The sequence below is a fragment of the Aythya ferina genome, assembly GCF_964211825.1.
Source record: "Aythya ferina genome assembly, chromosome: 4".
Taxonomy (NCBI): Eukaryota; Metazoa; Chordata; class Aves; order Anseriformes; family Anatidae; genus Aythya; species Aythya ferina.
The window spans coordinates 5,679,780-5,820,970 of record NC_140300.1 but is presented as its reverse complement, the minus strand read 5'-3'; the positions used below and the strand labels follow the sequence as shown (position 1 = coordinate 5,820,970).

General features: G+C 44.4%; 5 protein-coding genes across 10 annotated transcripts in view; 4 read left to right on the top strand and 1 right to left on the bottom strand.

Annotated features, from left to right (window-relative positions):
- Positions 1-1,536, top strand: part of LOC311436068 (uncharacterized protein) — a 3,568-nt gene extending 2,032 nt beyond the window's left edge. Inside the window, exons 3-4 of one of the 2 annotated variants that reach the window (XM_084517764.1) lie at positions 277-436; positions 1,202-1,536. In XM_084517764.1, the coding sequence (XP_084373890.1) occupies positions 277-430 (154 nt within the window). In that variant the 3' untranslated portion in view covers positions 431-436; positions 1,202-1,536. Of the gene's footprint in view, positions 1-276; positions 437-803; positions 1,097-1,201 lie in introns of those variants that run through there. The other variant, XM_084517763.1, reaches the window with a different exon arrangement.
- Positions 1,537-23,511: 21,975 nt separating this feature from the next.
- LOC311436556 (histamine H2 receptor-like) lies at positions 23,512-32,358 on the top strand. Of its 4 annotated transcripts, none has more exons than XM_084518821.1 (6): positions 23,512-23,577; positions 24,223-24,388; positions 27,412-27,542; positions 27,639-27,927; positions 30,700-30,876; positions 31,492-32,358. In XM_084518821.1, the coding sequence occupies exons 3-6, from the start codon at positions 27,524-27,526 to the stop codon at positions 32,168-32,170; spliced, it is 1,164 nt and encodes a 387-aa protein (XP_084374947.1). In that variant the 5' UTR covers positions 23,512-23,577; positions 24,223-24,388; positions 27,412-27,523; the 3' UTR covers positions 32,171-32,358. The 4 variants fall into 4 exon arrangements, with proteins under 4 accessions (XP_084374947.1, XP_084374948.1, XP_084374950.1 ...); XM_084518822.1 differs by lacking the exon at positions 23,512-23,577 and adding an exon at positions 23,585-23,705; XM_084518824.1 differs by lacking the exons at positions 23,512-23,577; positions 24,223-24,388 and adding an exon at positions 25,691-26,583.
- Positions 32,359-34,568: 2,210 nt separating this feature from the next.
- Positions 34,569-74,531, bottom strand: EIF2AK3 (eukaryotic translation initiation factor 2 alpha kinase 3). The gene is made up of 17 exons (XM_084518820.1): positions 74,324-74,531; positions 69,160-69,289; positions 55,185-55,379; positions 53,086-53,216; positions 50,821-51,055; positions 50,464-50,626; positions 49,225-49,362; positions 48,583-48,705; positions 48,212-48,432; positions 47,758-47,870; positions 46,652-46,774; positions 45,291-45,440; positions 43,199-43,988; positions 38,699-38,866; positions 38,026-38,127; positions 36,221-36,283; positions 34,569-35,133 (listed from the first exon to the last, which is right to left on the bottom strand). The coding sequence occupies exons 1-17, from the start codon at positions 74,494-74,496 to the stop codon at positions 34,957-34,959; spliced, it is 3,195 nt and encodes a 1,064-aa protein (XP_084374946.1). The 5' UTR covers positions 74,497-74,531; the 3' UTR covers positions 34,569-34,956.
- A 6,855-nt stretch (positions 74,532-81,386) lies between these two features.
- On the top strand, positions 81,387-95,896 carry RPIA (ribose 5-phosphate isomerase A). Its single transcript, XM_084518819.1, has 9 exons — positions 81,387-81,689; positions 85,345-85,405; positions 86,886-86,941; positions 89,759-89,818; positions 90,223-90,287; positions 90,395-90,463; positions 90,989-91,130; positions 92,443-92,542; positions 94,652-95,896. Exons 1-9 carry the CDS (start codon positions 81,450-81,452, stop codon positions 94,747-94,749), a joined length of 891 nt encoding a protein of 296 aa, XP_084374945.1. The 5' UTR covers positions 81,387-81,449; the 3' UTR covers positions 94,750-95,896.
- Positions 95,897-116,078: 20,182 nt separating this feature from the next.
- On the top strand, positions 116,079-129,470 carry SUCLG1 (succinate-CoA ligase GDP/ADP-forming subunit alpha). Of its 2 annotated transcripts, none has more exons than XM_084518818.1 (9): positions 116,079-116,237; positions 122,107-122,210; positions 123,028-123,144; positions 123,718-123,930; positions 124,019-124,076; positions 126,621-126,704; positions 127,415-127,566; positions 128,044-128,232; positions 129,218-129,470. In XM_084518818.1, exons 1-9 carry the CDS (start codon positions 116,192-116,194, stop codon positions 129,242-129,244), a joined length of 990 nt encoding a protein of 329 aa, XP_084374944.1. In that variant the 5' UTR covers positions 116,079-116,191; the 3' UTR covers positions 129,245-129,470. The 2 variants fall into 2 exon arrangements, with proteins under 2 accessions (XP_084374944.1, XP_084374943.1); XM_084518817.1 differs by lacking the exon at positions 116,079-116,237 and adding an exon at positions 117,753-118,106.
- Positions 129,471-141,191: the final 11,721 nt, after the last annotated feature.

The following is a 141,191-nucleotide window of genomic DNA, read 5'->3' as shown; positions in this document are numbered from 1 at the left end:
TCGAAGCCTCGATTTTGATCTACGATCCTGGTGTTAGGTGTGGGCTGGAGCCCGAGCTTGTGCAACGGTTGATTGAGGTGGGCGACTGGTCCCAACGACAGCCGGTCCCGATGGACACAGACTTTTCTTCTCCCCGTGCCATCGACACGTGATTTTGGGTGCTCCAAATGGTTTTAAGGCTGGGTGGCCAAGCAGAAAGGGAGGCAGGACCCTGTCTGGGTGCACAAGGTAAAGGATGGAGATTCACTTCTCACCCTTTCTCCATCTTCTCCGCAGGAACCGCTGGGTGTCTGAGTACAAGGACAACTACAGCATTTTCTTGCATAGGCTGAACCAGGCAGCTCAGGAGCCCACCACGGGGCTGAGCTCTGCCTTGAAGCCCCCCAGGCTGTCCTCCCAGACTGGAGTTGCACTGGACACAGCCCCGTGAGCCATGGTGAGTGCCAGGATTAGCATGTTTGCAGGGAAAGCTGTGAGTAGCGGTGGGATTTCAGGGGCTGAGGCAGTGGGAAAAACCATCAACAACTGTGAAGCCTGAGACAAAATAGTAAGTGATTTATTGCTGGAATGTTCTTCTGAATAGCAGCATTTTTTCCTCAAAAGTGATTTGCCAACCAGTCTCCTTAATAGGATCTTGTTAGGGGATTGTTTTTTACACAAGGGTGGTCAGACGCTGGAGATGATAAGACAAGGCCTCATCTAGCTGGCCCTGCTCTCAGTAGGCTGGACCAAGACACCTACATTATTTTGTGAGTTTCTGAATGATTTTAGGATGTGTTACCTATGTTATTTTGTTCTTGCAGCTCCTTGGCTCTCTAAGCTGTATGATATTGTCCACCAGAGACCCTGGAAGCCTGGAAACCTCTCTTCCAAAACCCCCATTACTGAATACTTTTTAAGTGTTCAGCAGAAATTTTTTTTACACATATATTTTCACTGAAATCTCACAAGAAACCTGAGCTTTTACTGTTGTCAGGAAAAAAAAAAAAAAAAAAAAAAGGATTTTTTGGACAATGCAAGTTACAGAGCTAAAGCCACTCAGTTTCAATTCATATACTCTAAATAAAAATTGCCAGTAAACTTTCTCTTACAGCAAGAAGTTATTTTAAAATCGCTGTGTTAATATGGTCTTAAAAGTCTTGCGTATGTTATCCAGAGCAGCCAGCGTTGATTTTACCGTGCGTTTTTTTGGGGGGTTTAGGGAGGTTTCTAGGATTTCTGCACGGAGCAAGGCTGCTGCCAGCCTGAAGGTGGCAATGCAGAGCTGCGGATCCCATGGAAGCTGCCGGGAAGGGCTGGTGGCCCTGGACAGGACCGATCCTGCCCAGCTGTATCACCTTGGTTCTCTGCCTTGGGGTCTCCTGAACTGGCACCAAAATTAGCCTGCAGTGGATGGTGTAGAGACTTCCCTCCCCAGTTCCTAAAATGTACTGCTTTTAATGAGACAGCCCTATGGTGCTCGGGGATAAGCAAGTTATTCCTAATGGGTACTGCCAAAATATCAAAAGAGAGCAATAATTCCAGCCAAAAATCTCTCTTGCAGAAATATTAATCATACCTGGGCTAGGAGCTGAAGGTGATGGACTATGCAGACACAGCAGCACCCTGCTCCCTGCCCCAAGGGGTTTATCAGCATAGGGAATCACCTCTCCTGGATACCTTACATCACCTTGTCTGCATAAGGAATCACATTTTCCTTACACTTCAGAGGTTTTTCACCCCATCACCACTCCCTGGTGACAAATTTTGCCATTAACTTGCCACAGGACCCTAGGAGAGCCACGTGCATGGCTGCAGGAGGAGAAGCTTTGGGGGATGCTCAGCTGTGGGATGTTCCTGACCCCATCAGTGCAGCGCTGGGGATCGTAGGGCTTTCCACTGCAGCTGTGTATGGTGGGTGGAATTTGGAGGCAGAAGCAATGAAACTGCCTTTAAAAGAGGGAGAAATGATATTTGCCTACATTAGGCTGCAGAGGAGACAGTTGTCCAGTTTTCCTGGGGAATGGGACCCCACAAATAGAGAAGTTCTTAGTGAGCTCTGTGCTTTTGCACCAGTTAAAATGAATCCCACAATCTCACTGATTTGTTTCTCTTCTGAAAGAAATGTCATCCTCCTGCCTCCCCAAGCTGGAGTCCTCAGACACGCTGACATTGCTTCACTGCAGTGCTGTTAGGCTGAGGGGCTGCGTTGCGACGAATGATTTATATAAGGTAATTTCAAGTCATCTTCACGAGGAACAAATATGCTGCTAATTGCTGATCAGCATGGGTGACCACGGTGGAAACAAATGGCCAAGACAGAAGCTGTGCTTACGGTACAGCCATTCGAGCACTAACAGAGATGTTCCATCAGGCAGAGGGATGCTGGATTTGCTGTCGTTGTCCTTAATGGTGTGCTTGTCTGCAGCAAAGGTGAGACCCAACGGGCACCAGCCTGCACCAGGGCACCCTGAAATGTCTTCTTCTGGGTCTTCTGGTGCATGGCACCTTCCCTCCGCGGGTTATTCCTTCTCTCCTGGGAGCTGGGGGTCCGAGGCAAGCCAAATTGCTCCTTGGGAGAGAAATACAGAACTGCTGCTCTGGCCACAAAGGATCCTGCTCATTTGTCTCCACAGAACCACATTTATTTCCTTTCCTACCTTTTGTTTCTTATCACCCCTTCCCAATATTGTCCCGTCTGATGTTGGCAGCTGTTCCTCTTGATGATTTATTTATTTTTCTCCCACTCCCTACTATGGAAACAGATGGCTCCGAGCCAGCTCCAGCACACGAGTGGGTAGGCAGCAGTCAGCACAGTGCAAAGCGTGGCTCCAGAGAACCCTCGCACCACTCTGGGAGGTCACGGCTGTTTTGTGATGGTGACAATCAGGCTGCATGCAAATATATTCAAATTACAAAAGGGAACAGCTACAGGGACCACTTCCCTCTCTCCCTAGTGCCCCAGTGATGCTTCCATGAGCCCGGCGGATGGAGCCACTTCATGTGAGTGACACAGGCTTAAAATGGAAGAGTGCTGGGGCTGAAAAGAGGTGAGCAGCTCTAGAGAATGCTGGAATTACCTCAGCACCGTCCCTTTTCAATCCTTTTCTGCACAGCCCTGAATTAACTGCCTGGCCTCACAGCACCAGATAACATCGGCCGTGAGCTCCATGGGATTCAAAGAGGGATGAGATGTTTGTATGGGAAGTGTTCCCTCTTAGGACGCTTTGTTGATCCCATCACAGACTGCACAACCCAGCGAGTGCAGTTTGTGGGTTTTCTCCCCAGTGCATGCCTAACTTCAGAGAAAAATAAGTTTCCACTAGGGCTGAGGTGATGCTTTTTGCGTGAGTGCCTTAGTGCCATCTCCTGGGTGGAAGGGGAAATTCTCCCTTTGGAGGTGCAACGTGTGCCCCAAATGCCCACTTAGGCCAGGCTGTGTAGGTAGTAGGTAGTGGGGTGTGTGAACGTGGCATTGGGGTGCCACACGGTGCCCCATCCCCTTAAATGCTCGGTACATTTCCTCCCTAAGCCGCATAATGGGGACGGCTGCTCAGGGAAAAGGATGCCCTGGGACCTTCCCTTCTCATCACCATGAACTTCCACGTAGCATTTTTCATCTTTAATTTTGTCCTTTATGCTTCCAAGCATACAAGAACAAACTGAAGGTTGAACTTGCTTCATCCTTTATGGGAGAATCCATTCAAAATGATCAGAAGGTAGCCCAGTAATTACTATTGCCCTACTTATAATCTTTCAAGCTCTCACTGCAGATTCCCTCCCTGGTCATTAGAGGTGTAAAATGTGCTTGTTGAACAGTTTAATGAATCACACAGTGCTGAAAGCCTGCCTAAAACGTGTCTGTGGCCGTACTGGTCCCCACCTACAGAACATCTCCTTCTCCATGGGGTGACCAAACACCCTGGTGTATTTGGTGGTGTCTGGGGAGCAGCAGAAATCCCACAGCAGCAGCCTCACCAAAGCTTCCTGGGAAGAGTGTGGTTCAGAAGAGCTAATGGTTGGTGACAGAACAGGCCTAAAATTTCAGAGGTGTTTGTACAAACATAACTAGAATCACGAGTGAAGCCAGCAGAGCTGAACCAGCATTTGGGATCTCGCACGGCTTTGGTGGTCGTGCCCTGGATCACCGAGCAGAAGTGCGTCCCTGAAGGGGACTCCTCCAACACAGCATTTCTTAATTGCAAGATTAAGACTCGATGTGTGCTTGTAGCTGAAGTATGTTGGAGAATGGTGTTGGAACAGATTCTTCACGTCTTATTTTACAACGTAGTAGACATTAAGCAGCTGGGAAATGCCTTTCTGCAGCGGGGGCTGGAATGCTGTGTGCTGCAGTGAGGTCTGCACCTGCCTGGGGCTTGGCCACCAACTCCAGGAGCTATGGGCAAAGGGAAGGAGCCAACGTGCCCAGTAGCCCATTTCAGCAAAGCAGGACTTCATCAAAGCTTTGGGAGTAGTACAGTTTTATTAAAACTTTCTTGAACCACTGATGGAGCTTGAAAAAGATGGGCCTGGTTGTGGGACTCAAGTCACAGAAAATCACAAGCACCTAAGTGGTCTTCACTGCCTTTGTTTGAGCTCACCTAAATGACGAGAGGTTCTTCACTTTGGTTAAAAACCAAATGAATCATCCAGCAGAAACTGAAAGAGAATGCGTTATCGAGCAGGAGTGACGCCGTTTATTGTGTACACATCGCCCTGACGCAGCCACAAGGTAAAATAAAAGTGAGCTTACAGTTATAAATAGCTACGTGATGATCACCTGCACTGCAAATGCAACTGCTTGGCCTGTGCTTGGCTCAGGGACCAAACCCTTCACGTCATTTTTTTGTTCTTTCTCCTTTGGAAGACCACACACAGGGCTGCGTTGGGCTTGGCACCATGGTGTTGCGATTGGGTTGGGTGCTGCTCACTGGATTTGCTGACTGTGCCTCCATCAGATATCAGCTGCTGGAATTTTCTGTTTATTATTATTATTATTATTATTTTTTTTTAATTGGAAACTGCGTATTTTCTGTAATATTAAAGTTTTGATTTTTCCTTTTTTTTTTTTTTTTTTTTTTTTCCATTCTCCTTTGATGACATCAGAATTAAGCATTTCACCTGAGATCGTGCAGCCTTTGTAAGACATAAGCCAGTGAGCAGTGGTGCCATCCAGTCAGGTCTTTCAGACCTAATCTATTCTAATTTTATACTGAACCAAGCCTATATGCACCATTTCTTCTTCTTCTTCTTCTTCTTCTTCTTCTTTTTTTTTTTTTTTTCTTTTTTTCTTTTAAACAGTGTCAAATTGAAACACACTATGATAGTTGCTAATTCAGTTTTCATCCTTCCATGTCCAGCTGGGGACACACAGCTCTGTGTGCTACTCAGCAGTTGAAATGAGATGCCAAAGACATAGGAAAAAAAAGAAATAGATTTTATTTCTCAATAGGCTGCATATCTGGGGAAAATATTCCAGCAGATGAGACGTGGCTCCTGGCCAGGTTGCTTATAATGAGGCAATTAATTGAATAGGTCAGCAGGGCAAATGGTCATGTCAGAAATCTCCAGCTCCAAGCAACATTTGAGAGTCTTCCAGGCTGGCTTTGCTAACTGCTCGTGCTTTCAGTCTCGGTGCATGGTATGAGATTTCCCTGTGTTTACCAAGGAATGCACGTATAAAAGATGTGAACAAATACAAGAAGAGAAAACAAGCACTTAAGAATTTTAATCGAACTGTCTTGAGTGTCGTGTAGAAGAGCAGACGGGCTGAGATTTGCTGCTGTGTATAATCACCTACAGCCTCTTGAATTCAGCTGTGACACCTTCTGGCATAAAACTAATTTATCTGGAAGGGCAGATTGCACCGTACGTGCCAGAGAGTCTCCCAAAATTGTGGCTTTTCTCACTACAGCATGATGACTATTGTGTATCCCTGCGGGGACAGGTGGGCTCACACACCCTGAAAGCTCCATCCCAAGGCAAGTGAGTTCCCAGGAAAGATTCCTTCTTGTTTTGAGAGAATCAGGCTTTAGAGCACTTAAAAAATAAAATAAAATAAAATGAGGTTTTATGTTAGCTGTTCCTTATGATAGCTTTGCAAGACCTGTGCTGAGTTAGGCTCCTTTACAGGATCATGCTGAACAGACTGGTGCTGGGAACCAGGTGTGATGGGGCATTACAGAAGGGGCAGAGCCCTTAAAAACAGGGACGCTGGCTGAAATCAACCCCTGAGAGACAAGCAACCCCCTGAGGCCACTGGAGAAGTATAGCCGTGAGAACTAGGAAAAGTTGCTTCAAGCCTAGGAAAACAAAAAAAGCAAAGAAAAAAGGAAAAGAAAAAAAAAAAGAAAGAATGGGTGAAATAAAGAATAAAGAGCTGAGCAGCCATTGATGTGCCTGGGGAATACAATGACCCCACAGCACGTGGGGATGGGGCAGAGGTCGATGGCTGGAGGCTGCATCTTATAAAAACCCAGACGTTGGCGTTAGGAGGAGATGAGGACCTCATAGCAGGGGATGAAGGTCCCCGTGAGGTCCCTGGAGCAGCAAGCGTGCTGCCAGCCCCACAGCCCCTGGGGTTTCAAGGACCTTACGACGTGCAGGAGGAGGATGGAGGGCTCTGGACAACGATACGTGTGCCTGAGCCAGGTGCTGGGGATGAAACTTTGTTGTGTCAGCCTACGTGTGCCTGCTCCGTGCTGTCTTGAACCCCAGCCAGTGAGCAGGCGAGGAATGAGAGGTATTTAGCAGCCGTGTTGTTTGCATCACGTTGCTGTTTGCCTAATAGGAAGTTAGTGGGTTTTGTTCCAAGTGGGGCTGTGAGAAATGCCAGCTGTTAGCTCGGCTGCTTGGCTTTACGCAGAGCTGTTTCGCAAACAGGTCACGGGCACAGCGCTGTGTTCGCAGGAAAACATCGAAGCGGCATTTCTGCTGTGGTTTAGAAGAAGTTTGGGACTGGTTTTTGAACAGGAATCAGGCCTCCTTTCATTGACACAGTTCTTTCTTTCCAGGGAGAGGACAGAAAAGCAGAAAAAATTGAGAAAAATCAAAACGTGGTCTTTTAGAAAATTATAATGGTCTTTTGCCATTTGCTTTTGACCCAATCTGACCACCCACCTATCCCAGGGCAGTCAGCTATCCCTACAGTCAGCATCATCCCAACAATACAAGCAAGGGTAAAATCCATCTGAATTTGTAAATAGCTTTGTGGCCAAAAAAGAGTTTGTTTTTCTGAATGAGTGTTGCATTGAGGGAACCCCTTTTTCTCCCAGTTTCATCCCCGGGGATGAAGGAGGGGAAAAGTGCCTGAATGTGAGCTCCAGGCTCCCAGCCCTGTTGGGGAAGGAAGGGCTGGGCAGACTGGGGGTGCTCCTGGGGACAGGGCTTGCACTTCAGGACAGAAATGAGAGGCTGGAGATGCCAACCCTGCCCTGAGTCACCGCAGCTCTGCAATGCAGGTGCCTTCCCGCGGCTGCTCCCACCACCCCTGCGGGATGACCGCTGCCTGAGTCACTGCCTCGCAAAGCTGCTCCTGGATTCACGTTTTCCACGGTAACTGCTCGTCCTGTAACAGATGCTTTCCCATTCAAGCACTGTTGTTGCTTTTTTTTTCCCTTGGAGATGGCAGGGACCCACTCCTTTTTCAATCAAAAAGCTGACCACTATGAATAATCAATGGTTCAATCTGGGGGTGGCAGTGAAAAATGACCTTTTTTTTTTGTTTTTTTTTTTTTTTGGTTCCCATATTTAAACAAATCATGGAGAATGGGGTAGAAAAGAATCCTGAGGGCACACCTATAATGCTAAATCAGAGGGTCAGGCAGTCAGCTGAAGCATGGGACCACCATGGTCCACCTAACCGAGCAGCAGCTTGCTCCGTGGCTCCCCAAGACAACCTACTAACGAGGGTCAGCCTTAATTAGTGCGGATGAAAGCCAGCTCAGGATGCTCAGCCTCGTGGCCAGGGTTTCTTCGTGACCATTTTTCATTTAGTGTGTGTATACATGTGTCTGGATGAGTATTTCTATGTGTGTGTCTCAACCCAGTGACAGGCACAACACTATATCTGTAGGAAAAGAGTGTGCACCTTGCACCCAGGTGCCCAGGATCTGACGTGCCCACATTACAGCTCCTCTTAATCCATCCCGTGTGCATCACAGCGTGCTGCCTGCTACCCGTCACCACCTGCCACTTCTCTATCACGACCCTCTCATTAACAGAAGTCTTTCATCCTCTTGCTAAGCACCCGGGCGAACTCCAGTAATTAGCAGCTTTACAAACTCAATTCACAAATCAGAGCTTGAAACCTGGCTGCACACCTTCTTCTGTGCAGCACCACGTCTGTAGCTGAGCCCTTGCTCATCCTGTGGTACCCTACAGGCGTTTATTAAGGGCTACATGATGACGTTCAGCTTTTATCTCTTCTCGCCTGCATCAAGTTTAGCTCTTCTGGCAGCAAAGATTGCGGAGAGGTGAAAATGGATGACTAAATAGCTGATGTGGCATGGGAAGGAAGCGTATTTAACCACCCAACCAGTGAGTGGTGATATCCAGAAATGCCAGGAGCATCGCGGTGGTCCCTGTGCACCCTTCACCTCCAGGTTAGCACTAATTGCATTGCCAGGCTTGGCCCCACAGCACAGCACACAGTAACAACTGAAATCCCTTTTTTTTTGTGTGTGTGTGAAGACAGCTCAGAGACATTAATCAGCCAAATTTAAACCTCCTCTGCCAGCTCGTGAGATCTGCATTTTCCCTCCCATTCTGTGGCACACATTGCTGAAGCCTATCACTGTTCAGCAGGCATTTTGCAATTATAAAGTAGGGTTATTAATTACAAAGCACCTGTTTCAGGCAATTTATTGTGCCAAGAACTAGGCAAAACCTCAGCCTTTTATGTTGAGAACACAACATTAGGCCTGCTGGGTTCCGGTTTGTTTCAGGAGGATGCCACATGGCAGTGGATAACAAAATAATTGATTTAATCTAATGCTTAGCTGGGAGCTTCAGCACAGCTAACACAATATCACCACAGCTCTCACTGAGGCCTTCAGCTTATGTCAGGAATCCCAGGAGCAACTTCAGGACAAGCAGTAGCACTGTAAGTAAATTTGGGTCCTTCACGTGTTCCTGTTGAGACTCATGGCTTGTTCTCCTCCAGGTTTTTGTAAGCTGTAGTGAGCGCCTTGGCCATGGCTTGTAGGGCTGAGGACGGGATATTATGTAGGACACTAAAAAGGATTTATTTATTTTTTAATTATGTTGAAAATGTACTTTCTAATGTGGGTTGCTTCCCAAAATGTCCAAGTGCCATAGAATCACAGAATCAGGCACAGAACAGTTTGGGTTGGAAGAGACCCTAAAGCTCATTCAGCTCTGCCCCTCTGCCATGGGCACGGACACCTCCCAGACCAGGCCTGCCCAAAGCCCCATCCAGCCTGGCCTTAAAAACCTCCAGGGATGGGGCATGCACATCTCCTCTGGGCAGCCTGTGCCAGTTTCTAAACCATGAAGAATTTCTTCCTTTTATGTAATCTAAATCTGCCCTCTTCTGGTTTAAAGCCATTACCGTTTGTCCTGTCACTACACACCCTGGAAAGAAAAGGGACTGAAGGGTTGGTAAAGAAAAGCCATGCAGGGATTTAGGTTCATGAGTCCAAACGATGGCTTTGAAAGCTGTACTGGAAGTCCATGCATCCCTGGAGTTTGGGTGTCAAAGGTCTCGAGGGAGTTGTCTGTATGCCAAAACAAGCAAACAAAACCCCACCACCACCAAACATTTGTTTCTCAGCTCAGAAGCAGAATTTCTTTGGGTTTCCCTTTTCTCGGTGTTTATTGCCAATTCAAAAAAAAAGAGGTACAGATGAGTCCCACTTAAAGGGATTAAAAACGATGAATAACAGAAAATTAAATCTTTAAAAAGCAAACGGGCTTTTCCTCAAGCACAGGTTGGGAAGGGGAGAGTCAGAGCACTGGGTTTAAGCTGGCTATTTTTCACGTGTCAAAGTTTTAAGTGGAAAAATACAGATTGGATACAGTCCCATTTTTTTCTACTGCATTTAACACTGATGGGGATGACGATGAAACACAGGAGAAGGACGTGGCTTCAGAAGGAACAGTGAGTGTGACAGTACTGCCAGTAGCCTGTAAATTACACACGGACAACTGCAGCTCCTTTAATCTTATACTCAAGGCCAAATGATAGATTTTCTGGTCTGCACTGGTGGAAAGCCACAGGCTCTCCTGTGTACCTCGGGAGCATGTTTTGGGGGAGCGTTGCCTCTGCTGCTAATCCCTGCCTCCAATGACCCACTTCTGCCTCTGCAATGAATTTCTGCTTGGCCCTGGTAACTTATTTTCAGTATTTTCAGTATTTTCTGTTGCACTGTGAGCCAACTGAGGGGTACAGCTGGTAGCTGTCTACCAGGGAGTTCAGCACATCTTCACACACTGCTATTTTTCTTCTTCAAAGAGATGCGAGCACTGGGTTTTCCCCTTATTACTTTCCCATGGATTCAGTCTTACAGAAAAGCAATTTCAGCTGAGATTAATTTATCCTTATAAAATGCCTGCATCTTTGCTTTCGAGCTAGTTATTTTTCATCATAGATTATCTATTTTTCAGCCAAACTAAAAGGATTTTTGCATTGTAATGGGATTTTTCATTGTATCACTAACTTAAGATGTTCTGCACGTTCTCTTTCTGGCATCAGCAGTCTTCCTGCGGACAACTTTATGAAGTCTCAGAGATACTTTTTTTCCCTTTCCCTGTTTTAAGCATGAAAGGTTGGGTTTCATACTCATCCTGCTGCCAGCAAGGCTTTCGGCAACCCGCTGTCCCATTGGTATGGGATTTTCATGCAATAATTAGAGGCAATAAGCCATTTTTTTTTGCAATCAGCCTCATCAACCACCTCTCTGGCCACCAAATACCTAAACACCCTCTCAAGAAGATGCACAGAGGAGCCTCCATAACACACCCTTTTAGCACGCCTTTCAGTTTCGGAGCACTTCAGGCATTTTTGGCCAGGGTCATCCTAGTTTTCCAGCCCAATCTTTTAAATACATCTATTAACATTCAAGCAGAGGAGGATGCCGCTGCAGATCAATTACTCAACACGCTCTCGCTTTAACAGCCGAGCTGGCGAATTGCATATATTGGCTTGGCGAGCCACAGAAGCACAGTGCCCACGAATGAAATGCTGCTTACTTTTTAAACGCCAGCCTTGCTATCAGAGGAACCTGGGGAATATGATCGATCCATCAAGCAACATCCTGGGGAAAAAAAAATAAAAAAGAAATAGAGTTGCGGGTTTCTGCTCCGAGATCTTCAATTTTGTGACTCACGCAATTTACAAGCGAACATTAAAAGAGTTCTCGGGCTTTAACTTATTGCAGTGCAGGGGCTGCCAAACTTTGCTGATTGCTACGCCTGTTAAAAAAGATACGAAGACATTTCATATGCAAGGTTCCCCTCCTAATGCATGTTTAATTAAAAACTTAATTGGCTTGAGCTAAATAATTCTGAACCCTGCTAAAGTAAATGAACATTTAAAGCACCCTCGAGGCCATTATAACAAGTGCTAGCCAGAAAAATAGGATTTAGTTTCACCATGAAATAAAGACTTTACCACAACACAAAGGGAAACCGAGACCTGTCCAACAGCCAAGAGGGCAGTGGGCAGGAAAGCCCGGCCTGAATGGTGGGGACCCTGCCCTAAGTCACGATTTTCTTCTGCTGCCAGAAACTCTTCTGGATTCTGTTCCCCAAGAGATTTTTCTTGTCTATATTTCCGCAATGTCTTTTCTTCTTTTTAATGGAGTAGCATTTCCATTTCCCAAGCAGTCCTCTCACTGCAAAGAGCTTGAACCGCTCTAATTAGTGAAGCCTTTGAGGACATCTTGTGTTTGCACTAAAGAGGAGCAGCACACAGTGCTCCCCGTTAACGCCCTGTGCAACATGAACTTTACATAGAAAGAAGAAAAAAAGAAAAACAATGATCAGAAACACCATCTTGATATCCCTCTCAATTTTTCTAGGTTATTTCAGATTATCTGGTAGGCTGACATCTGATGATCCATCAAAGGGACCCATTCCTCAAGATGCAGCTCTGGGACTTGCAGCATTCTGCATCTGGGGACCTGATTTCCAGCTAAATCTCTGCTGACCGTCCCCGCTGGGGACAGACAAGCCAGCAGGGACCAGGCACAAGTGCTTTCAATTCAACCTCTTGAATAAGAAGTGCTCAGCTCCTCCCTGTGTTATTTTTTGGACCTGTCGATCTCTTAGAGCTGAGGCTTGCAGCCTCCTACCTCTGCTGATACACTTGTAGAGGTCTTGGCTGTCCCAGCGATGGCTTCAGCTGAGATTATTTCCCTCCTTTTGCTTCTTGGTGCAACGTGGGACTCCAGCTTCAGCACCAAAGCACTCTTCTCCAGCCACGGTCTGAGATTTAAGGGATGAGTGCTAGTTATTGACCACAAGTTTCTGCCAAACATAGCCAGTTCCAAGTGGTTCATGTCAGAGTGCCCAAAACTGCTCTTGGTTGACAGAGGACAGGAAGGTCCCCCCACACCTGCCCAGCCACCCAGCCCTCACCTCCTGCTCCTCAGACACTTTCCCAGGTAGTTTAGCTCCTGTTAGCCACTGATCTCAAAAAGATATTTAGCAGAACATCTAGAAAAATACACTCCCACTCTGGATGAACTCACATCTCGCTGCTGACAGAGATACCACGGATCTCTGATCTGACTCTGTGTCTCTGCATTAGCACGTGTCCCTGCCTGTGTGCACAGATGTCCCTGCTGAGCACACCATGCAGAAGGAAATCTGAGAAGAGCACGCATTTCTGTTTTTGTCTAGCTTCTATTTCTCCACAAAAAGATTGTTTTTCTATCGATTTGGAGAGAGGAGCAAGTGGGAGACCAAAAGCCCATCAGGACAGCTGGCTGCATACTCTCCATTTAGATAGGTTCTTGGTGTGCGGTGGTAATAAGTGAAAAGTACATCAGGCCTGTTGTGAAGATGCAGGTAAGAAAAGTCATTTTAAATTCCTCAAATAGAAAGAAAGTCTTCCCCGAATTGCCTAGTGCTGGGCTGCATCCTGCCCATGGGTTTGTTGTGGCAAGGGCAGAGGATGCTCCCCTGCAAGAGGATGCAGATGTAGGATGCAAAAGTACAATAACAAAAAGTTGTGTTGTGCAAGTACAAAATGTGCAAAGTACAAAATCAGCCGAGCTTGGCTTTTCTTTAAGAATTAGCACTAACCCTGTCTTGCACTACCCAGTTGGATAAAAAGGCCTTAAGGGTGCAGAGGGACATGAACTCTGCAGTCACCTTTGCAAACAGAAGAAGACTATTATTTTGGGGTAATAATATAATGTAAAAGACATTTACAGGAGAAGCAGGTTTGTGGTGGAAATAATACCTCTCTCTCAGCCCTGGAAAGGTGCCCCTCTTCACTCACCAGACTCATTGGACTCCTTAGGCTCCTCTTGACCTGGACTTTTTTTTTTCTCTCCTTTTTTTTTTTTTTTTTTTTGGCCAAAAAGGCAAATTTCACAGGACCAGAAAGAAATGAAGCGAGCAGCTTTGTAGCTGGGTAGCTAGGTGCCTAGGGAACTCAGTTATTAAATGGGGAAACCTTAGAGGCTGGTATTTTAGTACTGGTGAATTTTCCAATAGATAATCACTGAATAAAACCCAGAAGGCTTGGAGCTAGACTCTCTTCCCTTCCAGAAGCTGCTCTGGTGATTACAGAGAAAAGTCTTCCCAGAGCTGCTGCACTGTGAAAACTGCTCCTGGAGCTGGGTGCCTTCTTCTTCTACTGAGAATTAGGCATTTCTGAGATTTTCAGCTCTTGCGCCCTGCGTTTGTAGCTGGTGGGAAGCTTTCTGTTTTGTACAGACACCAGGAGTTGAGTGCAGTGCAACCACAGACCCAACACAGACTCTAAATCATACAGGCTTTTACTCCAGCCCTTTGCTCTCCCAAGGATGGGAGTAAAATTTATGGAAGAAAGCAAAGAAGGAAGAATATTGCTCCATTTATCATAGAAATCGTAGCTTTGGCTCTGTAATGGTGAAGCCTGATTTCCCCTGAAAGCAGTCTTTTGACTGAAAAATATAAAGTAGTCACACTACTGTTATTAAATACGTGTGATTTTTTAGCACACACATAAATATATAAGTGTATATATATCATATCTCGGTATACTCCTTCTCAGGTATGTCTGTGATAGAAGCTCAAACACCAAAAGCATGTAAAATGGAAGAAAAATGTGTATTCTCTCATTGACCAAGGCATTCAGCAGAATTAAAGGTTTCCAAACTCTGTTAGGATCAGATTGCTGGAGCGAGGGCCAGCCATGAAGAGAGAATAACTAAAAAGTAGGAAAGTTTATGTTTTAATATTCCAGATCAGGCAGTGGAAAGCAGAGAGACAGTGTGAAAGGAGGTCTTTGGGGATCCACAGCCTGACACAGAAGTCAACAGCAAATCATTTCTGGTCTTTGTTCATAAGTTATGAGAAAGTAATAGAGAAAGAAATTCAGGCCATGGTTTTTCATTCCCTTCCCCACTTGCTTTACATTTGCTCCTGGAAGGGATGAGTTTTTGACAAGATGGATTTTTGCTCTGTTCCTAAAAAGCCATGAATTCCAGCTCATTATAGTTCATCCCTTTGGATAGATGCCTTGCCCTCCATTCAGCCTCTTCCAAGGAACAACCTACAAACCCAGGCTTCCCTCCCTCCTGCTGCTCCAGCAGCCATGCCCATCTCTTCATCTCTTACCTTCCTTCACTGGCTGTGCATTTACATGCCATCCCTTCTCTCACCATCCAGGTTTTATGACCTAGTAAGATTCACACATCGAACAAGGAAAAAAAATAGTCCTTGGAGTATAACATCTAATTTCCAACACATGCTCCTTCCATCTCCCCAAGGCTTGCCTACCTCTGGAGCAAAATACCACGGCCAGCGTTTGATTCCCCATCAAAGTGAAGCAGCATGTTTCTCATTCTGCTAGTTTAAACACATCCCCATTTCGACAAACGCTTTCATAGATATTCAGATCAGGTGTGTATTCTCAGCACAATGCTGAGCAATTATCCCACACTTTCCGGTGAAGCAGCAATGCTGGGACTGCTCTGCTCAACTTTCCACCCTGCGAGGCATGGTACGGCATTAGTTAAGCTTAAGACAAGTGATGTTGGTTTTTATATGTGAATGCTCTACGGATTTAGCATCGCAAAGTTACCAAAGTTAGTAATATTTTTTTTTCCTATGTTGGCAAGGGAATTAAGTTATAAAGGTCTAAAATATTTTGTTAACTGTGCTTGTGATTTTATGAAGAGGTACTGGGGGAAAAAAAAATCATGTTCTTAATGAAATAAAGTTGTTTGTTTCAAAGGAAGTGTGTGTGGATCAGGCTTTATGATTTGTAAATATTTTGAGATCATCAGGTGAAAATACATATTCAGATGTGAAATATCAGCCTTGCCAGACAACTTTTTATTCTTCAGCTATGAATCACATCAGTAAACAAGTCCCTGGTCTCTCCTGGATTTGGGATGAAATGCCTTGGAAAGAAGAAATATCGATTTGCTGTTGCTGTATTCTTCAGCATGATGTAGCCTGCTATGCTTGTATTTATGTCTAATTCGCTTGATCTGGGTGGGCAGTGATAAGATTTGAAGGGAGATATTCGATTAAAGCTAAAAATAAACCGCATTTATATTTGCTGAATGACTAAAACGTAATGCAGTTGTTTGCAGAGAAGAGCGTGATATATCGATGTAGCACAGGCAGCTCTGAGATTTTACGGTCGAATGCCACAGAACCTACTTCTTTTACTTCCCCCAATTTCCCTGTCCACCCAAGTACCTTTTCTTGATCAATAATTTGCTACCGTGAGTCCTTACTGAAGATCAGGCACTACTGTCCTGACGTCACCGAAAGATAAATCCCTTGCTCCAGGTGCATTGGAAGGAGCCGGCGGGGTGAAAAGGCAAATTTCACAGCTCGGCAGCCGGTCTTGGCTCGAGCCGCGCTGGAAATGCTGTGCATGTGAATGAGGCCGGGCCCCGCTGATAGGAAATCACACAGCAAGAGGGTGATTTTTCAAATAGGACTGTAAAAGGTAAACAGCGATGGTTCTTGTTGGAGCAGACGGGTCCTGGCCCAGGAGCTGTCAGGAAATGTGTGCCATGTTGGCTCAGGAACAGCATTTAGGAAAAATTGTGTTTCAGAAATACTCTGTCCACCCCACCCCACTCCTGAGATACCTCAAAGTCTTTCAGGCTTTTCAGAGGTACCTTTGATTTTTGGGGGGTGAAGCTTGTCTGTAGGAAATTTGTAGGATCATAGCAGCATTCAGGTTGGAAAAGACCCGTACAATCATCCGGCCCAGCCTTTAACCTAGTACTACAGTCCAGCACTAAACCATGATACCAAATTCTACATCTACACATTTCTTGAAGACTTTCAGGGATGGAGACTCAACCGCTTCCCTGGGCAGCCTATTCCAATGCCTCACAACCCCTCCAGTAAAGAAATTTCTCCTAATATCCAATTTATTGGGTATTATATGTTCATGTTCGTTGGATCTGAGACTTAATCTTTTGGCTCCATCTTCTGCTCAGCCCAACGTGCTTTGCCTTGGCACTGGGCTGCCTTGACACGTGTAGTCCCAGGACAGAGAAGAAGCTGTGCAAGACCCTTGCAAGACCCTGCTCTTCCAGTGGGGGCTGTGAGGACTTAAAATTTGCCTTTGCTGCACCATCTGCAGCTGTGTGAGAAGATGAGGCCTGGTGGGGACATCAAGGTCTTGCCATAAGCACACTTGAAGCCCTCCTCCTCACCACTTGGTCCAGAGCAGGGCTTCCAGGCATCGGGCTCACTCCTGCACAGGAGGTGCCTGTGAAGATGTAATCCACAGGGCTCTGCTTTTTATTTGAAAGCAGGAGGCCCAACGTATGGTTTCGCTGTCCTTTATTTTGGATGTAAAGCTAAATTTGACGTCCTGTGTTAGAACTGCACAGCCCAATTAAGGCAGGGCAGCCCCAGAGGAGCGCTCAGCTTGTATTTGTGATACAAATGCAGCTTGTGGTCCCATTCAACTTGCTTCCCGAGGTCCATCCAGGGCAAGAAGTTCATATTATGACAGCAGAGGTTTGGCAGGAGCAGGCCTGGGGTTTGGTCTTGGCGGCTGCCGCAGCTATAGGATGTGCAATGGTATAGGAGAAGAAAACCATACCCAGGGAATGGTTGTGTTGTGCTTGTAGCTGTTGTCAATGTGGGTGTCTCCTCTTCCACTTGGACAAAGCTCCATTTCCTCATGTCTTCTGGGTTGCAGAAACCATAACACCCTGCTGTGGGTGTTGCCGTTGAGTGCACTGGCCTGTCTTTTAGTGGCTTCTCTTCTGCAATGTTTACAGCACACAGCAATCCCCGATGTCCAGTGAAATCTTCCTCCCATCTCCTCTCAATTACTCAGCCTAATCCTTGTCAGCCTGTAATCAAGCCAAGCAGCCTTGTGAGACACTAATGTGTTTCGTGGTTGTAGTTTGCTTGCCAGCACCGATGACATTTGGAAAGACAGTGGTGAGTCATGCGAGACAAATGGTTAGTGCCTTCTATTTTTTATGTATGTATATAATTAGATTTTTCAGCACAAGAGAAAGCAGCCCTCGTCCAGCTTGTCAGGAAAATAATAAAAAAGGGAAAGAAAATCTTCTTTGGCAACTTATTTCAGCCTGAGAAGTGGTTTTCATGATAAGTGTCTTTAGATGACTTTTTTTTTTTTTTTTCCCAGAGATTTATAAAATAATTTCAGTGTTGTTGCTAGAAATGAATAATAGAGCCATGAGACAGAATTGCTGGAAGCAGGTAAAAATCCTGCAGCTATTTAAATAGGGACCACATGGGTCTAAGTTACACAGCTCTGCTGCAAACCCAGCCTAGATATCCCAGTCTGGGCACTTAGGATCAGAGGGCACTTTGGGGAATGTCGGTCTTACTCACTGGGTCCTGGTTTATTGCTCATTAACATATGGGTAAAAACACCGAGCCTCCTGCTTGACAATGGGCTCTTGTTTGCAAAACAGGGTGACCCGCAGGTGAAAGCGCAGTGGTGTAACCAAGGGAAAGGAACATGCCCACATTGAAAAGCTGCCCATCTGATAACTAGGACGTGCCCTTTTCCAGGCAGAAACGTTTTGCTCAGAAGTACCATCAAATTTCTGGAGAAGTCTCCCGCATGAATACAAGGCAGCAGCTACACAGAGATAAACAAGCCACTTCAGAGATGCGAGTGAACAGTTTTGTGAGAGTACACGGCAGACGCACGCACGCTTCGTTGCAGGCTAACCAAAGTTCCCAGAAAGCCTCCTGATAGGTAACAGCTGGTCCTACTGTACAAATCAGGATTGCTTTCATGTAAATTCAGGGATATTTTCCTACCAGCCTTAAATACCTCTGCTTGAACTACAGGATATCTCAGGAATAACTACGTGCAAGGACAGTCGATGTGCAAGGACCGTGATCTGACAGCATTAGATCTTTGCAGGATATTATTAGGTCTCTACAGGATACAACGTCCAGGGTCGCCTCAAGGTGTCAGAAGAAGACTCAGCTGGAGCTGCTCACGGCCATGTGGAGTGATGTGTGTGGCTGAGCTGAAATGAAGCAACAGCAAACAATTCAAACACTAAGAGAAGAGAGTTCAGGAACCGTCACCGTTACAAGGCACAGGCAGTACTATGCCTTGTCTTTTTCCAAATAAGCTTCTACAGCTTACAAGCCTCAAAATCTTCTGTAGCTTAATGGAGAATCTATAATACAGTAGGATTTGGATATATAGCCCCATATATTAATTAATTTGTACCTACAGCCCTGCAGTTGAGAGGTTGTGAGCACAGGTGTGGGGAGAACAAGAACAGGTCCACTTGGAAACCACACCTTGCTTGTTTGTACCAATGAGAAACCCAGGTAGAATACCAGAATAATGACATTAAAACTCATTTTCATGAACAGCAAGCTACCAAGGATACCCTGTCCTTTGAACATGAGTCACACAGACTGTACTTCAGGAGTTCCCCCCCCAAATCACCCTCATCTTTGCAGCTGTCCACTCCTGCTCTTTCTCAAAGAGTAGTTTGCATCCCCAACACCACCAAAGACTGGGGTGGATGGGGGACTTCTACTTTATTTTCAAGTTTGGGTTTGGAAGTTTTGAAATGACAAGTGGCCTTTCTCCTCTCCATGTGGGATTCATCCAATGACCCAAAATTGCTGCATACATTGAAAAATGTTGGGTGCTTCCATAAAAACATTCTGATGCTTATAATCACTTGCTGGTTTTGTTGTTGTTGTTTTTTTTTTGTTTGTTTGTTTGTTTGTTTTGGTTTCATTTGTTTTGGTTTGTTTGTTTGTTTTTTATTTGTCTATAATTCCAATACTGTATTTTCTTCTTCCTGAAATAATGGGTGCTGAGATAATAAATGTAATCTGTCCTAGGTTCCAGCAATTCCCATGGATTTCACTGGGAATGTTTTGTGGATTTCCAGTTTCCTCGAAAACCAGGAGGATCTTGATTTTTTCAGTAGAATGACATGGGCTAGATGTCATTTCCTACTATTTACTTCAAGAATATAAATTAGATACAACTGAGACTGCAAAAATTAGGAGTGTGTATCCCCTACACAGCCTTTGGAGAAACGTGCGTCCACTTCTGGGAGCAGAGAAGCAGAACAGAGCAGCTGAGCTGAACGCCTGCAGCGTGGATGAATGGCAACAGGACTCATCCCTCGGTGTTCATCTTAGGGGTGAATGTGTCAAACTAAAAGGTTTACGAATCCCACCTGAAAGAGAAAGCATAAATATACAGGGAGGGGATGATGCGGGAAAGAAGGAAAGGAAATTGTCAGAGAGAATTCATCGAGAGCAAGAAATGTCTCAGCCACAACAGGACATGAGATATTAAAAAGCACAGCCAGGGAGCACAGCAGGCATCGTGTGCCAAAGGAGCTTGTTCTAGAGCTGATGGGTAGCACCACTTCCACAAAAATCAAGCCCAGCACACCAACGGGAGCTGACAGAGAGCACACCCCAGAGGCAGCTGCCTCTGCTAGAAAAACAGTGCTGAGCGAGAGTCTTCAGTGGCTTCTGCTCAGAAGCGCTGTCAATCGGCCAGGTTATTGAGTTAGTCTCTAATGGAGATGACTGTTGGTACTGCTTCACACCTGGCTATATCAAGATAGACAGGAAAGCAAATGCTCATTTCTTTCTGCCTTTTATGCAGCTGCCCCAAGAACGATGTTAATCAAGAGGCTGTACCATCATTGCCAGGCTCCCCCTAAAAGGACAAAAGAAGAGAAAACACAAAAAAATCTGACATTCCTCCAGGCCTATTTATCCAGTCCCATGTGATTTAGCTTTTTTTTTTTTTTTATATATATATATTATTATTTGTTATTTTCTATACTTTTGGCAGATCTCCTGGTGTGATAGGGTTATCATGTGCCACGGCGGTATCCTCACCACCAAAGCCTTGATATCTAAAACCCACCCAGGAAAGCATTTCCTTGCATCCTACCACTTGGCAACTCAACATATTCCTCAGAGATCCTTTTCCAGAACAGCTTGCTTCTTGCAGGGACTCCACTTTCCAGGTTGGTATTAAGGGCAAATAAAGCCTCAGATTATTCCTGGGTCTTCCACACTCAGTACCTCTTATTTGGCAATTCAAGGAGATTTGTTGCTTTCTAACTTTAGCTGTACCTCGGTATCTGCACGAACACAGCTCTAACACTGATTTTCTGAGGTCAGGCTGCTTTTGATATGCAAAAGACTGTGGGGTGCACGCTTCCTATTTCTCTTCTTGCCAAGATGAGAAAGTCAATTAAATTCTGTTTTTCCTGACTCCTCCCTTTCCAGATAGCCTGGCATATAAAGTAAAAACAAAACCCCCACAACCCATTTGAACTTTTTCCTGCCCTACAATATTCTAGAAATTACAATATATGCTAAACTGTGCTGTTTTGATGGCTTGTGACATGCCAGCAGGTGGTATCGATCACAAATGACATTACTCCAAGCTGTTGACACAGCATCTGCAGCACGTTGTCCAAACCGCTTTCTTCACCTTCTCACCGTTATCTATCTTTTTTTGTCAGTTTTTGGGATCAGTGCTATTATGCTTGAAGAACTGCAAGCCTTTATTACTACTCTCTACTCCTTAAAAACTCTATTATTTGAGTCTGACAGTCTTCCTAGATTACACGATGATAAAGCCACTGTGAGAGGAAAATGATGATAGCTGGCTGAAGTGAGCCAGAACCCAGATGGGTTGCAGACCTCTGGGTACCGCAGACGGTAACAGGAGCTGCCATGAGCCCAAGTCACAGGCATTTAATGCTCCCATCCAACCAATATATTGTTAAATATATTAAATATAACCCATTGTTAAATATAACCCATGATAATGATCAATTAACTGTAATTTATTGACAGAGGCAGGTTCTTTCAGGTTTTTGGAACTGCTTTTGCACTATAAATTCAAGTGACATTGAGAAGAAGAAAAAGCATACTTTAGGAAGGGGCTGTCAAAAAGATACAGCTGTTACTTTTAAAAAACAAGGGTTTTCTTATTTCTTTATTATATATACCCATGGCAGGGGGTTGGAACTAGATGATCTTTAAGGTCCCTTCCAACCCAAACTATACTATGATGCTACGATACATATAATATTGTTCTATGTGTTGATGTTTGGTTGTCAGCACTGGATAAATAACAGTTTGGTATATGTTTTTTTTTTTTTTTTTTTTTTTTTTTTTTTTAATAACACCCTCAATCCTTAAATTGTTTTTATTACAACTCCTTCCCCTTTGCCTGTCTTCCCCAGCTTGGCTCAGTGGCACTGACGGCAGGAGGCAGGAAGACAGAATGTAGCTTCAAGAGCTCGCTGGCAAACCGTACCCTACAACTTCCCTCCATGTTTGAAAATTGTTATATTTGACCTAAAACAAACTATTCTGTTTGGATTTCAAGCTTTCTAAAAGCCATTTTGAAATAAAAGGAAAATTGAAAGATAACTTTAAATGCAATATTATTATTTTCCATAGATGTCAAAACTGACTTTTTAGAAATGCACATAAATTTTTGTTGATTAAGGTAATGAAATCAATCATGAAATATTCTAATTCATGTATGTCTTATTTCTCCACTTTTATACAAAGTATTTTTTCCAATCTCATTAAAAAAAATACAGAGATGAGATGCGTTTGGGGTACGATATGATTTTTTTTTGCATTTCTTTCTTTCCTTTCCTGTTTTATTTCATTGCTGCAGTGGCATCATTTAAAGTAGACTTTATTACTTTTAAAGGGTAATCTTCTGTTTCTGAAGAAATAAATAGGACGGTAAGTGTCCAAATTTGCTCATCCATCCCAGTTTGATTACTAATGTCAAGCAAAAGCTTGAAACATGAAAGGTCGATGTCCAGCCCAAGAGCTGAGCTGTGCTAGGGAGATGACAGTGCATCTGGGTTTCTTCAGTTTTCACCAACCCTGCTCAAGATGTTTCCTCTCCAGACTCTTTAAGAAAATTCTCAAGGACGTTCTCTGTGACAGGTGAAGCCATGGTCTTAATAATCAAATTGGTGGGAGAGGTGAGTCAGCTTTTGGTGGTGGTCAACAAGTGTGAAGGTGAGCTGGTGTGCCTGGCTGTGAGACTTGGGGCTTGGCTCAGGACAGGAGCCATGGATGAGGTGCACACACACCAGCCTTGCGTTCCTGACACACAGGCTCTCCAAGAATCTCATTTTTTAACCTTTCCTTGACAAGTTCATTTTCTACCGGAGCATGGAGCTGAATGAGGGGACCGAGAGATACTAGGCACTGCTCCATGCCCAGATCTGAGCTGGGAGAAGAAGACCAGCCCTCAGAGGAGCACATTGAGGAGCACACGCCACCTCCACAGGCTGCTGCCAGCTTCCAGGCACCTCACGTGAGTTGAGGGAAGCAAGTGGGCTCACCTCCCAACGCTCCCAATTCTCCCCCTAAAACCTGATATTTTTACACAATGGTGACAAAAAACTCCACAGCAGGGGCAAAACCGTACTATTTTTACATATCAGGGGCCCAAACCCTGTATTTTTACATGGTAGGAAGCAAAAAAAAAAGTCCAACCAAACAACAAAACATCCCCAAACCCTGCAGTTTTTCCACAACAGGGGCCAAAACTGCTATTTTATAATAGCTAGGGTCAAAACCCCTCTTTTTTTTTTATACAACAGGGGCCAAAAACCCCGCTCTCTCCACACAGCGCAGGCAAAACCCGCTATTTTTCTCCAACGCGGCCACCCAGAAAGCACTTTTTTTACACATGGGAGGTAAATATAAACCCAAACTGCTTTATTTTCACACAGCAGGTGCCACGGCGAGGCGAGGCGGCCCTGAAGGCCGCTGGGCCCGGAGGGGGACAGCCCCGGCCCCTGAGCCCGGCCCGCGGGGCGGTGGCTGAGGGAGGCGGGGAGAGGCGGGGCGGCTGCCCCGGCCCCGGGCTCCGGAGCCGGGCTGAGGCTCCAGCTGCTGCCGGTAAGAGCCGACGACGGTCCCCAGGGATGGGATATGGGGATTTGACCACCCCTGGCACCGTCCATGAAGGGTTGGCTGTGCCCCCGGGCGCCGCCCGGAGTGCTCGGTGCTGGGGGCTCCTCATGGAGGTTGGGGTTTTGCACCTCAGGGGTTGGGGTTTTGCATCCCGGGATTGGGGTTTTGCATCCTGAGGGTTGGGGATTTGCACCCCAGGGGCTGGCGGTTTGCCCCCATGGCATGGGATTTGCACCCCAGGGATTAGGGATTCACCCCCCGTAGCATGGGATTTACTACAAGGGGGCTTGGGGTTTTACACCCCAGGGATTGAGGATTTGCGTCCTGAGGCTTGGAGGTTTGCAGCCACCCTGGTTTAGGGTTTTGCACCCCTACGGGTTGTGGATTTGCATCCCTGGAGGCTGCTGCTTGCACCCCAAGATTTGGGGTTCTGCACCCCAGCTCATCAGTTCCCTGCGTTCGCATCGTGGGTTTAACTTTGCCTTGAGTTGTAGCGTACGATCGTGCTCCTGCCTGCGCCTGCTCCTCGGAGAAGTGCTACAGACTCGCTTTTCCTGCAGAAAAAGTGTGTGCTGCTTCTGTGGGGGAGAGATCTCGAACGGGAACGGGCTGTGCTATTTAATGATGCAGGTTCGACGCCCAGCAGTGGAGCAGGGACGATGCTCGCACGCAGCCCGGCTGGGGATGCTTGGTGGGAAGGGACCGGGGCATCCTACAAGCTGCACCCTGCTGCTGCTCCGAGATGCTGCTGGGATGCTTTGAGCCAGCCGGCTGCCTGCAATGGCCAGGTTTGAAGGTAAGGATCATGCTTGCTTCTGGTGGGCTGCCAGATGCAGGTCTGGTGAGGTGTTGGAGAGGTAGCTGGGGTTCCCTGCGCTGATTTGGGGATGGAAATAAATCGTTTGTGCCTGAGAAATGCTGCCCTTCAGCTGGAATAGGAAGAGAGAGAAGGAAAATCAAGACAGAGGCACACTTGCTCGCGTGGTCTCTTCAAATGCATGTTTTACAGGTGGGAGCACCCACAGGGACTTTCCTCCTCCTTTATCACCAGCCTTGCACAGTAACTCGCTATTAACACACTGTTGTACAACACCCTGCTGTCCTGCTGTGGTCTCAGCTCCCACAGAGGTCCTGGGGTAGCTGCATGTTGCCCTGTGCTGGCTCTTACTCAGTTTAGCAGAGGAGCAGAGTGGCAGCAAATGCACTTCCCGTTTTCACAATTCCAGTAAGATTTTAGAGTGCAGTCAGCTTTGAGATTGCAGTGTTTTTCCCCCCTTTCCATCAAAATATGCATGTTAGTAATGAAATTAACCTTTTACTTGGGATTTCTTTGCTGAATAAATTAGGTCAGACTTTCCGTATATTCAAGGAAAGTTGCTGAGATGATGGAGTTGCTTCTAGACTTCTCTCGGGCAGACTGAGAACAGAATCTGTCCCATTAATTTTTTAAGGGAAGCATAACTGGGATGTCCAAATAGAAGCAACACAAACTCTGAGGCACCTGAGGTCCCCATTCCTCCTGGGCTGATTGCATAGCATGGTGCAGTGGGACATTTATCCCTCTGATTTTAGGGGGCTCCTTACAGGAAAGCTTGAAAGAGAGATGTTAAAGACTCTGTGCTATGTCAGCAGCATAGCCACATGAGCTGCTGCAGCTCATACAAGAATTTAAGTACTTATTATTTCAATACTTTGTGAGAGTATATCCCTTAGGAGGATGGCACATCCCGCTTTGTCCCAAGGATTTCCACAGAGATTTTAAGATTGTATCATCCCCTGCTTTCCTGTATTAACAAGGCTCCAGATGGTTCAGCAGTAAGTAGCATGTCTTAGGAAGAAAGAAATAAGTTGCTGTCTGCCCAAAAATAAAATAAATAAATAAATATAAAAATAAATAAAGGATGCTTGGTTGTAACATAAAGAGCAGATGAGCTGCAGATGCACTTCCAGGGGCTTTATGTGGGGATGCTTGAAATGGAGCCCGCAGCAGCAGGACCCTGTTGTCTGCACCTTGAATCCAAACCTGAAGTTTCAAGCATCCACCATCCCTTCTTTTTTTGCTGAATATTTGTGGTTGGAGAAGTGGCGTAGGTGGTCAGGTAAGTGTGATTTCCAGCTGCTCAGTCTGTCCTGGTGTCACAACTGAAAATAATACAAGAGTGTTTCTTTGATATTTTGTGAGTGTGGACACGTTTGTTACTTGTGAGCATCATCGTGTTGTGCTCCTAGATATATCCTGCATTAAGCAACTTGCTTTTGGTTTTCCGCTTGGAAAGACCTAACCGGGGCTATCCTGGTGGCCAAGGTGGTACTTGGGTATCACAGAGAGCTTGCAGAGGTGGACTCTAAGAGCTCTGTTCCCCTTCTGCTTGAAGATTGAGAGCAGTGTGTGCTCGCAGATCAGTACCAGAGCATCTGTGTGTAGGTGACGATCTGCTTTAATTTTTTGGAGGAACACTTGCATGCCCTGAACCATGAGCACATCCCGCAGGAGAAGGAAGATCTAACTTCTAAGCTCTTTTGTTTCAGAGTTACATCTGAAAACCTCAGACAGCAAACCCAGCATCCTCATCAATAATTATTCAAGGCCATAGGCCAGAGGGAAAAAAGGAGAACGTTTTGAAATGAAGCAAAGCTGATTTGTCCTGTTAATGCCTTGGGAGCCCATCTCAATGCTGCATGCTCTGCTAGGAGAACAAAAGGATAGCTGTGTGCTTAACCTGGTTAGGGACCAACTTCAGGTGGACACCAGAGGACTGCTTCCAGACCCGCAGCAGCCCTGGAGTTGTGGGGAAACCATCATCTTCACCATGCTGGCTGCGTGGAGGTATCAGGAGGAGAGCAGGCTGAACAGCTTTTCTGCCAAAAAATGGGGCTGCATCAGAATCAAACCGTGCTCAGCAGCCCATCCATTTTGATGATCTCCTCAAAGGGACTGTTAGAGCAAATGCCCTAGGCTCTCCTCTTCTGTTAATAATGGGAGAGCTGGAGGTAGGATTTTATATTTTTTATTTGTATGTGGTGCTATCAGGATGTGAAATGTTGCGCAAGGCTCATTTTCCTTGTGATTGCTAAGACATCCTGCAGCCTTTTAGCAGCACCTGCCTGGGGCCCGATGCCCAGCAAAGCTGCTTGTTCTCAGTGCTGGTGGGGCAGGAGAGCTTTGGGTCCCAGGCAGCAAGTCCCTGAAAAGGAAAAAAAAGAAAAAAGAAAAAAAAAAAAGCTTTAATGGGGCTCAGTGACTGAGCATTAAAATGGAAGAAGAAATTCAGCTGTGAAGTGATGGACTTTGAGGATGATGAAAAGGGGGGTATCTAATTTCCTGATCTCACCCAACCTTTGTGTCTGCAGCAGCAGGCTCTGAGCCGACCATTACTGTTTGGAAAGGAGATCTTTGGATTGTGGAAAGGTCAGCTCGGTGCTAAGTGCCAATCAAAAGCAGCAAACAACATTAGGAATTGCAGTGAAAAGGAGTCAGGGACAAAACAGAGAACATTGTTACACCATCATATAAATCCACGGCGCTTTTACTTCTTGGAAACTGTTTGTAGTTTTGGTCCATCACAGTCTTAGAAGAGCTGTAGAGGTGTCCAGGAGCCTCAAAGCAGGCTGGGCAAGCAGCCTCACCTGGTCTGTGGACAGCAAAGATGTAATGAGAATGTATTCTGGGGGGATGGCGTGCTGCTAAGGGGGATTTAGCAGAGCTGCTTTCGGTCTGGATTTCAATTTCTTGCTTGTCTTCTCTCCGCTCGCAGAGCTTTTGTTTGAAATTTTTCCCCTTGTATCTGCTTCCCCTGATAACACACTTGTCATCCACAGGGGAGCTTTTAGGTGCCGTGAAGGACTTCACCCAGCACCGCACGTTTATCCTGACATGTTTCAGACACTTCTGGGCTGATAACCACGACGGACTGATAACCATGGGGCAGTGATGGCAGAGACGCAGCAGGGTGTGTGAAATTTTCCACGGAGCACAAACGTGGCTTCTGTGCTTCCCTTCACCGCGTGTTGAAGTTGTAATTTGCTTCCCCTTCTCTGCCATCCAGATTTTAACAGTGGGAGGATGCTGATGGACAAAAACGAGTCCTGGCTCTCTAATTTCTCCTCTGCTGCGTCATCCTTTGTGAAAGGAGGTGGCAGCCGGGCAGGGATCGGCCTCCAGGAGGTAGTCATCGGGTTAATACTCACCCTCATTGACTTGGTAACGCTCCTGGGAAATACAGTGGTCTTTATCTGCCCGGTGGTGGAAAAGAGGCTGCGGACCGTCACCTACATGTTCATCATGTCCTTGGCCACGGCAGACTTCCTCGTAGCGTGCCTGGTCATGCCGTTCAGGTAAGAAGATCCCCTGAGCTTCGAATGAAACACAGGATTGTGGTTGTTCCTTCTGGCTCCAAAGGTGACACACTGGTGGAACTCGTGGGGAAGGCTGGCAGCCTCGCAAAATTAATCATTTGCCTGCATGAGCAGAAACAGTGCAGCCTGCAGTAGGGTATCAAATGTGATTCACTGCGTGTGGGGGAATTGTTTCGCCCCTATTACCATTGCAGATCGGTGTCTGTCACGTTGGCATGGGGACGAAGGCCATCTCCCCTCTCCTTGCGTAAAAGTAAGGGTTTTAATTACATTTTTTTTTATTTTAGGATTTTATTTCTAGGGTAGTTTAGGCTCTCTCTATATTTAAGTGCCTCTTCAGAACAGATTCTCCCTGCATGAGGTGTATATTATCAGGACCTTCACTTGGCTACAACTTTGGTCTAGATGATCCTAGGGAAACAAATCCCCAGACCAATGTTCGTGCTGGGTCTGTCTGTCTTGTGCTGCAAAGTGGCCCTAAGTTTGTGTAAGGTGGGTGGCTGAGCTGTGTTTAGAGCTCTTGGAGCACCACAGAGGAGCTGAAGGCTATTTTCCCCTTTCGAGCTGTCGTTCTCACGGGGCTGCCTACGCTTCTGAGTTTGGCACTGAAAGGTATTTTCCCAAAACAAATTTACAAACCGAGCTAGTGGTTTATGCTGTCAGGTGGGAATAAAGCACTTAGCGGTGCCCTACGAACAGTACCACTGCCAGCTTCAGTTCTGAACTGTGTAAATTTTTAAATTCTGCTTCTCGAGTCATCCATCTGTGCTCACCTGTCCTCCCCACTGCAAATATCTGTGCTGGGGAATTTTATTGCAGCTTGGTTGGAACCTGCTCCTACCCTGCTGCAGTCGGTGGGAATTAGGGTCTGCACCGGGAGGTTTGTGCTGCTGCTGGTGGGGTTTCTCCCTGGGGTGGTGGAAATGCTGCAAGAGGGTGGTGGAGGAACACGACTGCTGCTGGAGCAGGACAGCCAGCAGCTCTGCTTCTGGTCTGCACCCCTCAAATGTTGCAGGTTTCCTGATGTGAGGTCTGGGTCACATCTTACCCAGCTTCTCAGCTTCGTGCCCATGCTGCTCTTCTGAAGCACAGTTTGCTCCTTGGTGCACGTGGTAGGTAGCACATGCCAAAGAGGAGGAAAAGAAACGACCCTAGGAGGCAGTTTGGCTCAGCAAAGAGAGTTTTTGTGATAGAAAGGAAGGAAAAATGTGGTTGCCATCTGATGCATTAAACATCGTAGGAGCAGGACTTCTGCTTTGTTCTTGGCTTGGCTCGCTGGAAGGAGCAGCTCAGCTGTGCTCAGCTCATTGTTGAGATCCTCCAACCAGCCCATCTGTTTCCAAGCTGAGAGTTTCGAGCTTCACAAGCAAAAATGAAACACCGAGGTGACTTCATTTCTGCTCGTGGGGTGTGTTTCTTCGGGATTTTATTAATCCTTTTTAACCTGCTGTGTTCCTGGGCCTTCAGAGGCTGCATGCACCAGAGAAAATGGAGTGGGTGGCCCCTGCCTTGTGCTCTGAGAGCATCGCTAGGCCAGGGGGGTCCCAGGAGAAGCGTGGTGGTGGCTGTTAGGTACGGGATCTGTGTGCAGGGATGTTCATGACCGCAGCATTGTTGGCCTCTGGACAGCCAAGGTGCTCACACCACAAGCTTTTCAGGCAAGCAGAGGGCACCAGGGCACAGGGACAGATTCTGCTGGGGGATTTGTGAGCAGCAGCCCACATAAAATGCTGCCCGCAGCTGGAGCCCTTCAACAGCACTTCCAGCAATGCACTTACCCTGCTTGTTGTGCTCTAAAACAACCTTTACAAGTGGTTTTAATGAATGATGGCTAATTAAATGCGGAGCAGGTGTTGGCTTCTAGCTCCTGATAGCAAGTTGGCTCTTTCTGCCCCTGCCAGGCAGCTGAGCCCACCTAAGGGCCCTGCAGCAGCTCTGCTTTCCCTCTGCTTGGCCATAAAGCTGTGAAGTTACAGGATAATTAAAGCTTTGCAGCAATAGGTAGGTACTCAGCCTTCCACACCAAATTCACACACAATGGTTGTTTCAGCAGCACCCCAGGAGTTACAGAAAGCTGCTGAAAGAAAGGGGAAGCAAATTGCAGCTGATTGAGTGCTGTAGGAACACGCATCAGCCTTCCTACAGCTGCCATATGTTCCTTCCTTCACTGCTCACTTCTTACAGGCCCCCCTGACTTTGTTGGGAATGGTTTTGGCATAATGTCTGCTTTTTGCTGTTGTGCTTCCCTCACTGAGGCATTTGTGAGCTATGTACAAGCCACTCAGGCTTCATCCTAGGATATATATATATATCTTCTTTTAATCCAAGACTTGAAATCCTTCAGTTTTGAAGCATGAGACCAGATGAAAAGCGAGCTTCTTGGCAGAGGCAGCATCTTCCACACCTTAAAAACTGGGGAGGATTCATAAAACGCTGTGCTTCATATGGCATGGGAAAAAGCTGGGATAAACAAGGCTGTGCAGATGTGTATTTTGGGAGCTTTTGGAGCAAAGCACCTTGACCAAGGCACCTGCAGGCAAGAAACTTGGGTTTGGTTTTCTTCAGCCATGCCCCACCTGAGGGTTAATGCCTTGGATTACATTTTGAGGGTGAGTATCTGGTGTCTGAGCTTCAGTCCACTGCATGCTCATCTGGAGTACCTCCAATAAAATACAATGGTTGTTCAGTGGAATCTCGAAATACATTCAATCAGCCTCTCTAGCTTTGGTCTCTGCCCGTTTTCTCTCGCAGCATCATTTACGAGGTGACGGGGATGTGGCTGTTCGGGAAGCTGTTCTGCAAAGTCTGGATCTCCTTCGACGTCATGTTCTGCACCGCGTCCATCGTCACGCTGTGTTTTATCAGCCTGGACAGATACTGCTCCGTGGTGACCCCCTACCACTACTCCAGAAGGATGTCCCGTGGCAGGTGAGTGTAGCTGCTTCTCATTCTGGGTCCTTCCAAATTTTCACTTGGCCAAGGCCTATAATGAAAAGGGACCAAATGAGCCGTTGGCTTTTTCTGCCCTAAATCAGAACACAAGGATCTTCGCACCATTTAAAGTTTTGCAGAACTTTGCTCTGCCAAGGTTTCATGTGAAACGTTGAAATGAGGACTGCAGGGTGGGGAGGGTTGTCTGAGGGTGGGCAGAGAGGATGCTTCAGGAAGGATCCTCAGCAGGTAAGGTAATGGCTGGATATTAACACTGGAACCAACTGGAAAAATCTCCATGCTGTTGTTTTAAATATTAACAAAAATCCTCTATAAAACCTTCCTTCCTGTTTTTTTTCTGCCAGCTCTGAACATCCCTTACACCAGCCCCAATTCTGTAAGCCATGGATCCAAGCACCCAGTCATTAGTTGTTGCTGTACAGATGTGTTGTACCCCAGCTTTTTCCCTGCTCAGTGCCTCCTCCAAGCCCGTTGGGAATACCGAGCGGTGATATCCCACAGGGGTTACCGTGGGGATTGGGCTGTACTGGATGTTCTCAACTCAGAATAACTCAGACCCTCTCTCCCCTCCCCATCTCTTGCCTTCGGCAGATGCATTGTGATGACCTGCACGGTCTGGGTGTACTCCTCCCTCATCTCCTTCCTTCCTGTCATGCAAGGCTGGAACGAGATCCCCGGGGTGGATTTTGATGCGGGCACTGAGTGCGTCTTCGTCACCAACTGGATCTTCGCCATCGTGGCCTCCGCTCTTGCGTTTTTCGTCCCCTTCATGGTCATGTGCAGCATGTACTTCTTCATCTACCGAGCGTCACGGCTCAAGGCCACCCGCATCATGTCGCAGACCCTGGAGCTCCACTACCACCCCAACAGCAAGCGGCAGAACCACCTGCAGCTGGAGAACAAGGCCACGCGGACCATTAGCATCATCATTTCTGTCTTCGTGCTCTGCTGGCTGCCGTATTTTGTCCTGAACGTCTGGCTGGCTGCCCGGGGCACCGATTCCGCTAGCACGGTCCTGGTGGACACCTTCAAGGTCATCACTTGGTTGGGGTATTGCAACTCCACCATCAACCCGATGCTCTACGCCTTCCTCAACAGGGACTTCCAGCGGGCCCTGAAGAAGCTGCTCATTTGCAGGCCCAGGTCGCAGGTGGACATCGGGGAGGACATGGTGTCCATAGCCACTTTTTCCAGGACTGCTCCTGACCTGGAATATAACATCACTGTGCCGGTGCCCAATGGTGTCCTGAAGGGCAAACCCAAGCAGTAGGGGCTCAGAGATGGTCGCTGGAGGTGGTGGTGTAGAAAGTGCAAGAGCACATCCTCGTGGAAAAGTGCATGGCTGGAAAATAGGGGATGGAGGGGCTGAAATATTACAGCTGGGGGCATACAGCAACGATGTGTTTCTTTCTCTTCCACAGTTTTATGAACAAAGAGGATTTTGTTGTAGCTAACGGAGCTCATTCTTTCCTGAGTAATTATTTTTTTAATGAGTATTTCCTAATATGAATCCAATCTTCATGCTGGGGAAAAGAAATCAGTAGAATAACGTGACTTTGTCTTACTGTATGCACATTCTAGTGATCTACAGCTCAAGTTGTGATGGTATTTCGTCCTGATTGAGCCCTGAAGCTCTCATCTCACAGTTCATATTACAGATGTGACCAGGTATAGTTAATTACACTGTTCATACAGTCTGAAGCCTGGTCTATGCACAGCGTTCAGCTTGTTTGCTTACTTCTGAAATAGAGGTTTAGGGCTTACCCAGGCTGAGGGAGTTGGGGTTGTTCAGCCAGGAGAAGAGAAGGCCCCGGGGAGACCTTACAGCGGCCCTCCAGGACCTAAAGGGGGCTGCCAGAAAGCTGGGGAGGGACTTTTTGATAGGACAAAGCAGAATGGTTTTAAACCAGAAGAGGGGCGATTTAGGTTAGATATACGGAAGAAATTCTTTACCATGAGGGTGGTGAGGCACTTAAAGGGCTGCTCAGAGAAGCTGTGGATGCCCCATCCCTGGAGGTGCTCAAGGCCAGGCTGGATGGCGCTTTGGGGAACCTGGGCTGGTGGGACATGTCCCTGCCCATGGCAGGGGGGGTGGAATTGGATGATCTTTAAGGTCGCTTCAAACCCAAACCATTCTGTGACCTGAGTTCAGAGAGAAACGCTTTGGTCAGGGAAAAGATTTTCTTGGTCAAAGCATGGAGGGACCCTGGAATATGTAACCACTTAAATCCAGCACAGAGGTACACCGAGTAAAAAGCTCATTCCTTACCTTCTGCTCTCCACTGGTATTCACTGACCTAGCAGAGAAGCTACGGTAGTGCCCAGAGCTTCACCCAGTTAAACACGGCCATTGAACTGTGCATTTATAACTGACATTGAAAACTTGCAAATACAAGGGAAGAGGACACAGCCTTGTTTTGACACAGCAAAACTTGATTAAAATCCTAGTTTTGACCAAATACTCACTACAGCATTTTGGCTTCAACTGGACAAGCCAGCATGCAGGACAGAAGCAGTTGAAAACACAACAATGAAAAATTTTGCATGCCCCTCTTGGCTTCCACCACAAGTAGTCAGCTGGCTTAATTCTAGTCTCAGTATCATACCACAGTACAGTGATCCCCAAAAGGAGCTGAAGTAGTTGAAGTCCAATTTTTTAAGAAACTGATTTCAAGAACTATAACTTCAAAACTAAGCCTGAAAACTACTGCAGAACCAGAAAAATGCATTTAGGCAAAAACTGTTCTAATAGTGTAAGAGTTATCCCACTGATAGCACTTGAGAGATTATCTCCAGGACTCCATAATCCACACCTAAACGGAGGTTTAGGACAACTCAGTTCCCTTCTCCTGTCACCATCTCACTTCCAAGCACCACATACATCTTTGCATCATGCACTGTGACAAGTACAGGACAGGAAAGCAAAGGCAGTTACAGAAACCAAGAGCCTGTCCCTATGCCAACTGCACGAGGCTGCCACCTACAGCAGGCACAATGCAGGTTTTCAACAGAAGCAACCACTGTTTTTTTAAATAAAAAGTTTATTAAATCATTTAGACTTGAAAGAAGTCACAATAATTAATGCACTCAACAATTATAGCAAGTGCATTCTGTACACCACCAACCCAAATGGATTGATTCCGTATTTTATAAATAAAATTTAACATATTTACAATGAGAAATAAAAGCATGGCATTAGGCAGTTAAATTAGCAGATTACACAAGTGCCTACCAGTTGATTTTTTTAAAAGTACAAATCTACAAGATTACATACGACACGTATGACTTCATTAGGTTTAAATTGGCAGAATCACAACATTTTTGTACATAATTTTTACTATGGCTCTTCCAACCATTGCCTATAAGCCCTCTTTTAATGGCTAAAAGCTCCTTTTCCTTCCCTACAGGTTTATCTGTATAAAATGCATTCCCTAAGACCTACTATAGTGCAGAAACATGAGAAAAATTTCCTCTAATGACTGGCTATGGAAAGTGACAGTATGTACAGCTGTGGTCATTTATTTTTTTTTGCTTTAAAAATAGTGCAGATTCCCAGTTTACCCACCAGGGACAAAAATGGAGTCATTTTTTTTTTCCTCCAAAATCATCTTCATTTCACTGAAGAGCAAGTGATTCAGATATACACTCACTAGGCTTAGAGACTGTAATTTGCTATATAAAAATACAGTATTTTAATTCTATTTACATGTTACAGATCTCTCACTTACCCAGCAAGCTGACATTTACAAGCTTCAAAAAAAACAAAATACACAAAACCCGCCCCAAAAGATAATGGAGTACAACATTGGTAAGCACAGTAGCTGGACCCATCCACCTAGGAGAGTTAAGGTAAGAAAAATGGAATGTGAGAAGTGTGGTTACTGGCTTTTGTTGGATGTCAAAGTAAACAAAAATCTGTCCAACATGTCTTGAACATTAATCATGGCAAAAAAAGTTAAGTAAACGTTTCCAAGATAGACATTCTGCATCATAGGATCCTTTTGCTGAACAATCCCTTTAAAACCTGCTGAGTGGAAGAAGTGATCCTGAGGATAATTATTTGCTTGGTTGTCTCGAATGCTTATTTCCTGATAAACTCATTGTCCGTGACCTCTGCCTAAGCACTGGTTTTGCTGGGAGTTCCAAGTCTTCAAATACAGGATTCTCTATGATTGCTGCAGCCTCTGGTCTTTCAGTGGGACTTGGAGAGAGCATGTCCTTCACCATGGTGTACTGAAAGAAAACATGAGATGTGTGTGTTTCAATTCATAAATTCACCCTTATTTAATGTTCTGACTTCAGCTGTCTGTATGAACAACTAGGAAGCGTTCCCAGTTGCTTTCTAAGTAATTTGGTATTAGTATGTTGGCACAGTAATTAGAAACACATTAAATGTTTGAAAACATATCACCGTGCATTCCTTAAATTGCCTCCACTATCAAGGACTACAATCTATTTGGCAAATCAAATCTGACCCAAGATTCAATAGTTATACAGCCTTTACATTATTTGGAATCATAAGGATTTTAAAGCAAATGAAATGTAACTCTTGAGTAGTGTTCAGCTTTATGCTTAAGCCACCGCATTTAAAGCCACGCAAGTAATTTTTCATGGTGAGTTAGAAGGTTTCCTTTAAAATTACAGGTAGCTGGAAAATCTGTCTTAAAGTCAGAATTACTTAACAAAGCATCTTTCAGAGTAGAGAACAAAATGTCCTGTTCTAGCTGAGCACAGCATATTGAATTCCTCCGGACAGCCTGCAGCTGTAAAGCAAAAAAGGCTCGTCTCATTTAGCTAGTGGTGTGAAGCTACCAAGAAAACACAAAAGCACTTCAGCTTTCCACTGGAGAGGTTTTGTACATCACCTCCTCTTTTTATCTGAAACCGTATCATTTCAAGGATTTGATTAATTTGGTTTCCTACTCGAGGATCCAGTTCCTGGAGCTAAATTCCATACAGCCATGATGCTACTGTGATATCTCCACTTTCTGCCTAGAACTCTGCACCTTCTCTTTGTGAATATGGATTTGTTGCAAGAACTCATGGCAAGATGTATGCAACAGGAGTAACATCAAGCAAGAAGAGAAAACAAGTAATACTGTATATTACTGGAGATATACTTTGTGACAGAAGCATCAGCATCCACACTACTATAATGTTCTATAATGTTAGAATTTTGGAAAACAGTGAAGTTCACAGGCAGAGAAATGTGTCTTAAACAAAAGCTGGTGTTTTGGTGTTTTTCCCCTTCTATTTTTACTTGCAAAACAGTTGGAAAGCAAAGAAAAAAGCTACAATTACTAGCATGAGACATACTTACTTCTTGTGCATACTTCTGAATGAACAGCGGTGGAAAGTTCAAGTTTCTAACATCACTCAGGGTCTGCAAAAATGATAAGAAAAATGTTAATTTTCCAAAATATCATTCTTCAACATAGTTATTATTGTTGAAAAATATGCCACTTCTGAAAACAAATCAGCCTGATGGAGAAAAACTTTGTTTACAGGTCTTGCTTTAGTGGTTAACTCTCACTTAACCAGGCAAATTGCTGCTTACAGCCTGAACCTGAAATCACATTACATAAATTGTCACGTTACAAGAATTGTGATCTCTGCAGCTTTAAATCATCCAAATACATTAGTAGTTTCTGTTCTGGCTCAATAAAGTACTCTGCAGCATCTGTAACCCCCAAGATCACCTACACCAGTATTAAAACTCACGAAATGACTGGATCTGCCTTAATAATGTAAGCAGAGTGTTTGCTTAATATTTACGGACCAACATTTATCAGCAATTTTGAAAGAAGTTGCGTATTTCTGTGTCCTTGCAATGTAGCTAATCCCCGTCAGTCAGTCTTTCTTGCTTAGGCAGCACGTTGGCTCCATCTAGTGACAGGATTTTCTCCACATTGAGCCACAAAATATTTGCAGCCTGGCTGCTTTACGAATTGAGATTGTGATTTCCAGAAACCCATGATCTACTTCAGCATCTTGTTAGTGCAGAAGGGCAGTATTTAGCTCTTATTTTAATGAAGATCTCCTTCTGCACAATTTTGAGCACAAATATATGAACTCTGACGTTAAATTAAATCCACTATTACTCACTGAAAGTACAAACTGATTAGTTAATAGTGATGGGCAACACTCAAACTCCTGTTCAAGAGAAATGAGTTTTATGGCAAGCTATTTCAAAACACTTCTTTCCTTTACCAAGTCACTCTGCATTTAGTGATCTGTTCTCAACATCTAATCTGGAAATAAACTGCACTGCCAGAGACTTAACTGCTGACAGTCTGAGACAGAGGCAGGTCTCACATTCCTCCTCTGGGGGTTTTTCAGCCTTTTGTCCCAGACTGCAAGGATTTGCTGGGCTCCCTGGGCAGGCAGAGCATTCTTCGCTTCAGTTAACAGCAGTAAAACTTCGCTGATGCCAAGGAAAAGCTTCAGTGTAACAACTTGGAAGCAACTATTAAAGAAGCTAATCTCCAGGACTGTAACCTCCAGGGCTGACAAGAAATGGCTGGAGGTTCTTTTTATCAAAAATTGAAAATTGAGGCAAGTTAGGGCAATCTTCTTCACATGCATTTTAACAGCAAGGAAGTGAAACCTTCCAAATTCATATTTAATCCAATAAAAGTCATCTGTTATTGGGAAGACTGCTTTAAGATGAGCAATGAGCTAGACTTACCACTAAGACAATATCAGAAAAGGAATAAATTTTCAATGTCTTGGGTAAAAAAGCTCTGGAGATGCAAAAAGAAGAAGTCATAAAAACACAGAGCATGACTCCAATTCTTGAATAAAAAATGAGCCGGTAGGTTTGAAGTTACAACCTTTGCCATTTGAGATCTTGAATATCCTAATTCAATAGTTTCTCTTACTTGAGATAACAGAGGAGCTTTGTAAAAAAAGTTACAGCCTCAATCTCACTGCACAGATTAGGAAAACTGCAATTCATTTCCAGTGATTCAGGGGTATGTATAAGGCTGATAAAGATACTGTGTTCCTAGTTCCAACACTGTTTCAAAGCTGTGAAGAACAGCTTGCAAGTGTTTCACAGAGCAAACAGCTCTTTTAAAGAAATGACCAAACTGAAGATAATCCTTGGTGTGGTACCATACGTACCTTGACTCTCTCCATCTGTGTGCTGAAAGGGTAAAGCAGCTCAAAGAGAATCAGTCCCAAAGAAAAGATATCCACCTTGTGCGAATAGGTGTTCCCACAGATCTGGAAATTCAGAATTAAGGTCAGGTCAGTCAATCTAATCACTGTATGGAATTACATACAAGGTAATCAGCCCCTTTCAACACAGGGAAGTGACTAACTCAGTAGAGCTGAAGACAGGACAGGTACTGTAACAGCCTCTGGGCACATGAAACGATCAAATGAGTATGGCTGAGCAAGCTCCTGATCATCAGACCCATCTGCAAGCCAAAATGTTTCAACTTAAACATCATGTACAATAGCGCATCGTTAACTAACTTGAATATTACACAGTTACCTTCTTAATATGTTAAGAGCAACATAAATCAATCCATCAAATAGAAATCAGCCACTATTTTCTAGTATATATAAAAATTACATATATGTATGTCTTATTACATATGGTTTTATATATACGTATGTTAAAAGTACTAATTTTGAAACTCAGTTTAGCTCAAAGCTCTACTTTGATGAGAAATAATGTAAATATCTCAATAGCAACAACTTTCTAGAAGGAGTGCCTGATCTTTGAACTCCCAAATTCAGGTGTCTCCCAGGTGGTGCTAGAAATAGCTTCAGAGTAGAGAGCACAAACCTGTTCTGGGCTCATGTAGAGTTTGGTCCCTACTTGTCCTGTGTGCCTGGCATAAGCTGGCATGGGGGTGAGTACCGACTCCTCCTCCTCATCTTGATCCATTGCAGTTACCAGTCCGAAATCCCCAACCTTTACTACGTCGTCCATTGTGAAAAATATATTGGAAGGCTGAGAAAACAAACAGGAGAAAAGAAAATAAGTTATAAACAAGAATGTGTTCTGCTAGGTACAACAAGCACTTGGTAGATATTCATATAATTCATGCTGTCAAGGCTAAAATGCCCCTTAAACATCACAGGAGCAGAACCAGCTAAGAATCCCAGCCAGGCAGGAAAAGAGAATTACCCCTGCATTAATCAGGCTCCCTTCTGGAAGCCCAGGCTGCTCATTTCTTGTCTTCCAGTAGAGGGACTACAGATCTAATGAGTAACATGCAGAAAAGTCAACAGCTGTGGGGAGCAGCACCGATAAGTTATCCGACTTTCCAAACACATGGCAAATTCACATCATGTGCTAGAGTTCTGACTTATTTTTTTATTCCAATCTCTAAGTGCTGAACTCATTTGCAGTATTAAGACGATGTGTTACATGCTGGTTATCATCTTACAGATAGGCTGGAAGTCCAGGAACAAGGTGTGCTTTTCAGCTGGTACTGCTTAACTTAATTGCGCAAATAACCATTTGTGTAACAGAATTAATTCATTATTTGAAGCTTAAGTACTTCACAACAGCAACAATTTGCCTTGTCTTGCTTTTAACCTACTGATAAAAGAAATCAGAACTGGAAAAAAAACAACTAACAGGGGTGCCTCACTTGCTAATGGTACCCATCTCAGATTGTCTCTTCCAGAGCTTTGCATTCTGGCTGATAATAAGATCACTGAACAGTTTGGGTTGGAAGGGACCTTAAAGCCCATCCAGTTCCAGCCCCTGGCCATGGGCAGGGACACATCCCACCAGACCAGGCTGCTCAAAGCCCCATCCAGCCTGGCCTTGAGCACCTCCAGGGATGGGGCATGCACATCTCCTCTGGGCAGCCTGTTCAGTGCCTCACCGCCCCCAGAGTAAAATGATGACACAACACACGCCAAATGAGCAATTACTTCTTTGAAAGCTGACTGCTCCACCTGGCTCACAGATAGAGACAGACACGATTCTGGGAAAATAACAGACTGCTCCTGCCAGGGGGAAGCAGCAGCACTTCAGGGTTATGGACAGGGAAAGCTATGTGTGGAAAAAGCAGCAGGTGGTGCTGGGCAGGCTCTTCTCACTGCTCCTGCACCTTCAAGGCTGGGAGAGCCTGCTCCAAGCTTTGTTGGCACAACTCCTGGAACAGGAGAAGGCAGGCAGACACAGCGCAATATTTCTCTGCCCGACTAGAGGACTACAAAGCTGACCTGTTTCAAAGTCCATCCGACTTCCTCAGTTAAAAACAAACCCACTCCGTGCAAGGAAGAAGACAGAAGAAAAGGCTTCTTGTTTCCCCAAGCCACTGAAACACCCAGAGAGCTTGGTGATAAGCAAGCAGTTAGATACAACATGTTATTTCCATGGTACCCACATCCTGCCTCTAGAACTGCCATCTGAGCCAGGTCTTATCTCCCGTTGTGTTTTCCAGTGATCAGTGTCCTGCCCTTTGGAGTCACAGCTCCTTTAGTGCACAAAAGCTGCCGCCCTGTAAGCATATTCTTATGCTTCCCTGGCTGAAAACAGATCTCTGAATGGCCAGGCATATAGTTTCTACAAATTAAGGCGAACGGGCTATTATTGGAAACTGCCAGCAAAAAGAGACCACATTCTGAAAGAGGACATTTAAGGGAAATACCCACAATTTGGCATTCAGTGAGAAGAATACAGCCACTCTCTAGTTATCTTGCCACCTCTACAAAGAAATTTCTTTTCAGATTCTGCAGTCAGAGCAAGAACTCCCACCTTTTTTCACAAACGTGAATAAGCTACATCTGGAAGACTTTCATTCAATTAATGCTGCAAAACATGCCTAAGACTATTCTGTCAGTTCTGTGACACCCTATTTGACAGGACCCATTGTTGATTTTGAGCTGTTAAAGCATGGCCAAGAGCTTAATCTGGGAGTAGCAATACATTCACTGGACAGACAGACTTCTGCTTCTGTACTCTGTTTTCTTCAAAAGAACTGGAATTGTGATTTATCCACTTGCCTGCTTGAACTGCCATCTTGTCACGACGATCTCTCTCAGTAGTAGGAGCCTACTTAATGTACTTCAATGTACACTGTTAATATTTGAAGTATTTTCCAGGTCTCTGCTACACAGAGCTAACTATTAGCAGAAGCAAAACAGCTGTGCAGATTATTCCTGCATTAGCACTGACACAAAGCTGGGGTTGCACAACCAATCTCTTGGACAAATTACAAGAAGTGTCTCAAGAAGCTTCTGAGAACTGCAGACAGCGATAAACGCGGCTGCTGTTTTGACCAAGTGAACAACGAACACCCAACTGCACTTCCAGGATCCAAGCATTACGTTAGACACGCAGGGCAGGTTTTCTGAAGCACCGAAGTTGTTTGCTCAAGGAGTCTTTTCAAGTTTTTTATGCCTCCATAGAACTTTTCAGATGTCCCAACAGGACTCTACACATCAATTAAGGGTGAAACAGCTTTACAATGACCTACGTAAGCTTTACTGAACAGTGTTCTCAAAGAGTCTGCAGTGTTCCAACTGCAAGTATTGTTAAGAAATGTTACTGATTAACATGTCTAGCAACACATTAATACAGGGATTAAATTACTTCTTTGGTCACTTTCTTCAACACTAAAGATTTCTTAGATAATTGGCTTAAGGTAACTGCTTAATGCTGATGGGGAAAGAAAATACTCAAATAGGTTCATGAGTTTTATGAGTTTCTCCAACTTTGCCTTACTTTTGTGTTATCTCATTTGAATCCCCAGTTACCACCTTGTCTAAGATGGCATCTTATCCTTTGTTTCTAGTGATGTCAAATGATTACCATCTGAGGAGCTACAAAAACAGCTGTAATCGTTTCAGAACTCACTCCACTGTATCGATGCCTCCTCAAACAAGTGCAGGGGAACAGGAGCTGCCTCTCCACCATTCAGCAAAAGCAAAGGACTCCATTTCTCGCAGCTTACAGGAATAAGACTAACTTCATCCAGGCTCTCTAATCAAATTCTAGCATCTGGCTCCAGCAAGGTTATGCACTAACATAGGATCAGATGCATAATGAAAAAGGCACAAAAAAGTTACTCCTGACTTCAGTTATCTGCAACATCAGGGGTAACAACCTCCGCTGCCTTCCAGTCTTACCAGGCTGGGTGTTACCAGACATTCAAAGGTTATAAATCCTTCAGAAAGCTGCTGTAACAGCCAGCTCTGACTCAGAATCTGAGTCCAGACCAGCCTGCATTTCAATCCTGGAGCAGCAATATTTGACTTTTATTGTCCCTAACCAGGAGTAACGCTGCTGCTGTTCAGAAAGAAGAATAGCAGCATTGTTTCATTTCAAAAGGCAGAAAAAATTTCAAAATAGCTTTTTCTGTTTTGTTTCTGAGCCACACCACTGAGCAATGAGTGAACCTGCATACAGTTCCTGACCTAAAAATGCCATAAAAGCACTGCCACTGACCTGTGCCAGGTACAAGAAGTCTTGCTGTAAGACAGCCTTTGACTGCAGTAACGAACGATCAGTTTACTTCCTGGAGCACTACAACTCCAAATTATTACCCAGACATTAACTCAGCTTTTGAAACACCGATTCTGAGATCACTGCTAAGTAGCCAGCTATCTTGGCAGGATTCTCCTGTGAGGAGAGACTGGGAGAGCTTGGAGAAGGGAGGCTCAGGGGGTCCCATCCGTGTCCCTAAACCCCTGAGGGGAGGCTGCAGGGAACAGGGGCCAGGCCCTTGTCACGGTGCCTGGGGTCAGGCCGAGAGGCGCTGGGCACAGCCTGGAGCCCAGGAGCTCCCTCTGAGCCCCAGGCAGGGATGGAGCCTGGCAGGGGCTGCCCAGAGCCTGGGGGGCTCCTCCCGGGGGGCTCCAGGAGCTGCCTGGATGTGGGGCTGAGCCCCCAGCTTGGGGTGGTCCTGCTGGGGCAGGGGTGGTACCAGATGGCCCCTAGGGGTCCCTTCCCACCTCATCCTTTGCGTGGTTTGTTTCCAGTGCTGTACTACTCCAGTACACACCCAAAAGTTACTTGTACCCACACACTCCTCATCTGTCACTTTACAGCAGAACTTGACACAGCTACACAGTGGATGGAGTCAGTCCACGTGTTTCAGGAATTTTACAGTACTAGAGACTTTTGTTTGGCAGTTTGGGCACAGATCATTCAAGTTACGATAGCTCCAAAGACAATCTCACAGCAGTGAACTAGGAAATATCTGTATACAGACACAGCCAGTGAGACAACTAGTTAAAAGCAGAATGTGGAAAGTTCATTAGAAAACTTCAATAGTTCAATAGATAACAAAAGCATTTCCTATAGTGCCCTCTGAATACAAACCTTGAGATCCCTGTGCATTAATCCTTTACTGTGCAGGAAGTCAACCGCTTCAGCTATCTGCAGAAATATCTGCAGACACTCTGTCCTCTCCCTCTCCTCTATCATACATCTCCTGCTCATCCAGTCTTTAAGGTTCTCTTTTCTGCAGAGCTGCATTTGGATGTAAAGATACACCTTTGGAGAGGTGGGCTTGACTTTTTCCACAGTATTTTTAGAAAGGTCCAGGCTTAAACTTGTTGGCCTTGGTGGAGAAACAGAGAGGGGACTTCCTGAAGCTGATTTCTTGTTACCGGGTTCCTTTGTACTTGTTGGCTTATCCTCAGAAAGATTTTCATCTTGTGAAACGTCAATTTTATCTTCCTTACTAGAAGCATTTCCACAACCTGAATCTTCAAAGACAATGGAAGAGGAGGTCCCTTCTCTCAGGTGTACAACAGGGACAGGCAGAGGACAGATTTCCAAGGGGTGACCCAACGTGGAGTGACCCAACTCATTACTGTTGATAGTGCTGTCTTCTACATCGCAGCCTGTAAGGACGCTGTCCTGAAGGTTTAAGAGTGGGTCTTCTGACTGCTGCAAGTCCCTGTTGTCTGTAGCATAAAATTCCAGAGGAGAGAACTCACTTTCAGACGAATCAGACTGACCACACGGTATTCCCGTGGAGAAAGACTGTCCCCTCTCTGATGAAGTGGCAATAACTTCAATGTGGTCCTTTGTAGAAAACGGCTCTGTTCTGATCTTAAATGATGGGACATCCATTGGACTGGGAGAACTGAGAGGCCAATCAGTGCTAGAAAAAAACAAATCAAGAAATCAGAATTATAGAGCTTCATCCTGCTAGAAATGTATTTTCAGAAGGCAAAATTTAAACACATACCGAAAAAAAGAGCATTGCACTGTAACAGTAAATAACTACCCATGTATGGGAATCACTAATAACCAGGATATGGCACCCACTTTTCTTAGTGGGCACAACATCTCCTCATTGTGGTGGTTTTACTCAGCTGGGCAGCTGAGCTCCACCACAACTGCTCTCTCGTTCCCCCTCCTCAAAGGAAAAGGGGGAGAAAATACAACAGAAAGGGCTCAAGTGTTGAAATAAGGACAGGGAGATCACTCATTAATCACTGTCACAAGCAAAACAGACTCAAAAGAGGGAGATTAATATAATATATTACCTATTACTAACAAGCTAGAGCTGTGAAAAACTGAAAGCAAACTAAAAACATCTTCCCTCTACCCACCCTCTTCTACGTCCTCCCCCTGAGCAGCACAGGGGAACAGGGAATGGGGGCGGCGATCAGAAAAAAAGTAAAAAAAAACATCAGCAAACTCTACTGCCTACATTTCTAGCATGCAATCAGGCTCATCTTTAGCTGGAGAAAACTCACCCCTTTAGAGAATGCATTGCAATGACTATTTAAAGTCCTCTGCAAGAATTACAGCTGTGAAATGTTAATTTGATGCCTGAGATATAAAAGTCACTGTATTCTAAAAATTGTTAGGCATGTTAAGGTGTTATTACAAGACTGCTAAATAGTGGATCAGAGGAATATGAGGCCTCATTCTTCCCTTGCCACCTTTAAATGTTGCTAACGTACACCCACTTTTTCCTTATTCCTAACACCCTCTATGTCCTTTACCTAATTTTTCATTTTTAGCCTACTTCTAACAAGCTTTATGAATCAGTCTGATCATCCGTCACGAATTTGTGCCAAAACTTTAATTGAACTACCGAAGTACTGAATCAGAGCTATCGAAACCAAAACAAAGAGGAGGACAGAGATGCCCAGGTTTAAAACCAAATCACTGTACCAGGGCATTCCTAAAAGCCCTGATTACAGAAGTTAACTTAAGAATTACAAGATCTAAGCTGAAAGAAGGACCTTAACACAACAGAGGACCCAAAAGTTGATCAATGCCATGCAGAAATGTGATATTTGTACCTTGTTAAACTGAGAATTTAACAGATTAAGTTAACAACAATTTCTTTCTTACATAGTCACTGCATCATCCTGGATCATCTACCAGTTCCCCTGTTTTGTTGGTCTACAACCTCAAATTCAACTGAGTAAGGAAACCCACGAGTTACCTTTCATCTTTCAACCACTGTTCATCCATCTTTTCCTGCCATCTCTCAGGTGGAGCTTCTAGCCAGGCGTTGAAATACCGAACAATACCTGGATGCTCGAGTTTAGCTAACGCCTTGACTTCCCGCATCACCTTTTCACGAGCCAGCTCCCTAGGATTTGGGTGAAAAGAAAAACAGACACGGTCTCATAAAGCAGCAACACAGCATAGAAATTTCTGCAAAAGGAAGTTTAAACAAAGGTAGCCCAGTACAAGCCAGGCTAGTAATACTGCTCTTCACATGAAAAGACATCTGTTTAAAATTCCTCAGAGGAACTCCTTCAGGTTAGGAGCATGGGGAAGCAGTATGTGCTCATAATGGTTAAGCATTTAGTCACACCTTTTCAAGTAGTTACAGGCAGCAAAACTCAGAAGAAAAGGTTTATCTTGCTCTCAACTATTTACAAGGGCAGAGAAGTCCACTAAATAGCAATATTCTACAGGGATGTAGAAGACACTGGCACAAAAGACAGACAGAAATAGCTTAGTGTTTCTTTTTTAATTGGCAAAACATGAAGACTATCTCCATTCTACAGATAGGAAAATAGGTAGCCTGCTATCTACTTAAGTACATAAACTCTCTTCATAGGAGCGTAACTCCATCAAATGAATTCTGATGGTTTTATTTAATGGATTTAGATATGCTTGGAAAATAATTCAGGCTACCTTAAATCTCCAACCAAAACCCTTAATCTTAAATAATCACGCTTCTTTAACACATTCAAAAATTAGTAATTCTAGATTTCATTGCTTTACCCCCTCCCTCTACTGGCCTGCCTGTTGCTGTTCTAACTTGAGATTTCCAGCAGCAGTGTCTCCCATCTCCCACTAAAAGGAAGTGCTGCAAGTTCTGTGTAGGGTAATTCAGCAGCAAGGCTTGACCACCTATGACTGAAAGAAAAGGTAGGGGTTGTGGGACCAGAAAACAAAACAAATGGACAAATGGAGTCAAAAAGGCCAGAGAGGGAGAAAGAAAGGGTGGAGTAGGAAGGGTGAGGAGAGGAAGGAGAAAAGCAAATTAACAGTGCTACAAGTAACTAGTGCTGTTATCAAAGCCTCAATTCATCAAGGAAATTAAAGGAGTTCCCATGTAGCTGCAGCACCCTCACAAGGGCCCTGCTATGTTACTAGTTTAGCCAAGCAGGTCACCCTTCTGCTGTAAGTACATGTGCCAAATTCTCAATGCCAAAATTAAGTCAGCCCCCCATTAAAAAAGTATGTCATACAGCATCATGATGAATCTGGGAAATCAGTTCAGGAGCAGATGGCTCAGCACAGGATCCCACCATTCATGACTTTTGCTGTCTTATACTCATTCAGTACCTGTTAGGTAAACGGATCCTCTTGATAGCATAGTTGCAGTCATCCACTTTATTTCTGGCTTCAAAAACAACTCCAAAGCCTCCGCGACCCAGACACTGAATTGGCTCAAAATCTGTCAGGTATCTGGGAGGAAAGGTGTGAGAAAGGCAGAGAAGAATGGATGGAGGATAAAGGAGAAAAATGCATTAGCAAGGATAGTTTAAAAAAAATCATTTGTGAAAGTGTAAATAACTTTGGTGCAGGCAATACAGGCTGAATGACTTCAAGCATTTCCTCCTTTTTTTCCTCTGTTTACCCATCCGCTGAGACAATCAGATGGTTACCTACTTATGAAACAGACAGGTGCTGATTATCTTTGGCAAGACCCCTTACACATGCACCTGACAAACTGAAGAAGTTTCAGAGTATCAGGTTCACCGTATACTGGATCATGGATATTTAGCTTAAGCTCCTTTGCCCAAATTAGGCAGTGACAGCCAAGTATTTTCTAAATTGTGATTTGCCTTCAACCCCTATTAAGTATTTTGCTACTAGTCCTTCCAAGCACCTCTTCTGAAACAGTTCTTAAATCTCACCTTTCTTATTCCTCCTCATCTTAAATATTCCAGTTCCTATTTTCAGTGGGCTACAAATACACACATTCACATTTTTTCCAAAATACCAGTGATATGCCCCTATACACTCTTAAGTCTCAACTACTTCATAATAACAACAAAGGCTTGTTCCAAATATACTCTGCTTATTCTGTAGAGTATATAAAACATGTTTCCATTCACAATTCCCTTAACTCTATTTTACTCCACAAGCACAGAATCAGAGGGAGTGAACACAGGTTAAGAACCTTAAAATCCAATCCTCCATTTCACATATCTGCAGTAAATAGGTGATCAACACTCCCAAGCAGAGTTTCCACATAGGCTCTCAGGGATTGCTTAGACGAATCAAAAGAGCAGTCTCCCACTGATGTGGGTGTCAGAATTCTTTCAGATTATCCCGAGGGGTCTGAGGACTAGGACAGGTAAGAGCTAGTGAACTCTTTTCTCCAGACAGCATCAAATGTCATACTGATTAAAAACTCCGTAAATGTCATACTGAGCTGAGCTCACCTGGATACGTATCCAGAGTTCTTGACATCACTCCAGCTGGTGTCCTTAACATCTCCGCAAGCAGGCTCATATTTACTATCAGTCTGGCACTGTGTTTCAGATTCCTTCCGCAGCTAACATGGGTGACCAAAAGAAGATCAAACAACAAAAAAAAAACAGTTCAAGCCCTAGTACTTGAGACCAGTTTGTACCCTTAGATATAGCATTAAATAATTCCAGTGTGAACATCTCTGAAGACAGCAGATATGGCTGAAGCAATTTGTTTGCTGAAGCAGTTAAGTAAATTGTACGCTGCAGCTGACAGCCTTCACAGATAGATTAAATAACACATTTAGGCTATGTTATCTTGTAAGTTATTAACTTATTAACACCACTCAGTGCAGACTCAAAACCAAAAGAAACGGCTAGAATACTACTTTCTGTATTTAGGATTCAGCAAAAAAATAATACTTACTCTGCTGTGAGGATGGGGATGGAAGAGTTTGCGTACGATGAAAGTTGTGGCCACAATGCAAAATATGATGGTGCCAACAATTTCCTTCCACCAGTGAAGTAGAAGAACAGGATCTTTTTTGCGAATGTTCTTGTAATTCATATCATCAAAAAATCTGACGGTGATCTGGGTGCTCCGTTTACCTCTTTCTCTTTTGTAGTAGGGTAAGTAATATCCATTATCTGTGTATAAAAGACAAAGAGGGCATGCTTTGCAGTTGCCTACAAATAAAGGGAACTGTCTTCTCTTTAATAGGTTTGTTCAACAGACACCAGGTGGTTTTGTTCACACGTTTTGTTTTGAAACACTTCAAAATTTAAAATTCCACCTACCGTATGGATACTGTAGAACTGAAAGTGCTCCATTGCTGTATTCTTCGTGAGAATACTTGTCATTGCTCAGACACTTGTCAAATTCGTCAGACCCCACCAACACTGGAGTCCTGGATGGAGAATCTAAGCACAGAAGAGACAACTTTGAGCTGAACTATTATAAATCAGTCTACTTATAGATGAATTTCATGAGAACTCCAGTTATCTTAGAAAATACCAGATTGTTGGACCAGTAGGTAACAACGAAAACTAACACAAACATTCACAAGGTAATCGTTAAAAGGTAACCATTACTTAACACCATTTGCCAGCCAAAATACTATTTTTGACAAGCCAATTAACTCATTCACATCACTAAAATAACAAGCTTCCTCTTTTAATAGAAAAAAAAATGGTTTAGAAGACCAACATTTCATCATTTAAAATGACCCAATGAAATTCAGAAGTAAAAGGTAAAAAGTGAAAGTCATTTACAATTTAAACATCTAATTAAAAAGAATAAAGAACTAAGAGCACAAAGGTGTTTCTAGCTGTCAACTAGTTCGGAAACTATTAGACTAGTTTGACACATAATATAAATCAGAAATATGCTCTGTCTTTTCAGAGCTAAGACAATACAAGAAACTCTGGATTGTTACTTACGGATTAAAGGTTTCCATTTAATTTTGGGAAGGGGAATAATTGCATTATCATGCCTGGAGCCCAGAGCCTTCGGGTTAGTTGGGAATTTTTCAGAAATTCTGACTGATGACTGAAGATACAGCTGGCCTCTGTACATACCTGTGTAACAGATCAGAGAGCATATTAGACTTAGCTTTCTTCATCCCCAGCGTAAAATCATCCAGGTAAGATGTACAGCTGAAAATATTTTGGAAAATACTTTATATTCTGAGAATCTGAGATACTGACTCTGACTGAATTCAAGTAGTACATGCTCTTTTTTCCTCTGGAAATGCAGGAGACTAGAACACCTGGGTAGCTGGGGCTTCAGAAAAATATCACAAATTCTGAAGAGTTATAAAGCACCTTGGGCTTTGCAAAAGTAAGGCTTCCTTCAAACGTCTTACACTTGCATGCTGGTACACAGAACTCTTCAACAGCTGTTAACAGGAAGGCTAGAAAAAAAATCTGTGTAACCACTAACAGGAAAGGTGTAAAGACTTAAAGAGAAATGCTAAGGGCTTAGAAGAAAACAAAGCACATCTGCCTCCCAGAGACAGACAGCTGAGAGGAAGGACCTGGGGACACTATTCCTAGTTGTCAGAATTCACATCATATGAATACTGACAGCTGGATGAAAACTCAGTCACAGGAAAACTTAACCGAAATCTCTTCATAGTAAGTTACTTGTAATCACTGCAGAGGAAGAAACAAATGTGACAAAATAGAGGGTCAAAGGGCCCTCTGTTTTTCATTTTCCTTTTCCAAAACCAAAACATCATTTAGCTACCACTTTAGGCCAAACAGTCATAGAAATGGAATCTACCAGAGCCAAAGCTATGCCATACCTTCTGGTACACTTTACCTTCTACAGAAGGTAAACATTACTTTCTGTAACTGACAGAATTTCTACGATGGGTACACAGAAATCTGACTTCAAGTGACAAAAGTAAAGGTGACCAGAGCAGGTTAGGAAGGGATGAGAACAGAGATCTATCTTTTGAAGCTTTTTAAATCAAGGGGAGTTGTTTTTCTGGGATATATACATTAGTAAAGCCTCTATTTTGGGGCTTTATAAACAGTCTACATTATATGGAGCATCAGACTGTACATGTTATAGCTCCTCTTGAGGGTGCTCTACCAGCACGGAAAGATCTGCTTTACCGAAAGCTCAAAGAAAAGGATAATGTTTACAACCAAGTGCTCAGAATTTTGCCTCACCCAAATAGACACTGGATTCTGTGGCCCCTCTTGCAGCTTCCACAAGGTCCTCTTCATCTTCTAGCACTTCATTGTTCGTGGTGTAACTTGTGTCATCAAACAGACTGATCGGAATTACCTTGCCATCTTTAACCAGCCACGCAGAAGCAATTGGAGTGCAAAACTGAAGAAGAGAGAGTTAACTGGAAAATTAATGTTATATTAACTAGATGTTATAACAGTGTGCTTAAATTCCTTGGTTTAGTTTTTGTAAGAGATGTAACAGCTCAAAGAGCCAAAACTCAAGATGAAAGACATCATATATGATGCTGTAAAGTGTCTACGTGTTAACATTTAATACCATGTCTTTACCCCTACCTGGTATTCCCATTCCAGATGTCCTCCTCGTTTGTTAAAAGCCATAACCTTCCAGTCAGCTACTGAGACTTTTATCACTGTATCTTTCATCATAGCCTCCTGCTCATCCACATCTGAAATTATTTTTGTTTCTTCTTTGTTCAGATGTAATTTAAAATTGCTCTCAATGTATCCTGCTCTGTTTTCTATATCTGGGACGTAGTGCAGCTCAAAGTGGCCAACACTGAAATTCCACCTAAAAGAAAGAAAAAAACTTCATAGAAACTGATTGCATACTCCAAGTCAGTCCCAAACCCCTCCAATCAGAAGATTCTTATGCTGAATTACATAAATTTGTCCCACATTTTCATAGTAAATCCTCAGATTACCAGATGAGCACAGGTTTACCAGGAGAGGAAGCACTAATCCTCTAACTATATCCAGAATACAAACCAGAGAAATCTTGTTTGCCAACACAATGTAGAGTTGAGAAAACAGCTGGGGAAGTAGGGGCAATGGCATTAAAGGTTTAGCATATGGAGAGGGTAATTAAAAAAAAACATCAAGGAATACATCTAGGTCTGTTTAGGTGGGAAAATGTTACATAGCTGATGAAAGCAACAAGCATTTAGGAAGCAGCATTCTCCAAAAGACACGCTTCATTAATAAAGCATGTTTTGAGATGTATGGCTTTTGAGCTGGTGGAAGGATGATATTTTTTTGTTGCTGTTTTCTTTTAATCCCACACACAAGACTTAACAGAGGATTTCTTTGACAGGCACTTCAATGAAACCAGCATTGCTCGTGTCCCAGGTTAACACACTCTCAAACAAGTATGACTGTATAAGGAACACAGAGTTGTCTTGCATAGCCAAAGGCTCTTTAACTTTTACAAACCAACAAATCAGGGCAGAAACTGAATTATTCTCAAAAAGAAAATAATGAATTCTTATTTCCACCATACAGCCCAATGCTGTAGAAAGATACAGAGGGGAAGCAACAGTAAATTTGTGTCTTGAACAGCAACAAGGGGGAATATACTTCTTAACAATATGCTTGGCTGCCCGAAGTTTCCTAGGACCAACCAGGAGTCAAAATGTCTCCTTAAAAAAAAAAAATCACACCACTATGGTAAAAGTCAAGCATATTTTATATAATAAGTTGAACTTTGTTTATTAAAAGCTTTTCTTTCTTTGAATTGAAAATAGAGCTATCCTATAAACTCCACAGCAGTACTGTTCACCAGGAAAGCATCTCTATTTCTGACAATGAAGAAGAATTCAGGTACACAAAGTATCACGGTATGTTTTCAAGAGACGTGTAGGAAAGAAAAGCATGTTTTTGTGACATATCTCTCCCCACCACCATCAGCCCCCAAGAATCACAGAATCTAAGATCTCTCTTTTAAGACTTCTCATCTGCTAATCTACTTGAGTTCTAATTAGCTTATCTGAGACTACAGACACAACGTGTCAAATCCCGCTGCAAACAGAAGAGGGAGCAGGTGAACAGAGAATGACTAGTCCTCCTCTGAACGGCTGGGCAGTTATTTTATCTATGTATAGTAACCAGCCTTTTAAACCTGTACTTAAGGAAGGTGGGATTTTTGTTGTTGGGTTTTGTTGTCTTTTTCTCCAATTTGTCTATTTTTATAAAAATATTAACGTATAAAAACTTGTGTCACAACATTAGGGAAGACAGAAACTGAACCACTTCTTACAGATTGCAAAGATCAGAACATCTATGTTACAAAATTAAAGGAGACTTAAGAAATAAGGCTTTTTAAAATGTCTTTAGTCTTTTTTTCAATCACCTTAAAAAGAAACCTGAATACATCAAATATAATAAAAAAGCAAGGGTTGCCATGAGTAGGTAAAGAACTGAAGTGAATCAGTAAGTTGCCGAAGGCTCATAAACTATCTCCTGCTGTACCAGTCAACAGCTGGAACAAACCAAAGTGGCATTTGCCATGCATAGTACAGCAGTGAGACTCTTTTGAGGTATACAAGGACAATAAAGTCACTTTCATCTGATTTAGGGGGAATAAGTTCATGCAAATATTTTTTCCTAATGATCCATAACACTGAAGATAAAGAGATTTTTCAAAAGCATCGAGGATCAAAGGGGTTAGGTGCTAAGTGAGCCTGCTGCATTCCTTCGGTTAACAGTCCAAACTCCCTTATGCAATTCCTATTCTAATGAATAAAAACAAGTTTTTTATATGTAATGCTTTAAGGATTTGACCTTATCTCTGTCAGACTGTTTCTGAGCAATGACCACACTTACTTCTCATTGCCACTGCGTGGTCCAACAGCACGGACTGTTTTCTGGGTTCGGCGTAAGAGGAGTGTGTCTTCCTGGTCTGCTTCATCGTCATCCCACTGGCGACAGCCCATAGTTGAGCAGATGTACTTCACCTAAGGGACAAGGCAAGAGACTCAAACATACTTGGAAATCTGTAGAACATCAATAAAAAAAAGTAACAAACAGGAACATTCAAAGCTAACAATTCCTATGAAATGCTTTCAGCTCGCAGGGGGATTTGGAGCTCTGGTTAGAGATGCTTGACCTGACTGATGGATGTCAAGGAGTCTGGTTTAACAGATAAGTGTTCTTCAAAACTACAGAATTCCTAGAACTTTTTGAAGATTACAGTTTGGACCATCTTTAGTCAGCCTGGGATATCTTCAAATATATATATTATAACTTACAATCATATTTATTTGACTATTCTTTGTGTTCTACTTCTAACAGAAAATGCAACTCTTTTCCCACTGTGTCTATGGACATAGATAATTTCTACAAGTTTTCTACAAGTAGGCTCCTGGCATAATTCTGTTTTCATTCCGTATCTGCCTCAGCATAACTCTATTATGAACTTCAAATGAAGAACTATTGATTTATATACGATACAGCAGAACCATCCCACTTTATCTTTCAGCTAATAAAATGAGGATAAAACCTCATTAATTCACAGTCATGCAGACCTTGCAATAGTCCTAATCTCAAACAGAGTTTGGATTATATTGGCATTTGTGTATTGAAAAAAGTTGGACACGCTTTCAGGAAATCTGAACTGATGCCAAATTGACAAAGACAGACTGCCCAAACTCTCAACAAGGCACTATTTCCTGTATGCAGCACCTCTGCTACTGTAAGCGTGAGCCTGGAATCAAAGCAAAAACCGAAATTTCCACTTCCTGAATAGTGTGGGGAAGAGCAGTCTGTTGGTACAGTGCCTTTGCTATCAGTATGAAAATCAAAATAATTTCATAAACTCTTGCTTTGGATCTAGACTCTTTATCACTAGTGATCACTGTACACAACGCAATAAAAGTCTTCTATATGACAACATCTGATCAAAATGCACAAACTGATTTTGTTGAAAGCAAACACTGGAAGTTTAAAGTTTAAAACATCATTTTTATTTTTACCTGTTTTAAAGGTACACTTTTTCTGATTTAGCAAATGTCTGTTCTTCACTACACAAAGCGTCTACAAGCATTTTAATAATATTTGACATAAGAGGTGGAAGAAAAGGTCAAAGTCCAGAACTCAAATGTAATAAATTCCTGTGCTTTTAGTTTTTTTAAAACATAAAACTATTAACCAGTGGATTTCAGAAGAAAATACTTTCTGAACCAGTCAGATAGCAAGTAGTTTTCAAATTAAATTTTAAACTCGTATGCAGAAGTTAAGGGGAACTTCTAAGAGGGAGCATGCTTACTGGCAACAACTACAAACCTCAAGTGCTCATGTATGTTGAATGTTTTCTTGTTTTCAACCAGATACCCCCTTTTAGTTGTGAAAAGATTAAAATCTAGAAGTGTTAAAAAAACATGCATCATCCAAAACTCTTTGATATTCAGTAAGCTGAACTGCAAAGTCTACTTCAGGCAGAGCTAGATATATATATACAAAATGAAGCTGAAGTCTTCCATTTCAGCAGCAAAGGGTCATTTCTTTCTTTTTCCCCTCTCACTCACCTCTAGTCACAACCCCCTCTGTTCCTTTGTGCTGGTTCTGGCACTCTCCCAACCCCTGGCTGAGCTGACTAAATTTGCTAACCTAACAGAAAAGCATTCACTTTTGATTGGGTTAGTTTTGTGCTGGGTTAGCTGTTAGTTGCATCGGCCCAGCCAGGGGGAAGCGTTAAAGCAGAAGGGACAGAGCAGAAGCTCACAGACAAGACAACACTGCAGTGATGCTCTGAGCCATATCACCACCACTCCAGCCTGCTGCGTTTGTTTCCCAGTAAATTCAGCTTCTATTTTTTTGTGCTGTGCAGCTGTACACTAGAACCATAGTGAAGTTTAAATCTTAAGAGCAACCTTTTGGCAACACAGTGCTAGAAACAACAACAAGGCAACTTTTCAGGCTCTTACCTTCCCTGTGTATGAGCTCAGCCCATAGCTTGTTAAGGACTTTCCCCCAACTAAGACAACATCCTCGCCCAGCTTGTAGGAAGACTCAAGAAGAGATTCCACCGTGAAAGGAACTGCCTCCATGCTCTCTCGATCCCGATCCCACTGGAAAAGGTCCCCATCCAAGGAAGGAATTATCATCTTATTCCCAAATACCTAAAAAAAAATCAACAGAACGTTAGGTAGCATCTAAACACATTTTTCACAAAACATATACAGATGTCAAATACAAAATGAAATACAGTATGAGTGCTTTATACACAGCACTTTATATTCCAACATCTTACTTTATGCTTGTGTATTCCTGTTCAAGGCCAGGCTGGATGGGGCTTTGGGCAGCCTGGGCTGCTGGGAGGTGTCCCTGCCCATGGCAGGGGGCTGGAATTGGATGGGCTTTAAGATCCCTTCCAACCCAAACCATTCTGTGACTCTACGGTAATCCAAACTGCAGCAAATGTAAAGGGAGAAACATTCCTGAAGAGACTGAACAGTCACTAGTTGGTAAGCAAGTACTGCACGTTATTTGTGATGGTGCTAAGTTTCAAGACGGCGGCATTTTATGTGAAGTTCCACCTTTTTCCACCCCTCACCACAGCTGACTTACTTCTAAACACACAATCAACCGTTCTCTCCAAGTCAGAAGACTGAATTTTGTTTTAAAATAAGAGCTGAGGCTGTGTGTGTACTCTTTTGCAGTTAACGACTACACCAGAATATCCATCCTCCTTTAAAGTAGGCAGAGCAATTATCACTGACATCAGAGCTCACGTTTCATTTTTGCCTTTTCAGACAGTTCAATCAAACTTCTCCTCCCCAGATTTTTTATTTATTTTGTTTATATACATTTCCTTTAACACTCTCTAGCTTTTCCTTAAAAGGCACAATAGGTCAAGATCTTTTCACCAGGATAGAGTTTCATCCATTACACAGATTTTTCAAGGAGATCCTCACTCGGAAGGATGAGTCATTGTCAATGAGTACTAAGGGACTTATTAAGGAACTCATTATCAGCATCACAGACCATAACTAATACCGTGGAGCCACAGTGGCTGTGTCCATCATGTACAGTGAGAAACTATAATCCATATGATCTTGGCTTTTGAGGATATGGATTAACATGGAAGATGTTAACGGTTTTTCAGACCCTCTGTCCATTCAGGCAGTACCTTACAACATAATTACATTAAATTATAATGTGTAAGGGATCCGGATTTAAGTTCTAGTTCTGGTAAATATGTGTTAGTCACTTCAAAAAAGCATATTACTGCCAAACTGCAAGGCAGATAGTTGTAGTGCACAGCCATACAAAAGATCCAGAAGGTTTCTTCTTAAGTGAAGATCTGAAACCACATCTTCTGCATGATTAAAGTCTCTAGGATGAAACTTGTTATTCGCAGTGGGTCACAGAAGAGCAAACAGGGTTACCAAAGTTGAAATTCACATAAACAGGGAGAGAAAGTCAGGTCTTGTAAGTGTGTGCATGTCATGACTAATCTCTCCTACACTGTTTGGTACAAGTGATTCAGAGAGAAACTTCAGGTGAATTACCTGATAATGCTGGTGATTGTATCTAGGGTCCCTAAGGATCCAAGACCAGTACTTTCTGGTTTTGGAAAGCATCATGACAAGTGACAGTTACAAATTACTTCTCAGGATCACAACGCATAACTGAAGAGATAACAAAAGCAAGCCCCTGAGTTCTTTGCAAAGCTAAATGAAGTGTTTTCTTCCCTTCCCAGATATTTACCTTACAACAAAAGAGGCCAAAACATGTTGGAAGAGACACTGTAATGCAGCATTTCTTGTGCATCACAGCTCTCACAGCCTCCCATGTGGGGGTGGAGAGGATATACACCTACATACACATGGCTCTATACACACACTTCCAGAAATAAAACAAAAGCAAACATTTGTGCACAGGGTCATTTGTAGAAATCACATGATTAGTGGAAAAATAAAGCAAACAAGGTTTACATAAATGTTCACATTCAAGAGCAGCCTTGTGATCTTCAGAACAAAGACATACAGATCATGGAAAACAGTTCAACAACAGAAGAAGTCGGCGCCAAACTTGCAGCTTTGACCAAGCTGGAGAATTTTGTTAAAACATTGAACACAGAGCAATTATGATAATGTGTTTTTTTGTAATATATTCTTTCAGAAATGCATAATAGTTACAAACCAGAACTCAGAGCCTGTGCAGATTGCATTAATAAATCCTCCATAAGGCTTCTTCCTGCGCATCGTTCAGCAAGGACATAAGCCCAATTTTCCAGGAGGATCCAGAAGAAGTTCTGCTGGGCTACCAGCCAGCTAAATTCATACAGCCTGGGCAAGCTACGTGGTGCTGCTGGTAGCCAGATAGCTACTTGTGGGTCCCAGCTTTTAGATAAGCTTCCTGAAAGCCACAACAGCAAGGGCTGAGCATGCTCTGAGCACCACACTCATTGCCATGCATTTGTGCAGGCTCCTCATCCCAAAGCTCTGTCTCCAAGGCCTGACCAGTAAATCTTTGGGAAAATTTCCAGAAAATGGCAAAACGTTGGCCCTTTCTGGGAATACAAAGCCCAAATTCCCCCCATGGAAGTATGCTCCCAAGATGTGAGTCAATCAGGGTGATGCCTTGCTCATCTTCAAGAATTTCCCAGTAGTGGGGCACTAACAGCTCATCTGATACAGCCTCCATCCCCATCAGCTGCAGACGACAGATGAGACGGCTCCAGTAGCTCTGCTGATCACCTGCCCCTACTCCCAACCTTGGGAGCAGCACGTCCTGCATGACATTGGGAAGGAAAGGCTGAGAAAAGACACAACTGCTGTGGGTGGACACATCAGGAAAGCAAGTGCGGGCAGTGGGAAGAGCTGTAGTGCTGAAGGACAATGCTGGAGGAAGAATGGATGGGGTTCAACTAAAAACAGGTAAACGTAAGCTAGACATCTCAGTAACCATCACAAGTGGGGTATTTCACATCAAATGGAGGAACAGAGGCAAAACCGAATTCCTCTTCCTAGATGAAGATATTCATAAATGGGATTACAGACATGGCTCTGGCAGGGGACTGTACCTAATTGCCACAAAGCTCCTCTCCAACTAAAATAGCTCTACTGTAGCTGAAAAATGAGGCAGGTGTGCAGATGTGCCTACTTCAGGTGTACACATGACAAAAAGGCATTTGTGGACACACGCCACTGCCTTTCACAAGTGTGGTTTTCAGAGCAAAGGTTTTAAAGCACAGCAACAATACCAATTCCTAGCAAATCCAGCACCTGAGAAGCAGCAAAGGGACTTTCCTTGAAAGTAGCAGCCAGCAGCATCGGCATGCAGCTCAGGTAGAGGAATGACATCACCCCGTATCTCTACAGCATTACCTCATCTGCTAATCCGAGGAGTGAGTCACCCAGGCAGTCAGCTGCAAATCTCTTGGCACAGAAAATGTAGGTTACCACGATGCACTTACACATTCCTCTGATCTGTCAATGTAAATAGCTATTTGTTCAGCTTCACCGGTCAGCAATATGGCACATAATTGTTAAGTGGCTTGTCTTTCAGAAGTAACACTTAGATTAAAAAAAAAAAAAAAAAAAAAAAAAAAAAGCCCTACATTAACTAGCGAGCCCTAAACGAGACGCTGCTCTTTTTTGCTCATTAAAGAGTTTGAAGCTGAAGTTCTCCATTGGCTCGGCGCAGGGTGCTGCAGGCCTATCAGCAGCGCTGGCTGCTCAATCTCCAGGCCGACGGGTGAGGTAATGCAGTTTCTAAAAAGCCTTGACAAAAAAGCCAAAAGGCGGAACGATCCGAAATGGCATACGCTACCAGGGAATTTGCTGTCTAGACTCTTTGCTGGAAAGGAGGGCAGCGCACGAGAGCTTCCACGACAGGTTGCTTCGGTGCAGGAAGAAAGCTGCTGATTTGTTGTAGGGGAAAAAAAATAAAAAGCATCGTGTAAACAGAGATCAAAAAGCTTCCCCGAGCTGCTTAACAGCAAGCGTAACATTCATTTCCCATACCTAACGATCCTTACCATACAAAATATCAAGCATGCTCACCTACAGAGAGCTGAAAAAAATGATACCACAACAGTTAATATTGTTTTCAGCTGTGCTGGACTTGCCAGTAACTCCAAGAAATAACTAAGCAGAGATCAAATCCTTCCCTTAGAATAGGAAGCGTTAAGTCTTTGTTTTTCTAACCCTTCAGCTTATGGTTTTCAAAACTTACTCTTATCATGAGATATCACTCCTGTAAGAGCTTTATTCCAGTTACTAATTAGCTCAGACTAACCTATATGATCTTATGTGATAAGGGTGCCTTTTTTTGTCTGTTACAGTAATCTTATTGTAGATGTAATCACAAACAAGATCAAAGCCCACATTGGGTATGCTCTGAGAGCTACTTCCCAGTGAGAACTGTCTCTAAGCCCCTCTAAAATTTGTCTAGGCAACATTAGGAGCCAATTATAGCAGCTTTGCTAGAAAGGGTGGAAACAGGAGTTTGCACAAACGAATCAGGGAAGGAGAACGTAATCACTTTGTTCCACATTAAAAAAAATAAAAAATCATAGCAGCATAGAGATATCCCTCCCATGAACTTTTAGAGGTTTTTCAGGTCACACACATGGCAAGGCTACTAGTTCAGGTGTCTGAACTGATTTATTGCCTGCCTTTTTTCAATATACTTATATACTGAATACATTTTTAATACATAAAAATATATATTTGAAAATATATATATTTATAAATAAAAATATATAATATACATTTATACATAAATATTTTTTCAAATATATATAGGGATGTATCTGCACAGCTGCACTGGTTTATGACTTTCTTCCAATGGAAGTGGCTATTTCTCTGCCTCAGCGTGGATTTCAGGATGGTTAATTCCCTTTTTTTTTTTTTCCCTTCAGGTACCTTCAGAAATTCTGAAGCACGGGGTACTACACTACAAGGATGACAACGTAGTATTTACCAACAGGAAAACCTTATTCAAATAAAAACACACCAGCATGAAGGGATCAGCTAGAGTCTAAGAACATACTTTTCTGCAAACTTTTTGCAACTGACTCTTCCTTAAGAAGAAATAAAGACCCTAGCACAATATTCTGGAAAACAAAGGCTGCCCAGGTAAGCTGTGCCACTGCCTAAAGCATTGGTAAAAGAGCAGAGAGTTCTCCAGAGCACACAGTGCTGTTTAACCAGCCAAGGAAGAAGAAAATTGACTGAAAGAGAAGTCCATGATTCACATCAGTCATATGTCAAGTGACCTTCTGAGATGTACTCAAGGGCAATGAGGAAGCTGAAGCTGGAAATACCTTACAGACAGGCTGTCATCAGTGTCTCGTCTTGAAAAACTTACTTTTTGTAAATACCTCCACTTCTGATTCAGCATGACAGTTGTTTACCAAGTATGTACCTGCTCCTACCTGCATCCTGTTTGTTAGCCAGTGTACGTGCTGAAACCATCTTTAAGATCAGGACTGTGAGAAAGGTTCTCTTGAACTGCTGATGCCCTGGTATTTGCTTCACGGTTTATGGAGGGAGAACATGGCCTGCCTTCTCTGAAGGGAAGGGACAGCCTGGGCCAGGCTGGCATGGCACAGAAGCCAAGGAAATGGGCTTTTATCTCAGCCAGATTGTGATAAAGTGCAAAGGCACACAGGCCTTCCAAGGAATAGTCACTGCACGAGATTCTGAAACACAGGATGACTTTTACCCAGGAACAGGAATTCACAGGATTTCAGAAATGTCCTAGCCTGGCCCCTGCCAAGATCCATATGACAGAAATATGGAAGTTTTTACCTTTTTCCTCTTCTTCCACCATAGACCCCTACTTGGTAGTTTCTACTTCATTTTTTGCTGGCTAGAACAGACTGGGACAAGTCATGAATTTAACTTTTGTGGCTGTGTTTATCAGGAATGTTTAGTGCAAGGTACAAGCATGGAGCCGAAGTGATGTAATCCTGTGCCTAGAGAACCTGTTTGAAAACTCCTTTTTATTGTTTCCTCCAAGGAACACCTGCAACACGCTTCCAACAACTTCACTGAATGACTGCAGTCGGCATCTCTGGCACAATTCCACACTGCAGGTCTTAAAACCTGATCAAGGGTCAGGACCCTGGTTGCCTTTTGCACTACACATCACAACAGAAAGTCTCCTTGCCAGCATAAGGGTCATGGTGTCCTGTTTGGCTTGAGTTTGCCATTAGAAGCATTAGCCCTACCCTGTCCTCTGCCCTCCCTTGAGCAGCCACGCAGCGAAACAGAGGAACAAGAGGAACCGCAGCGTGTTAAGCAGCCTGCCCCAGCTTCAAAAGGCATCAGTTCCCCAACGCTGTTTGCTGTGCAATCAAAACAGCCCCTTCTGAAGAGGGCCAGCGAACTAAAATACCACTGTTACTTTAATCACAGTCAAACAAGACTTGGGATTTTGACTACAGAGATGCCAGCCTGCCTCGCTGCCATGGCAACAGACTTTTTAAAACTGTTCTCCTTAATAATCAAAAACGCACGGTGCTGTAAGAACGACTTTATTTTGACATTATTCCATCCCCCTCTTTAACGTAGCAAGTTCTGTTCAAAAGAAAAAGACTTCAGCAGTCTTCTGGAAGTTAGGAGCAGTCCTTTCCAAGGCATGCTGGAGCTGCTGCTACTGAGCCCAGGGCTGAGGTCACTGAAACCAAGGGAATGTTTGGGAAAAGATCAGTAAGGCAAATTACCCCAAACCTCACTGCTACAGAAACAGGCACTGTACAGAAGCTCATTAACTACAATGTCAACATTGGTGTTGTTCCAGTACTGGGATGTTTTAAGATGTTTGACCCCACCCCCCCCAGCCCAAATCTATCTTTCAGGACTGCACAAGCTCCTATAGGACCACTAGGAAGAACTTAGGTGAGACTTCTCTTAAGAGATGGGGAAAATGGGCAAAAACACCAACCCACATCACTTTGGGGATCCAGGATTTAAGTCTATCTTTGCCAGGCCTGGCGCATTTTTTCCCTAAACCTGCCTGCACAGGGTGTTTTTTTGTTTTTGGTAAGGACACAAAGTCCCCACGTCTTGAAAAATTCAGAGTCAGAGCAATTCCTATGAGAAAAGAGCCCAATACAGGAGAATAAGAGAAGAGGGCAAATGCAAAGTCTCCTTTTTCAAGGATGCAAGGACCACAGAGGGGTTAGAGGACAGAAAGCACGAAACACACAGTGACTCTGACAGAAAGATTAATAGGGTTACCTGTGGATAGAGAGTAGAGTCCAAATGAAAATTAGAAATGAGATGTCAGCAGCTGGGCTGCAGGAAGAATGATTTGCTAAACTGTCTAAAATGCTTAGTGCTTGAAAGAAGCCTTTTCTTGTACAGGCAGAGATAGAGGCTGCAAGTTCAAAATGGGTTTAAGGCAGAATAAATCGCTGTGTTGTATTTTGGGCAGCTGAGCTCCACATATTTAAGTCATCCACTCTCTGCTCTGCAATGGGTATTTGTCTAGGCATTACTAGAGATGATCCATTCCCGGTTCTGTAAACAGCAGAACTGTTTAGCAGACGACACAAAACATGCAGCCTACCATGTGTAATTAAATTACCAGCTACCATCAAGGCAACCAAACACCACAGACAGCGGGCTGATGATGAACGACGTTCCCAAGCTCTGCTCCAATGCATTTTGGCCACGTCTGCCAGTGTGACAGATGAAAGTCGGCCACCACCATCAGCCCGGGGTGCTTCTGTCAGAGAAAACTTTGCTGGCATTGTTCGAGGAAGAGCATCGCTGGTGATGCTCAGGGCTGAGCACTCTGCTATCACAGAAGCCACATTTGTTATTCTGGCTCCCCACGTGCCCTGTAACGGAAGCTTCCCCCCCCAGACATCGTTACAGCATGAGTTAGAGGACACGTGTCAGCACTTTATCAGAGCTTCATCAGTACTAACTGCATTAAGTGTCAGCAAGAAAGCCACCGAGCTGCAGTTATAGGAAGTTGTTTTTTTTTAATTGAACGAGTCATTAAACTCTGATGATTGTCTTTGAAAATGTGCATTTTGATAAATACTTACAGCCACTTGTCTAAGCAACAGATCGATTTGTCACCCTGCAGAAGACACAATGCTGCTTCACATTAAACCCCCAATTTAGGTCAGGAATCCACCACCGAGCCCCACTCCCCACAGACTTAACAGTTCACACTAAAAAGTTCAGCTGGATTTTCTACAAAAGCACAACTTCTGGCTATCCAGATACTTTAAAACAATTACTGCCTTGCCAATGATATTCTGATCACTACTTCTGGCCTTGTTAAAGAGGTATTTTCAGGATAATAAATTTTTTTTTTTTTTTAATCTCACCCAGAAAGCAGAGATTTATACTCAGAAACACACAGGTAGCCAAGTTCTCAAAGTATGTCCCTCTTCATTGCCAAGCTCACCTCGCATGTTTCCAGCAGCAGAAACAAAAAAACTGTTGGAGTCATCAGTAATCATAATAAATCTGTGTAGTTAAAGAGCAGTCGCGTCTATTCTCTTCTTGTAAAACACAGGCTCCTCTCCCCTTGATAGCCCTAATAAGCCTTCTCTGCCTCAATTGCAATTAGAATTTATCTTCCTTTGAAGTACAGTTCTGGACACTCACTCCTTATTCATTATGAGCTTTTCCAGGACCATTTAGGACTCTTAATCTCTCTGTCTGCCCTCAGGCAGCGTGGGATCACATTTCCTTCCCCTGCAGAGGAATTGAGATGGCAGCTGATAACCCATCACAGGATCTCAGCACACAGGGTTCTCAGTTTTAAATTGATCACCTCCGACCTTCAACAAAACTGTTGTTATCAATCCCTGCATCTTGTATTTCATTCAGTACAGTTTAATTCTATTTCTATTACAGAGAACTTCTATGATGGAGAACTGGCTTACGCCCCAGCCCTCCTCTAGAGGAACGATACCTCCAGCTCTCTGAGCATCTGGTGGTCTTGTATCTGTTCCAGCAGTTCACAAAAGTAAAGATGAGCTACAGGACACAAGGAACTCTACAAATAAACTCTTCCAAACAACTAAAATTATGCTGCTTCACCTGCAAGGAAATAGATTTTCACCAAATTAGTCATCTCAATACCAAGTCCATTGATTTAAATACTCTGCCCGCTTGAACTAAGTGGAGATTTGGGGATTTGCAACTGGTTACAACACAGCAGGGATCGAAGATAATTTTGCAGCATCACTAGAAACTTAGAACATTAATTTTCTTTGCTTTCTGGAGTAAAATTTTGCTGTAGTTTTGCATGCTAAGGCACAGAGAACCGACTTCTTATTCCGTGCATACAAAAGTCAGACCTCACCACCCAGCATTTGCTCCTTCAAGCACTCTTCCAAGTGCTAAGCAGAACAGACTGCTTCTGCTGCTGTGCCCCACGCCAGCTGTTTTAAGATGCATAAATACATTTAAAGTTCAGATTAACCCTAGTGAGTGATGCAGATTCATTTGTTTGTAAGCAAAGAGCCCGTAAGTACAGAGAAAGGCATTTTCTCAGTGTGCGTGTAGCTTGAGATGCACCTCCATTTGTTCTCACCAGTGACTGCTGGGAAAGCCAGAATGGATTTGTACAGGTTTGCTAGAAATTCCTAATATTCAGCACCGTAGTCAAAAGCTGCTATAATAACCCTTGAAGTGAAAGCACTTGAACAAGTATGACTGACAGTCCTAAGTACTCCCCACCCATGCCGCAAACAACCACAGCTCAGCTTGCCATTGGATGGTATTTACAGGCAATGACTTAATTGAAAAACTAACCAAAGTAGAGAACCACGGGCCAAACAAAAACCTCGGTTTTATTCAGGCTAAAATGCTGCTGCAGGGGTGTCTTAAGTGGTGGGTGTGATTTTCCTGAAGCTGATGTCACAAGATTTCTCTCTCAATGAGACAGTTCAATTATTCCCCCGCCCCTAACCTCTGGGAGGGCACATAAAAGAGAACCCAGAAATCACAAGTCAACATCCCCTGAGGGCGCGTTGACCTCCTGTCTTGCCCTGACCTGCTGCAGTGTGGGTTTTGCCATTTCTTCTGCCCTGAAATGTAAGAGTCCAAAGGATGAGAGTTGTTCAATTTCTTCCTGTGCTCCCAAAGCAACCCAGGACACTTTTTGACCCTTCTCTGGCCACGACTGGGTGCAGCAGTTGCTTTATCCAACACGCAGCAAAGTCCAGGCAGATAATGCCTTAAAGGGATTCCCAGATGCCTGGACACTTGACTGCAGAAATTCCTATTTCTTTCGTAGAATCAAAACATGGAAAAAAAAGTGTTTGTGTTGCAGATAAAGAAAACAAAACACTCATATTGTAAATTAAAGCCTGTGTAATTAGCAGAGCTTTGGAGACTTTGAAATCTTCCCCAGTTGCCTGCTCTAAGCATCACCCTGTCCTCTCCAAAGGGTAAAAAAAAAAAAAAGAACAAAAGGCTTGAGGTATCTATGGATGCTCTTTGCCTACAGTGCAATTACTTTTCAGCTGACTTCAGGATAAAACTTCTGTATCTCCACGTTTCTCTGAAGGAAAATAATAATCCTGGGCTATCCCACAAGAAACTGCCACTTAGGTCCAAAAAAATAAGATCTCCCAGATCCCTAAGGCTGTAGAAAAGCTTATTTTGAGTTGCTACGCTAAGAGCTTTTAGAAAATAAGGATGCTGATGAATTTTACAACAATACACAATCCAAATTATTTCATTTTTTCCAGTATACTGTAGGATGTTCACTGTGACTCCTACGGATGTCAGGCTGGTGGACCTGACTTCTCATTTTGTCCCATGGTCCCAAACCTCTCAAATAAGGAAGTGAGGTTTTTACTCAGGGATTAGTCTATAACAAGAGACTTACGAGCCAAGGCAGTTTTACCCAGTATATACGATTTGAGCCACCCTGCCAGGCTGAACTCCCTGCAGCATCCCTGACAGTGCACAAAAAGTGTCAGCCATGAATGTATTTTTAAGCTGTTACTCTCACATCACCACCATCAAGTATCCTACTTGTTTTTCTCCTGTCTCATCACACAGAAGAAAACAAGCTACCAGCTTTTTCACAGCAGTGTCTTTACAGATTATCCATCTTGCAGAAGGCTTTTTTTAATGTCTCTCATTTCTCCTCCAGCCTTTGACAGGTCATGCACACCTCTACTGGCCAGTGATTTCAATATAGGGGCAAGCTTACACCTAAATGTCTTTCATAGTATAGTATAGGGAAGAAAGGAGCCCATTGAGCAATTTAGTATTAAGCTATGCAGGTAAAAGAGCATGTCACCCTTGTTAGGAAGCGATAGCAGTCTCGATGATGTGCATAAACCCTTTCTGCTGCTTGAGACAGCCCTCTATCTTGACATGCTGATTCTCCCAGATGTATTCTCTAATTAGACAGTATATTCAAAGTTTACATTTAAAGAGTAAACAATTGTTTGCATTAGAAGTGCACTTTTGGAAAAGGTGATTGTCCACAACTTTACCCTAAACTTCAGGGAGCAATCTTTATGTGCAAGTAGCAATGAATCTTGAAGTTACACAGGGAAATAGTTTTTAAATTTTAGTGCACAAGGCAAACGTGGTCCCAGATGTTTTCAGCACTGGCACCCTGACCAGGGTTGTATACCCTGGAGCTTAGAGCCAAAGAAAGAATGTTACTATTGCAGTTACCCAAACAATTAGTGGTTCAGCAGACTTCCCTTTCTAATTGATCTGTTCACATAACAAATGATGAACATCTCTCTTGTCAGCATCTTAAGAACTAGTTTCAAGATCTGAAGTGTTTGACAGAGCTGCTGGAACATTTGAAATTTTACTACCTCACTTTTCTAATTAACACATGAGCTTCAGACAGTCAAGTTGACATTTTACAGTTAAGCAGAGGAAGTAACTATAGCTCTATTAAACACTCAAGTTTGAATTCCTAATGCCTTTTCTTAAAAGGCATTCGGAAATTGATTTCATGCTTTTGCACCAAGACTTGGAATTAGAGTTCATTGCACTCTCAGCCAAAATAGTTAAAAATTAAAAAAATCCAAAGAATTAAGACATAGCAGCAAACACTTCCCTCATCCTGAAGAAACACAACAAGACTCCAAGTGTAACGCAGAAGGAATTTCTCACCTGCCATTTCTTGCAAGATGTAGGTTAACAGCTTACATAATGATACTCTTTTATGCAGAATATAATATTGTGGTTGCAGGCACAGAGAACTCCTCTACCTCAAAAATGTTGGAAGAGGAAGAAAAAGCCTCAATAGTTACTTTAAGAGAGTAAAAATATACCACATGCCCAAATCAGAAAGGAAACACTGAACTGGAGACAGACTTTTAGACCTTAATGAATTTAATATATTGCATGAACAAAGGACAATTTATGCTGCTGAGGCACCAACCTTTTGTTTCTAAGGTCACATCACAAAAAAATCATAATGCAAAAAGATCACAATCCTGGCCAGACCTGTTCAGTCACAAAAATCTGGATTTGCAAGAACAATTCCGTGATAATAAATGTTTGAATTCTTGAAATCTTTGAGAATCTGGGATCACATCTTGATTTGTAATGTGAAATTAAGTTTGTATTTGCATAGATTTCAAGTGTTTGTTTTATACATGGCTGTTTTGTTTTCATTGACCTCATCTCAAACTGTTCAGAGCAACGGGTAACAGACAAGTATTTCAAGTTCCTAGTATTGAAATTATTTGTGAAGAACAGTTCATAGCAGATACTTTCCTCTTTATGGAGCTCTTTACAATTTTTATAGTCCTTTCAATTCTGCTTTAAAACAGTTTCACTAAAGTTCTTGCTTTTTCTTTAAAAAAATTGAAAAAAGTATCTGAGCAAGCATCAAGAAGTTGCATCCATAAGTAAAATTCTCTCTCAGAAATAAGGGAACAGAAGTCAACATTCATGTTAATAAGCATCTCTGATCACAAAAGTAATAGCTCTCACCTTTTGCTACCACAGCATCAAACTAAATCTTTCAGTAGACTGTTTCTGTATAAAGAAGAGGTCACAAAGCAGACAGGACCACAGAAACACAAGCAAGATGCTCATGCAGTCTGAATACACTTCTTCAACTTTCATTCTCTGTTGTTCATGGTAAAGAACTCAGATATAGGACTGGTTATCAAATCCAACCATTCTTGATAGTGAAGGACCACGCAGTTTGCCAAAATCACAGACTACCTCAGAGTTGGTGTATTTTTTCTTCCTAATTGTAGGAGTGAATGACTCATGGATATAACTTCAAGGCAGGAAGTAAAAAAAGAACAGAAAACCACCTTCCTTCTAATTTCTAACTTAAGTTTATTCAAAACTGATGGAAATACAACCAGTGATGGTGGAAATGGCACCAAACAAGAAATTTTACCATCTGATTTTCCTCGTTACAGCTCATCCACAGGAAATGATGCAACCTTTCTCCACTCCATACTTCAGGGTGACCTTCAGTGCTCTATTTTATTGCAAACATTTTATTTTATAGGCAGCCTGCTTATCTAGTATAAGAAATCCTTTGTTCATTTGCTAAGTCACAAGGACTTTTGCTTTTGTTGAAGGGGAAAAAAAAGATGTCAGCACTTGCCAAAACACACCGTGGTAATACAAAGCAGATGATCCTTCCGTTTGCTTCAATTTACAAGTAACTCGTTTCCAATCAGCAACTGCACACAATTCCCAAACCTGGTTACATCATCTAGTTTGATAGTTGTCACATATGTCAATGCCAGGACTACAATGCTGACTCTAGTTTGAAACGGAAACATGATGTAAACGCCCCAAAAAAAGTTTGAGAATAGTTGTTTTGAAAATAGTTGTCAGACTTTGTCCATACTGAGTTTGCTGCAATATCTAACATCTGTTAAACATGGGAGAAACAGCACTCTGTTTATCATAGGAAATTAATTTTAAAAAGATTGTCAGGAGAGAGATAAAGCCTTACCTCTGGTTTACTAAGGCTGGATGATACCAGAGAACCTGACCCGACATCTAGATCCCACTGTTTCCTCCCACTGTTTTCTGGGTCCAGCGCAGCAATCCGTCCATCCAAAGTGCTGATAATTACTAGAGACCTGCAAGGGGAAATATTCACAGTAAGAGCTCCAGCAATAGGTCATTTATTGGTTAGCTGTTTTCTATAGTTGGAAACCCACTGCATTAAATACGAACTCAATATACGCCACAAAACAGGGTTTGATAGTTCTACCCTGACCAATGAGGGAGAATAGAGAAGTTGAAGTCTGGGGCTGGATATCAACCAAGTTCACATGCTGTAAGATGCTTTCAGAGTTCAGTTCCAGAGGGAGAGAGCTGATTTCTTGCTCTCACATACACGTGTTGCCACTGCAACAGTGGATGAGATCTTCCTCTTTTCAGGAATTTGTAAGTACAGCACAGACCCTATTCATTCCACAATGATCTTCAACATCCAAACAACCCAAACCTGAAACGATTAACCAAGCATGTATATAAAGTCACACCTAAGTAAGTTTTCATTGCTTCTGGATGAAACACTGATATCCTTGAAGGCATTTAACAGCATCTCGTAATAAAATAGGTCTTACCCAAGAAACACTCAGGACACAACAAACAACATCCAGCCACTACAGACAACAAAGCAAGCAAACTGCCTTATGCCACTTCTGCTTTAAGGAGCCTGTGCAGGAACACACAGCAACAGCAAGCTTGCTCTTGGTTTCTGCAGAACCCGAAGCTTATCTGTTTTCTGACATAGCAGTACAATCAGAATAAGCATTTCTGATCGGGCTAGAATTCAAGCATTATTTAAAAAAAAAGTCACACTCCACCCACAATGAATGACCAGTGAGAAAACACTGACAAGGCACTTTTGAAGGGCCTTTTTTTCCCCTTGAAAGTTGTTTCGCTCTGACCTGAAAAGGCAGGGGATGTGTAGGCAGCTGGGGCTTGCTGCAAGCTCACCAAGTTTCAAAGGCTGTAGGAGCAGAGCTTGGTCGCTTTACAGACTGCTTGCACCAAGGGGGGGCTGGATTCACTGACCCAGAAGGACTTTTTATAGACAGGGCTTTCAGGGAGAATAAGGAGCTGTGCAAATAAGCCTGATGAGCAGATTGCAGGGGAGGAGGGGATGGCAGTGCTCATTCAGAGAAGCAAAAGAATTGGGAAACAATGAGGGTCACCAAATCACTGTGCAGAACTCCAACCAGATACATTCACTTGGCCAAGGTTACCAGTGCAGTAAGCTGAAGTCTAGAGGGGAATTCATGGGGGCTAAAGTTTTTCTTTAAGGAGGAAAAGCTAAAATCATGATCTTAAAAACACATTCAACGGCAGCAATGTACACTACCTACAAAGGTCATCTAAAACATTGCAGTTTTAGATGTAAAAGTAACCCATGCATGTTTATAGGACCCTATACTGTACTATGGGCACTATATTATTAATATAGAAAATTAAATACACCTTCAGCCTGTACCCCAGGAACAGTGCTGCAGCTCTCCTTTCTGGAGGTAGCCACACGTCACATTTCTCCAAACTGCCCAGTTTAAGGAAGTCTTCAAAGAGTGCCACTTGTGCAAACATTTAGACAGAATACGTGAGTTTTTATAAACCGAGTACACTTCATTATTCCACCCGTGCAGAAACCAAGACCGGGTTAATAACCAACCTGGCTGCAGACTATCTGTTCCCAAGCAGTGTCAACAAGGGCTTGCACACCAGTGGCCTTGGACACACATTTAACAGGATCTGTTTGCGTTATGCTACAACAATTTATCCAGAGCCCTCTGGCATGGCAGAAAAATATTATTCCAAGTGGATCTACTTAAGTTTTATGTTGATCCAGCTGACAACTTGGTTATAAAAAAGGTGGAAACACAGCTAGAACAGAGGGAATCTTGGCAGCAATGCTGCAGAGAAGACAAACCCTAACATAACATGGCAAAATGTTTCCTACCGACCTTCTCCCATTGTTTTTCTTGTTTTATCCCTCAAATAAGGAATATTTTATGCCTTTGTGCCTTACCTTTTCATATCAGCTTTCCTCACCAGATGCAAACTGCAGCCTTCCCTGGGAGTTCTCGTATTGAAGCCCTGCCACGCAACAGAGCAGCTTCTGAATGACCTCGAGTCACTCAAATCAGTGCAACTGCTCCTAAGTTTTTAAGTTTAGCTGATTAGAAATGGAAAATAGAAAATAAACATGCCTTTGGAGGGAACTTTTGTACCAACGGTACACACCCCTCGTAAACTGGGTGACCAACTCTTGCTGTGTACCCAAAATATCCCCCTGGGACTTGGTGGACTTCATTTCACAACCTCTACTTCCAGAGCAAACGCCTGGGTGAGACACAGGGCCAGGACCAAGCCAGCCAGACCCTCTGGGCTAAATTTTGCAGCTGGCTACCTTTAGACCTGCAGCTAGGTGCAAGAAAAACATGTTTCTGCCTTTCTTTTTTTTTAAATGAGTAACTCATTTTAAACAAAACAGTTGCATTTCTGGTCCAATCTTTGTCTTGCTCTTCAACAATATTCCTGTCTGTCACAAAAAAAAAAAGCTAAAGATTCCTTGGTTACTTACTCTGTTTCTTTGTAAATTAAAATTTAAGTAAGTTCTCCCCATCTCTGACCAACTTCAGCAACTTAAAATCCTGGTACTTGAACTCTAGTTGGTTTAATATTCCTGATTTGTCTACCTGTGCCCTCCTCAGACCAGTAATGCAACGCTCAGCTTGTGCTGCATTTTCTCACTAGCACATTTGCTAAGTTTCTCCCTTATCTCTGTGCAATTCCACTGCTTGTTGCTTTGAGCACTGACAGTACAAAGCGATGTCAAGAAAAAGATGTTCCCATCTTTTGGGTATTCTGGTAAAGCACTAGATTAATACATTCTGATAAACCCAATTTAGGTGACTTCAAAAAAACCATTCCTTTGAAAAAAGGTGAAAGCCACTTGCTTTTTGTCACCCTGTTGTGACATCTTAGGGTAACCATAACATGTAACACCAAATTCTTACACACACCAGCAGCATATGGCTAAGTGAGAAGTTATTCAAGAATAAAGACCCATCTTTTAGGAACTGTTACTGGTTCCAGACATTAGGACTGTAACTGTAATTATAAACATGAAAATGAAACAGCAATTTTCTTGATGCATCTTCAGGACACAATCAACACACTGCAAGGAAAGACACTTCCTCATCAGCTCCGATTTTGGGTGAGCCTGATGAATTTTATTACCCTCTGCAAAACCAGACCTTATCACTGGTGGTATCAGCACCACCTCCTGCCTGAGGCAGCACTTACAGACTGCAAGAAGCCCAAAGCAGCACTGTAAGAGTTTCCTGAGACTCCCACCAAGGCAGACCTCTATTTTGCATACCGTCCCACACAAAACACCAACTGCCCAACCTGAGGTCAAAGGTAAAAAGGCCAAAACCCACAACCAGGGTGTTAAGGGAGCCAAACAGCAACACGGCTGCAAGTATAGCAAGGTAATTGGTGAAAATAAACCAGGAGCCACTAGTGAGTGAATCACATTCCATACTAGTAGGTAAGGGGAAAAAAAAAAAAAAAAAAAGAAAACACCAGCATTACAATAGTCTCCACAAGCCTGGATGAGATGAAAAAAACACAACAGAATCACTCCTAACTCCAAACCAGGCAATGAGTTGAACTCCAGGATGCGTGGAGCAGGCACCTGGTAAGCAAACATCTGTAAAAACACACACAGCTTTACCTTGTTTTCAGCTGCTGCTCCAGAACATGTGAGGAACCAGTAACAGGGGGCAGAAAATCCCTTCTGGGCTCTTACAGGTGGCCCCAGCAGCAGGATTAAAGCAAGGGAGCAGCACAGCACATACAAATAGCTGTAACTGCAGCTGCTGACAGACTGTGCTAATGCTATACAGCCACGTTTTATTTGTACTTTGTCAGTATGAAAAAGTGTATGTTTTCTTTCCCCACACAGCATCTATAAATAACCGCCACAGTTGAATGAAAGTCTGCTTTCTTCCCAATTCCCAGCCCCTGCCACTCATGACACGAGGTTGTTATGGAAGCATATTTATAAAGTTCCCTCCCAGAACTACGCCAAAGAACCTGCTACAAACTTTTACATCCGTTTACAAAAGGCCAGCTCCAGGACTTCAAATCATCGCATACAACCCATCACAAATACAACCCATTTGGAGAACAGGTGCCCTGAACACAGCTCTGTTCTCCTATACAGAAACTCAACACTCTCATTTACCTACAGAGAGAGGAAAAGGGCCACGCTAACATGGGAAGATGGAAACAGGACAGGAGGAACACTTATCGGGCTTGTCCGCACACTCCCATTGTACAGAAGATTTGCATCTATTCAAATGAGTCCTTTTGGTTAGAAAAGAAAGCAGAACTTATCATCACTTAGGTACAACACGTACCACAACTCCTGCTTCATTTAGGAACAAACAACCCCAATATTGGCCTCAAAGTGTATTTGGGGTATTAGCAAGACAGCTACTTGTCAAATCTGAACTCTAAAGAGCTATCCCAACTTCAAACCCTGAATGCTTGTAAGTGACGTGCACGGTACCTCGCTAACCATCACCTTTATTTTATTCTGGGAAAGAGAAATTCCTCAAAACCACGATAACATTTATTTGCCTACAGCAGAAACAGGTTGTGGGGTGTTTTTTCAGATGGCACTGACCCCATTGTATTATATGGATATTAGGTAGAGGCAGAACAGTTCGCTGGGGTGAGCAGAGATCTCACAAATACAGGTGGGAAAAACCTAAACAGGCACACAGATAAATAGTACAGAGCTGGTGATGTTCTATTTTAATCCAGCAACAGCAAATTCATCCCAAAGCACTGATCAATGGCAGAAGAGCCACGTTTAACCTCAGGCTTCAGGTATTTGAATGGACACCTTCAGCGTCCGCATTTACCTCTAGTTATGAGGCAGAAATTTAATTTTTTAAGGATTTCCTGAGGCTAAATACATTTAAAAACCGAGAACAACACTCGTGCACTCTGTGCCCGCTGCCTCCCGTCCTGTCACCCCCCCCCCAGCCCCTTAACACCCCCTCAGCCCCTTCACATCCCCTCAGCCACCCCCCCCCAACGCCCCCTCAGCCCACCTGCCGCCGCTCCGGGCCTCTCCGCCGCTCCCCTCGGCCTCCTGCTCGTCGTCCTCCACCGTCACCTCCCCGCCGGCCGCCGGCAGAGCGGCGCCGGCCGCCCCCAGCGAGAGGAGGAGCAGGAGGAGCAGCGTGAGGGCGGCCAGGGCGCTGCGGGCCCGCGGGCCCCGCATGGAGGGGCCGCGCCTCGCCCAGCCGCACGCAGCGCCCCCCTCCCTCCCGGCCCGTCCCGCTCCCCACCGCCGCCGCCGCGAAATGGGCGCCCGCCGCCGGCCCGCCCGCCCCGCCACGTCCCGAGGCCCCGCCCCCAATGCAAGAAGAACGGTGATTGGGCGAGAGGAGCGTCGCTCAGCGCGGCGCTGGGTTGTTATTGGTGGGGAGGGCGGAGACGGGGGGAGGGAGGGGGGGTGTTTGTCAACACGGCCGCAGGGCCAATCGGTGGCGCGGCGCTCGGGCCAATCGGGAGTGCATGATTCACCGAGCCGCTCGCTGATTGGCCGAGCCTCCGCGCCACGTGTGTTGCTGAGTGGAGGAGCCGGGACGCGCGGCCCCGCCCCTTCCCGGCTGGGCTGGTGACGTGGCTGTTGCTGCCGTGGGCCGGCAGGGCGGGGCCAGCGGCGCGTACCACGCGGCGGGCGGGACGGGGGGGGGAGAGGCTGAGAGGAGGCTCCCCCCGGGGGGGAGCGGAATGGGCGCGTCTAGGGGGAGGGAGGGGCTGGGGCTGGGGCTGGACCCCGGGGGGGGGGGGGGAGTTGAGGGGGGCTGAGGGGGCACTGAGGGGTTTTGGGGGGGGGGTCTGAGGGGTACTGGGGGGATGAGGGGAGTTTGGGGAGGTTATTGGGGGCGTCTGGAGAGAATTGAGGGGGTCTGGGGGGGGTCTGAGAGGGTCAAGGGCGGGTCTGAGGGGGTTTTGGGGTGATCTGAGGGGGTCTAGGGGGGATCTGAGGGGGTCTAGGGGGTGCTGGGGGGTATTGGAGGAGTACTGGGGGGTACTGAGAGGGTCTAGCAGATATTAAGGGGGTACTGAGGGGGTCTGGGGGGTTACTGAAGGGGTACTGAGTGGGTCTGGGGGGTATTGAGGGGGTCTAGGAGGGAACTGAGGGGGTCTGGGGGCCTTGGGGGATGCTGAGGGGGGTCTGGGAGGATAATGAGGAGTACTGAGGGGGTCTAAGGGGTACTAGGGGGGTCGGGGGGTATTGGAGGAGTACTGAGGGGTACTGAGGGGGTATTGAGGGTGTCTGGGGGGTGCTGAGAGGGTTTGGGGGGGTATTAAGGGGGTACTAAAGGGGTACTGAGGGGGTCTAGAAGGGTACTGGGGGCATCTGGGAGGTACTGGGGGTGTCTAGGAGGGTACTGAGGGGGTTTAGGGGGTACTAGGGGGGTGTGGGAGGTACTGGGGAAGTCTGAGGGGGAACTGAGGGGGTCTGGGGGCCTTGGGGGGTACTGAGGGGGTCTGTAAGGATAATGAGGAGTACTAAGGGGGTCTGAGAGGTACTGAAGGGGTACTGAAGGATAGTGGGGAGAAACTGAGGGGGTTTGGGGGTCTTGGGGGTACTGGGAAGGTCTGAGGAGGGTCTGGGGGGGATAATGAGAAGTACTGAGGGGGTCTGGGGGGTATTGGAGGAGTACTGGAGGGTACTGAGGGGGTATTGGGGGTGTCTGGGGGGTATTGAGGGTGTCTGGGGGGTACTGGGTGGTGCACAGCTTTGTGCCTGGCTGCCTTATCACACAGTCACTTTATCTGGACCCAGCTTTGAAATCAGCTCTCATCATCGTGATTGTGCCGCCTGCCAATGTGGATGTCAACTGCAAATTGTATTAGGAGTGATTTTATCTTTACTTCCAAGTGACTAATGGAAGTATTGATCATGTACGTGTGTAGGACTGATCCGGGAGGGACCCCATTAGAAGTAGCCTTACTCATTGTTTTATAACCAATTCTAAAAAAAATAATCCATGTGGCCAGTGTTTTATATATGCTTAATTGATGTTGCATTACACTTTTTATTTCCAAGAAAATTACACTTTTTTTTTTCCAAGGAAAAATTATTTGAAAAGTTTATTACACCTCCCAGAAGAAATATATATATATATTTTTCTTTTTGTCTTCTTGAAGCATGAAATGAGATTTTTATTAGGCCTCTGGCTGCCATTACTACTTCCTTAATAACTGAGTCGCATACCAATTTTTTTGGTACTTAGCCATTTACTACATCTCGTGCAGCTGCCCTTTCTGAAGACACATACCATCCTGGCACTTTTTTTTAGCTTTCTAGAATTTCAGTAAATATCTAGGTTTACAGAAAGGGAACATAACAGGCATGGGATCTCCACAGCCTGGTTTAGATCTCTCCAGCTGGTTTAGAGCTCCTTGGCCGCAGTTACCACCAGAAGAGCTTTGCTGGTTACTAATGGACTGAAGTTTATCAAGTCACTGTTAAGTAATTCACCCACGGATCTTCCTGGGTCTTGACAAGCATAGGTCATAAATGTTCAATGAACATTTTGGCATCGTTATTGACATTTTCATCATGTCCAGCTAGTAATGGGCCTGTACCATTACTCGAGTTTTCTGGGATTTTTGCTCTGCACAGCCCTGCCAGCTATGGATTTCCTTTGATGTGCTTCACTTCCAATGACTACTCTGCTTCTCATAACTTCCCATTTATACCAACGCTTTTTGGTTTCCTGTTTTCCCCATTTGGGCTATTTATTTTTTCATTTTTCATCACTCTCCGGTCTGCTAGTAACACAGGAATGGCCACAGTATTTTCCTCCTTGATTTTGGAGTCATCACTCTTTGACCATCGTTCTTTTGACTCAGTGAACTCCTTCTGAAGAGCTTATAATTGTTATTCATGAACTCCTACCTATTTTTTTCTTCCTGCGTGCACTCTGATGAGTTGAAAAAATAGCTCCATTAAAGCACCAGATGTATGCAGAGTCAGGTCATGAACGCTCCTTTCCAGACAACCACTGACTTGGAATACAGAGAATTTTTTTTTTGGCATCATTCATTACACTCCAGTCCAAAAGAGTTTACCTTGTGCCGCGTGCCAAGCGGCTCGTGTTAGAATATTGTCATTTTTAGTAACTCAAATGACACTTTATTATTACATCCATATGGTCTTTTGCTAATATTTTCTTTATTTAGATAACTCTTCTTTCTTGAGTGTCTACCCCTTCATATGTTTATAAAGAGTAATCAAATTCCGTCTGTTTTGCTAGGCAAACCAAGCCAAAGGCTTTTATTCTTCCCTTACACTTTTGGCTCTCTGTTCCCCCGTTCATCTCACTAGCCCTCCCCTGCACCTGTTCCCATTTAAATTAACATTTCTTGCATAGCAGTGCTTTCAACAGTCACGTTGAAGGGTAACTCTAATGTATTTAAATTTAAAACTCCATTGTATTTATAGATTGTGCCCAAAATTTTAGCATTGTGTTACGCTTTTTGCAGGAAACTCTTTATTTTCCCACCAGTTATTCCAGTGACTTAGAAACAAATACTCAACAGCCACAGACACCAGCACATTTCAGGGTATCTGAATGCTTCCTTCACAACAAGACTTGCACTTCTACCTTTGTGCTGATTCAGGAGGGTTTATTACACTTAAGGCAAAACAGTAACAGCCTTGTGCAAGTGTCCCCATCACACCCACGAGCATTAACTCATTTTCTCACGTTACTCCTGTCCCACCCAGATCAGAAGTCTGCCAATTCCTGCTTTTTGTGTTAAGGGGTCCAACAGTTTGCAGGTGAGTCTATGTTTTCTTCTAAACACCTTACCACTGCAGCATAAGGAGTAATGCTCCTAATCCATTCTCATTCTTCTGTTTTGGAAATTCATTTCTCTATTACATTGGCAATGCTGTTCAGAAATCCTTAAGCCAAACTCTGCACTACAACAGTATAAGTTTCTCTCCGTATTAAAATCTTGCGCCAACAAACCCAAACTTCCTGCTTTTTGCAAAGCATGACTCACATGCTCCGTTCTGTTTTGACTGAGTGACATAAGAGATCTATTTCAATCATATGACAATAACTTAAGATCCAACCAGACATTTAGCTGGAAATCAAAGCCTGTACTTGCAGGACGATGGATGTTAATAGGAAGGGTGCTTTACATAACTCCATTTAAGATCTTGCCTGCTTTTCTTGAATAACTTGCTCTCAGAGAAGCCAGGCACAGCAGTGAAAGCCCAGCATGCCACCTTGTGGCTGCCCTGTACCAAGGGCCATTAGAATCCCCTGAAAAATGATTTATTTGTAGCCTGCTGTTCCCCCAGGAAAACTCAGGCTCGCAAAATACTGCATATATTGGAATTAGTATATCAGCACCCTTGCTGATATCTTTTATAAGCAGAATAAAGTCAAGCACCAGATCAAACCAGAGGTGGGAAGTGAAGCAGGTGTTATCCAGGAGAAATGCCACCGAACTGCAGTTTGCAGGATAAAAAAATTAGGTAGCAAGAATGTAATTGCTGGGATGTGAGTGGAAGAACAGGCTTGGAGAGCCACTGCCAACCAGAAAAAGAGTTTGCCTGGAAGGATGAATGCTTTAAAATGCTTCCACTTGTTTTCTCCTGCGTGTTTGTGAAGTTTTACCTTTATTGGTTGTATCTTTTTGACTGTTTCACGCCACTTAGGAAATGAATGAGACAGACAGTTGGATAAACACATCTGACACCCTGAGACTGCTGTGCCTTCGCTAGGATTTCACTCAGGTTAGCACACACTTTTGCAATAGGTTTAAGCTGGGCTAAGCCTGTTACAGAAGATGGTCTTACAGCCTTCCCACTGCCTCTTGCTGCCTTCCTCATACAGGCACAAATTCAGAAAAAACCACCTCTGATTTTGCTGGTTGTTTTACCTTTCAGAAAAATCAGCTCCTTGCCCACATATGGAAGTAGCAGGAAAAGCTGGCAAATGGATATTTCCCCACCATAGGGTGGGAACACTCCTTTTTGGGGACGGTGCTTAGACTGGAGCAGCTTAAACTAGTTATAAAATTCCCTTTCAGGGAGGTGTTACGTGCTAAGTTTGTCTGAGCTGGTTCAACCTCACACACCTGGCAAGAAGCTGCTCTTTTCACCTGTGTGGCATTCGGTTCAGCACAGGGCCTGAGCAATGGCAGAGCCAGCAAAATCTGTGTACTCGGGACCAGAATGGATGGTGGGTGACGGGAGTGAGGAGCACAATCTTCCCTTTTGTCAACAGCAAGCTGTTCTCTCTCCTACCCTGTGATTTCCTAACGTGTAATTTCAGCCTCAGATGAAAAATCAGCTCCCAGAATCACGCAGCCACCCTCCCCAGCCCGACGGGCCACGCTTCCCTGCTCATCAGTGTGGCATTTTGCTAGGGTTAACATCCTGCAGTTGCCACCCTGTTCGACAAGGAAAACATTTATTCAAACAAAGCAGGTTCAAACGCCTCCCTCTGTACTGAATGAAGCAGAGAGGATGAGTGTTGGCTCCCAGAGCGGCTTTGACAAGGGGCAAACACAGGCTTGTACAGAATGACTTTAAGCCCTTTGCAAATAGAGCTGGCTGTCACTGAAACTTAGGGAAAATGCATCTCTAAAAGGTCCAGTGCCCTCTTTTTGTGCACAGGCAAGTCTCAGCACACCCGAAACTGAATATTCTGGGAAAGATCTTCCTGCGCTCACTGGAACTGTGCCTCACTGACCGATTCAGAGAAAATGCTAACAGAAAGCAGCATTATCTGTAAGTGGAAATGTTTGCATTCCTCCGGGCATGTGCACCGCGGGATGTGTTTCAAGCCAAAGCCAGCAGCGGTTGCTTTGAGGCTACAAACATGTTTATCACCTCGTCTTGAACTTCAGCACCAGCACTCCTCACTCAGGCGGGATTTGAGAGGCTCCCGCATGTAAAGGTGGGTTTGCTGATTCGGTGTAAAAACCCCAGGACTGGTTTTTGTTCCAAGCAGAAGTCAAACACTTAGGATGCCGAACAGAGTGACACCCAAACCCAGTCAGCCTTTCCTTCAACATTAAGGCGTTGTGGGAGAACACAGCACTCAGGAGGGATTTCTTTCTGAAATCTAGATTTCATTAGCCATGCGTTTTTGGACTTTAAAACGTGTATCTTGTGGAAAAATCGTTGCCAGCAAACAAAACTCTGGGCTCCTCTGTATAGCAGTCACATGCTCTTAATAGCGAGTCACCTGCTCTGTACAGAAAGGTAAAGCCTCAGCTCACTCCGATAAGCCTGGCTTATCGAGCCATAATAGAGCCATTGTGGAAATAAGGCCCCATTGTTCAAAGGCTGGCGTGCCTGCCCAGGGAAAACAAAAGGAAACGTTTCTAGCCTTAAAAAATCACAGCGGAATTGCAGGGGTTGGCAGCAGAACAAGTCAGTCATGTGCAGAACTAAAAAAAAAATAAAAAGAGTCAACAGCAGCTTTTCTGTTGTGCAAATAAGAAAAGATTCTCCACTCGTTGTGACCTTGTACCTGCAAATCCCAGCTGCCTACATGGGATGAAGCCTGGAAAGGGCTTTTTTTTTTTTTTTTTTGTGGTACCAGTGCCTGGCCTCAGCTTGGCTACCAGGTTTGGGCTTGGGATTGTCTAGGGGATGGTGTCAGCAGCTGACAAGCCACGGAAAAGGGGGAAAAAATGCGGAAAAAGTAAAAAAAAAAAAGAAAAAAAGGTTTTATGCACTCCCTGATGGCAAACCCCATTGAGTTTTACACTGGGAGAAGCAGCAGCCTCCCCAAGGTCCAGCACCTCCTGTCCCATCCACGTCCCCATTTGTCCCAGGGGGGGACACTGCCTGTGTGGGGGCAGCTCCCCGGCTGCCAGGCGGGGAACGGGGGCTGTGAAGGGCTGTGAAGGGCTGAAAAAGCCTGAGAAAGGCTGTGAAGGGCTCCGGGATCCCCCTCAACCCCACAGCCCAGCCGGGAGCCGCTCCCCCAAGCGGGCACTGTTGGGAGCTGTAGTCCCGGGCTCGCCGCACTACAAGTCCCAGCCTGCCGCAGAAGCAGGAGGAGGAGGAGGAGGAGGAGAAAAGGAGGAAGGAGGAAGGGAGGGAGGTGGGAGGCATCCAGGCGGCTCGGCTCAGGGCCTCAGCCCGGCCGGGAGAGCCCCCCGGGGGCGGGCCGCGGCGGCATGCGGCTCCCCGGCAGGCTCGGCCCGCTCCGCAGCACCGCCCTGGCTGCCCGGCCGCCGGGGAGGGACAGGGGCAGGGACGGACACACGGACAGGGACAGGAGCAGGGACGGGGACAGGGACAGGGACAGGGATAGGGACGGGGACACGGCAGCTTTCAGCCGCGGGCGGCCGGCTGGCACCATGGCCGAGGAAGCCAAGCGGCTGGCAGCCTGCGCGGCGGTGGACAGGCACGTCCAGGTGAGACCCCGGCTGCTTTCTCCGTCCCGTTCCGGTCCCCAAATTCGTCCCCGAGCCCCCCTTTCTGGGTAGGACACCCCCAGCTTTTCCCTGCTTTCCCTCCTTGTGAGCTGGGCTTGCCCCCAGGCTCGTCACCCCCCAGCCCAGCGAGCCCTGTGGGGGTGGCAGCCCCATGCCAGGAGGGAGAGGGGCGAAGGGTTTGGGTCGCCCCATCAAGGGTTGGATGGGATCGGAGGTGTCCCAGCTTTGGGGTAGGTTGTGGGGAACATTTGGAGGCTCGGTGGTTGTCATCGAGTAGTGGGTTAACATCAGGGAGTGGGTTATCGCCGAGCCATGGGTTATCTCACCATCTCTTCAACAGCGCTGAAGAAGGGGTGTAGGGCTCCAAGTCCATATTAGCACTCGTGGGGAGGGAAAAATCCCTTTTTCCACCCTGCTTGCCCCCAGCCCGATTGCCAGCAGCTTCCCTGGTGTCCCACAAGTGTTTTGCTTCCTTTGCAGCCACTCCGTCCTCCCGCAGCGCCCTGCAAAGCTGGCAGTGGGACGGGGAGATCCCGATTTGCAGTAGCATCAGCTCCTTCCCTTCCTGAAAGCAAGCCCCAAATTTCACGGCGTGTGGGTTTGTGAAGGGTTTGACCACCAGGAGCGGAGCTGCTTGGTGCCTGGCACTGCGGGGTGTCATGCAGTGGGTGCACTTTGGGGCAAAACGTGACTCCCGAGTCGTGACTTTTGCACTATTTTATGGTCAGGACAACTTAACGGTGACGTTTGGCCCTGTCCCAACGGGTTGAAGTTCAGGGCCTGGCTAATAATGAAAGAGGCAGCGGTGGGGGTAATATTGCAATGTTTGCTCTGCAAGCTGGCTTGAAACAAGTTAAGAGTCCCCCCGGAGCTGGATGGTCTCAGCTATTGCAGAAAACCCATCTCCCTTTCAGCTTGTATCGGGAGGGAGCAGCTGCTTTGCCCGACAGTTTTGCTTTTGGCCGTTGCTGCTATCACTGCTAGCAGAGGGAGCAGTAGGATTTCCAAAAAAAGCAGCTGCAGATCACCTCCTGTGTGTGCCAGGCACGTGTGGAAGGTGCTGCTGGGTTTGGGTTTGAGTTTGGGGCTGGGTTGTGCAGGGCATGGCTCTGCTGCAAGCTCATGGCACTGGGGCTGCCCTCCCCAACATCAGCTCCTTGGGCAGCCTGCAGCAGCTGCATTAGGTGGGGATCAGCAGGGGATCCCTTTTTTCCTTTTTCCTCCTTCTTTCTCATTTAATTAAAGCCAGGTCAGTGTTTTTACCCCCAGTGCTTGTCCCTGGGCAGGTGTGAGAGCAGAACCCACGGTACCTCGAGCAGACACCGGGATGGAGGAGCTCAAACAGGAGCAGTGCAGGTAGCACGGAGCCCTAAGCTGCCTGGGGACAGCTGGCTCTGCCTTTATACAGCTCCTCCAGCGCCACAGAGGACTGAAGATGCCCACAAGGAAACTTCGGCCTTCGTGCTGCTCATCTCCAGTTCTTTGCTCATGTAAATCCAAATCTTGGAAACTTGTGCTGGACTGGCCGTGCCTGTGAGGTGTTGCTGGTCTGTAGCTCGGGGCAGGCTTGCTGTGCACCCATTTTTAAAATTTTGTGGGTTTGGGCTGGTTTTGCCCCTGCTCTGGGCAGGGTTGGAGCTTAGAAGGGAGAGATAGGAACCGTGGTAGGTCAGGGGTTGTGACAGCACTGCTTTAGAATGGCTTAAAGTGAATTTTGGGAAACCTGCTTAGCCCAAAGGCTTGCCACCTCCTACAGGAGGGTGCTTTGCCCCTCCTCACTGATAAACAACTTCAGTTTTATCTCTTTTGATGAGCCTGGTGAGCTCTTCCCACCTCATTACAATGGGGTGGCTGATGCCGAGACTTTCACCATTGCTTTAGGGCTTCCAAAAAGTTGTCCCAGCCTGCAGAGATGAGGTCAAGGAGATGAAACTGCCCCTTGCATGGCCAAAACGAGCCTTGCTCGCCCCTTGCAGCTGCTCTGCTGGGCTCTGCCAGCCGGGCAGGTGAAACTGAGAAGCCCTGGGCTTCTCCCATATCGTAGCTCTGCTGGCAGTGTCGCAAGCACGTGGCCGCGATCTGTTGCTTTCCCCTTCTTTTGCAGAGTCACGGTGGTTAGGAAGAGCTGGAGCTGTTTGTGTGCTGGGTTTCAGAGAACTTTATTATTTTTTTTTAAGCTTTTAAGCTGCAGAAGCAAGGGAAGTCATTAATCGTAGGGGAGGGTGACCTGCCTTGAGCTCTGCCTTTCCAGGCAGGCTCACGTCCCAGTAACGTTTCAGCCGGTTGAAATGCTGCAGATGTGGCTTTGTCCACATCTGCTGAGCTCCGACTTGTTGCTCATGGAGGAAGAGCTGCCTGACATCCAAGAAGGAACACCCAGCAGCTCTGTGCCTGCAATTCTGTCTGGCTGGAAGTCTTTAGCATCTGAAATCTCTGTGGTGATACCGTGCCTCCTTAAGTCAATTTAAGCTTTGGATCCCGTCCAAACCTGGGGCAAGTACACTGAAAATGAGTGTGCAAGATGCCACAGGCAGTTCTTGCTGGGTGGGAGGCTGAGCTGGTAATAAAACACAGGTTTACACAGCAAAGCATCCTCTGGGGCAGGCAACACGACTGCGCCCAACCACCCTCAGCCTGCGGTGTGCTTTAGAAACGTGTCTGTGTTACGGGTGAGACCGCAGCGATCCTGGAGCCGGACCACGAGCAGAGAAAGCCCAGGGCCAAGCTGTGTTTAAAACGTGACCCTCTTCAGCACACGCTGCCAGGCTCACTCATCCTTCAGGGCTGTCGCCGGAGCCTCCTGCAGCCAGCTCCGTGCCCTGTGTTAGGGGATGGTGTTAGTGTCTTCTAGGAACTGCTTTGCTTCGGCTGCTGGTGCATGCCCAGCATTATTAACAACCCCGCTGGCAGCAGCTCTCTGCTGTTACTGTGCGGCTTCTTCGGGAGATGTTATCTGGAGGCCGTTTCACCTTCTTCCTCTGTGGTATTGGGGGAAGCTCCCAGCTCTCCGGCAGGAGAAGTGCTGCCGTTGCCTGCTGGTGAACCGCAGGGAGCTCACGTTCCTCTCCGCCTGCTCTCGGAAGGAAAAGACTCGTCCTGTGCCGGGGCTGGGGCTTGCAAATGGGGCTGCTTGTTTCAAGGAGACGTGCTGCTGGCTGGGAGTGCCGGGAGGCTGAGCCTTGGGACCCCGTGCGAGTGTTTCCCAGGCTTCCTTCCTGCTCTGCGCTGGGCTTTTGTCGGGGAGGACAAATCCTGTTGTTTTGGCTGCCCTCGGCACAGTCCCTCAAGGATTAGTTGGAATTCAAGCCCTGATGTGCTGCTGCTGAGGCTGCCTCTGGCGCTGCCAGCAACCAGCAGCGAGCGTGCATTGAGCACCCTGAGAGCCAGACACAGCGGTACTTAGCGAGCTCAGGTCCTGTAAGAAGTGAGTGAGTTGCTTAAAATCCCTCAGGGAGAGCAGGCAGCAGTCCCGCCACGCTGGAGCGAGCTCCTCTCCTTGTCTGAAGCACGCTGTCAGCGGGCATCTCCAGGCAAAGTTTCCCTTGCACGTGCCCAAAATACAGTCTGCTGGAACAGCAGAGGCCTCGCACCGTGCCCCACTAACAGCTCTCCTGTCTCTCTCCTTGATTTGCAGAACAATCAAGTTCTTGGCATCGGAAGCGGTTCCACGATTGTCCACGCGGTGCATCGATTAGGTAGGGTGCTCCCCGTCACATCGCTCCTCCTCCAGAAAGTCCTCTTGTCCAGCTGCCCCAAATAACTGGAAACCAGGCGTACGTAGAGCTCGTGCTCATACACTGGGTGTATTCACCCCGCTGCCCTGTCCTGCTCAAAGCCGGAGGTTACAGCCGGGCCTCGTGCTCCAAACTTTTTGCACAGAGAGCCCCGAGGAGGGACTGATTCCCTCGGCTTTGCTCAGCAGAGCAGTGCTTTCCACCTGTTCTCCCCGCAGGGCCAGGCGATGCACTTAACTGGCACCCACCACAAACTGGAGCTAAAAGCCTTCCAGCTCTGCCCGGTCCCGACTTGCTTTGTGGCTCCGGGCCCTGCAGCTGCTCTGCTGCCATTAACCCGTTCGCATGCAGCTCACGCTGTTTCATGCTGAGGATCCTGCTGAGGTGTGAACAGGGCAAGGAATGAAATCCTGTTTCACCTTTTTTTATACCCCGCAGCTAGGTCGATCTGCTTGCCTCGAGGTGCAGATTTGCTTGGGGTGTGATTCAGAAATTTTCAGCCTCTTCGCAAAATTCTCAAGTGAAGCGAACGCATTTTTGCAGAGTGGCTGCAAAGTGACTCCCAGCTCCTCAGGCAGAGCGCAGGACAGGGCACAGGAGGGATCACGGTGTGACCTGCCTGTCGCACCCACATCACCCCACGACTTTGTATGTCCTGGGAGGTGGCTTGGGAGCTGCCATTCAGCTGCCTGGGTTTGGCTCAGTGTTACGGCCACTTCCAATTTTAACACGGGATCGATCTCAAAAGAAATGTGAGATGTGAGTTGTAGCAGCACATGGCCCTGTGTATTTCATCCCTGCAGGGCTGCAGTGCCTTGAAGCCTGTGGCCCACGTGCTCGCTCTGATGAGCTGGCTGTTGCGTTGTATTTACAAAAATCACATTTTTGGCCGTAGCAATATCATACTGATAGATTTTCATCATTTGAAATTAACCCGGGGGAAGAAATCTTTCCTTCTGTTTCACAGCATACCGTGCCTCATTAATCCTTTCCCTGCCGTATATTTAAATGTTTTATAAGAAATGGGCGCAATGTCCCCAAGGCAACGAGCCAGAAAACCTCTCAGGCAGCTGCTGCAGCTCTGTTTACAAGGAGCACAGCAAAGCCTGTCTAATGGAGCGAGAGAGGGGAGCGGGGTTTGTGTCCCAGGAGCTGCTGATGAGGCACAACCCTCGCTCCTCCGCTGCTGGAGACCCAAAGGTTAACGGCTCGTGGAGTCCGGGGCTGGGGGGGTGTTCAAACACCACTGCAGAAACAGAGCCTGAGCCTCTGCAGGGTGGCACCTGTTGGTGTTTGGAGCATGACTGAGTTATTTGCAAGCCAAGCAAGTAATTGCGGTGATTCAGAGGGGCTTTTCTGAGCTGATTCCTTAAAGCGGGAGTTGCTGCGCTGTGTTTCCTTCTGCAACGAACAAACCAAGGCTTCTGCTTTCTTCCTCCAGCCGAGCGGGTTAAAGAAGAGAACCTGGCAATTGTCTGCATCCCTACATCCTTTCAGGTAAGTGCTTCCCTCCTTTGTTTTCTTTTAGTCCAGGTGCTCACAAACATCTTTCCTTTGGCTGTGGTGAAGCAGGCTCGTAATGCAAAACACGTTGGAGATGCCGAGTCTCCTTCCCTCATTCTGTACCAGGCCCTGAAAGCTGCGAAAATCACAGTGCAAGCTCTTGTGCTTCCAGGAGGAGCTTGACAGCATGTATCAGCTAGGTTTTACAAGAGATTGCGGGAGAGAAATCAGCTTAATTTTTCCTTTGCAGTGCAACTTTTGCAGGGATCAGCTCATACCAAGCTAGCTGTTAAGAAGCTGGCAGGGAGAGGGAGAATTGTGGCTCTGTGGTAAAACTCAGAGCTGCTCAGGAAGCTTTTGAGCTGCTTCTGTGCCTTCAGGCAAATGCCTTTGGTCTCTCTGCCTCTGTTCCCTGAGGTGGAAACACAGCTGCGGAGGAGCAGCTGTGCACCTTGTCCCCTTAGGGTAGAGAGGAGACGGTGCCAGCCACCCGCGGGGTTTTCAAGGCTGGGTGGCAACACTCCAGTCTGGGAACTGGACATTTATCCTTTTCTTGGTCCTGATGTGGATTCTGGGATTGTACTTCTGTCACAACTTTGTCACCGTGAGGACAATCCTACGGTGAGGTGGGCTGCCCAGAGGGGCCGTGCGCAGTTTCAGAGGTTTGTGTAGCAAATCCCTGAGCAGCCTGGTAGCTGACCCTGCTGTGAGCTGGAAGTTGGATGGAGACCAACCTAAATTATCCTAAAACCTTATGAAAACTTAATACCCTTGTGCCCTGCAGATGCTCTTTAAACGTGAGGCTCTCTCTTCTCAGCAGTTGCAAACGACCAGTGGCAAACTGGATGTAAAGCAAACTGCTGCAAAGGGAAACAAGTAAAAAATATATATTTTTCAACCTGTATCAGTGCTTCTGCTTCATGCATACACTGTAGTGATGGCCTCTCTTTGATCTGACTAAACTGATCCCTATCCTGAGGTGCCATGGGCTGTCAGAATGTATTAAAACTCTTCTGAATTACGTTATTAGGTCTTGGAGGGAATATTGATAAAAGTTTCGTGGCAAGTGTGGGCTGGAGCCTGCCCTGCCTTGAAGTGCTGGGATTGTTCACGTAACATTACAAAGTTTCTTCCCAGTAAAACACCCAGGTTGCTGGTAAAGGGAGGAGATAGGTCACACATGCACGAGCCCAAATCCCCCAGACGTGGGGCTGCCTCGTATCCTGTGCAGTCTCTCAGACCTCAACCCATTCGCAGGGAAACGTTCCCAGGTCAGCAAAACAGCCTCTTATTTTCGCTACGTACAGGTGTAAATGGCTGCCTGAGGTCACTGGCAAGGAAGAATTGCTTTCAGTGGGCTTTTATTCTTCTCCCTTCCCTGTTGTAAGGTTGGGTGATTCCATCACCATCAGTAAAGCTAGTGCCGGGGTAAGTATCCGTCCCTTGGCTTTTGCATTGTCTCTTCTTTGCACCCGGACGCGTGCCGAGAGCACGGAGCCAGACCCTTGTGGGCAGCGACCCTTCACTGCCAGGTCCTGCCACTTTGCCCCCCGTTGTGGGAGCTCTGCTGCTGATTTCTGCCGGCCTGCTCTCATCGCCTTGCAAGCAGAGGGCCCGAGGAGAGCCACCTCGTTTCCACGCCGCTCGCTCTGGGCCTGTTTGGGATCTGGCCTGCATGTGCAGCACAGTGTTTTCCAATGCTTTCAATTCCCAGATCCCTGAAATCTTCCTACACGAACACCACCAATGTACACCCACTGACGGGGATCTTTTTGTACTTTGGGAGCCCTCGGGGCAATCCCAGTGCACAGTTTGATCAAGAGCCCTCAGCCCATGGGTGTTAAAGCTGCATGTTATGAAGTGATATAGAAATATAAAAGATACAAGTTGTTTCTCATTGCCAGGGCTATCACGGGCTAATCCTTTTTAGCGTTTCCACATGTGACTGGTGCACTTTTTAAGTGGGTAAAATTGCTGGGAAGGAGTTCATCCAGGTTTCTTGGAATAGCCACAGCACAACGGGAAGTTCAGACTCGAGCAGAATTCATGCAAGGAGGGACAGTCACTCAAACAGTGATCTGCAACGGAAAATTCAACCCATTTAAGGTTCTGTAAGCTTTGTCTTACATTCATACAGGTGGACCAAGGGGAGAGTAGCTCCAGGTGCTCTGTGTCGTGTTGCCACTAGAGGGAAATGCACGGCTACTTCAGTAAAAGTCTGTCGGGGCCACCAAAGAGCTGTTCCAGGAGGCTTCCCACACTTTTGCCATGAGTTGTGCTTTTCCTTTTTGCTTTTTCATTTGGTGTTTGTTTCTTTCTGATATGAATAGCACTTTCATCATTAGCTCCACATCGCTACGGTGCAAATAATTCATTTTCCTGCTCCCATTTTTCAGACAAAAGCAATCTGAGGGGCTAGATGGGTGCAGGGGAGTATAATGTCCCAGCTGAAATTAAAAACACGGGAATCAAAAATCCTATATGTGTCCTCATGCTTAGACACAGGTGTCTCCCACCAAGCTGACGGGCCTTCCCGCTGTCTAGATGGAGAGACCTGCACTCAGGCCATTCCCTTTGCACCGTCTGAGCATTTTGAGTTCAAACCATCATTATTTGGACAAAAGAACCTGGTGCGGGAGCAGCATTTCCTCCTTGTCGTGCCTTGCTGCTGGCTCTCTGTGAGCTCAGGACAGAGCCCTGCAGGCTTTCCAGGGTGCCTCCATCCTTGCTGTGGTGTGGGGAACGACCCCACAAGGCTGTTTTCCTTCCCTACCCCTGGTAACTGGTGTTTGCTGTGTTCTTGGTGCGCAGGCCCGGCAGCTGATCCTGCAGAACGGCTTAACGCTGAGTGACCTGGACAGACATCCAGAGGTATGCGGGACCGAGGCCTCACCTGCCTTGCCTTCAGCCTGGCCCTTCCTAAAGCACCAGGCTCATCTGTCCTTGGGGAGAAAAGCTGCAGGATGGGAGAAAACTGGCTTAGTTTATTTTTTTCCCTGAGCTTTTTAGTTTGCTTAAGCAGTGGTCTGGCTGAGAGGCTGGGTTTTAGGGTGACTTGGGCAGGGATTGTGGGCCAGGAGGCTGTTGAACTGGGCTCCTCCATTTCACAAAGACCACAAATGCCCCCAAATCCCAACCACTGACACCACAAGGTGACCAGAAAGCGCAGGGCTTGTCCCCGGGTGGTCCCCTGAGACGGCAAGATCTTCACTGAGAGCAGCACCTTGAGGCCGTGTGGGTGAGGTTTCCACACCGAATTTCTTCTCTCCCTACAGCTCGACGTTGCCATCGATGGAGCGGATGAGGTGGACTCAAACCTCAACCTTATCAAAGGTGGCGGGTGAGCCTTGCTGTCTGTGTGTCTGCGTGGGGCGCCGGTGGTGGGTGGCTTTGGGGCAGTCCGATGTTTTCTGACATTTTCTGATGTTTTCTTTTATTCCCTTGCAGTGGCTGCTTGACGCAGGAGAAGATAGTTGCAGGATATGCAAAATGCTTCATTGTTATTGCCGATTACAGGTAAATATTACGGTTTGTTACACCTCTTGTCTAGTGGGAGGATTTGGATGGTCCCACGTTAGGCTATCACAGTTCTTCCAGCAGGTCAGGGGAGCGGGGATAAGTGGAGACGAGCCTGATTCCCAGTGCTTCAGCGATTGAATCTGGCCTTTTTGCCTTAATTTTCAACTCAGCAGGCCTCTGCTTACGAGTCAGCAGGGCTTGTGGGGAAGCTGCTGCTCTGTTCTTTCTGAGCTCAGTGATTGTCAGCACGGAATAAATTTCCCCTTCTGTGCGTGCAGCCATGAGGCTGTAGAGAAGCCAGTTTCTGTCCTGTTTGTTCAAAGTGTGTAAAAACAGGGCTTATGAGCAGAGCTTTGCACATTAAACTTGTTCTTCTTGCATACATGCAAGTGCAAACTGAGTGCTCTGTTCTCTAGAGCCTTACACCTGAGGGTTTTGCAAGAGAGAATTTGATGTGTGTTATGTTAATGGTGGTAGCAGTGTAATGTCTGACACTAATCTCGCCTCAAACCGTGTCCTCAGGAAAAAATCAGAGAGTCTCGGGGAGCAGTGGAAGAAGGGAATCCCCATTGAAGTCATCCCCATGGCTTATGTCCCTGTCACCAGAGCCCTGACCAAGAACTTCGGGGGTGCTGCAGAGCTGCGGATGGCTGTAAGCAAAGCGGTGAGTGGCCCTGATCGGCCCCAAGTGCCCAAAGGAACCACCTGAATGTGACTTTTTGTCTGATTAAATCTGGTCCCTTGTGTAATTCTCCCCCAATTACACTTCGGTTAATGAACTGCGTGTTTAGATGTTGGGCTTGCTCATGGAAGGCCTCTCTGGCCTCCCTCTCAAAGCAAGCAGCCCCGAACAAGGGGAAGAGGGATGGCCAAGCCCACGTCTGAGGGCTGCTCTGGGTCTCTGTTCACAGCACATTGCTGTGCTTGTGGGATTCCTCTCTGTCCTGCTGGGGCCTCCATCTCACCCACACATACTTGACCTGCTGCTTCGCAGGGATGTTTGGGGATTGGAGGGCAGTCTGTGCCGCCAATGTGTTATGTGGGCAGCTCCTGGTGATCCCAGGCTCCTGAGTGTTACACAGAGCAAGAGCTGCACTAAATTAAAACCAAAGTTGCTTTGTTTCCTTGCCACGGTCCTATCCTGGCTGGGGCAGTGGGGCTTAGCCAGGGAAAAAGAGAGCTGTCTGCAGGAACAGCTGGAGCTAAAGCCTGAAGGCTGAGTACTTGGTTTTGGTGCATTTCATCCCCTGGCCAGAGGTTGAGGGGCTGTGTTTAGGAGCCTGAGAAGAGCAAACCAGTTGTTGTCCATGAACTGAGACCAGCCTTTCTCGGGAATGCACATTGGTGCTGCTCCAGCACGAGCCCTGACTTTGGAGGATGCTTTTTTCCTGCCGTGGTCCTTGCTGGCATGTGTGGTCACAAACCCTGCACCAAGCTGCTGAGACATCTTGTTCTCAGCCCTAGCTGTCATGTCATTATTGAAAGGACCCAACTGTTGGGGTTTGAGAGTGCTGAGCACATCTGGGACACTGAAGGCCAGCAATCCTTCAGCTCCCAAAACCTCCTCATAGCATCCAGCAGTACATGGCACACCCATATTGCTGGGGTGGAGGGTCTTGTTTTGGCCTCAGTTGTGTATTTTTACCAAGCCTTTTTAGGACATTCATCTGGTTTTACTCTTGCAAAAAGGATCCTTTATCACAGTGATGAAATCATGTCATTATTATTTCCAGCTTCTGCATGATTATCTGTGAACTGTATGCAGAAGAATGCGGGAGGCGTAGTTGCCTCGGGTGATGTTTTTTCTTACAGGCTTATTGTTCTCCTGGAGCAGTGCACTGCCCTCCTTTACTTGAACGATGACTTTCTCTGAACTGGTGCGGCGGGGACAGCTCCCGGTGCGAGGCCGTGACAGTCCCTCACCGTGCTTGGTAGGAAAAGAGCTCACGGTGCTGACAGATGGGTTTGCTTCCCAGGGCCCCGTGGTGACGGACAACGGGAACTTCATCCTGGATTGGAAGTTTGACAAGGTTCATGAATGGAGCGAAGTGAACACTGCCATCAAAATGATACCAGGTAATGTCTGTAACTAAAAACCAAACACTGGCTAAGGCTTGGTCCATGCTAGAAAAGCCCCAACCTTGGGATAATGTGTGTATGTGTGTGTGTGTGTGTGCCATTTTGTATTTTAGTCACGCCAGTCTAATTCTCTTCCTTACTCTCCTCATTTCCATTTAGCAAGAAGCTTTTAATGGAGCCACTGGTGGACTCAGGAACGAGGGGTTTGCACTGGGCTACGTTATTTTCATTTTTGCACTGGGCTGTGTTATTCAGAAACTGCTTACAGCTCCGTCTCATTACTTGTGTAGTCCTGGGGACTCACCTTGCTGTAAGGTTGCAGGATATCGTACCTGTTGTTACAGCTGTTTATGTGCAAAAGAGAAGCAGTGGCCAATGATTCTGTTTCCAAATGGAACAGCTTCTCTGCAAGGACTCCTGAGCAGATGAAGCCTGGCTCAGCCTCTTCTGGCCATCTCGTCTGGAGTTCTTAGCAAACGTCTGCTCTTGAATCTGGCCAATTTTTGAATACATATTCTTGTATCTTTTATCTTTGAGTTCATCCCAGATAACTGCCTGCCCCTGCAGCGCACAGCAGGACTGCCTTTAGCTTTACTATTGCTCGTGTATTGCCAGAACGCATAGGAACAGGCTGGGATCCTGTTGCAAAGTGGCAAAATATTGTCCTGGCACCATCATTTAAACAAGACCAGCCAGAGGCCATGAATTTAGGCTTGGTGAAGAGTCCCCAGTAACTTAAAGCTGCTTCTGTTTGGTGGCTTTGCTTCCCTCTGTGCTTATTGGAAGGCTGACTTGCTGAAAACAAACATATTTTCTTTTCTCCAGCTCTCAGAGCAGGCTGCCAGGGTGTTACCTCTGCCCTGGCTTGTCTTGGTGTCTGCGGTCTGAATAATTACTTGGCACTTGCTCGCAGCCAACAGTAGATGGCAGGTTCAGACCTTTGGCAGGAGCAGATCTAAACAAACCAGTGGCTGGTGTAAATGAACCAGTGAGTGCTGCTGGGCTGAGCTGTCCCCGTGCAGTGCTCCATATCCTAGCCAGCGTGCGTGGGCTCACCCAGCAGTCTCACTGCTGGCTCTGAGTATTGGTGGCCTCTGTCTTTGGGTCCGTTACGGGACCGGGGTTTTGGCATGCTGAGTGTCACGTGCACCAGCAAGCTGCCGCCTTGGAAGGTCTCTGGGGGCTGCAGAGCTGTGCATCGCTACAAACTGCCAGTGTTAAAGATGCTCGAGGATTTTGTGTGCCTCAAAACAGAGCTGATGGTATCCCTGGGCTTTTCTTTTCGCTGTATAAGGAAGGACCAACTGGACGAGCATCACTTTGATGCTATTTTTTTTTTTTTCTTCCTCCTTGATCTTTGGCCTCAAATTCATTTTGCCCTTAATTCCCTGTAGACAGCATGATTAACTTCTCATGGGCTTTTCTGTGGCTGTAATCTCTGTGGTATCAAAGGTTTAAGCAATGTGAAAAGCTGGCTTTTCTCCCCTGTCCCAGAGGAAGTTTCGGTTTGATTCCTAGAGGAGTCTTTTGCTGGCTGGGAGGAAAGCCTGGAGGCTCTGTTTGAACCCATGGCACTGGCTTGCATCCTCCACCTGCCTGGTTTGGAAACCACGAGCCTGGGTGTTTATGGGCTCTGGCTGTGGCTCAGTGACCACTGTGGAGTTAAAAGCACCCCATAATTACATAATTAAATGCAACCAGAAGCATACCTGCTAATGGGCTACAAATTGCAGAGGCAGCAGCAGATCTGCTGTCTCTTAATATCTGAACAAGCGTTACCCAGGTGTACTCCAAGAAGATAATTTTTCAGATGTGTTTAAAAGCTAAAGTGGGTAAGTTTATGGCTGTGTGGCTTCCTCTGACTCCTGTGGGCTGTCTGAAAATGCCTTGTTTGTGGTTGTGTTAGTGTAAAAACGGTGGCTGGGGTGGTGTGAACATCACGGGGAGCTCTGGGAGCTGTTTCTTACTCTCCAGAGAGCTTCCTAGGGGGCTGGCTGCGGGGAAAAAGCTTCCCAGGTGCTCCCAGTGTGGCTGATGCAAATCACCCAGGCTGGACACATTTCTCTGAACCTTTGATGGCTCCAGCATTAACGCTCTCATTCCCAGGTGTGGTGGAGACGGGGCTGTTCATCAACATGGCAGAGGTGGTGTATTTCGGCATGGAGGACGGCTCGGTCAGCGTGAGGGAGAAGCAGCCCCGCTGACGACGGCGCGCTGCCCGCTCTGCTTCACCTCGGGCCACTTGGATTCAGCTGTGGTAACGGTGCCAGCCTGATGTTTTGCCTTAACGAGCAGCGGGTATCGCAGGAGGCGGACGGGGAGTTGAGCAGAATCCGCTGATGTGATACTGAATGTCTTTTTTTTTAAAAAAAAAAACAACAAAAAAATTATATTATATTTCTAGATATATATATATTTTTACTTTACAGGAATGTTGTCTTTTTTTAAAGAATCATTTAAACAAATTGCTTTAACATTTTGATTTTCTAAGAAATATTTACCAAAAAGAATACTTCTTGTTTTGTGTTTTATTTTTTTTTGTTGTTTTTCTTTTTTTCTTTCTTTTTTTTTTTTTTTTTAAACAGAACTTGAACCCTTTGGGCTGCTCTTAGCGCTCAACGATTGAGGTCACAGATACAATCCTAATGCACCATCCTTAGCCACCTTGGCTGGGAGGATGGTGTGCATAATAGGAGCACACCCAGTTGGGACCTGCTGATGCCTTATTTGGAACCTTTTTGGTTCGGTATTTTATGCCTTTTATTTTTTCTACACCACTGTTTTTTAATAGTCGGGATGTCTGATTAATCCTCTGTGCATATGACAAATCTCTGAGCCTAGGGGCACTGTGGTCTCTGCGTCCCTGTGTCTGGGACGTTAATAAGGGCCTTTTTGGGGCCTCTGTATGGAGGAGACATTCATCCTTTGAGCCAAAATCTGTTCTCGTACAACTGCATTAACCCAGTACCTCTGTTAAAGCCTGTTCCAGTAGCTGGAGATGTTCAGAACTTCATCCTTGTAAAAGGAGAGCAGAACCTGAGGGTCCTTGAGGATGTTTACGGAAGCATTTATGAGCAGCTTGGGGCAGTGCAGAATACTGTTCTGTGGCAAATTACTGGTTTGGAATGAAGGTTAATGATCACCTCTCGCAGCTGGTTGATTTTTGTAAGGATGGAGCAGAATGCGAAGGAAAACCGAGTCTTCCTGCCTAAATTTACCGTATGTAGCAGGAGGGAGACACTTATTTGATATATTGTTCTCTGTGTACAGGTGCTTTGCATGGTTCTGATGTCAAAATGCAAGCCCTCTTTTTGTGTTAGAGACACTGAAATAAAGAACTGTTATACCAGGTCTGGTGGTGATTGCATTCTTCAGGTAACTACTCCATGAGCAGGTGGTTGTGAGACTGATCTATGCTCTAGTTCTATTAAAAGTTTTTCTGCATTTTTCCCTTAAAACAGCACTTCACCCAAGCTAAATTCACCCTGTTGCATTTGATTTCTTTTTGCTTAAGGTAAACACATTATTTTCAATGAACCCTTCTCTAATTATCACGTGCTAGCTGCAGCACTTACAACGTGCCTGTCTTAAATCCGCATGTCTGAAACTTGGGCATGGAAAATACAGCTCCCTTTTGACAAAAAGGAGCTATTTTTACGCCTTTAAATCTTCCCCTTTCTGCACATCTATTCTGTGAATTCTGAACCTCTTTGTACTGAGCACGCTGGCTGCCACCCAGTCACCAACTTGCTGGAAAGGCTGGAGCATCTCTTCTCGCAAATCTGATGCTGCAGAAGCCCTTCCCAAAATCATAGCCCTGTTTCGACTGCCACGGGCTGCTTTCAGATTGTCTCAGGCTCCTAATGTAATCCTAGATAAACAGAGAGCAATCAAGCAAAGCTTTGTGAGGAAGCTGCTTCTCACACAGCACGCTTCTCAAAATGAGATTAGCGGGAGCCAACGTTGCTGTTGACTCTCTGAAGTCAAGCAGCTCCTTCTCAAAAAGCCAATAAAACCATTACTGCACCATTACTTCCTGGCCCTGGACCAGACGTGATCTCATTCAGCTCTGTGCTTAGCAGGGGCTTGTTAATTGGAGCCTGAACGTGGCAAGTCTAATTTGCCAGCTTCTCAGGGTGCTTGGGATGCTCGTGGCACTGCCCGGTGCTTTGGTGGCAGCTGTCCCTGCTGGGGGGACTTCGAGCAGGTCTTGGGCTATGGGCTGTCATGCAGAGTTTGGTGTCCTGCAGGGATGGAGAAAAATTGGGGTCTGAACCAGGTCTGGAGGCTTTGTGTCGATTTTTATGCAAGTTTGGTGCAAAGTCCTCCAGCTGAGATTTTCGGTCAGTGGATGCGTTCTGGATCAGGGCACCATGACTCAAAATCCACCTAATGGAGCGGGGACTGGTGCTGCCCTGCAGCTAGCGGGGAGGCTGTTGGGTCCCTGCCACACTGTGACCATCCAGGGTGGGGGCAGTTCCCCTGTGAGCACACCGGAGGGCTTCTCCCAACAGCTCCTGGGCCTGAATTCGTGTTTGTTGCACTTGATTTTAACACCCTGGGCGGTTTGTAGTGCGGCATTTGCTTTTTGACTTTTATTTTTTAAGGTGCGTTAAGAAGCTTTTAGTAACAGGGTGGCCACCTCTATCCTAACCTGCTCAGGAAGAAGAGCAGGGATGTATTTTTAGAAGATGGAATTGCAAAAAAAAATATTAAAAATGCAAATGGAAGAAGTTGTCCTTTTAATGCCCAAGGCAGAGTAGCTGTGACTATTTAGGGTGTGATATCACTGCAGTTCCTGTTACCCAAAGCTTACCACGGTAAGGGGGCACGATCCATCCCCTGCACGCCAACCCTGGCCTCGCTTTTAGCACTGAGCACAGCGGGTAACGCACAGCTGATGTACCATTAGCGCTGAATTATGGATTAACTTGGCCCCGGAGAAAACAAACGTTTCAAGAAAGATCAACAGCAGCACTAAAATTAATGAGGATGAGAGGTAATAAAACACGAGGCTCATTCCAAAAAGAACCCCCAGCTGATATAAACATAATAATAGAGTGCTTCAGATCCAACCAAATTAACCTCTGGTTAGCAGGTTAAATAATTAAGCTGAATTAATTAAACTAAGGGGAAAGAAATTAAGTGTTTAGTTAAAGTGAACCACCTCGTTCCATGTTACAAACCAACTCTTTCCATCAGGTTCCTGCTATTGTCACTGCAGGACTAGTTTGAGGAGCTGACATAATTATTGCGCTGAGAAACTTGACAAAGAGATGGAAATAATTAAGCAGGCAGCACACAGGATGTTTGCTCTGTGTATTAGACCAAACCAAGTGATGAGGAGAAAATGCTCACATAAGCAGTGAGAAAAATGAGCTATAATGACTATTAACCAGCCGTAATGAGCATTGATATCTTTTAAACATAGAACCAGGTCCATCTTGCAACCAGGAAAAGCCTTCTCGTGGCTTATCTGGGTAAGTTGTTAAGTCTGGGGGAACATGTAAGTCGGGTGGCTTTAACCAGATACCTTCTGGTGGCTTTGGCTTTGGTCCAGCTGCTCCAGGAAGAAATGAAGAAGTGACTTTCTTTTATCAAAGGGACTTTTCAAATGTGTCAAGCCTTGTGAATCCCCCCAAACCCCTTTGCAGCTCTGTTTTACTCAATACAACAGCAAAAATGTCCCGTATCTCAGGTTAAAAAGATGAATTAGGAAAGCCATTTTTTTTTAACCTCAAGCTACTAAAGATTATGCATTTTCCTTTCCAATAACTTCAGTGGGTTTTGTATCATCCCCGTATCTCTGTAACGCACCAAGAGCAGCCCTGTTGGAAAGCCCCAGCACAATTACAACACTCCACAGGTCAGCTTTAAATATCCTGATCTCCTGACTAGGCACCATGGATTACCACCAAGATCCCTAATGTTTTGGTGTTGAAAAGTCCTTTTAAGGTCATTTCTATAGGAAAACTGATGTCAAATATTTACCATTTTCAGTTCAATAGACTCCTGCTTGCATTTTTACAGGCAATCACACACGTACATCTTCCAAAGTCCCTTAAGTACAATTCCAGCCTTGTGAAGAGAATGTCAGATCATCATGGTAAATGCGGTCAGCTAAAGAGTGAAGGATCAGTGACTTGGCTTTTTCTAAGAAACTACATAAATATGAGAAATTACTTAAACTACTAAGGAAAAAAAAAAAGTTTGTACAAAAATTTCTTTGTGTAAGTAAATTTTGTAACAAACAGTCGTGGTTTCATACAGAGCTCGTGCTGGAAAATTATAAAGTGTATATTATTTCTGGAAGTCAGTAGCAGAAATGAAACTCAGTGGAAGAAAAAGAGTGTCATTAGTCAGCATTCAGCAGCAAAAAGAAGCCAGCAGCACGGTGCTAACTTTAAACAATCATCTTGAGGGGCCTGGAGAACAAGTCCTACGAGGAGCGGCTGAGGGAGCTGGGCTTGTTCAGCCTGGAGAAGAGGAGGCTCAGGGGCGACCTTATTGCTCTTTACAGATACCTTAAAGGAGGCTGTAGAGAGGTGGGGGTTGGCCTGTTCTCCCACGTGCCTGGTGACAGGACGAGGGGGAATGGGCTTAAGTTGAGCCAGGGGAGTTTTAGGTTAGATGTTAGGAAGAACTTCTTTACAGAAAGGGTTGTGAGGCATTGGAACAGGCTGCCCAGGGAAGTGGTGGAGTCACCATCCCTGGAAGTCTTCAAAAGACGCTTAGATGTAGAGCTTAGGGATATGGTTTAGTGGAGGGCTGTTAGCGTTAGGTTGGAGGTTGGACTCGATGACCTTGAGGTCTCTTCCAACCTAGAAAATTCTGTGATTCTGTGATTCTGTGATCTTAGGTCTGTAAACATCTGTGCACATTAATATCCAAGTTAACTTGGGAGGTTGAATTAGGGATATTCTTGGATCACCGTAAATTCAAAGTTCATCTAATGCTGTAATGTTAAAAGGATGATAGATAAATGTGATCACACAAAACAAAAACAATCACAGAAGGTGAAGTGCCTACTAACTGGAACAGTTGTTTTTTTTGTACATCAGCCTCCTCATTCCCTCGTGGTGCTGTTCCAGTGCAAGGTTGATTATAAAACCAATAACACCACGTATCCTTTCTGCTTGCAGTGTCTGGCAGGTTTGTGTAATCTCTTAGTGAAGCTGTTACTGGAAGGCCTCAAAAATCAAAATCATTAATTAAACATTAATTCCCTTAAAACGTTTTCAAAGCTGTAATTTCAGTAACTTGTGAGCTATTTGCTTGCTACAGTGCACTGTCTTCTGGTAATCAGGATTTAATAACCTGTACAGTCTAATCCCAATGTAATGTATTTGGCACTGTCAAATTAAATTGAAAAAGCCCACTGTAAATCTAGACAGTATGACACTTGCCTCACTATCTTAATTCCTTGCTTAAAAACCGAATCTTGTCTTCCTCTTATTCTTACACGAGTATTGGTTTTCAAAGCGTAGCTCACCATTCCCTTCTTTAGTTTTAAATAGAGTTTAGTGAGGATGGGGCCAGGTCAGCGAGGAATCCAAATCCAATGGCTCATGACTAATATTGCAAAATCTTATGTAATTGAAGAACAAGCAGCAATTTAAATGCTTTTCTCTGCTGAGATGGTAGCAGGTACAAATTGCTTTTAGTTCAGACCCGTACAAGAACAGGCAGCTATTATTAATGGGAATTATTTCGTTGTTGTCTTTGTTGAGGCTGCTCGTAGAACCTCCCTGTTGTCCTCCAACAAACCTCTTCCTCTTGAATGTTCTCTTACATTTCAGGTTGTACGGCAGCACAAAAATAAAACAAAATAAAACAAAATAAAAATGTAGCAGCTACATAGTCAAAGCTCTGTTTTTTTTTTTTTTTTTTGTTTTTTTTTTTTTTTTTTTTTAAACTGTATTTTAATGTTAGCAGTTAAGAACATCTTTTCCATTCAAAAATAAAAGTAAAGGCTGGTAAGATCTGGTTAAAATTGTTCCCTGCTGACTTCGTTTGTGGGGTTTCAACACATTTGGATATACTTTGGGAAAAAAAAAAAAAAAGATATTAAAAAGATTGTGGCTGAGATTTACTGGCCTTAAACACAACTATACCAGGTCCATATGCCCATATTGTCACAAATATGAAGTCAGTCTCATCGGTGTCACTGAAAAGCAGACAAAAATTAGGTGGTACTGCTACTGGTTCCCTTTTAAACAGCTTTTTAATAGAAGAAATTGAAAATCTGTCTGGGTTATCCTTACTAAATTAAAAGTGGGCACTCACCTTCAGTTTTATGTTCATATGAAGGAATCACAGTCATGAAATGAAACTCAGAAACTCATTCTTGGCAGTTACTGACCCATCTGGGATAACAGCATCCTCAGCATGCCGTCACCATCCAGTGCACCCGATGCAAGCAACGATAGTAATTTAGTCTTTTAAATCAAGTATTCATTGCCTGTTTTATTAGGCTATAAACTATAGGCTATTTCTGGTGATAACGTTTTCTACCTCCGGTATGAAATGAAACTTTTTGATCTTCCAGGGTTTAGCAGGAATGCCTGGGCTGGAAGGATTCACCCCCAAACTGTACCCCCTTCTCTGCTCTCCTGCAATGACCTGGAGAAATGTCCACCAGAGGTGGCCACCAAGTGCCTACCAGGTGGCATGAGCTCCTCTAAGCCTTTTTTACATAGCCTATAGATAAATGTTTTTCCATACGTGGCTGTGAAGTTAAATTGGCATTGGCTTACCCCAAAAGTACAAAGTCCCCAAGGATATTTGTACAAGGGTATTTGTACTTGGGTTGGTCTTCTGTAACCAATGGATATTTGTCATCCATGTATTTATTTATGTATTTAAGTAACTTAACATGTATTTATGTATTTATGTATTTAAGTAACTTCATTTTGGCAGTGTTGCTTGTAGGCATCTGGATATCATGGCTCTGTCCATCTCCGTGTGCTCTGTCCCTAAAGGAGGGCAGCTGGTGGGTTAATGGAAGTGACCAGCATCTACAAACCCTTTAGAGGTATTAATAGCTCATCAGCAGTGGCCTTTTGACCTGGGTTTTACATAAAGATAATTTTATACTGCAAAATGAACTGGGGAATCAGAATTCTTCCTAACACTGGGAATACGGAAAATTAATAGGATTGTAGAATAGTTTGGTTTGGAATGGAGCTTAAAGATCATCTGATTCCAGCCCTCCTGCAATGGGGTGTTGTCTCTCTCGAAAAAAAAAATATATATATATATATAATATAAATATATAATATATAGTTTCTCTATATAATTGTCTCTATAGTTATTACTTAACTAATTTGAATGGGAAGGACAGCCAGATTGTGTTACAGTAACATCAGTGAGTATCTGCAGAGTCCTCTTTAGTTTTACTTTACTGCAGTATTTGAAATTCGAGGCAACATTTGGCCATTTGTATTAGCTATTATTGTGTATAACAGCTATTACTGTATTATTTGTATTAGGGAAGGCAATACAGTATAGTCAATGCAAGTAGTGTTCTGCAAATCATTTTGTTTTGAATATTGTGTAATAAAACTGCTTAATCCCTTTTTAGTTTAGCCAGAACTCATGAATTAAGGTGAGTCAGTGTGAAACTTAACAGCTGGAGCTGTTGCAGAAGAATCACTGTAAAAACCTCTGCTTTCAGGATTGTGCATCTGGAGGTGCCAGCAATGTTTTGCCACATTTCAATCAAAATCTTATCAAACGCTACTCAAAGGTTTGGAATTTTTTTTAGCTAGGTGTGTAATGCATCTTCTTGTAGCTGCTTAGAGTCTTCCAAATTTGCAATGTTTTGGTTATAAAGGGGCTAACAAACCTTGTTTGGTCAATGGTTGCTTAGAAAACTTCCACATTTCTGGATTGCTTGAAGTTCTAAACTGAATATGCAGTAAATAAGAGGGGGGGGAAAGTGCAATGCCTTTCTAGCCTTCATTTGGCTAATGGAAGAGAAATAAATAAGATAGGAGAGAGTCCCCATTCTGTGGCTGCTCTGCAGTGGATGGCTGCCTTTCCCGAGCAAAATTCATCCTGTGAGAAATCCATGCCCTGAGGCCTGTACTTACTGCTTGAAGAATAAGTTAGGTGTTTTAGGGATGTCATTATTTACAGGATCAATACTGCTATTTAGCCAGACAGCTGGCTAAGCGTGGACAAATCCTGTCTGCTGTAATACATTTCTCTGCCTATCGATCTATCTCTGCACCCATTTTGCTGATCAAACAGACAGAGATAGCAGGACCAGGAGCAACTTATTCCTACTTTTGCTGCATCGGTAATAGGATTTGTCTCAAGTAACTTGGCACTCAAGGGCTACATGAGCAGGTAGCTTGAGCAAATGTGGAGCCCTGTGGAAAGAGCCAAGTGGATTCATCTAATCTAATTTAGACAGGATCTGTCCCCTCCTGGAAGCACCTACCCAAGTCCCACTGCCTGGTCCTTATAACATTGCTTTTCAGGATGAAGGACATCTTTAAAGCTCCTGCTGCTGTTTGGATGGGTCAGTAGCGATGCTTTGGTTTCTTCCTGCAATGTTCATGTCCGTTAAAAATCTGTTCAGCAGAAGCCTCTCGTGACAATTCACAAGCCTAAGCAGCTGTAGGCAGGGAGCTGTTCTTTTTGGAACTGGAGACTGTGCTGCAGCTGTTTCTTTTGGAAAGATGTAATTGGGATAAAGCAAGATGTAAAGAACATCAGACAAAACAAACAAACAAAAACTTACAACCCTCGGCTTTTCCTGTACCTAAGGAGTTCTGCACCAAGCCAGCAAAGTCAAAGCTTTTCATTTGACTTTGGACTTTGTAAGGTTGTAGAGCTCCTGCTGGAGCTTGTCCCACCAGCACCTCCCAGGACTTACCCTTACAACACTTGTGCATGTTATATTTATAAATTATATATATTATAAAAACTGCAAAGTTGTTAACTATTGGCTAGACAAATTAAATTACTTTAGAGTTTGGCCCTATAATTTACTGCACAGGCTCAGGCAAGTGAAAGGAGGTTCAGTCTTGATCTAAGAGTTGATGACTTGATTAGAAGACCCAAAAAAGCCAACACGGTATATGCAGTGCATTAGGAAATAAACATTGCTTCTAATCTTTTTTTTTTTTTTTTTTTTTTTGTCTTTTTTACTTGTTTGTCTTGTATTTTTTTTTTTGTTTGTTTGTTTGTCTTGTTTTGTTTCTATTCTGTTCCCAGTGTGATCAAGTTAAAGAGGGTTTTGTGGCTTCGTTAAAGGGATTTTCTACTTTCCATAGTGTGATTAATTACACCAGTCTTACACTCTTTTGCAGAACCTGCAGGCCAGTCAGTAACAGCCATACCTTTACTGGGTGCACACCAGGGCCAGCTGGATTTTCTGGATAAAAATACTGCTCTGAATATGTGAAATGCCCCAATCAAAATACGTCTCATTTTTAAAGAAAAAAAATGGAATAGATTTTATTCAATTTCCAGAAAATATTTTGAAACAGGATTGACCTTTATTTTTTCCCTCATAGGGAATATTTGTTGTTTCTAACAGGATTTGTATGTACAGTGGTGACATTTTACCAGTCAGAGCTGCTGCTGCCAATCCCTGCAGCTACAGATGGGAGAGAGCTTCAAAGACGGAGGTGTTGAAAACTCATTTTTGTCCCTCCCCAGGAGAACAACTCTCTGTGGCAGTTACGCTGATCCTATGAAGATCCAAGCATTTTTTTTTTTTTTTTATGGCATTGGGAACTTATTTCTAACACTCCCATTGATTTTAGCTAAGTTCATTTGGGCTCTCATAGCAGTGATGCTCCAAATCTGTATTCAGGTTAAAATCCTGGTGCTGTTGAGCTCAGCAGCAAAAATTTGAATGATATTTTAGGGGATAGTTTCACCCATCGTTTGCCCTATCCACAGCAGCATCCTTTCATAACAAAGACCAGCCTCCTTCATCTGTGAAGCCTCGACTATGCACATCTGCTCAGCAAAGTGTGTAAGCACAAGCAGATCTCTTGGTCTCAGCTGGTTTTCACCTGCATTTGAAGTCAGATGCACAGACGGACAAAATAAGCACTGCTTTAAAGTGCAGCAGAGGAATTTGACTGAAGGCTCTGTAAAAACTAACCTTGTGACAGGTGAGTTGGGGAATGTGGGCAAACAGGGTGGGAATCATCTGGCCAAGCTTTGAGGTCAGGGAGTGAGCAGGAGGTGGACTTGGGGAATCCAAAGACAAGGAGAACACAGGGGCATTGCTCCAGCCTGTGGAGATCAAGGTGTTGAGCAGAAATCCAGTGTTGGGGTGTCTCAGGCTCTTGGTGGCTTCAGCTTCTGCAGAAGGTGCAGCAGGTGCAGCACTTGCAGTGGGATGACTCCATCCCATATCCTCACCCCATGTCATCCAAAGGCTTTTGAGACTGGGTATGTGACTTGCAATGAAGCCTAGAAGAGCTGGGGAAAACAGCAAGTACACAACATGACATTAATGAGGACTGGAAAGCAATCTACTTGCTCTAAAAGGCAAGCCAAGACTTAACTTCCTCATAGCTTTCCTCTTGTAAGTATGTATTTATAATTGACTTGTCATCTTCGACTAATTAAGATTTATTAAGATGACAGCGATCTGAGATGGGATTCTATCCCTTGCTCTCCTTTATACAATATTTCCTTAATTTGCTTGTTCCTCCCATTAAGATGATGCATATGTCTGCACATCAGCTATTTATTTTAGCTCTTGTTTAGCTATGCACCAGGTATTATTTTATCAGGTATTTTAAAACATAGTTAATGAATGTCCTAATTTTTCTGTCACCTTGGGTACTTAGCATTAAAAGCTAGACCCAAAAGACCATCAAATCAGCTCAGTTACTCCACTCTAACCAAGCAGGAATAATAAATTACATATAAAAGAATAAAAAGTGCAAACTGGAGCACTTCTACTCATTGCAGTTCCTATGGGTATGGCAGATGGTGCATGCTATGCACCTGCTGTTAACAATAACAAGCAACTTTGTGTATATCCCTGCAGAAGGTGTGACTTTCCTACTGCTGCATGAGCATATTAAACCAAAATCTTATTTTATTGTTTGGAGACACTATTGGGAACGAATGATGGGCAGTGCTTCACAGTGACCCTCCTCTGTACTTGGGCTGGTGAAGCTGTGAGTAATCCCATTGATTTTGAACCGAACTGCAGATATTGCTGTGATGGTGAGCGGCTCTGGGTGTTTCAGCAGAGCAGTGATCTGTGAGCAGAGTTAAGGGAAGGGAGGAAAACTCATTTTCTCTCCAGCTTGCTTACAATAGTTCATCCCGATTCCAGCTTGCCCCATGTCTGTACAGTTGCTGCAGCTTGCACATTGCATGTGACGCAAGGTTTCCTCTGCAACCAACGATCCGAATCTCATTCAGGTATAAAAGAACCATTTATTTCTGTGGGATGTTTTATCTGTTTCCTGTTAAATGCACTCAGCCATTAGAAAAGGATGCTGAGGATATAAATTAATTTATATGACGAATGCAAGTGGTGGGACACAAAGTTCCCGTGCTTTTTAGGGATGGAATTAAACCAGATTTGTCATTGATTTAATCCCTGCTTTGGAGACAGAGAGAAGCAGCCTGAGGAACCTGCAAGACAGTCCTGGTGTGCATGGAGGCTCCGTGCTGGCAGACGGTGTGAGAGAAGCGACGAGGACAGCTGAGAGCAGCCGTGGGGTGGCATGATGCTGTGTAGGTGTGAACTGTGCACATCTGGCCTGTGGGACATCATCACACAGGCTGGGAATGAAATGCCGGCACCTTATTCCTGTGGGCAGGCGGGCGTATTCTCGTCCTGTGCAGAAACAGAATAAGAAATAACACTAAAATGTTAAATGGCTAAAATGAAGACAGTAAGAAGGATCTGGCTGCTGTGAAACGACACATGCAGAGGTACGGGGAAGAGATGTGAGGCTCAGGTTGGAGTTTGGTAAGAAAGGAGATAGGATGCTGTGGAAACGATGGAAGTTTGAGGCTGGGAAAGGCTGGGGATGCAGTGAAAGATTATTTTGTGGGGTGGTGTTTGCTCGATCTTGCTCTGGGCTGAGCAGGTTGTGAGTCAAGTGGATTTAGCACATCGCTGCTTGTTGATATGAGCTGTTCCTTGTGTCTACCCACAAAACCTCACGTATGGCTCGTGTCAGAAGGGCAGGCCCTGGAATCATCAGGCCTGGCCCAATGGCTGCAGCTGACCTGTAGGGCCTTCTACTCCGAGCTCTGCCCCAGCAGGGTCACCCTGAGCAGGGGGCCCAGCCCCACGTCCAGGCGACTCCTGGAGACCCCCATGGAGTCCCCACAGCCTCTCAGGGCAACCTACAGTCCTGAGACATCAGCATTTAGGAGAGAACCCACACATGAGCATGGCCACAGCAGCTTCCTCCCAGGACTGAATTCCGATTGCCATGAGAAGCCAGCACAAGTGTATTAGGGAAAATGAGTTTGTTTGTTTCTTTTTAGGGAGAAGACAGCTCAAATGAACCCCATATTTTCAAATCCTGTGGATGTTTTAGTGAAAAATTCTTGACTTCTTGCAGCCACCTCTTCGAAGACTCCTTGTGCTGCACTCTGGGATCTGGCACCTGGGGAGGGAGGCAGCCTTTCTACCTTATCTGCACGCTCAGAGCTGAATTTACACTCACATTTAAATATGTGCTTTGTAGTCTGGTTTTAGACATTCCTTTGAATGGTGTTTGAGTGGAATTGGTACATCTGCTCTGCTGAAAGGTGCCCAGAGCTTTTCCCCAGCGCACCTTCCAACCACTGATTTCTCCCTCCTTCTTTTTAAGCATCTCTCAGCGAAGGTGATTTGCTGAACAGAAGAGCCACCATGCAGCAGGAGGGGAATTTACATTGGCAGGAATGTTTTCCACCATCTTCATCTCAAATACTGCAGACTGTGAGAGCAAAATCCATGGCAGAGACCGCTCTGCTTGGAAGATGGGGCTGGAGAGGAGGGATCATTGTTGATTTGGTGTTTTCTTTATCAATTTTGCCATGGCCTTGCTTTCTCTGAAGTCTTTGGTTGTAGATTATGATGCCAATCCTCTGGCTATTGATTTCCATGGGAAGACAAGAGCAGTTGCCATGAAGCCCACAAAGCCTGTGGCACCATGCCACGTCCTGAATCCAGAAAACTCATCTAACCTTTTGGGGAAAAAAAGCAAGAAACCGAGGCTTCCTTGATATAGGTGTCAAAGGTTTGTACTGGGTGGAAATTTTGTGGTCCTGTAACTGTAGATTAATTAAGGAATCCATATTTGTATTGCTGCAATTATGTGGGAGCAAATGGGAAGCCTTCAGCAAAAGCTGATGGAAATGTTATTTTTCAGCACCAAGGAAGGATGAACACTGACTGGAGTTTCAAAGCCCAAATTTAGAGGCTGCTTTTGTAGATAATCATGTCCTGCCAGATGCTGCTCTGCTCCAGGAGATGGGGACCCCATTTTCAGTGATGCCAGGTAGGGTTTCCATGGGTGATGGGTCCTGCAATAGCGACAGCCTGGTACCAGCCCCCTGCAGTACAGGAGATTTACACCCAAGATGTTTGGGGCAAGGTTAAAATAATAATACACAGCAACAAAAGCTAGGAAAATTGACTCCATTTAGAAATCGTTTTTAGCTACTTCCTGATTTGCACTTGACTTCTCTTAAAATTTCTCATAAGAAGCGCATTAAGGGAATGTTTTAATAGCAATTTCACAGGAATTCAGTTCTGGTTTTGTTTGTAGCATAAGTGTTGTCATTGGAGTGAAAAAGAAATCCACAGCAGCAATTACCGGTCACGCCAGAGTGAATAAATGAATTAATTATCTTCAGCTTTGTTATTACTTTCATGTGCATAATGATGACACAGGCTGCTGCACTAACTGCAGTGTCTTTAGAAGAGGAAGACAAATCTTTGGAAGGCTTGTGGGAGATAATTAGTTCGAACCTCCTTCCAGAAAAGGTGTATCCTTTCTGGTAACCTCAGAGCTAAATGAAGAGGTTCCTACCGGTGACACGAGAGGAGACAGAAATAAGACTGGCCTGAGAAGGGAGGAAGAATATTCTTTCCCTGACCTTCATGTGGCCTGAAGAAACAGCGCTCACTCCTTCACACTGCAATTATTTGCCTCTCTGCCACAAATAGAGCGGAGATGCAGCCAATCTCTGTAGCTGTTTGGCACTTAAATTAGCTCCCTTTGAGAGAAAATGCCCCAATTTTGACCTGATTATATTTGGTTTATATTTTTGTTATTTCTTAACTATTTCAGGAGGAGGAAGCAGGCATCCCTGAGATCCATCCAGCAGGCATTGATAACCACGGCACCAGGGCAAATGCCATTTGTTAACTCTAGAGAAGGTGTAGAAAAAATTACTTCTTCCAACAGTGAAATTACCAGCACAGAGGAGGAAGGCAGCCCCTTCTCCACCCCAATTTTCTGCTGCTGCTTCCAATGGCCAGGGTTCTTCTGCAGCTCTGATGGTTTCCTCCAGCCCGAACAACCTGCAGGCCTTCTTGTGCCTACCCCGTCCAGTCAGAGGACTTCAGAAGGATTTCAAATATTTGCTAAAGAAAAGTCAGCTCTAAAGCATCTTTCAGCTGGAGCCTGGTTCAGCTCAGCACAGTCCTCGCTTTTGCTCTTCAGCGTGTAGCAGCCCTTCTCCTGGAAGGCTGCTCAGAGCAGCCCTGGGAGAAGGTCAAACAGCGAAGCAGCTGTGACATCTAGTGGTACTCGTGGCTATTTCAGCACAGAGAAAAATACTCTCTGTAAATATGACAATACTTATATATGACCATCATGCCTTCATGACCTACCTGCAATTTTCCTCTATGATGGAACCACAGGAAAAATGAAAATAATTTTAGTGAAGCAGAGACTGCACTTTGCATGGAGGAGTAGGGCTCTTCAGCCATCCACTGCTTTTTGCTGCTGCAGCTGGTTTTGAAAGGTTTCCCAGAAGATGAAACTGGAAGAAACTGCTGTAAAGGAGAGATGTGAGTGTCATTCTGTGGGTCTTCACCACCGCCAAGGCAAAATTAGGAACGAATAGGAAAATATATATTAAACAATGTTGAGTATGTGAGAATAAGCACATTTAAAGAAAGCTGGTTTTCAGTGTGTTTGATGTAACAGGTGGAGATCTGACTGCAGCTTTTAAGGATTTGGAGCCAGAGGACTCTCAAGAGGCTACAAGGTCTGAAGTACTGCCATGGGAGTAACTTCAGTGCTGGTGCTCTGCATTTAACCGTAAGGATGTGAAATGCAGATCAGACTCTGCATTTAGTTTAGATATGTTTCCTATAAATTCATTTTCAAGAACTGATCCTTAAGCAAAGCGTTTTGGTGGAACATTAACTTGGTCCTGCAGAACTCTGCACATTGCTGAGGTAGCAAGATCAGAGCAAAAGAAAAACCTCAGGGAAAAATCTTCACTTTACAAAGCACTTTTAAAGTTGTCATTTTTTTTAGTAGTATTTTGGAAGTAGAAAGATGACTGCAGCACAAAAACCCTCCAACTTGCACAAAATACTTTTTTATTTAGGTGAAAGACAAATTCTTCTATGGGATAAACCTGAATTTATATTTTATTCTGGGGTTGTTAAGCCTCCAGGAAAAAAAGTGTGGACAGAACTTCGACTCTCCATCAACCTTACAAAGCCTGACAAGAAAAACAATTTTAATATGAAAAAGCTCAACAGATGCATTTATGCCATTGCTTTAGCCAACACTGAGATTTCCAGACTATGCAGGTGACTTGTCTCGCTATTGCAAATGATCTGATCACATCCAGAAAAGGATAGTAAGAAGGTATAGTTTGGCAGCCCAGCACTTCTTAAGGCTTCAATGTATATTCAGAATAAAATAAGAATTTCAGCTGAGCTTTGCTTTGTGCTTTTATGCTGAAAATGTGTCCCCTGGGGGAAAGTTATAGATCCTTGAAACCCCATGAGACTGATTGAAAGAAAGGTCTATCAGCTGGGGCTACTCAAAGCTCCCAGATCCTGCTTGAGGACTACGCAGCCCAGCCAAAGTCATCCTCCAGAGGTTGTCCTAGCGATTTCCCCATGGATTTGTACAAATCAATGATTGTGTGAGTGTACGAGCATACTTGTGTTAAGAAAGATCTTGACCCATGGAGATTTCAAACTCAGAGATCCTTAGTTCTGCAGCCCATGTTATGCTATTGCTGGTTGGGGATTGCCATGAAAATGCCTGTGTGTAGATGGGAGCAAGTCAAAATAAATGCCAAACCATTCAAAATAAATCCCAAACCATCTAGTAGTATGGTTTTCCTATTTGTTGTGTTTTCATTTTGATCAAATCCAGAGCAAGTTTAAGGTGAGAAGGAGCAGAAAAACCTCATTCTTTTTTATTGAAAGCAGAGGGGAAAGAGCTCTTCCTTTTTCTGGTTCAAGGAACCTGCATCCCATTTTGCTCCTTCTTCTTCCTAGATGGCCAAAGCTCCACATGCTGTATCTTGCTCCAGCACCAGGAGAACTCCATGCAAGATTGTGGAGAACAGAATTTGCCCCAAAGTTCTGTTTTTCTTTTGTGAACATCCAATCTTTCAGATCTGCTCCATTCCTTATGACCAGGAGGTCTGGAAGAGCTGGCTCCCTGGGTGGTGCAAGTGAACATTTCCCAGCACTGCGGGGCAGCTCTGGGCTCAATACCTGTGATTTTAATAAATCGTTGTGCTTGGCTGGCCCATCTCCGGCAGCAGGAAGGGAGAGGGATGTGTATGGCTGCTCTGACTGCAGCCCAGTGAGCTGCCACAAAAGCCCATCAAATGTCAAGGTTTTCTTAAGAGCTGGAGGTGCTGAAGCATCTCTGGCAAAATTTCCTGAATAAAATGAGTAAACTCCGATAAAACCCTGATACAGGACAGAGTAAGACTTCAAATCACAGAGCAAAGGGGAAAAAATATTTATAGGAAAACCAGCTGATGACCAAAGGTCTTCAGCAGCATCTGCCTTCCTGAAGAAGTGCAAACTTGAAATGGCCAGTCCAGGGCTGGCAGGCTGTGGGGACTGGTTGGGCGTCCTGTCCTTGGGGACTGCCCCCTTCTGATGTCAATGCTGTGACCCCGATTGGTGCCAAGGTGAAACCTGAGCCCTGTTTGTGAAGCAGCACAGGAACAGCAGGCTCTTCGGAAACACCAAGCCATGCTTAGGAAAGAGGGGGGGTAGTGCTGGTTTGCAGGTGAATTTTCATTTGGCACCGCTGAAAATAATAATCATACCAGTAGCAATACGACCGAAGTTTGGGTGATGTTTCAGGAGCAGAGAACTAAACATAAAATTTTCAAAACAGTATGTGAATTGCAGAGAAATGGAGTAAGTGAGACAACACCAGCAACCCCTGCCTCTCCCTCCTTGCCATAAACCCTTGATGGTTTTCTCTCTGCTATCTGGAGCCACATCAGAAGTCCCAGTAAGTCCATTTCTACCTAATTCCTTAGCAGATGCTCTCAGCCATAGCTCTGTTACTGCAGCATGACAGGCTGCAGGGATAAAGACTCAGTGGCTTAAAGCACAAGCGTGGCTAATCCTTGCAGAGGAATCCTCACCTCTGATTTTCTGTGCTTTTCACAGAGAAGGAGAATGGTAGACCTGGTGACTTCCAGGGCAGAGATGCTGACTTTATTTATTTATTTTTTTCTTACAACCTGTAAATTTTAGAAAAAATAATCCACAGGTGAGCCTGTTTTAGGTCAGCATCCCTAGCTGCTGGAGGCTGGGTACAGGTAAGGCCAGGGCTGGTCTTCACGCTTTGGTCCCTCAATCCAAGGAAGATGAGAGGAATGACCCATTTCTTTGCACATTCTTAACTTCCAGCGATAGGAGGTGATGCTGCTGCTAAATCTACAAGATGCATGAGGATTTCAAGCAGTGGGGCTATTTTGGAGAGTTAGGAATGGGAGCCAGTGACCAAACATCAGCTGGTGCAAGGCGTGTTGGTCTGGTGTCACCACTGATGTGAGTAAAGGTTAAACCAGATGGACATTGCTAAGCCAGCTTGTCCCTGCTTTAGCAATTCCCAAAATAAAGGCTCAAAGGGTGGCCTTCTTGCTAAACCTTTCCTGCTAGAACCTGCTTTTGTCAAAGAAATGCTGATCACAGGGCGGGTGGCAGGTCTGCATAGGAAGGAGCTGCGTGATGGGAAGAGCAGAGAGGAAGGGGAACCTTTTAACCCTGGCCAGCACTAGCAGACAAAGCTGATTCTGAGTAGAAAGCCAATGGTATATTTTATGCCACGAAGTATTTGCCCATAAAGGCCATTTTCTGGCTTTACTGACTGCATTGTTTGTATGGCTGCTAGGCTGCGTTCAACTTTTTTGATATATCTGAGTTCAACATATGGATCGAGTGTGTGACCACATCTCAAAGGATTTGTGCCCGGGGTTAAGGTCACCACAAAGCTTGGGGGCTGCAGTCCTAGAGCAGCTTGGTGGACAGCGATGGAGCAGGTTTCATGCTGGCACCAAAACATTGGTGCAACCTTGACCAGAGCCCCAAACGGACCCTTATCTCAGAGGTAAGTGCTGGCAAAATACATGTATGCAGACTTAGCAGCGTATTTTGCTGGGATCAAAATGCTTTCGGGTGGGTGGGAGTCAGGTTCAGCCTCACACACCTTCTGCTGACCTGTCCACCACACGCTGCCTCCATGTGGGTGGGTTTCTGAGCTCTTGTCACAACCAGCAGAGACCTTCCAGCTTTACAAGGGCACATTTCATCCCTCTCCTTGAAGCAGATGCTTATAGACATCTCATGAACTGCAGTTTGTCCATGCTGACGGCACCAAACAAGGTCTCCTCTGGCACAACGAGACCTGGGACAGCACACACATACTCACCTGCCACACAGGACCTGAATTTCCTCCTTAGCTGCATACCATTCTGGCAGCAAAGGCTCACATTAGGTGACTAAATATAGGTGTCTGATGCCATGTAGGATGCATTATGGTTTCTGTGACATCTGTAGAGGACTGGCTAATTGGATACAGGACTGAAAGGAAACCCAGGTGTTTCTGGAGAGGCAGGAAGAAGCTGGATGGGGTGCTGCAGGGCAGCTCAAGCTGCACTAGATGCCAGCCCACAAGCAGTTTAGACATCTCCTGAAACCCAGAAAAGGAGATACATGGATCCACGCATGGAAATGTGCATATGGGAAAGGGACTGCTTTGTGTATTAAGGGGTGAGTTACCTCTGCGGATGGAGAAGGCTAAGCCTGGCAGGCAGTTGCTGTATCGAGGCTTCATGGAGAAAAAAGACACGGGGGTTTGGTGCAGGTGACAATTAGATCTAGGTGCCAGAGCCTGGAGCACAGTCTGTGTTCATTGTGTGGAATAACATCAGGTCTAGGGCCTGGGGTGTAAACAGGGCACCCTGAAAAGAAAAGAAAACAAAACAAAACACAAAACATATGTGGTTTTGCTGCTCTTAGTGTTGGTAAATCCAGATATTTAAGGGGTTGATGTTTTATTTGCATTGGACATTTTTAGCTGCTGATGCAAGCAAACAAAGCATTAGCATTGTCTTTTCTTAGAGAGAAGAAATCAAGGCTGGGAGAAGTTGAGTAGTTTCCGTGATGGTCCCAAGGAAGCATGCAGACCACTAGCACCACAGCCAGGGCCCTCAACTGCCCAGCCACGATGTAAAGGAAGGAATGAAAACAATTTTAACAATAAGTTTTAAGGGAGTACCAAAACCGGTTGAATTTGTTCACACAGTGAAACTCATTTTCATCTGAAGATCTAGGAATGGGAAAAGGTTAGCAGACACTGTGTTTTTATCTTAGGCTACTGCTGGAGATCCCATGTGGGTAAACATTAACATGATCCTTATGATCCTTTTTTTTTTTTTTTTTTTTTGCGATCTGAAGGTCTGGTCCTCTGCAGATGGATATGTGGCAGAACACCCTGTGTTTAGGATCATGAAGAAGTGCTTTCAAACAAAGTTAACTCCCAACTCCGAGTAAGACAGCAAGAAAAATGTTTTCTAGGATTCAGTCCCTGGGTGTGTGATTTTCACAAGGTTCAGCTCCAAGATCCGTGTTGCTCTTATAATGAAGTTGCTCATTTCATAATACATTAGGGAGAGACCCCACTGCCTGCCTGACATTTGATCTTTCTGCAGTGCCTGAGAAGCATTGTTTGTAGATTAAATCCCACAGCTGTTTTTAATCCTTTGGCTATCCCCCTCTGAGCTAAAACTCACTCTGTCCTGAACTGTGTAAGGGAGCCCCAGTCATTGCCACCCGAGTGTTGCTAATTGCTGTATTGTTTCTCCCTTGGCTGAATGGTTTCTTTCTATGTAGTTGATTAAATTAACTAAATTAATATTAGTGGGACAGAGTGTGCTCTGATGGGAACAAACCCACTTCCAAGAGCTTCTGGCCAATTATATATTGTACAGCTGGATTGAGTACCCTGAAACTTTACTGTTGGAGTGGTAATGACTTTTTGATTATACATGAATATTAATACTTAAAAGATGCTACATGCATTCAGGTTTTGACTGAAGAGATGTTTATGCTACTCAGGTTTGGAAAACAAAACAAAACAAACCCACAATACCCTTCACTTTCTACAGTCCCACTAAAACTCTGCAAAAGTTGCAGTGGCCAGATTTTTGACTTCATGCCTGAGTTATTTTAAATTGGTGTCCAATAGACTTGTGATGCTATGTATCTCAGCATAACAGAGAGAAAGAATAACCCACTGTATAACTTATTTGGGGTTAAAACTCCATATCCCCCTGTTGACAGGCCAGGGATTCTTCTCTGACTCTTGGGACAGGCCTGCCTGTGACGTGCCTCAGCAAGCCCAGGGGGATGGCTTAGAACTAGATGGGGTTCTGCTTGTTCCATTTGGTTTTCTGCTCTCCAGTCTCACTCATTTCTGTTGTGTGCAATTCTAGAACAACTTCTCTCTCCCTCCTGAAGACACAATTTTAAGTGGTGAGGCACTGAACAGGCTGCCCCATCCCTGGAAGTGCTCAAGGCCAGGCTGGATGGGGCTTTGAGCAACCTGGTCTGCTGGGAGGTGTCCCTGCCTGTGGTGAGGGGTTGGACTGGCTGTGCTTTAGGGTTCCTTCCAACCCAAATCCTTCTGTGATTGTATTTACTGAATTACCAATTTACTGAAAATTTCCTTGGTGCGGTCGGGACGTGAGCTCTGCTGCATTCCCTCACATTTAGCCCTGAAAATTAGTAACATACAAGGTCTGTTATGTAGAGAGGAACATTTTATTAATTCACCAACGAAGATGTACGTGTCTTATGTTGTTTACTGAAGCATTTCCCTGAAAAAATATTACTTATTTTTGCACTGGTGGCTACAGCCACGACAAAAGAGTAACCCCTGTGTAGGCAGCGTGCCTTTCTCCCCAGCTGCTGACCTAGCAGTGTACCGGGACATCTTCTAATGCCCACCTGCAGACACCCATCAGAACTCATTTTTTGGGCTGAATGTATCATAATTTAGGAGCTAAAAAGTAGCGTAGAATGACTATGAGGAGCCTGACAGACTACAACCCCCACAACCCCCCGCGCGCCGCCGGGGCGGGCAGTGCTGAGGCGGCGAGCGGGGCCTGCGGGCCGGGTGTCCTTGTGAGGGGACGATGGCTCACTGCCACACCGCCCGGCTCCTCGGCCGCTTCCTCCGCCGTGAGTACCGCTCCCCCGGGACCCCACAACCCTCCCCTGAGGTGCTCCGGGGCCCTCCCGGTTCCTGGGAGCCGCTCTCAGCCACCGAGGCCTGCTCCCCCCCCCCGGGCTAGGCCGCGGGGATGCGGGGGGGTGGGCACGGGAATGGGGTTTGGGGGTGAGGGGGGGGTTTGGGGGATCGTTGAGGGGTGAGGGGGATCCTTGGGGATGAAGGGTGTGCCCTCTGGGGGGGTGTTGGACGCTGGGTGGGGAGCCAGGGAGGTTTCATCCCTGGTAATGTGCAGAGCTCCTCGAAGAAGGTGGTGGTGGGGTTGGGTCAGGTCACTTTGAGTGGTTCTTTGGGTTAGAGGCCTCTCGAGGGCCCTGAGTTGTCCTGAGACTTCAGCACGACCCGATGAAGTTGTCTGTGTTGTCAGGAGTAACAGCGTTAGCCTTTAAGCACAGAGAACCCAAGCAACCTGCAGCTAAAATGTCAGCTCAAAAGCGTTCAGAGGGGTTGGTGCCATATAATAATATCACAGTAAATTAAATTAAGTGTTTTTCTTGGTGCTTATTTTGTGCAGTTAACGCTGTGTTCTCTAAAGGAATTGGTAAGGGTAGCCTAGGCACAAGAAGTTTTTCTTGGAATTTCGGCTGAGGAAATGGTGTGTTCATCAGGGATCTGACAGCTGACAGCAAGTGGGCAAAGTTAAACTTCATAAATTTCACTGGATCTCCGTGCAAGCAAAGCTTGTGCTTCCTATGGTAACATGCAGGTCAGGGGCTCAGGACATGATCCCACGACATTTTCAGCTGGTCCAAGTTGTTCCTGTGGCGCACCCACTGTCCCCCAGGCATCTCTTCCCACCTCTTGTCCCCTACGAGCACGAGTAGGAAGGAAGCTGTACCCCTTCCTGAACCCCTTCCTGTGGGGCTGACTCTGCCAGGCAGCTCTTTGAGCTGGCTCCCCTGAGTCTAATGCAGGTTGGTGCTGGTGGAGATGACAATGTAGCACCTTCAGGTTAATTTATGCTCCTAGCAAAAGTAATCTTGTGTGCAGTAAGAGATTAGGGAAGAGTGCTTAAGATGCTTTTGTGGGTTAAGGGGAATAGGTGGACTCAGTGTTTCAGGAAATGTTCTGCTTGCAGCAACAGTTCATAAACTCTTTTAAGAAAGTCCTGTAAGAAGGAATATTTCTTCATTTGAAACAGTTTTTGGTTTGAAACTCTTAAGGTTTGGGCAGTCTTTTAATTTATTAAGTTTGGACTTTGTTCATGCAACAGTCCCAGTAACAAATAATTAACATCTCCTCTTAGTGGCAATTTAAAGCAGTGACTTTCTAGTGTTTTCTGTTGCAAAAGAGCATCTGTTCTTATTGGTACACTGCTGAAGCAAGCCTGCAGGGTGTGTATCGGTAAGTTTCAGTACAGGAATTTGTGAAAACATGCTATGCAATATGTTAATGAGTGGTGAGGGCTTGCTCAAAGGTCAGCTCAAAGTGCTGCTCGCTTATGGACCAAGACTTAAGCTTATCTTAATTATCGCTGGAGAGTCAGGATTTTTGAAAGTTCTGGGCGAGCTGGAAGGCTTTGGAGAGCTCTTAGATTAAATAACCAAAGTAAATTTTGTGAATAATCCTGGCAAAGAAGTGCTGCAGAAATCACGATGCACACTGAAGAATTTCTTTGTTGCTTTTGTGCAAGCTCGCAGACCCTTAACTGCAGGCTTAGTGGAGTGTACCTGGGAAAAAGTTTGTTGTCTTAGAAGAACTTGATCTGTGCAGAACACAGTGTGCCTATTTCCACATGGCCCTGCAGTTTCAACTTCATAAATTAGGAGAAGAAAGCTTTTCTTTCAGATGCCGTCATGTTTCCTGTGATGTCCGTGGCAGTAAGCGGGGATTTTTGCTTAGGGGAGAGAGAGGTGTTGAAAAGACTGAAATTTTTCTAATTGTCACTTGTCCGTCAGCTTACTTTTGTGTAACATAGTTGTTGTTACATAGTCATTGCATCTCTCCTTTATAGACTGGTTAATTTACTTAATTCCTCAACTCCTATGCCATGTTTGCGGATTGTTTTTTCCTTAATTAATAGGAATTTGGCAAGGAAAGGGTGAGAGAAGAGAGGCTGGGTACCAATAGCTGGAAATCCTTCCCTGAGCTCATAATCCTCTTAAGACCAGGAGTAAGATATTTTGGCAATCCCTCAACAGCATGAAAACTTCTTTGTCACTGGGGATCATCTTCTAGTAGTGCAACCGATACCTTTCACGATGAATTTAGACAGGTTTGGGGAAGGATTGTCCAGGATACAACCACGTGTGTGAATGTGCATGTATGGCCTGATTGTGATCATCACAATTGAAGGAAGGACTGGGATGAGGAACTGTGTCAAATCTTCTTGTAATATCAAACTTCGAGTCAACAAAGTCTAATATTTGCTGTGGTACTTTGGCCTCCAGTCTGTAGGCAAAGGGATGAGAAAGGAGATGGTCATAACGAGGAAAATTAAACAGCGTGTAAAATATTGGGAGGATTTCTTAGAAACAAACCGAGGGTTTGGAACTGGTGGAAAGTGAAGGGTGTGTGTGTGGGGGGGAAAAAAAAAAAAGAAAAACAACTTTGAGCATTTTGCCTTGCAGTCTTTGTACTTGACTCCTCCCTGACTTTCCCTGCACTAAAGTTCATTTTCCCTGTTTGTTTTGGAGCCTGTGCATTTTCTAAGGCTTTCTTACCTTCCATAGGTAATAGGAAAAGGATTATCTTCCTTCATCTCCAGGCCCTTGGGGTATTTCAAGGAGCAGTGGAGGGACAATTTCATTTATTACCTGTCCATCTTCTGACAGTGGAGGTGTCTGCTCAGGGCCTTGCGGAAAGGAATCTCTGCTGCCTTACCTTGCTTTTATATTGTGCTCATTTTGTGAGCACCTTCAGGTGCTTCCTCCACGATAAGCGTGGGCAAGAAGGAAGCACTTTGACTTGGATTCCTGCCTGTAGCTCTAGGGAGTCTTGTGGGAGGTCCTGAAAATAACAAATCTTCAACTCTGTAAAGTTGAGGAAGAGATTTAGTACCTCCACTGTCAGCTGGCTTTCATCTGGGATAAGCTGTGCAAAGGTGGCTTGGGTTGTGCTGTTTAAGTAAGGTCAGGATTTGGACATCCTGCTGCAAGAGTGCCTGAAACCTGCAAAAAAACCAACAAACAACAGTATTTACGTTTGATGTGTAACTTAAAATATTTTGCAAATGGGTTAATTTTCCTTTAAACATGTAAATTGGTGTTTGCACTCGATGGTAAGTAGGAGCGTGTTTTTCTAGAAAGGCTTTGGAGTTGTCAGGCATGAATTACTGCTGTGAGGTTTCTTTCAAGAAGTGAATGTAACCGTGTTTCCCTGCTACTTGAGCTGCAGTGAGCGCATTACAGGCCTTGGCTGAACACGGTTTTGTTAATGTTGGACCTCTGATTTGACAAAATGCAGCGTTTCCACCATGCTTTTGATAAGATCTGCAAGTGCTAAGACTTGTCCTTGTGCTTTATGGCTTCGTGTGGAGCCAGCACCTTTGTAACTTGGCCTGTAAGTGAGAGCCGTGCATTAAAATAGCATCGGCAAGGAGTTTGGCTTTTCCTGGCTCATTGCTGAAGCTTTGTAAGCAGAAGAGCAAATTGTTTCTTGTCCTGCCCTCTGGAAGGCACATACATTTACACTAAGGCTTCTGGCTTTTGTCTAGTAAAAGCAATTGCCTGCAGGAGTTGGGAGTCACAGAACGGTTCGAGCTGGTGAATGAAGGTCCTAGCTGGAAACTGAGACTTTGATTCTATTTCTGACTTACCTGCTGTGAACTTAGGCGTGCCATTTCAATATTCCACCTGTTTCCTTCTCATCTTATATCTGTCTCAGCTATTTGAATTGCCATTAGCTGTTTAAATTGCCAGCTGTTTGCACCCGGGGCTTGCTGCTAGTGCCCCATATGTATAGCAAAACCTCATCTCCACCGATTCCTCTGCAGGTCCGACTGTGCTGATAGCCAGGGCCAAACCTTTCTGCTTCAGGCAAGGCTATGAAGAGAAATACAGAGCTGCATCGTGCCAGTTAAAAATAAATAAATAAATAAAATCTCATCCAAAGCCAGCCCAGAAAGTACAAGGTGATTTTTTTCATTTCTTCCAATATATATTGCTTCCCAGACACGTGCCAGGCTAAGCTGCCTCTCTGGAGACAGCCAGCTGCTCTGCTCTAGCCAGGTTCTTCTGAAAAAAGCTGTATTTTTTTTTTTTTTCTGAATCAAGGCTCTTCACTCATGTACAAAGTACATAAAGTTTTTAAGAGTAAATCCAGAAAAAGCTTGGCATTTAAGCTGTTTTTCAGTTATCAGTGCATGGGAATAAATATATCTTTTTTTTTTTTTTGGTACTTGATAGCTTATAAAAGGCACTGAAGATTCTTATCCTTGAAACATGTCTGTATAGTCTCCTGAAGACTGAGAATTGGCACACTTAAGGTTCTGAAAACATCTGTGTGAAAGGTTATAAATAGCTGAAAATAGGTACGGAATGGGCAGCAGAGCTGGGGCCATAGAATTGCTTTCATGGTATGGAGAAAGAAATGACTGTTTGTTTTTTTTTAATACTACAATCACTGAGTGTGTCCTGCTAACAGTCATCTCAAATTCTGTGCATCAACAGTTTATATTGAAGAATATTGTTTTTCTTTTTTCTTTTCCATCTTAGTAGTTTTTGCTTCCTTTGTAAGAAACAAACAATAAAAAAACCAACTCCCTCCGGATCAGGCATGCCTGAGCAAGTGTGTGCAACAATCCAAGGAGCCTGATTCAAAACCTCTGTATTTTCATTTTGACTTCACTTTTTATTTCTGCAAATCTGAAGTGGAAAAGTTTTCAAATAGCTAATAGGTGCATAGTACCATAATAGTGTCAGTGTTTGTATGAGGATTGCACTCTTCCACATTCACTCTAGGCACAAAATGTGGTTTTTATCTAAAACTCTTGTAGGGAGTGAATCAGTTCAGATCTCCTCAAAACCCTGGCCATTGCAAAAGCTCATGGCAGTGAGAGCATCCTTTCTGTGCCTCTTTTTCCTCCTTAATCTCTTGAGTTTTCTTGCATTGGGACATTCTACACTTTTCTTCTTTAATCATTTGTTAATGCCCTGTTTTTCCCTCCAGCAGAGCAGCAGTCATTCTCCTTTTCTTCTTGAAACCAGCATTCACTGTGCCATTTCTCTACAGTTGTGTTACTTTTGTGTGTGAGTGGTGTTTACAAGACCAGAGTTGTGAGAACTAAATTGAAAACTGTTCCAGTGGAGTATCCAGAGAGCTGTATTTCTTCAAGAGCCCACAAGCTGTGATGTACAAGTTCCCGTGGCTGGGCATCTGCTGGGGAAAGATCTCTTGCTGTGTGCCATGCTTGGAGTTAGGCCTGGGGGTCCTGTGGCCGTGTTGAGATCTCTTGATGTCTGTAGGGGCTGTGCTAAGTTTGCAGAAAGTGTAGAGCCTCTGGGATATCAGGATCTTAGTTCTGCTTTGCCTCTTTGTAGCAGTTGTTAGGGGACAGAGACCTGTTCAATCACAAATGAAAGCAGTGAAAGGTGTTTGTGATTTGTCTTGACCGGAGCTCTGATGTTCAGTACCCAACATCTGATTCCCAGCAAACTGAGCAGCCTTAGAGAGTGAACTACAGCTGTTTCCTATCTTAGAATGAAAGTTAGTAAATGCTTGCAGCTTTCAGGTCTGCTTTTAAAAACAGGACCTACAGGATCAACATCTTTTCCTGTAAGCATAAATATACACGTACTGACTTGTTAGGACGTTTTTTAACTTAGAGCATAACAAAGCAGTTCATTAACGATTTGTTCTCTCCTTGCTTTCTTCCTCTAGTGCACCAGAATGGAGTACGACACTGCTCCTACTCAGCGTCGAGGAAAAATCTGTACATTAACAAAAATACAAAGGTCATCTGCCAGGGTTTTACAGGCAAACAGGTATGTATATGAACTGTTTCTTCTTCTTTCAGTGCAGAATGTTAATTGGCCATAAAACATAGTACCATATAAAAGAGATGATGTGCTGGCCTTGTCTGTGTTGTTAGGAAACGGGACTTTGTGATCAAGAAGATCCTTTCAGCTCTTTGGTTTCCCATTCTTCTGTCCAAATACCATTTCCCTTAAATTCGTTAAACTAGATTTTTTTCCACTACAATACAAGCTTAAAACTTTTTTTTTTGAGTTGTCATCATGATGACTTGATTTTTGTGGTTGGCTTTGGTCTTAAGCCTTAAGCTGCACAGAACTGAAAGGGTTTCTTTGTAGAGAAAGCAGAAAGAGACTAGCAAAAACCTACAAAAACCTTACAATTTTCAAAGTGCCTCTTTCACAAAAGCTTTTGAATATCAATGGCTATGAAAAAAAAGTTTTAATTTCAGGATATTTAGTATTTTTTTTCCACATTGATTCTTACACATTTGCAAGGGAAGAAGACTGCTTTTGCTAAATTTGTCAGCTAGTCAAGAACAAGAATGCTAATTTCTTCTATTTGATTATTGTATTTGTCATCTGCCATAATTGATGTGGAAGATAAAATGTGGTTGCTATGTCTGCTGGTGTATTAGCAACACAGAACAAACCATTCTTTAGTGTGCAACCATAGTGCTCCAATTTAAAAGCAAAAAGCATGGCATGTGCAATAAATTAAGTGCAATGAATTGCTTTCAGAATTACAAATGTCATCAAAACTTCTTTTTGCTACATTAAATTTGTCTTTGTATGCATTTTAACTTTACTTATTCTTTCTCTCTCACAGGGCACCTTTCACAGCCAGCAGGCGTTGGAGTATGGCACCAATCTAGTTGGAGGAATTTCTCCAGGGAAAGGTGGAAAAACTCATCTGGGTCTGCCTGTGTTTAATTCTGTGAAGGAGGTAATTTGCAGCGATGACTGGAGGACCAGGTGGCTTAATCCAAGAGCTAATGCTGCTGAAGGCCTCCTTATTCCATTCCTCATACTGAAGAGACAAATATTTGAACTGTGGATGTCACTGTGGAATGAAATAGATGCCTTATAAAAGTGGCTTTCACTGTGGTCAAGCATGAGCTTGCTTTCCATTGGGAAATTCAGAGTCCAAATGCTCAGTAACACAAATGACTTTATAGTATATATAAATATATATAAATGACTTCATAGTATGCATATGTTTTATGCCCATAACTAGTTTCTGATTCTGGTGCATATGATGGAATTGTAACAACTGTTATCAAAGGGTGTTTGTGGTGATATTTGTAGGGGATATCCTTTTCAGCCAGTACTTAGGTCTCAGGTCACACTCTGTGCCTGTCTTCAGTGAATTTAACACTTGTGTTGATTATAGTAAATCAGTATTTATCTATTTACTTCATTTATGTTTGTGAGTAGACATATTTTAAATAATTAATTGTCAGATGCTCCCCTTGGGCCCACTGGATGCTTAATGTTTTTTTTTAAATCATCTTTCTAGGCCAAAGAACAAACTGGTGCTTCTGCCACTGTTATATATGTACCTCCTCCGTTTGCCGCTGCTGCGATCAATGAAGCAATCGATGCAGAAATGCCCTTAGTTGTTTGCATTACTGAAGGTATTCCCCAGCAGGACATGGTTCGGGTTAAACACAGACTGGTTCGGCAGGGTAAGACAAGACTCGTGGGCCCGAATTGTCCTGGTGTCATCAATGTAAGTGAATTCTGGATTTGCTCCAAAGCTGGACCATTTTTGGTGATGGGTTAAATGTTCCATCTCACTTCTCCCACTCTCTCTTTAGCCTGGAGAATGTAAAATTGGTATCATGCCTGGTCACATTCACAAGAAAGGAAGAATTGGTGAGTTTTTGAATATGTATGCATTATCTAAAAGTAAAGTTTGGTACTCTACTATTCATATTCACAAGGCTAGTCACATCCTACCCAGATCACACTTAACATTCTGTATAACAGCTTCTCTGTCCTTTAGTTTGTGAGTGATCTTAGCCATTATCAATCCTGAACGACAAAGTCTGTCAGCCGGCCGTAGTAGGTGCTGAGTGCTGATGGCAGAGGCAAAGCAGTTGAAAAAGATTAGTTAGGAAATGTGTTTCCATGATGCTCTTAATTTGACTGTACCTCCATTTTCTGTGGGGTTTGAGAGGGCTCCCAAATACTAATCCTTCCAACAGCTTGGCTTCTGAGGACTTCTTTTCCAACCTTTATGATTCTGTCACTGGGATCCTACACCTAGCATGAGCTCAGTATCACCAGGAAAAGATTACAGATAAGTTCATAACATGTCAAGTTAGTTAGGCAATTATAACATGGTGAGTGGAATTGGCAAACACACCTGCTTCTCAGACAGGGAAGCTGAAGTGAGAGGGGCAGTGACTTGTTCATAATCATATGGTAGCTGCACACCCTGTTGCATGCAAGTGTCATGTCCTGATTTCTGGTGGTTCTTGTCCTAAACTATAGAAATAATAACTAGATTATAGCTCCTGCATTACATTATTTGAAAAAAAATATGTTCCAAAATATGCATTAATATAAATAGAGTTTCAGAAAAGTTGTAAACAGCGTACACTGCCGTTATCTGTCAATGGGGTAACTAGTTTAACTTGAACACAAAATCATAAAATCACAGAATGGTTTGGGTTAGAAGGGACCTTAAAGATCACCCAGTTCCAACGCCCTGCCATGGGCAGGGACCCTTCCCACTAGACCAGGCTGCCCAAAGCCCCATCCAGCCTGGCCTTGAGCACCTCCAGGGATGGGGTATCCACAGCTTCTCTGGGCAGCCTATGCCAGTGCCTCACCACCTGACGAGTAAAAAATTTCTAACTTACATCTAACCTAAATCTCCCCTCTTCTAGTTTAAAACCATGCCGCCTTGTTCTATCACTGCTCCTCCTGACAAAGAGTCCATCCCTAGCTTTTCTGCAGCCGCCTTTGGGTGCTGAAAGGCCACTGTAAGTTCTCCCTGGAGCCTTTTCTTCTCCAGGCTCAGCCTGTCTCTGTAGGAGAGGTGCTCTAGCCCTCTGATCATCTCTGTGGCCCTCCTCCTCTGCAGAAGGTACCCTTCACAGCATTATCAAAATTTTTTGGTGGAAAGTGTTTGCTGTGGGAAAAGCTGTTCAGTGTTCTCTAACATTACCTCGAGTTTCCTTCTGAATCAAAGTTCTGTTAAGGTTTTCTGTGTCTACTTGAAATATCTTACAGTCAGAAGACAGTAGAATCTGAATGCAAGGCACCAGAAGTGCAAAATAATATTTTAAATCCAGTTGCCCTAATAGAAATATTTTCAATGGTGATCTAAGAATCAGGAAGTAAAGATGTGAACTTTGCCACCCTCCCAGCTTCATTTACCACTATGACCTTTAGTGATATGCTCCCCAGCTTTCTCTTACTGTGGGGCATCCAAGAACCATTTGACAATCTTGGGATGCAAGCTATAAAAATAGCTGCAATCTTAGGACCTCTGTCTGTAGCTTCTTTCATGAAATCTGAAACATAGTAAACAGGAAGCCTTTTGCAAATGTAGTGAGAAAAAAATTCTTTGCTAGTAGACATCTGCACTGTTCAGCAGTATAAACTGTAGATAAAACTAAGCTTGTTAGTCTAATGGTGCATTTTGTCCTCTGTTCATGCAATACACTAATTACATTGCTTGTTAAATGGCTTGAAATAGATGGAAGACAATATCTGTTTTTCCTGGAAAACTCCCCTCTTGGAGTGTTAACAAAAATCTTGACTTTGAAAAACGAACAAAAAAAATGGAATGATTTTGCCCCTGATCCAGGATTCAGCACAAAACTTCTGCTGTAGAAAATCTGCTTATGCCAGGCTAGGCTGTGGTCTCTTGTAATACTGGAATGTACTTGTTAAATATGTATTGCAGAGCAGTGTTGTAGCAATGGCTACCTTAATAGTGGTAACTGACATTACAAAGTGTATTTCCATTCTGGAGGGTCTTTCATGTGCCTGGCAATGCTGGAGATACAACTTGTACTGAATTATTTCATTAACTGTTCAGCTGCAATGCTGATTTGAGTTCAGTGCATAAGCTACTTGTATACAAGACAAGAAAGACGTTCTGTTCTGTTTTCAGTTTTCTCTCTTGGTAAAGCTGTAATGTGAGGAATGCTGTCTTGCCCAATAGAACTGGCTTGCTGGGCAAGCCTGTTCATCTGTTTACAATTAAGTTTTAAAAGTGCTAGCTAAGAAATTGTACAGATACAATTTTATCTAGAGTTTTCATCTTTTGGCAAGGATAGCTGGAAAACTTAACATCTCACATTCAGTTTATTTAAGGTGATTTTCATGAATGCAAGTACAGCTACCTCTAGTCACGTACTTAGCTATATTAGTGTTAAGTTTACCTCCATTTCTTCCCTAAAGGTATTGTGTCAAGATCTGGAACCCTGACCTATGAAGCTGTTCATCAGACAACGCAAGTTGGATTGGGGCAGTCTTTCTGTGTTGGTAGGTTTCCTCAGAAGCAGCTTGCTGTATCTAGACTAATCTGCTTCTTCACAGGAACAATTCCCAATTAATTTCTTTTTTGCAAGCATAGAAATAGCTGAATCAGTTCTTGTCATACTGAGAAATTAGATCCCTAGCTGCTGTGAAGAATATCCCCCTTCTCTGATATCATTTCCTTGTCAGATTAATAACAGCCTAGGAAACAGTTTTGAGCAGAGAACTGCCAACACATGGATAATCACAGAAAGGTTTTGTTTGGAAGGGACCCTTATAAATCATCTAGTTCCAACCCCCATGCCATGTGCAGGGACACCTCCCACTAGAACATGTTCTAAAATGTTTAGTATTAAAAAGGGTTAGGGCTTCCTTAAGCATTTACTTGGGTATGTTAAGCAAGTTGGCTAACTCACTTTTTCTTAGAGCACAATTCTAGAGTTGGAGTCTTGCCCCTGCTGTACATTTTATAGAGCCTCTGTATAAGGTGTGCTGTTTGGTTATGGTTTGAAAGGTCATAGATGTTAACTTAGGATATCAAGCTTTCTGAAAAATAGTGGGGGAGACAGATTTGTAGCAGGAACCTGGCACTCTGAGAGCTGTCCCTCTTTTGAGCCTTTGGGAACAACTCTTCATGCTGAAATTTACTTTGAAACTATTAGTATGAATGTAATTTTATATTGAGTTACCTTAATGTGGTTTCATGTTTTTTTCAGGGATTGGAGGTGATCCCTTCAATGGAACTAATTTTATTGACTGCCTTGATGTCTTCCTGAAGGATCCTCATACTGAGGGGATCATATTGATTGGGGAGATTGGAGGAAATGCTGAAGAAGATGCAGCAGCATTCTTGAAAGAAAATAATTCTGTGAGTCTTAAAGAGCTTGCTTCCAGATGCCTTGGGGGTTAGCCATCTTCTGCTATGTCAAGAAAGCTTGGTTCAATTTCTAACCTGTACTGACAAAAGAACAAAAAAGAAACAGTGATTGTACTCATATTAAAGAGAATGACTTATCATGATTGAAGCTTCTAATTTCAATTCTAACAGCAGAGCAGCGACAACTTCAGATTTTTAGTCCTGCAATGACATTTGTAGGGAACATTTTTTTGGTGATATACATAGTTCTGTAAAGAGATGTCTTAAAGTTCATGATTGCTTCTGGTTGACACAGTTAATCAGGAGGAGTTACCTTCAGACTAGTGGTTCCATGTTGTCTGAGGTTTCCAGCTCTTTGATAACTTTGCCTGCCTAGTTGATGCTTTTCTTTTTTTTTAACCTGCCATGTAGAATTGCTTTTCATCTCACTCTCCCCCATGTAACTCTGTGTATTTTCTTTATCCACAGGGTCCAAATGCCAAGCCAGTAGTGTCGTTCATTGCTGGTCTGACCGCTCCTCCAGGCAGGCGGATGGGTCACGCTGGAGCAATCATTGCTGGTGGAAAGGGTGGAGCTAAAGAGAAGATAGCAGCTCTTCAGAGTGCTGGTGTTGTGGTCAGCATGTCCCCTGCTCAGCTAGGTAGCACCATCTACAAGGTTCGTTGCTTGGAAACTTGGAAACTGGTATATACACTCATCAAGAGCAGGAGTCTACTTTTGAGGGAATGGTAGTACATCTCTTACCCAAATATTCTGTTGCTCTAAGCCAGGTTAAACATACGAAGTCTAGTGACTGAACAAGCTGCAGTTATTGCTTAGATGATAGCGCAAGTAGCATGTGTAATACAACCTTATAGGAAAATAAACAGCAAAATATAGAAATGATTACACTTAGCTGTGTTTGCAACAACTGGTTGAATTGTGTTTTCTGGATGCTATCTGAGGAAGCAAAGAACCCAAGTTAATTTAAAATATTAAAACACTATTTGAAAGTACAGTATTTGAAGGAGGAAAGGCCTGGCTTATAGGCATGTCTCTTTTAAGTACTAATTTGGGATTATGGCTGAATGCATACAGCTGAGAAACTTCTGTATGAAACAGGATTATTGCTATTTTTCTTAATTCATCTCCAAAAAAGGCACTGTTTCATGCCTAGAGGAAATGCGTAATTCAACTGTGCTAGGTAGTTGTTTTTCCTGTGATGACTGCATAATAGCACCTTCACAGGCTGCTGTGGGAGTCTTCCCTTTTTTCTGTTGTGTTTTTTTCCTTTACTAAAAAGAAAAACTTTATTTATTTCCTGGCTCGAATTCTTTACTATAAGGGTTCTGCTGCGGTTTTCATGCAGAATTAGTGTTTTTCAGGCCTGTTTTCCTATGCCTTGACAGCATTGCAGTCTGAGTGCGGTGCACTGACCGCAATCTAGAACTACTGGTTTTTCATAGCCAGTGAGTTAATGAGAGGTGGGAGAATACTTGCACACATTACACGCTTTTTAATTTCCTTTCTAATTCCAGTTTTTTAATTCCTAAAATTCAATTTGGTACAATAAATAGAAAGTAATTTAAAATACAGTATTAATAAAAACCTTTTTCTTTTTTTTTTTTTTCCTCCACCTGTAATGTCTGTGTGCTATTTGCAGGAGTTTGAGAAAAGGAAATTGCTGTAAGAGAAGACACTTCGGAACACCGTCTCTGAACCATCAGTGCAGCACCTGGCCTCTGCTTATCTTTTGTCAGCTAATCCTCAGTTGCCCAAACGACTGGCACTGGTTGTGGAATTTGACTTTGAAGCCATAAACCTCTTGGCTAAACCTGTTTTGATGTCTTCTTGGTTCAGACGTGATCACCTTATTGTAAATCACAGCAAAATAATAAATCTACTACTAAACCTGATACATCTTTTGAATTCCTGCAGCAGAACTGTTTCTTCAGTCATCATAAAGAAACCAATCAGCCTTGAAGGTCTGAATCTTTTGTAACTTAAGCACTGCCCATTTTAAGGTTAAGTCGCTTAAAGAGATGCTTTTAAGGATCAAGGCTCTGACATTAAGCACATTGCTCATATCATGTATCACACTTTATTTTTAAAATTCTTACTTGTTCGTTGCTGGCAAGTACATTTAAACAATAGGCCAAAGTTTCCGTCCATTAAACCAAAGCTGCTGGATCTGAAGGGGTTGCTTGTTGATCCACGTAGCTGGATATGCCTGAAGTCCAGACTTTCTTTTCAAGGCTGACCCGTGCACAGTGTAGCCCTCTACTGACGAGGAATTCCTTTTGTTTTACAGAGAGGTGGGATTTTTGTTCACAAAAATGAGTCTAATTTCCCATGCAAATGTATACATGCAAAAGTGTAACTATGAAAATGATTTGCTCTTTGTCTTAAACTACTTTACTTTCCTCTTTAACCTGAACTAGGGTTGCATTGTTTGTGTGTTCTGAAATCCCGATACCATTGGGAGATAATGGATGAGAAATATTATTTTCTGGAAAAGAATGTAGTAAGTTATCTTACCTGTTAACCACTCCCAGCACTGTAATGGAAAGCCCTTTTTACTTTGGAAATAGCCCAAACACTGTGCCTATAAACGAATATTTATAAGTTTCATCAGGATGGAGTAAACCCAGGATTGCTTTCTTTATATAGAGGGTTGAAAATTCATGTAACCTGGCACTTGTCTAAAGCTAACCTTGTGTTCCATAAAGGTGCTGTTACCAAAACTCTTGTTGTTATTTGTTTAAAGCTGTTCTTAGTTTTTCTCACTTAAGCGCCTGGGCAATTCTGCTTTCTGATGCAAGCAGTGAACATTTATCTTGACGCTGACATTTACAGTTCCTAGACCTACGCCCTGAAGGAAGGAGTAAAAGGACAGGTCAAATGTCTGCTGCACCGAATGTGTATTAATGTGCTTCATATATGGTCAGGCACTGGTCAGATGATATGGGACTTAGGGTGCAGAGACGAGATCCTGTATTATTCGTGTTGGTGTGGTTTACTAAAATGAACCTGACATTGTGTCACTGGACAGCTGAAGGCAGCACTGAGTGGTAAATCATTCGGTAAAGTCTGTGACAACAGGTAGGAATTTAACACTAGCTGAGTTTTCATGTAGTGCCTGATTTAATTTAAAGCAAAAAAGATCAAACAGTGTTCTTTAACTCTAGAAATACAAGTGCTAAAATGTCTCAGTCCATGTAAGAAGGCAGTTCTTCACGTGTGAAAGTCAGGGTACTGCAGTCTTTCCTCTTGGGAGCCTGCTAATCAAAGTGGCTCATTGTAGTGGTGGGCTTCACATCTTTTGGGATGGGTAACACTTCATCTACCGCCTGAATTTCATCAGTGCCAGTGCCACCAATGTTATGGTAGGTGACCTTCCAGGACAACTGAAGCCTAGGAAGTTTCCTGCTAGGGATTGCTCAATGAAAGCTACTTCAGAGGCACCAACGATTTTAGAAGATAGTCATAAACTGCAGTGACTGCTGTCCCCTGAGGAAGTGCTCCTCATGCTGAAATTTGAGGAAGCATTGAAAACGTGCCCCTCGTTCTAATGTTCACAGCAGGCATCCAGCACTGCTCTTTAGCAGCTGTCTGGTTCTGAACCAGCCTGGAGAGGAGAATCACCTAAGGGTGGAAAAGAAATCCGACCAAGTCCCATTGAGAGGCTTAATTTTTGCAGACTTTTCTTGATGTGTAAAAGTCTACGCTTGACAAGATCTCATCAGCCTCTTACAGTGCTAATGACAATGTCTCTGGAAAATACAATTCACATCCGTTCACATCCAGGTGTGCTTGTGAATAAATAATTTCAAGTAGTTTGATATGGAAAACAGGTTTTTTTTTTTTTTTTTTTTTTTTTTTTAAAGACAAAAGTTAGCCTTGAGCCTTAAACCTGTTTCTGCCTTATAGCTTAATAGGTACATTTTATGTGTAAGAGAGACATTACTGATATTCCATTCAAATTCTTATTGTGCTATGAAATTGTCTTTTTTATCATTATTTTTTTTTTTTATTCTTTGATCCAGACTTGGCAAGAGAGCCAGCCTATAAATCACAAGCACTTTTTAGGAATAAATTCTAGATGCTCTTCCTAGTCAGAGGGATTCATTGCTGCAAAGAATTGGTTGAAAAAGAGAAGACACACCTACTTTTTTTAATCTTGCTGGGCAGTATTTGCCTTTGAATGGCATCCAGTATCCTCACTTAGTAGGTGCTCTTTGAGTCTGATGATGTCAGTGCTAATTCTTCGAGGTTAGAGGTCTGTCACACCTAATAAATCCGATGCCTTTTGTGTTTGTAGGATGTGTTGGTGACTTTTCCTGTGGTTATGCTATTTTCCAGAATGAATTCTGTACGTCATATTTCTGTGGAAGACTTGAGTTACTCTTTGTATCTCCATACTTAAAAAGGTACTTGCTAGATTCTAGCAAATGAATTTTTGATATTCACTTTATTGAGACTCTTTTATACCAATCCATTTGGTTAGATAAGGTCGTCTTTGTGTGTTGGAGGTGGAGAAGGAAGGAGAGGCTCCTGACAGAGGGTCACCCAGGTGTTGAGATGTACTTAAAACTGTATGGGATTCCTAAGAAGATGGTGGTGGTTTTCTCAACAGTAATTGGGGTAGTTTCTGAGGTTTGCCCCAGTTTTTCAAGCTACCCCATTTTTTGGATATGCTGCTTTTTATCCTTTTGGTTACCTGCTTCTTTTTTGTGGTGGATTGAAATCCCCCAGGGCACCAGCAGATTTGTTAATTAAAGTCAGATGGCTGCTGTATTCAGATGGTCTGGGTGGTTTTAGTTGATTTGAAGATGCAACTTCATTCTTTGTGGATCAAACAGTAAATTTAAAGCTTTAAGGTGAGGAGAGAGGCACTCGCTAATGGGCCTCACCGGTGACAAGCGGGTTAGAGGTTGCACTCTGGCAGAAGGCTGCTAATTAGCTGGACTGAAAGTAGCTAAAATATGTCCTTTGTCTTGGGGTGGTGACTGACCTCTGCTTGGGGCCTGGTGACTGGATGCCCTGCTGGCAGCCAGGTGAGGGGCATATCAAAACGGGCCAGAAATCGCCAGGATCTGAGCTCCAAGGCCCATAACAGCGGTCTCAAGAAGAACCTCGGGGGCTGGCTTTTGTCCGGATGTCTTCAAAGTGGTAGCTGACTTCTGGTGCCCAAATCATAAGCTCTTAATTATTGCTGTGGAATTAAGTATTCTCCACTACCTCTCACTTGTCAGGATTAGCTTAAAACTTTTCCTAAGAAGGGCTCTGCACACGTCTGATAATACAGGTGTGAGTCTGCTGTTTTCCAGGCAGGGATGGGAAGATTTGGGATGCTGTGGATGGACACCTGACAGGCAGCAAAATTCACGCTGTTCACAATTACGAGCAAGTAGCTGACTCTTCTGAATTACAGCACTGCTTCACCTGCCTCTTCCCACCCCTTTCTGCCTTTCCCCTCTAGTCTGTACAACAGAGCACGGGAGCCTGGGACTGGGTACGTTATGGAAATAATTAGCACATTCGGTAGGCACAATTTTTAGGGGGAGATGACTTTGATCTAATCCCTTTCCTATTCTCTGTGAAAATGTGGTTTAGTGTTGAACTGACCTGGAATCAAAATGCACAATTTCAGAAATGTTTCTTGACTCAGAAATACTGAAAGACGTTCCATTTTCAGAAGGAATTGGCAACTTCTTCAGTTCAAAGGTGAGGTGGAAACAGGATGTTTTCCTAGAAGTGGAAACTTGAAAGTTATTTTGCTCCAGTTAAAAACTTCAAGAAACTTCCTCAGAGGTGCTCTGTGATTTTTATTTTTTAATGCCTTTTCAGGCTGAAGACCACAAGGAAAAGTTTCTCAGACTAGCTGAGCTAATACAGCTCACTTGCAGACTCAGACCCAGACTGTTTTTTGCCACTCAAAGCACCAAAACTTATGATTAAAAACTGCCTTGCTTTCTGCAATGGTTATGTGATCTCAGAAAAGGAAGGGGGGAGAAAAAAAAAGAGGGAGAAAGAGATCAGTCTCTGTTTACACGAAGTACAAATTTATAGAACTGGGAGAAAAAATGTTTTTCTGTCCTATAATCACTAAGCCACATGCAGCAGTGTTTGTGCTGGGAGCAGATGCAATACCCTGTAATGATGTCTGTGCTGTGCAGATACATAATCAAGGGTCTCTTAAAATCTGTTTTGTTGCCCTAAAAGACAGCACAGCGAATTTATAGTTTCAAGCACATCTGTAATGCTGTGAGACAGTTGCTTTAAAAACAACAGCCCACAAACCTATTTCCATTTGTGGTTTTGATCTCTAGGTGGCAGGTTTTAACACTAAAACAGTTTTGGGTTCCTGCTCTGAGCTCAGGAGCTGAAAATGTGCTGGAGAAATAGAAGATGAAAATAAGAACAACACAGTTTTATTCTATCTGGATGTTATATTGATTTATGATCATATCCTTTTATGCGAGTTGGAGAGAAGTGGTAAAGAACCCAGTTGGTTTTCTTCCCCATGCTCTCTGTATGCCAGCAATGTTGAATTTTCTTGTTGCTTTTCAGGCTGGTTTGAATAATGTTGTCTGAACTGTGGGGCTTTGGCAGTCAAATGGGACCTGCCTTAGAGAAATACCTATCTTCATTTTGATGTGGACAAGAAATGTCTTGACTTTTTCTTCAAGAGCTCACCAATTCTGTTTTTCTTCTCTTTTTTCTTTTTCCTTTTATTCTGTTGCCCAAGGCTGGAGGGTCAAAGAGGGGGAGAGTAGGAAGGACAGTTAGGGAGGAGACAATGAATTGTTGGGCCTGAAAGATTTTTATTTTATTTATTTATTTACAACAACAAAAGAAACAGAAACCCGGTGCATAGTGAAAACAAAAAAAAACACATTATGAAATAGTCACCCACTGCTAGAGAAGAGGAGAAGGAGATTGGACTCCTTGGAAAAGCATCTTCCATAGTGTCACACACACCAGGCTGTATATGCTGCAAGTAGCCAGGACAATGAGCAGTGCCCTTAGGGATTGGAGTAGTCCTGCTTCTCTGCATGTGATGTGTAGGAGGAGACTAATTTGGTGCAGGGTCTTCATTGTCAGCCCTTGTGTGGAGGAGGTTAATTGTGCAGAAAGTCTGAAAGGGGTCTTGTAGTCTAGGAGCTGTGTTTGGAAATAGTTGCTGTGTACGTAGAGAGAGATGTGAGCTTGCATCTACATCTAGAAATGTCTCTGAAGGATTCACAACCTGAAGAATAGCATCATGCCCAAGGTCTCCTTGCTCTGTATTCAGACTGCCAGTCCTGCTGTTAACTAGCTCTAACTGCAAGGAGAAGCAATGGGTGTGAGAAGTTTCTCATCAGTCATTCAAACGGATACATCTTTCTGCACGGAACTGTTAGGTTAGTTCAAGACACTGAATTTGTCTCTCATAGTATGGATGAATTGGGAATAAATTGATCTGAAGGTTCACGGATGACAGCCAAGACTCTGGTTCAGCCCTGTCCTGAAACACAGGAGGAATTTGGGTCAAGATCCATATCCACCTCCCAAAGTCATCAGACACATGGTAGAGTTGGGTGCTTGGAGAAAGTGTATGAGAAACAAAGCAAGAACATGAAAACCTCTGGAATGGTCAAGTAGACACATTTGATCATTGATCCTCACTGACTAGATCTCTAGCTAGCCAGACTCTCCTCTCAGGAACTTAGACTCCCAATTCATGTATGTTCACACCTACTTGGAGACAGCTGCCTTGGGAGGACAGTACCTGGACCTCTTCTCCTCCCCTTGGCCAAGTGACTTCCCCAAAGTCATGCTGAAAGTTTCTGCCAGGTCAGAGACCAAGCCAGCTCTCCTAAAGCCCAGTCTCAAATTTCAAAACTCACCTGCGTTTCCCTCCTAATTTTGTGTTTATACAGTTCATACTCTGCATGCACGGTTACTGTTATCCTCATTTCTGATGCATTGGAACACGGCAGCAAATCTGTATTTTTCAATTTGTCCTGTTTATGGTACAGCCCATTTCTGTTGCAAAAGCATTGTTAGTTTATTTAATGTGTCTTTTATAAATCATTTGACAATGCTAGGATCTGATTCCTGTACAGGGAAAAAATAATACAGCTTTAATCCACTCTTTCTTGCAATGATTGTAGCAGTGATAGGAAACAATATAATTAGAAGCCATTCTTTCAGCCTGGAAATTGTAATTGGATTGTGAATTTTATAGCAGCAGCTTTCAAAAAATAAACAAGAATTAGTCAACTAAAGAAAATATGCTCATTTTGTTTCCAGCCAAAGCTGCATTCTGTGGTTAACTTTAGTTCTTTTTTTTTGGTTGCTGTTTGTTTAATTTTTGTTATCCTGGTAAATACGGCATCCTTAGAGGCTGCAGGGCTGCTGACACGGATTATTTCCTAGGGCAATCAGCTGTCTGAAGCAGGCGCCTGCAGTTGTGTCCTCTTTGCTTTCCGCCTTGAAGCTTGCTTGTAGCATCTCTGGATGTATTAGTGCTCCTGTGGATCTGATTTGCTTTGAGGTTTGCTGGAGAAGCCAGTGTACCCTAAGCGTAAGTGCTAGAGCAATGTGCAAAGAAACAACAACAACAAACAAACAAAACCCCCAAATTAACCCTCATGTAATTGGGATGTTGGAGAGCCTCAGAGACAGAAGGGAGAAGGCAGCAGGTGGACAGAAGGAGGCCTGTTGTATTTACTGCTCAACCATTTAACACAGTCTTGGTAGAAGAGCAGAAAATAATGTTTGTAAAGGTGTTTTGTGTTCTGCAAGGCTCTATACATGATAAATAGGTAGAAACCCTGTTGAAACGAGGGCTGGGTAGAAAAAGACTCCTCATCAAGAGGGATTTTCCTTATAACTGTGCCAACCCAAGAGCAGAGAGGGTGGCTGGGCCTGCAAAGCCCTGTAGATGCCTCAGGGCATCTCCTGGACAACTTTTTCTGTCACAGCAGCCCACGAACAAGGGTGTTCATCCTAGTGACATGCTTGGATCATGCATTTGCCTTACCCATAGCTTTTCTGCCCCAGTCCCCTGGCAAGGCCCTCTCCCACAGGCCCTCCCTGTAGGCCCCCTTTGCAGATGTGGCCTTGTGAGGCATGGTGGCAGTGCCACGTCTCTGCTGTCACTGTGCCGGCCACCTTCTGCCCACATACGAGTCCCTCCTGTTGGAGTACTTCTGCTTTTTGTGTGACACAGAGCAGCAGCTGGATATGATGAAAGCGCCAGTCCCTTTTCTGACAGTTTTTGAGGATTTTGTCCTTGCATCCTCTCCAAGCAAAAATGCTCAAAGAGGTTTGACTTGAAGCAGCATTTCAGGCTGGAAGAGGCTGTGTTTTCTTAGTGCTTTGAGTATTTGCTATTAAAGTTCTGCCCACCTTTAGCTAAAACCTGATTTTTTCATGTGAAAAAGCAAAGAAGTGTGGATGAACTTACCTTCTACATTCCTCTGCCCTCCTTAGCCTTGGCCCCAGGGTTCCCGGAGGGAAAGCTGTTACCAGAGCTGTCAGGAAATAAAAACTCCAGACAACTAAAGACTGCATCGTCAACTTACACAGCACGGCCCATTTGAATTTCTGTCAGACAATAACAAGGGAGGATTGGTAAACACTGCGTATTCCTATGGAGACCATGCTACCTTTGGTTTATGGCTAAAATAAAACCAGTAACAACACAGTCTCATGAAAATCCTCATATCCATAAATTTGAGAACCCACCGTTCTCCCCCCAGCCCACGAAGTTTTGCAATCCTCCTCACTACATCACTGTCCCGTAGCCAGCGCTGGAGACCCTCCCCTGACAGCTTTATAGCTGATGGCTGAAGAACGAACTGTTACTCCTTGCAAATTATTTTCTAGATTGCCACAAAAATATACATCATTGTGTCATGGAATGGCAACTATATTAAATCTGGTTAGATAGTTAGGGTGGGTTGCTGTCATAAATCAGCTTTCCCTGCCTTGTTGTGGTGGCAATGCAATCAATAGTTGTTGCAATGGTTTATACAGTTAAAAACATTTCCTTTTGCAAAACAAATTTTTAATACTTCTCCGATTCATTAACATCTTGTCTATTCACTGCTTGGAGAAAATCAAACACATCATCCTCTTGGAAATCTGCACTTCCACTTCAATAATGCATCAGTATGAACATTTGGAAGTTGTTAAAAAGGGGAATTATTTCATCACGATAAAAAAAGAAGAATGAGAACAGCTCAGCTGAAAAGATTGCGGTGTCAGTTCTGATTTAATGTGTGAATAATGCTAGCAGGGTGGGGAGAACGCCTCCTCCTGGATAGATTGTTTTTATGTTATTAAAGTCTGTGTGCTGGGATTTACAGCAGCTTGAAACACTTTTTTTTTTTTTTTTTTTTTTTTTTTTTTTTTTTGGTGGTTAGTATTAATGAACTGCATTTTGTTTCATTTCCTTGGGCATGTGAGGATCACCTGAATGTCAGTCATGCAGGAGGAGATTGGAGGTGGTTTGGATTAGAGAAAGTCAGCCCACACTTTAGACTAAGAGCAGGACTGCCATCTCTCAATGGCTGCATCTTTATCAGGAGTGGCATTTTGGTATTTTTTGCTCCAGGGCTGTGGAGAAAAGCTTGAAAACCTGACTGCCTGCAACCTAGGAAATCAGACACTGAAATCAGGAGAACTATATCATGTACTCTGGGCATGTGTGTCATCATACAGTCCTTTTGAACAGTTCCTTCTGGCAAAGGCATAAGCAAGGAAGCTGTGGGGAGCTGGGGGCTGGCCTCTTCTCACAGGTAACTAGTGATAGGACTAGAGAGAATGGCCTCAAGTTGTGCCAGAGGAGGTTTAGGTTGGAAATGAGGAGACATTTCTGTCAGAAGGAGCAGTCAGGTGTTGGGACGGGTTGCCTAGGGAGGTGGTGGCGTCACTGTCCCTGGGGGTGTTCGAGGAGAGGTTGGATGTGCTGCTTAGGGACATGGGTTAGTGGTGACATTGGTGGTAGGGGTGTGGTTGGACCAGGTGGTCTTGGAGGTCTTTTCCAACCTTAATGATTCTGTGATTCTGAAGTTTAAAAGCTTTCCTCCTAGCCCAGTAATTAATTCCCTCACATCAATCCTTCAGAGGCAAGAAGGGTGCTTAGCTGGAAATTTCCTGGGGAGGGGAAGAAGAGCTGGGACAGAGGCTCTTCTTGGCTGTGAGTGCATGTGGAAAACACACCCAAGTTTCTGTCTCCTTTCAGGCCTATAAAACACCCTTTTCCCATGTGGCTGCAGAAATACTGAGCACTATGTACCCTGTGAGCTCAGGTTTGGGGAGATTTTGCAAAGACAGTGCAGCTTGGGCTCCCTTCAGTGAGAACATTGTTTGTCTTATCCAAATGAAGCAGGTGATTAAAGAGAAGGTGAGATTAACAGCTTGTTGGCATTTGATTTCTGAATATTTTTATCCTGTTCACTTATTTGTTTTATGCATCTCTTCTTCTCATTAGAGAAGTGAATGCCAGCCTTGGGATTCGGAAATGATGTTCTCCACAGATGTGGCTCTAAAGAACAGCTAATAAATGCCAATTATCCTAGGTAGCAGCAGGTCCCTTAAGGGCAAAAGGCTACAAAGTCTGATGGCTCATTTGAGCCAGGAACGACCTCTGGTTCACCTCCTGTTTGCAGCTGAGTGTTAAACCATTCCTGGCCTGGTGAAGCCCCTTCATGCAAAACAGCAAAGATGCAGACCCAGATTTCAACCTCTACTTCCACAGAGGGAACAGCTTAAATCCTGTGCACCTGGAATAAGGATATGGGTATCCTGGTTATAAATGGCATATCTAGTCATTGATTTTTTTCCCCTCTAATGATTTTACAGACATTACAAGCTAGCAAATGATTCCTTAGACAGGATTTTAGGAGACAGTAAGATGGAGAAGAAGGGTAATGTCACACAGAAGACATTACCTGAGTGATCAGTTAGCACAGAGGGAAAAGAGAATGGTTTTGCTCAGCTCCAGATTCAGGCACATAAATCCAGACTTTTCCAGATCTAAGCGTGGGATTCAACTTCACACGCACAGACACCAACTAGCCAAAACTTCTACGTGGGGCTTGAGAATATGATGCGGCACATGTGGAAGACCCATGAGCTGCTGGACAGCAGATGGAGGCCAGGGAGGGTGGCCTGGGACATCCAAACTGGCATCAGCTGGCTAAATTGACCCTTAGGTCTCCGTTGATGGTGTGGCAGCTTAGACAGCTAACTCACACGTACGTAAGGATGCCAAAATGTAGGTGTCTCTGGAGCTGAATTACAGTTTTAATGTTACTGAATTAAAAATAAAAGGTTCATGTGTGAATTTGGACATAGAAAGGGATATGCTCACTAGCTAACTTCCTCCTTTATCAGCCCATCCATCTGCCCAGAGATGGCTAACTGACTAAAGTGACCACCACCTGTGTTTCTGTGCTCTGCTTGTGCTGATGAGGTCTGTGCTGCCAGACCAGAGTGATCAGTTTGTCTTTTTGTGAAATGAATCTGAGCGTTCAGCTATTTTATTCAATTGGCAAAATATTAGAAGTGTTTTCAAATTCCTCCTGAGCCTGAGACATAAATGACATGTTGTGTCACTTTTCATCAGCAAAAGATTTAAGAAGCTATTTGAGTCTGGGCCAGCCTCACAGCCCTTTTTGAGTCTGATGTGAACTCCAGACCCAGACCTAGCTAAAGGTTATGAGTCCTGTGGAGAGAACGGTTGGAGAAGAAAAGGCTTTTCTCTGAGGTCCTCAATCTCAGCTGGGGATTCCTTTTTCCCCTTCATGGTTAATAAGTGGGCAGCCAGGTCTGCAAAAAGATTTCAGTGTCTCTTTCCTCTGCTGACATTTTCTTAAGGAGTTCATACCTCAAGGTAGCTCAGCTTCTGAAGATGCTTGTCATGCTACTGGATTTATGAGTAAAATGATCATTGCAAAGAAGGGTTTGCTGCAGATCATTGGCTAAAATACTTCAGCCCATGTATTCAAGAGGTCTGACTCAACAGTCATGATGGTTCTTTCAGGCTTTCTGATAAATCATTTCTATTCTGCAGAACTCAATGCATCAGCCCAAGGTTCGCTCCTAATATGCCTTTTTTTTCCTTTCTCTGAGCTTGCAAACCACAAAACCACACTAAACAGTGCTCTGGATTTGTAACGTGGATAACTGTTCTTGGAGAGCTTGAACCAAAGTCTACTAACACCTTATCCCAGGGAAACTCAGGCTAAATACATGATTCAGATGCCTGGAAGTGAGTGACTGGGGTACCTGGGGATCGTAGCATGATGCAAGCTGGGAGGGGACGTCAGAAAGCCTCTATCCCGACCTCCTGCTCAGAGCAGGACCAGCTCTGATGTCTCTGCAGCAAACCCAGGCTGGCAGCAGCACTTGTTTCAGAAAGCTCCATGTGAAAATGTAGCTGCTCTTCTCTGCTCTATATCCCCAACATATAACCCTGCACTTCATTTCCCTATTTGCAGCCTGATTCGGCAGCACCCCCAGCAGATTTAGCTGATGTAAGTTCTTCATCTATATGGACACCTGGATTGCCTCTTTTTGTTCAGCACACATTGTCTGGTCTAGCAGTGTAGACTCATCTTGAAAGAGTCAAAAGAAAA

Excerpts from the sequence above, each read along its gene's own strand:
- LOC311436556 (XM_084518821.1), top strand. Across the intron at positions 27,928-30,699 it reads TGCCTGGTCATGCCGTTCAG|CATCATTTACGAGGTGACGG; the intron begins GTAAGAAGATCC and ends TTTCTCTCGCAG. Across the intron at positions 30,877-31,491 it reads AGAAGGATGTCCCGTGGCAG|ATGCATTGTGATGACCTGCA; the intron begins GTGAGTGTAGCT and ends TGCCTTCGGCAG.
- EIF2AK3 (XM_084518820.1), bottom strand. The coding sequence starts at position 74,496 with ATGCGGGGCCCGCGGGCCCGCAGCGCCCTGGCCGCCCTCACGCTGCTC. Across the intron at positions 55,380-69,159 it reads CCAGCCTTAGTAAACCAGAG|GTATTTGGGAATAAGATGAT; the intron begins GTAAGGCTTTAT and ends ATTTTTTTTTAG. Across the intron at positions 46,775-47,757 it reads AACTCTGGATACGTATCCAG|ATACCTGACAGATTTTGAGC; the intron begins GTGAGCTCAGCT and ends CTTTCCTCCCAG.
- RPIA (XM_084518819.1), top strand. The coding sequence starts at position 81,450 with ATGCGGCTCCCCGGCAGGCTCGGCCCGCTCCGCAGCACCGCCCTGGCT. Across the intron at positions 85,406-86,885 it reads CCACGCGGTGCATCGATTAG|CCGAGCGGGTTAAAGAAGAG; the intron begins GTAGGGTGCTCC and ends TTCTTCCTCCAG. Across the intron at positions 86,942-89,758 it reads GCATCCCTACATCCTTTCAG|GCCCGGCAGCTGATCCTGCA; the intron begins GTAAGTGCTTCC and ends CTTGGTGCGCAG.
- SUCLG1 (XM_084518817.1), top strand. The coding sequence starts at position 118,022 with ATGGCCCTGCAGTTTCAACTTCATAAATTAGGAGAAGAAAGCTTTTCT. Across the intron at positions 118,107-122,106 it reads TTCCTGTGATGTCCGTGGCA|TGCACCAGAATGGAGTACGA; the intron begins GTAAGCGGGGAT and ends TTCTTCCTCTAG. Across the intron at positions 122,211-123,027 it reads AGGGTTTTACAGGCAAACAG|GGCACCTTTCACAGCCAGCA; the intron begins GTATGTATATGA and ends TCTCTCTCACAG.